General features: G+C 38.3%; 4 protein-coding genes across 4 annotated transcripts; 2 read left to right on the top strand and 2 right to left on the bottom strand.

Moving 5' to 3' along the window:
- The first annotated feature begins 559 nt into the window (after positions 1-559).
- ano3 (anoctamin 3) lies at positions 560-66135 on the top strand. The gene is made up of 26 exons (XM_036543176.1): positions 560-794; positions 23260-23454; positions 30226-30353; positions 30803-30958; positions 31352-31452; positions 33180-33224; positions 35365-35496; positions 36696-36802; positions 39070-39125; positions 41051-41172; positions 42187-42321; positions 43893-43986; positions 45106-45166; positions 55601-55683; positions 56475-56615; positions 57214-57378; positions 58864-58900; positions 58995-59106; positions 59790-59847; positions 60722-60819; positions 61138-61280; positions 62326-62478; positions 62769-62913; positions 63170-63250; positions 64108-64213; positions 64705-66135. Exons 1-26 carry the CDS (start codon positions 749-751, stop codon positions 64885-64887), a joined length of 2883 nt encoding a protein of 960 aa, XP_036399069.1. The 5' UTR covers positions 560-748; the 3' UTR covers positions 64888-66135.
- muc15 (mucin 15, cell surface associated) lies at positions 44007-53162 on the bottom strand. Its single transcript, XM_036543175.1, has 4 exons — positions 53072-53162; positions 50222-50891; positions 48666-48836; positions 44007-46773 (listed from the first exon to the last, which is right to left on the bottom strand). The coding sequence occupies exons 2-4, from the start codon at positions 50868-50870 to the stop codon at positions 46652-46654; spliced, it is 942 nt and encodes a 313-aa protein (XP_036399068.1). The 5' UTR covers positions 50871-50891; positions 53072-53162; the 3' UTR covers positions 44007-46651.
- A 4992-nt stretch (positions 66136-71127) lies between the features above and the next one.
- slc5a12 (solute carrier family 5 member 12) lies at positions 71128-85477 on the bottom strand. Its single transcript, XM_036544254.1, has 15 exons — positions 85124-85477; positions 82838-82903; positions 82698-82749; positions 82218-82285; positions 81565-81719; positions 80144-80284; positions 79717-79846; positions 78747-78835; positions 78414-78523; positions 78013-78080; positions 77848-77934; positions 75410-75603; positions 74467-74570; positions 72226-72350; positions 71128-71280 (listed from the first exon to the last, which is right to left on the bottom strand). Exons 1-15 carry the CDS (start codon positions 85475-85477, stop codon positions 71128-71130), a joined length of 1896 nt encoding a protein of 631 aa, XP_036400147.1.
- Positions 85478-109908: 24431 nt separating this feature from the next.
- LOC118788335 (fin bud initiation factor) lies at positions 109909-111724 on the top strand. Its single transcript, XM_036544294.1, has one exon. It carries the CDS (start codon positions 110337-110339, stop codon positions 110955-110957), a length of 621 nt encoding a protein of 206 aa, XP_036400187.1. The 5' UTR covers positions 109909-110336; the 3' UTR covers positions 110958-111724.
- Positions 111725-117166: the final 5442 nt, after the last annotated feature.

A 117166-nucleotide genomic window follows, 5' to 3' on the forward strand; every position in this document is an offset into this window, starting at 1 on the left:
TATGATTAAACTATGTTTCACGTTTAAACTAGCCTCCAAGCTTTGAAATGCAGTACATTTCCTGTAAGCAGTGCTCTGTTGAGAACTTTGAATTCAAAGTAAAAAATGAAAACAGCTGTCTAATACAGCTTCTACTTCCCAAACAATTAAATTTTTAGAATTGCAGTAAGCATATCGAAAGCTTGTGGGGAAAAAATGATGAAATCATCACGCTTCGCATTGTAACGCCGATATAAAATGTATCCTGTCCCTGCACCCTGTACACAGTTGTTATATGTAAAGACAGGAGCGGAGAAAATTACCTGCTACAGAGCCAGGAATAGTATTACCTATACTCGTTTTGATGCGTCTCTAGTCAAGGATGAAATATATGACAGTTTGTTGCAGTCTTACTGGTGAAAACGAACGCTATTCGACTTCAATATTTAGGGTTTTACACTGTTTTTAACAACACGCGAATGCAATTTATGAAGAGACTATTTTATCTCTGTCGTGGTCACAGGGGTGGCGAGTTTCAGCGCAGGACCTCCTTTACAGTACGTTGCCATGACAACAGCCATGGATGGAGGAGCTTGCTGAGCTGAAGCAGGTGTCGGGACTGCGCATCGCTACAGAAAGCGCTGCATACAGTATGTTAGGACGCTGCAAGAACACCTACGCGATTGTATCATAGAATCCAATGTCTTCGGCAGACTTGGTTTGGTGAATTAGGATTATTTCTTACGGGGGAAATCAATCAGACGACACAATGGTTCACCACTCCGCGTCTATCCAGTCCTTCAAACAGCAAAAGGGTAGGTACTTCGATTCGGTGGCTTGCTTGATCGTTTCTGTCTTTAACGAATATCCAGTTAAACTGGTTAATGCATTGCAAAGGTCGCTAGTCCGAACATAGTTTTTACGAATCAAAGTGCACTCTTATGAGCTCGTGGTGTTAGTCGCACAGGGTTGCTTCACAACTATGACGCAGAGTTCAGTTTTACCGTGTATTCAACCGCACTTTTTTGGAATCACATTTTACAGTCGTGCAACGGTAGCCTAATTGATATTTAGGTGTATATAATTAGAAATGGTACCACCATGATTTAAGTTACATTACGAGTTATTCTTCCACTGCTGTCACGTAATGAATTAAATGTACAGCAGTCAGTGTATGGCTTATTCCCACATACTGTGTGTGGAAGATTAGAGCACATAGTTCCGCTGGTCAGAAACCCGCAGATTATGATATGTATATTTTATCCTCAAAGTGTTTTTAACGGCTAGGAAGCAATATATGAGCAATTTACAATCATTACGTGATAATGAGGGAAATGATGACTCTTTGGCATATACAGCTATTCCTATTGTCTTAAAATAACCCTTAACTTCCTGCAGATTTCATACTAATAAACTAATTGCTCCATAACATAGAAACATTGTAATAAACATTTGTGACAGTATTAGACAATAAGGCATTTAAATGGCATTTACAGTAAGTACACTGGAGTTCATATGCAGTTCTGGGGTTAATTTATAGACAGATTATTTTAAAATATCCTTGAGATTATAAATAGCCATGTGCAACATTGTGACCTTGGAAGTAAAAATGCATCACCTTCTCTGTAATTTAATGAGAATCACTAGTGATGTAATTAGTTTGCATGTGGCTACTATCACAAATTTGTGGAGACCAAGAACAATCATGTGAAGTTGCCACCTTTCTATTTTTAGTCATCCAGCAATCAGATTTTATAAGAAAAAAAAAATAAATTAAAAGAATAAACAATAAAAAAAAAAAAAATAATAATAATGTTTTGAGGGACACAAACCATATGTGCCATCCTGGATGAGAAACTTTCTGGAAGTTAAAATTGAATGCGTTTGTGTGATTACCCTGCCTAAGGAAGAAATTTGGGTGCAATCTGTATTTAGTTTTTCGGAGAGAAATAGCGACACTCAGCAGCTATTCTTTTGGTCAGCTCAGGTGCCTCTCTTTTTCCCAGCTGTCATATTTGGTCAAAATAGAGCTGAGCTGTTTCCTTTCAAAAACCTTAAAATGGAGGTGAAATATCACCTTCTTTATCCAATTACAGCCATGCCTGTGATGACATGCCAACACTAAGCACTGCAAGGAGCAAGCACGATAAAGAATATTTACAGGAGCATTAAGCTGCTTTCACCAGACAGCTTTCTATGGCTTTTATTGATTCTCCAATGTATTCCTAGCTCTCCAAAGAACATTAGTGCTACCCTAATGTGGATTTAATTTATGCCTCTGATGCCCATATCTGTTCAGATCTGACTCCTATCAGTAAAATGCAGGCTTTTGAGCTCAGTACAGTAATGAGTGCACCATCTGAGTGATAGATATACAGCATCACTTGCAGGTTACATTAATGAAGATTAATGTAAATACTGAATGTGTTTATTCTGCAATGTAATTAAGATGCAAGAGTGAACATTATGCTTGTTGGTTAATCCATTATAACCTTGCACTGCTAATTTCCTCACAATGTCACCATAATCATTATAGGGAATTTATATAATTGGCTGCTATAAGAACATTAGAAAATTACTGTCAAATATATGGAGATGTGAGTGAAACAAAACAGTTGTTAACAAGGACTTACTCAGTGATGCAGCGATTCAGGAATTCTGAATGACAAAATGTGATAAAACAAATAACAAAACCAGCAATGACAAACAACAGATAATACAAGTCACGTTCCAAATAAAACTAATTTGAAATTATGAAGAAACAAAAATATGGAATATTTCACAAAAAATTGATAAAATCAAATAAGAATGACAAGATAAGAGATATCGGACTACTGAGATATCGGACAGCTACTTACTGTACACAACTGACACAATTCTGCTTTTGTCAAATTCCAAAGCTGTATACGACTATTAAAGAAAACATAGTTAAGTGGTGAATATTGAGGTTTTTAATGTATACCACATTATACAGGTAACTAGAGATTGTTGTTGGCATACCATAGCATGTAGATGTTAGGTTAGTGTTCTTTTATTTCACAGTTTAGTAAATCATACTGTAGAATGATTCTAGCTTTTTTGTATGCATAATCTGATCAGATGGACCATTTAAATTCCTGTCATTCTTGATACAGAGTATCTGGAGTGAAATTTATGGACAGATTAGACTGTATGATGTAGGATAGATCTATTTTTGATGAAGTGGAGCAGGTTTGCAATTGTGATGACTTTTGAGATGCAGACTGCAATGTTACCGCCCACATTTCATCGCTGGAAAGCTGTCAACGTCTCACTAGGTCATCACTTGCCACGTTAACAGCCACAATAACCGGATATTTTGGCTGTTTTACAAACAGGATGTTTGGAAAGGTCTCCTGTAATACAGATTGATGAGCTGGAGGGGTGACAGAACGGTGGTGTGAAGGTTGCCCCCGCGCTGACATCCGCTCCAGAGTGCAGTGTTGAGACAGCTGAGGTGACGTGCTCTTCCGTGCAGTGTGAATCTGATAATGGGCCACGGGAATCTTTGAACATGCGACACTCCCACGGTTGCATGCCAGCCACCTGTCTGCTTATGTAATCAGACAGATGGTATGATAGATTTGTGCATCAGCTGGGTAATGGATGGGGTGAAAGGCAGATTGATAGGTACAAATCAGATACATTCTCAATGCTTATTTGTATTTGTGTGGCTGCATGGACATGGGCCTGCTCTGCATTTTGTGTTTAATCCCAGTAATGAAGGTCATGGTATATTAAATATATCACAGCAAAAACAAGAACAAAAACAACATAATGACAGAGCAGACATTATTGCAGTCAATAGGCATTGACAGGAAAAATGCTTCAGATAAAATGCCTCGCAATTATCCTCATGAGCAATTCAGTATAACTACCTCATACTAGACTGAAAATAGATCCTAAAAATAATCCATAAATGAATCATAATATATGGTGCTTTCATGGTATCATGCAATGAATCTTAAGAGCAACATTAACTTGCATCACACTACCCCACTTATTGTGACAAAAATGTACAGTAATTAAAATATATTATGCATTGTTTGCATCTGACGTGTCCTCAGCATTACAAGTGCCTTTATGTCTCTCTGAGAAATCACTTGATTGGTAAGCATATATGATTATGTTGATTAATATGTTCTTATTTTTTAACCTTATGTGAAGAAGGTTGGACTAACCCACAGCCAAGGAGCTGTCTCTACTTGAGCATTGCAGGGCTCTGCCCTTTGCTTGCCCTGTGTATTCAAATAGTCAGACTGTATTATTTTTTTTTTTTTTGTATTGACATCTTAACCATCAGCCAACACTTAGTCCCTCAAAAAAATACCAACAGTGATCCTATAGCTGTTGAATAAATTATGGAATAGAAAGGAATGCAAGGAAAATGGAGATTACTTAATGGGATTTAGATGCCAGATGAAGGACGATTAAAAAGGTTTTCATGCAATGTTCATACAATTCAGTAGGAGTAATCACTGTTGTTTTAAATGTGTATTTAGGTTATCCTACCGTATTTATCATTGAATGAAGCTTTTTAAGGGTTTTTTCTGACACCTTTTTAAGGAGCACTCATCCTAGTATGCCAGAGGCCATAGTGGTCTTGAAAGGTTTCTCTTCCCTGAAGATGCTGTATGGGGAACATTCTTGAGACAGCTTTCAGTCCACAATTCTTAACCTTCCTTTTTTCTGCAGTGCTACATCAGTGCAAACATTTGGCATGCCTTGCTACACTCTATGCCCTTTTTTGTTGGTTACAGTTGGATGTCTGTTTATTCAAAGCTTTGCCTAGGCCTGCAAGCTTTTGCTGGATAGTTTCTGTTTGTGCTGTCAGCCTGCAGGAGTTTTCTACTGCAGGCTCATAGCCAGGCGAGAAGTACAGCTGGGCCTGTGTCTTTGTTTATGACTGAATTCATCCAGAACAAAAAATTCAATTAACACTGGGATGGTTATGTTCCATGTGGTGCTATTCTGAAGGCATCGGTATTTTTGGGGGCACTTTAATCTTGAGCGCACTGACCGAGGAGAAGGCTTTTCGGAAATCTCTTGTATGATGGGAGATGAGTGCTTGTCGCACTGAAATCACACGTAATCAGGAGCAAAAGCAGGTAGTCTTAGAGAGAGTAGTGCTGAAAGAGATGGAGAGCGAGAGACAGCTGGATAATCTCCTTATGTGATGCAATAAGCAAGCTTCTGCCAGAATTGTGTATTATTGACCCGAACCCTGAAAACCTCAGTTAACATGCAATCTGTTCCAAAGGCTTGCTCACAGCTGGGTTGCTAAGCGGTGTGTTACGGACAGATGACCATGCACCAATGACCTTCACAGCAGTCAATGACAGAGATTAGATGGGAGATGTCCAAGTTAACTGAACCCTCTTGCACTATGTCCCCTTTTCCAAGCCTGGTCCCAGAAGGCTTCATCTCAGGAGGTTTGACAGGTTAAAGTGATTCAGTTAAGCCATTCTGTTATGTCATGATTTGTTGAATCAAGGGGTTAAGGGCTTTATTAAAACTAATACCTACTGCAAGACATGGTGGTCCTGCAGGACTGTGTTTGAGTAAATATGAGTCCATTTTGTTTATAATAGGTTCATTGAATCAATTGAAAGCAAACAGTTGTTAATTAAACATATCATGCAAATTCAGTCTCAATACATTGAATCAGTTAAGTAGATAGAATTTGAAGTAGTATAGGTTAGCTTAGTTTAAGTCCTCAGAGGATGGCTCCTGATAAAACATGATGAATAACATTAAATGAGGAAGATACCCGATCAAAACTCAGAATTGAGCAGGCACATGGGCCAGTGTCCAGATGAGGGTCATCTACGTAGGTCATTCTAGATATGTACATTAGAAGGAGAAATAAGTAATGGTGATAATAAAAGAAGCCATCCTAAGTCCCAGACAGAAGGTCCTTTGTGTTTTCTCAATTCTCAAAAAGAAGCTGGTATGTTGGACTATAATGTAATACGAAAAATTATGTTAGGAACTTGTCACATCTAGTGAGAATAGAGAATCTATGTCATAAATTCTCATGGTTACACTACTGAACAATGAAATAAGGCAACTATCCCATGGCAACAATGTCAAATTACGTATGCCTGAAAATATGATGGACATTTATTTTACATACCTGTAATCTTTGAATTCACAGGATACTGTCATGGACACTAATAGTCCTAATTGTATGTGGCTTCCTATAGGTATGTTTGTTGTTATTTATGAATGAAACAGCACTGTTGACTCACATACAATTTTGAGGCTGTAGAGTAGAGAGAAATTGCATTCTCTGTTGAGATTCAGTTATTATACATGTATATTGTTTATTGTGAAATAATGGAGGCTATTCATAAAATACGTAGTTATTTCTTATTTCAACTTTCTTTATTATGAAGTATTTATGCACATAAAAGTTTATTCTCAACCAAAAACATGCACTGCTGCAGAGATGTAACGATATTTGAGATATTATACTATAGAAGATATTACAGATATACTATTTCTAGTATTTTTTTATTATGCTCCTGTTCAAGTTCATGTCACAAGAAAAACAGAGGAGAAGCATAGGTACAGAATAAGTGTCATATCATTGATCAAGAATCATACAAAAACAGTGTAATAAAGCTATGATCATACAACAGTAACTGCTTTTTAAATGCATGCATGGTGTTAAAATTATAACAAAGCAATGTTACCTTATATATACACAGTAACAAGGCTCTTTCAAAGGGCTTTATGGTATGGTGTTACAATGTTTCAGGGGCTGAGGTGGTGCATTTTGGACTTTGAGACCATTTGCCACAATCATCTTTCAAGGCTGAATTTTACTTTACAGCTGATTATGATAATCCAGTTATCTTTCCAATGAAAATTCACTGCATGTCAAATATACTTTCAGTAATGAAATATTTATCAAGACATTTATTTGTTAATGTCTTGTATATGTATATGAATTATGGAATCACTTAAATGATAATTATTTTTAATTAATGTTTATGCAGCCCAGTCCATTCACAAAAATCACATTCATCCTGGACGTTTTTTGATTCTGTAAAGCAGACTTACGAATGACTGGATAAAATGGATGTTCATTTTGAATGACTGTTCTTACGTACAAACTTCTGATTTGTTTGTAAATGTCCTTAAAGCTAAATTGAGCTAAATCCTTCAAGCAGGCAATAACACATTTTTACATGTACAGCATTTTTATACAGTTATTGGTAAAACAAAAAATATACACGGTCACTGTCCCAATGGTTGGCACCACCTCAGTTATATAGGTGACTTGGTAGTTTGCATTTGATTTCTGTCTCTATTCTTCATGACACTCTTATTTTTTTAGAATCTTACACAGTGTAAACTTTGGGATGCCCTCAGCTGCATCTCTTTGGATAATTTGAAAAGGCATGGGAAGAACCCTCCATTTATCATCATCAGAGAGCAGCTTTCTTTCGCCTTGTATGTCATCTGGCATCTGGGCTAAATTGTGTGACATTTCCAGTTCTATTCAAATTCTGAGCTATTTTCACACATAATAATTTAACATTATATTTAAACAGTGTTAGAATAGGACTGACTCTCTCCTGATGAATAGAAATGAAATGTTTTTGGATAGCAGTCTTGACATTCAAAGATGGTGATTTTATTTGTTTCTTGTGAGACAGAGCTTGTAACTTTGATTAAGCCTAGAATGAAACAAACTTTCTGAAGACGTTTTTCAAGTGTTACCTTGCTAGACAGCCATTAAAAGCAAACAAATGGTTGTCCACATATTAGCATTCGTAGTTGAAGCAGTTTATTGTTAAAGGCAAGAAAGACAGCCAGCAATGAGTAACCCAAATGTGACATTAATAGGGCTTTGACCAAGTACCAGAGTGAGTGGGTGGTGAGAAACAAACAGATTATTCTAATATTGTTGAGGATCCTGTAAGATCCTCACTGGGTCCATTAAGCAATGCTCTCTCTCCAGGAGTGCCTTACTTGCCCAGAATAATGTTCTCTGCAGTCCAGAAGGGTTAGGTGTAGAACTATCCAAGGTCACGGAGAGGTCAGGGTTCAGCTGGTAGCTAAGAGAAGGAGACACAGAGCTTCATTCAGGATCAGATCTCTGTGAAGCATGAAGCAAAGGTGGAGAAGGAGCAGAAGGGCTGTGTGACATCAGCCAGTATAACAGTGAAACCTAAAATAACCTGAAATAACAGAACTGATTTATCTCAGGGAGTGAAGATAAATGGGTCAAGTGCTGATCCCTTGGGTAACTCCTGGTTGAAGAGTTGAGATTGAGCCTCTCCAGGTGATCTGGTAGAAATCATTTGAGGAGTAGAAGTTGATAATGGTCATACAGAAAACTCTCAAGACAACCAAGGTTGACAGCAGGATCAGGTGGTTACCTGTGTTGAACTCCACAACAGGAGATTCTTGTTTCTGATATTTGCGTCTCTGATCTGTTTCCTACTTTTTGAGAAAATGACAAGGGGGAAGAGTACATATTTCAAAATATTTCAAATATTCATTGTAATATTCAAGTGCAAGTTTAGTCGCATTGCTAAAGGCACAGACACTTGGAATGCAATCTAAAACTCAGTGCTGGGGAAAAAAGAAAACACTGTTGTCATAGAGACTCCTTCACCTCAATGAGAAGATGTACAATGAGCAGACGTCATTTCTATTGTATAAACCCATTCAGAAAAAAAAAGCAGAGAAAGAAAATGCAATACAGCAATATGACATTATTATCAGGCTCCATGGAGAATTAGAGGGTCAAATAATTTATCACGTGGCAAGATATCACTGCTGCTAAGGTTTGACCTTAGCCATTAAAATGAGCACAACACCAGCCCCATTGCTGATTTAAGTAGGTAATTACTTATGGGAGTCAAGAAGATTCAAAAGCAGTGTGGCCTGCACTGCTACCGGCCCGTCTGATTAAACTGAGAATAAAATGACTAACTTCTACTCTGATTTGCAGCACCTGTGAAATCATTGCTCAACGTTAAAAAGGAAATCAACGTCTCTTGTGGTGCTGCGTTTTACATTAGAGAAATGTATGAAGCTTTTTATCACTGTTAGCAGTGGAGGAAATATTGATCTGGGTCCAAGGTCTCATGGCCATATGGCCTCATGGCTCCCTGGTGGGGAGTTTTCTTTGTATGGTATGCAAGATGTTTTGTCCGATTTGGAGTAGATAAAATGTAGTTTTATATATGGATTTCAGAATACAGTAGTGAAGACGCACTTTGACAATCATGTATAAGGTTAGGTTCTCTCCCTAGACCTGGCTGACAGTAGGGCTTATGTGTTGACCATATCTGAGTCCAGACACTGAATTTTCGCTGATAAAATGCATCATAGTAAGCTTCTCTTTTGTGAATTCATGTCTATGTATGAGCTTACATTAACAGTTTCCTTACCTCTTCTGGGGTGTATTCTCTTTTGCATGCACAGATACATGCATTCATGTGCACACACACACACACACACACATACACAGACACAAAATCATTTATTTATGTGTGAGTATCTCTGGACAGCGGGAAATAGAACAATCAATGCTGAGCACACATTTAAGGTCTGGACTGAAAGTGAAGCTAGAATTACAAGCATGACAAATAATGACTTGCAAACAAAGTCAAACACCTCCCTCATTCTGTTGTGTTTGTGAGGTGTCAAGGATCCCTGTGAGGTTCCCTCCGAACTCAGGCGTCTTGTGAGAACAACCGGTCTGTGTCACTCTGCAGTTTCTCACATTTTTTGGCTCTCCGAGGCAATTGTGTGCATGTTATTTTAGTTTGTTTGTTTCATTTGTTTTCTGGCATTATCAAACACCCTTCAGACTTCTGTTTGCATGCCGTGTTGAAAATCAGGTCCCATCACGTGAATTGATGTGCTTTTTAGTTGCTGAAATGTGACAACAAATCTAATTTAAATAGTATCCCTTTCAATCAAATGAAAAGGAGTCTGGCTTATTTTTCCTTTTTTTTAAAAAAAACTTGAGAACCAAAAAGTAATCACTTTGACAGATTGTGGTATGGGCTACAGGAAACAGGCAGCTTAGAAAGCAGAGAAAAGCAGCATGCACTAACCAAGGTACTATGCAGGGCCTGACATTTCCACCCACCAGCTCCCCACCCACCCCCAACCTGCAGCCCAAACATTGACGGGACATGATGGATGGCTCCAATCACCGCATGCAATTTCTCCCTCCTCTGAGGATCACGCAGCTCAGGAAGGCAGTGCAATTATGAAACAGGGATGGACTTATGCTTACATAATCTGTTTGCAGCTGCTTTCAGTGATTTAGAAACAGTGTCCTGAAACAATGCCATGTTTTTGTTTTTTTTTTTCATTGAAGCATTTGGGGGCTCTAGTGTTTTGCTGACAATTTGTGTTGCAGACATACTCACTGTCAGTGAAAGCCAGTGGTTCTCAATTTTTTTTTGATCAATTGCATCTCCCCAGCCCTCACTACTCAAACCAGATACAAATCTTTTTTGGGCTTCACTTGGTTACTGAAAGAGGGTTGGTGGTATTGCTGTCTCTGTTAGTGCTTCTCTCTGAGGTGAAGAGGCATACACACTTGCACAGATACATTAGACAGTTTCTTCTCAGTGGGACCTGAAAAAAATGTAATGTTTAAACATTCATGAGTGAATCCAATGATTGTGTATGGAGGATTACAGCAGAGTGACTAAGGAGAAGGAAGGTGGATTTCACCCTCTTGGTTACATATTGTAAAAAGGCGTATGGGTTCTGGTTTTTTGGTCTTGAGCTTGTTAATGCATTTATTCGCGAGCTACATATGCTACCTAATTGTTAGTCAAGATGTAATTGTACTATAGGTCAAACTTTGGCAGCACAGCTGTAGAGTACAAAACAAGGCATGGAATAAAAATTCTGAATTCCATTTTGAAAATAACGATAACAAGCATCCAGACATATCCTCTTACACATCGGTTTCCTGCCAGAAATCACCAGACATTCACAAATGTTTGGCAATAAATTAGCATAAAAATTTTGAATGGTCACATTCCATGTGGCCTCCCCCTGGCTGAGTGACACTGAACAGGCTGAGAGATATTGAGGTAGGGAATTCAGGTACGGCTGGAGGAAATAACTTTATGACTATACGATAACAATAACTGGAGCCCCCACACAGTCTTAATAGAGTGGACCAGTATTACTTTGGCAGCCTTTAATTTGTATTTTAAGAGAGTTAAGTATAATGATTAGACCAGAAAACAAAAACTGTACTAGTCTGTGAACAAAAGGATCTTACTATGACAAAATGTACTCTTGAGATGATGAAAAAACACAGGAAAAATATTAATTTAGCATGAGCAGAAAATTTGCAGAACTGCTTGCAAATTTAAGGTATGCTGTCACTTTGACACCTAATGAAGGGGATAGTTATGCTTTGGGTGAATAGGTTATCCTAGAGCATACCCCTCTTTAAGGTAGAACAGAGATCACAGCAAACTGAAGTGAAATTACGATGTAACAGATGCAAACAATCAAGGTATTTACACTTAACAAGTGAAGAAAAATAAACCACAAACATATGCTTCTTGTTACTCCCCAAATGTCTGCATCACTATCTGTGTAAAAGGTTTTTTTTTTTTTTTTTTTTTGACATGTCTGGACCGACATGTAAAGTTTTGGATCATTTAAGGTAGGGGTTACAGAATTTCCCTTTCACAACATGTGATTTTAAGCATCTGTGACAAAAGAAAACAAACAGTAAAAATGATCACGTTGTTAAATAAAATATGCGAAAATCAGTTTCAGTTAACCCAAAAACATCTTTAATTGCAGGTAAGTTTAAGCAAGTACAATTATGTAGATGGGTTCACCTGGCCCTGTCAGTATATTAAGTACTATAACATACCAGTTTCAGAAGAGCCACTGTGTCTGCTGGCCCTCCCTCCAGCCAGGCACTTAACCAGCTGATTTTAAAATGATTATCTTGATTGAACCAATTAAGTTTCCCTCACCACTTCTGAGCATTTTAGTGGTGTAAAGAGAGCTGGAATATCTAATGGATTGTGGTCCTCCAGGAACTGAGTAAACTGAGATTGAGTAAACCTAGATATTTCTGGCTATACAGTCTGCTATTTTTTAAAGAACAGGCTTTTTAGAGATGAGTGGTTTTGATGTTAATATAACAGTACATTTTACTGTTGTCTCTTTTTAAGACAGGTAGTTATTACTGTTTCAAACAGATGGAGCAACCACTTACCAGAGAAACAAATGTTTCAGTTTGTCATTGGACCGAAAAGTATGTTACAAAATGGTGAGGCTCAAAAGAATAAAACTTCAGTGAGCTAAAGAGTTTGTATAGATAGTTTGTGACTGTTGGGCCTTTATCAGTATAACATACAAATATTGCATCAATCCCAAAATAACATACAACTAACATGGAGTCTGATAATCAAATGCCATTGGGATAATCAGTCCCATTTGGACTTACTGGGTTAGGAGTAGTGTGATGCACCAAGAATCCTGACAGCTTGTTGCACACCTGATTGCTGTTGTGATACTCAACTTGGGATCATTTTAAATTCAGCTTCTGTTTCCTCTCATTCTCCAGTTAAGACTTAAAAAGTACATTAAGATACTCAAATGGAAACATTGTCTGTTTTCATTTATGTGAACTAAAAATCTCAGTTGGACCAATTTAACACTTTTACACTTGTGTCAGTGTTGGTTGTTTAAAGCGTGCTCAGAAATGGCAACTGCTAACAGCTTCTGAAAACGAAAGACTAAATGTTCTTAATTAAATGTATTGTCACTTATTGTCAGTTACTAAACTTCCAGTTAATGATATGAAGCTACTATTATTAGCTAATATTTTGTCATTTTCACCAAGTGTGGGCTCGTCAGTGTTCTTTCAAGAAAGACTTAATTCTTTTCTCCTTACTAACAACCATATTTATAGTCATCATTTATCTCACACTTTCCAATTCCAATGGGACAGAGAGAGAAAGTCACCATGTTTTAAGACATTAAAGGCGTGCAGCCCCACCCCCATCCCTCCCCTGAGATACGCCTGCCCTATTTTCATGGCACAAATGAGACTCTGCTTGAGAGCTGAGCTGTTTTTGTAGGCAAAAGTAGAAGGTGGCTGACAGAAATGGTCACTGTAAGTCCTCAGATTCTTTTTAAAACCTAGATGACTCTCTGCATTCAGTAAATAAATTATCTCCACAGTGTAGTGTGCAGCCACTTAAAACTGTGATTCTAATCACTTTATTTCCCATCTTGCATATAATCCAGTAATAAAATGTCTGCTTTCTGAAGCAAGTATTGCTGTTCTTACACCAATTGCCTGAAAGGGGAAGTAAATCAACCTGAAAGCTGAAGTCAGGAATTCTGAATTGCTGTGGGCAATGGGTGTCGACATCGCTGTGGGATGTCAGTTTTAAATGTAGCGTGCCAGCTATCAAAGATGAATACTTTTGATGGGGTTTAAGGTCCCATTGGAGGCTTACATTGAATTGTGTGGATGCTGAAACAGTTTGTTAAAGCAGTGTCCTAGATTGTAGATTTATGGAGTGATTTCAGGCCACTTTCACATTAAAGATCAGCTGATATCAGTTTGTCAGAGCTGATACTGATGTTTTAGAGAACAGCAGGCCAAGGACAAATATATCAACTAGTATTAGACTCTGATAAAAATAAGCCATATCTGGCCTCTAATAATTGCTTTTTGCTTTTCAGCCTTCTGTTAGCAATAAAAAAAACAAAGCTGAATATCTTGGGGATGCACAATGTAGCATTCCCGCATTGATAAAATGCTGCTTGTTGAAAAAAACTTACATGTATTTAGGAACATAATTTGAAAGGAATAACCACAATTTTAAAAGAAATGCAATAAAAATAAATAATGAAATAATAATATAAATGAGAATAAATGACTGACATGATGGAAAATGGAACACCTGTCACACCTGTCACACCAGTCGAAAATTAGCTTGGTTGTATCAGTGGAGAATGTATGAGGTTCCATTTTAATGTGAGTGAGCTCACAAAAACTGTCTCCAGCAGCAAATACAAGAAATGAGATGAGTAGCGAAGGAAAATGATAGTGGTGCTAATGTAAACACCCAATGGATTGTTGCAGTTTTGGATAATAAATCAGAATACAGATTGCACTTTAAATGTCCAATGTGTCAGTGATTCAGAAAGAGCAGAGTATTACCATAAATGACAGTCTAGCTAATGTCCAGTGGTCCCAGCACACTAGATATCAGTGGCTAGACATAATGTAAAAGGAAGGAAGTTCAGATGATGCAGAAGATGAAGCGCGAATGAACTGGGAGTGAAACTTACAGTTGCTTGCCAGGGTAGATATAGCCTTCTGCTAACTGTGCAACCAGTTCAGGCAGGAGGCGTCTGCACATGCAGAAGACCTAAGTGCCCACGATGGCTGTTCTAGCAAAACCTTAAAATGTTTTGGCCCTGCTGTTACATAAACTTGTACCAGTACCTGTAGTATTTCCCACAATGGTCTATATGCCAAAGCAGGCAGCAAACTTGCAATTGCGTTTAATGAACAGATGTAGCTCTAGTTCATGTTTTATCATTTGTATGAAAAAGTGTATATGACTAGTTTAGGAGAGATTTATTGGTTTCACTAATTCAAATATCTTACTGTATATGAGACCTCATCTACACCGTCAAAATATTTAATACATCAGTCATTGTACAGATGGAGGGAGTGAAAAAAACAGCACGTGCATGAAGGTAATCCCATTACTCTGAGTAATCAACTCGAAAATAAAATGTGCAATTACTTTTTTTTTTTTAACTGAACTCTGTGTGCTCTCAGGCACATTGTCCTGTAGAGCGTGGTCACTGCAAATCAGTGCATTAGATAATGAAAGGGATAAAAGCTGGATAATCGTGATCTCCCATTGGCCTTCTTCATCAGCAGGGGTTCCAAAATAGCAGGTTCTTTTTGCATAATTTCCCATGCCTTATTGCACAGGCTTGCTTTCCTCATGTGTGGCACTGAGACAGTCAGCAGCAGCTCTCTGAAGCTTTTCTGAAGTCCATCCACTGGATTAAAACAAAAAAAAAAACACCACCATCACCATCCCACCCCACACGCCAACCCCCCGTCCGTCTGCACTGTCTGTGCCATACACACGCAAACCCTTTAATCTCAAATGGCAAGACCCTTTCCATCAGTAAGCGGCTCGCGGGGAAATCCAGATGCTACATCAGAATCTTCCCTACGGATGAACCTGCTTCTTGGTTAGCATTGAAAAACAGGGGGCACAGCTGAGGAAAGCGTTTGGGCATCCCTGCCACACTGTCCATGCTGAGGAGGACACCAGGGGTCTCCAGCTGCTTTCTCTCTGTCAACTTTACCCACTATCGCTCTCTCTCTGTCTCCCCCATATCACTACTTATTCTTTCTGCGTCTCTCTCTATGACTCTCTCTCTCTGGATTAACTGTCCCTGATAAACCAGTCTCAGCCAGCTCACAAACCCACAGCAAGATTAAAGACTGGATTGAACATCAGATGAACCACTTGTATATTTATATACTTCTAACAAGGCAGTACCTTGTGGACATAAGGCATGGTCAGCCTGGTGGAACATGACTAAAATCAGCAAATGAGTCTTTAGGTTGAATATATAAGATTCAGATATAATGGTTTTAGCTTTACATAATGACACAGTGCATGATGTCTGGCTTTTCCAATGGGATTCAATGAACGGTACTAGATCCTCTAAACTATATAAAAATTTAACCTTCTCATATAAATTTAAGTCACTTATTGCAGTAGAAGGACATATCAAGAAAGTCAACTGGTAACCGATAAATGCTTTTGAGGTATGCTGAACTGAGTCCTTGAAGCTGACACTGCAGCAGGGTTCACATTGTCAGCTGCTGTGAACTACTACCACACACAAATCTATGAAGAAAGGGGAGCAACAGGTGAAGAGGATGGTTAATTTCTCTTATTACAGTGATGAAAGAATAAGTCCTGTGGGTTGGTTGTGTCACATACGTGTGTGCAACAGAGAATCACTTATCAAGACTGCAAGGATTTGGCAATATACTTAATGGGAACCTCGCAAACTAGCAAAGTACTTAGGTTTACATTTGAGTGACTGAGATTTCCCATTGAAAAGCAATTAAACCTTGGCAACAAGTCAGGGGGCTGATTTTATGACTTTGAATATCCTTTATCCTGGATTTATGACACAGTAATATACAGCATGTATTGGCTTTTAGTGGATTGTGGTTTCAACATGGCAAGTTTACGCCTCTCAGAATAACTCTGGTCAGACAGCATGAGTAATGGGCGCCTGCACAAATGCAATTTATACAGCACGTAAGTGCATTTCCTCAGCAATGGCAGTGGACTCTTGCCAAATGCAGGACAACAAGAGGCTTTCCCAGCAGTCACAATCAAGCACGTGCTGTGATTGCATTTGTACCCAAACAGCTGGCAGCTTTTTAAATCCTGAAGCAAGCCGAGAAATCCAATTTTAACAACATTCAGAATCAGTAATGTTGGGTGGAGGGAAAAAGGAACTTGTTAAACATAATAACAATAATAATTAGTATTCATGCTCTACCTTGCTTAGAAATTCCACACATTTATTTCATTTGCAGACCATGACAAAGATATGGTTACTGCTATCTTATCAGAATAGTGCCTTTGCGGCAATTGGTTATAGTATGCTAAAAAAGAAGGAGTCTGTTAAGTCTGAAATTTGTGGAAGAAGATAGAAAAAGATAAAAGTTCTCAGAATTACTTTGTGTAGGGAAAATTAAAGCATAATTGTGGGGTATGCATATGTAAAATTTTAAAGGTGTATCACATGTAATACCAAGACTTTCAGTGCCTACAACAATATAACAATTAAGATTTCCCCTACTTGCACGATCTCCTGGCTCTCTCTCCTCACAAGTAACTTGCATCAAATGCAGGTGATAGCTGATGGTGATGTCAGAAAAAGCTCCCCTTTTTTTAATCCATCATTAGGTCCTACAAACCAGCCAGGTCACTCCGTGTTATAACTGCCTGGTTATCCCCCTCCTTTGTAACTACACATCCCAGTGACTATGTCTATATTCTCTGGCCGCAATGTTTCCCACAATAGTCCAGACAGCAGAGCTGCTGGTACCGTCTGCTGCAGACTAATAACCCACTGCTTCCCTCTGTGTTTATGCATTAGTTATCTCAACCCATACTATACATATATATATATATATACAGCACATTTGAGAAACACAAGTAGTGCCTACTGTGTAGTGTTACAAATGTTAACTTTTTCATGTGACTCTTTGGCATTTTATACTTATACAACACTGCCTGCATAACATGAACATATGAATAATTGTGACATTTAAAGGAGCTGGCATTTTAAATGGCTGTTTTGTAATTTAATTGACCTTTATGTTTGGCAAAAAAGAACACAGGAAATGCTTTATTTCAAATATGCTTTTGCATTTACTTTGTATTACGGCATGGTTTCTTTTAGCTTTGCAATACCGTTCTCACATGTGATGAAATGGGTGTTCCATTTTAATTATTTTGTCCAGTGAAGAGAGTTCAATTTAATATGACATTTTTATGATATGAGAATACAAGCATACAAGGGTAGACCATCCACTTTTCAGGTACACATGAATGGATCTCAATTCACAATATGTTGAAACTTACAAGCTTGTAAAGGGTGCATTAGTGAATGTGCAAATTTTTGGTCAGCACCTATATGATATGTAACATAGAACAAAACAATCAAAACACAATCATCACAATCACAACATGTTTTAAGTAATATTTAAGTAATAAGTCAATGTTTCACGTTATCTGTGTCTTGTCTCTTATTTTCTACTTTGTTGAGCTCTTTTGGTTGTTTTGGAATAAACCATCCCGAATAATCCCTTTACATGACAGCATTAGCAACATAATGAATGGTTGACTTGATAGGAGCATAATACTTTGATACCGTGCAGATAAGCTTTGTGGTCCAGGTGCTGCAGATGATAAGACGGGAGGAAATGCTGCATTTGGCAGCACTGCCTGGGAAAGGTAGAATCGACATGGAAACCAGCCAAGTTGCTGAATAACCGAGATAAGGTAGAAGTCGTGGAGTGTCACAATTCTGCTGTTCAGCAGTGGTAATACCATGTTGTATAACAGACACTACTACCCAGGGTGACTTACAACACATGACTAAATAATGAATGCAAAGTCAATAATAGAGTATAGATGCAAGTAGCGCCCTATGGGGGCCTATGACAAAATGGCCATGACTAAAACAATGGTGAATCTCGATGACTAAATAAGTAAATAAATAAATAATCATGGAAAACCCCAAAACAGGAGACTATACTCATCAGTGCTTTAGTTGTGTAATAGTAGTGACAAGAACATAGGTATGCTGTTGCACATGTGGGATGTGAGCTTGGAACGTTCCTCATCACAGCATTTGATGTACTGATCCTCTGGGGGAAAGTGAGGACATTAATCTTTGTGATCATCTTTATTTCCCTGCTGATGGATTGTTTTTTGTTTTTGTTTTTTTTTCCTCGTTATCCCATTTCATTTTCTGTGGTTTAAAAGCACACAAAAGGTCAGACTGACCCTCCTATTTGCTGTGTTAGGACTGAAACATCACACTGGTGTCCTTATATGAAAGGTTGCAGAATGTATAGTTCTAGGTCGTGTTGACCCGTTTTACTCTAAGCCTGGCAACCTTTAAATAGCATTGTCCTGATCTGCACAAACAAAACAATGCATATTTTTGGGTACCTTAAGACAATGACATCACAGATTTTGAAAAGTTTGTCAATAAGCCAGTAATGACCAACAAGCCTTCTAGGCATAATTCAAAGTAGCATAACCGTACTGTTGAATATGTTTGCCTTGGATACTTTATCCTCTGAATTGTGTCAGTATGTATGATTCTGTGAGTGTGATTTGACAAAATCCTTCAGTTATAGAACATGAACTTTGTAAAAATTTCTAGCAGTCTAATTAAGATATTTGTGATTGTTAACTCATACTGAAGAAAATACATTTATTTTTGTTTGCTGCAGAGTTTCTAAGAATGTCATCAAACAAAAAAAAATGTCCCTTATGTACAGCTTAAGTGTATTGTCACAAATACGATGCATTTGCACGGGATCAGGGTGGGACTTCTTAAACCATAACATTAATGAGATGAACCTGTGCTGATCCTGTTCTCTCGATAATCGTTTTACACATTTGCTTGTTGTGGTTTAGATAAACCCCTCCTAATGCAATACTTAGAAAGTGCCTGGGCTCTTATTTCTGTGAAAAATACAATGCTGTCATATAATTAATTTAAATGTGAGGGCACAGGCTTTTTTTTTTTTTTCTTTTTCTAACATTTGATCCTGCAACCACCCACCTTGCCTCTAGCAATAAATAAATGTATAAAGGTGATATTATCATCTGTTCTTATATTACTCACAGCAATAATAGTCCATTATTGTATATAAGTACCATCTATATAGAAAGCAACATTAAAATATTTACTGTTTGTTTGGATTGCAGGATATTCCTGGCTTCAGGTAAGGTGTGCAAATAATGAGACACTAAGTTTACACAATGCTCATTTAACATTTTGGCAATTTTTATTTTTGTAAATTCTGTACAGTTTGTGTATAAATAATGTATGATGACTAACAACAGTCTGCTTGGCATGGTATTTCAAGCATGTTTTTTACTATAATACTCCCTCAAACACATGCCTGTCAGATCAGCTAGCTGGCCGTACAAATCTGTTTTGACATTTTAAGCAGTGGTTCAGTTGATATTTGTCATTTTTCAACATTACTAACCAGTTGTCATTGATACTGACAGGGCAATACTGACAGTATCTAGTTTGTTAGAAATGGCTAGAAGCTACAGCTGACTTGCTGACCTGCAGTCAGGCTGGACTGTCGGTATTTAATGAGTCAACATAATTTTTCGGTAGGACAGAAAAATTCATTATCCAGCATATTTTAGACAGGTACACACACAGGAATGCACTGAAACTTTTGCCTATAGCTAAACAGTATTACCAGACCAACAAATTATGTGACATTGTATTTTAAAACTCATACCTTTTCACACTTGTGCCCTATGGATTCAAGAGTTTCAGATAAGCGCTACATCTGTATGTATTTTGTCAGGAGCATTGTCCTGGTGAAACTGTATTTTTTGTGGTCTGACAGTTCAAAATCATTTATTGCAAAAAAAAAAAAAAGTATCTTTCTGCTGTCTTAAGTTACCTCAGACATTTCTGTCTTACATTATGCCCTCCACAACATCATAATGGCAGCCTTGATTCCATACAAATTCATTGATTGCTTCCACTTCAGAATATCTTGCATCCAATGTTTATCAAAGGAAGCAGAATCTATCTGGATTCCTAACACTCCCTTGTAAGGATATGCTTACAGAGCACAATCCTCATTCAGGAAAAAAATCTTTGCCTCTGGCATAGCCGATCTGTTTGTAATATGAAACGTTGGCTAAATAATCTGTAGCATGTGCTGGCTGTAAATGCAAACCACAGCTGGCCTTTTGGAGTTTAATGTACTAGGTCCCAGCAGTTTCAGCAGCTGATTTCCTTTATCTCATCATGCTTTACATCAGCCACTGATATCCCTGGCAGTGAAATTACAGCTCAGTTTTGACCTTTGACCCCACACATGTTGCCCTGTTGACCCCAATTGTGCATGTGTTCTATGATATTTCAAACTCAGTGTCATGCCTTACTGCTTAATGTATTAGCTATATTAGCTCAATCCTTGTACATGTACAGCAGTTTTAAAATATAACATATCATTTTAATAAAAAAGATATTATTACAAACCGCTGATGAAATATGGATGATGAAGGATGGAAGCAGTTGACAAAATGGCGATTGGTGGTGGTATGGTATGATTACAAGTCTTTGTGGGAGCTGTTTTGGAAAGTGACACAGCAGAGTCATTAATGCAGAAGGGACTGCAAAGCTATGGAACAGACCCTTGAATGAAGTTGGCTTCCTTGTGAATAAGAAGACCGTGGGGAATAAATACTTTACATGCAATGCAGTTGTAAGAAAAAACCAGGATCTTGCTCATTCAAAACCTGTAGCTCTTTATTTAAATGCTATAGCTTCTCACATAGGAATGAAAACTATCAATATTAAAAATCAGCAATAAATAACATATCGTAAATATAAACATGTGGAGTGGGCTGGAGTGCACATGTATTAAAGCATCATTAAGAGTCAGTAACCATTCTTCTGCACAGATAAATGGGGAGTGGTATCACAATCATCAGCATACTTATTGTACAATTTAATATAATTTGAGGACTGACTAGTGCCTTTCCTCTTTCCTGGAAGCAGACAGAGGCTGCAGCTTGACTCACCGGTTTCACTCTGGCACTTAGGCATGATGCACAGTCCCTGTGGATTCCTCAGATCGTGAAGCCTGAACCCAAGCTGAAGTGCCTGACTGCAAATTGAGAACCACAAGGATAAAAATAGAGATAACCATGGCCTTTCTAATCAATTAAACATGGCCTAACTGCCTTGTGCAGAGATCCCCTACAAATGAATGAGTTGTGGTAATGTGGCAAATAACCGTCATCAACACTAGCAATAAGAAAGGGACAACATCAGGAGCTGCAGTGTATGTAAATAAAAGCAACCTCCCACCAACATGGTATCTTTATGAAGGCAGTGAAATGTAACCTGAGTGCTTTCTTTTTCTTAGCATGTATGTACATACTGTATCTAGTTTCAGGTTCAATATTCCATTTGAATTTTTAGGTAGGAAGTGGGCTTTTTTACAGATCAACAATTTGTGCACATGTAGCGGAGCTGAAGTGATTAGCTCGTGTGAGTCCTGCGTAAAGCCTTAGGTAGCGGGTAGCAGGTAGCCGAGTGGTTGCAGCGGCTACGTCACTCCCCCTGAGACCTGGTTAAGTAGCGTTGTCGCCGACAGGCTAACGGCAATTTGCCTTTAGCTCAACTGGCAACGACGCTGGCTTTAAGGGGTTGGCAGCGAGCAGTAAGAACCTCGGTTCGAAACTCGCTCGCTCGCCGACCCACCCGTTACATTGGTGCCGTGACTCGGATCACTGGCTAAAGCACAGCTTGGCCGCCAGTGGTCGCTGAGGAGTCAGAGGAGGTCAAAGGGGGGTGAGTGTAGCGGAGCTGAAGTGATTAGCTCGTGTGAGTCCTGCGTAAAGCCTTAGGTAGCGGGTAGCAGGTAGCCGAGTGGTTGCAGCGGCTACGTCACTCCCCCTGAGACCTGGTTAAGTAGCGTTGTCGCCGACAGGCTAACGGCAATTTGCCTTTAGCTCAACTGGCAACGACGCTGGCTTTAAGGGGTTGGCAGCGAGCAGTAAGAACCTCGGTTCGAAACTCGCTCGCTCGCCGACCCACCCGTTACACACACACATCACAACCAAAGCTGAATTCAGTAATGGCCATTGTCAGTGATGTCCCTCACTCATACAGTGCCTTACTTTTGTCATATTGCAGTGCACAATTTTTATGAAATCTTCCCAGAATCAAGAGTGTAAATAGCAACTGGGCAGCACTGTAAGTGGCATTAGCATGATCCAATTGAAATTGTCAACCCCCTTTTGTAAAGAAGCACTTAGCCTTCCTATCTCTTTAAAGCCAACCACAGTTGTTTTCACATATGACACTAAGTACAAAGACAACAGACCAATTGAAGTTCCCTTTGAAGCAAAGGTGCATTAGTAAACACCATCTTTATCTGCTTCTCACCAAATGAGCTCCAAAATAGCAATAGATAGCCAGTACACAGAACACTCTATTCTCCCTCAAGGAATCGGTTGCGCCCTGGGAAATGCTGTAACATTTTTGGTGAGATATACAGCATATGAGTCCTGTTTGATATTTTTCTAAACTGCAGTTTAAATATGGAACACTGTACCACATTTTTGTGGGACAGCAATGTTGTGTGGTGGTAGGGAGCAGGGCTCACAACCAAAAGGTTTCTGGTTCAATTCCCTGCTAGAGCACTGCTGTTTTACCCTTAGGCAAAGTACTTAACCCACAATTGCCTTAGTAAATATCCAGCTGGATAAATGGATAAAATTGTAACCTACTGTATGTAAGTTGCTGTGGATAAGAGCATCTGTTAAATGACAGTAATGTAATATAATAAGCACAGTGTCATGATCTTTATAGTCTGAAATGATAGTCTCTGTGAGAGGTGTGATGCTGTTCTCTTTCCCACCATCTGCCCAGGTATGCACACCAGTATCAGTGAGATCCTCAAAGAGAAGAGTTTGAAGCCATCACGTCGGAGTCTGCCCTGCCTGGCCCAGAGTCGAACACACCCACAGAACCTCAACCATATCCTGTCTGTGCCTCTGAACCCTGAACCCTCTTCTAAGCCTCGCAGCGCCAGCCCTTCCTGCACTGACATCTCCCACCAGACAGGTCAGGTTTCATCTTTAGCCTCTTAAATGACCCATGGGAGAAAGTCATTATCCCTGGTGTGGTCTTGGCCAATGACAGTACATATTTATGTGTCTCTAGTTTTTTTTTCTGATTTTTGTATGATTGATTTAAAATTCTCTGGGTTGTGGGGGTGGTGTGCTAGTCAATCAATTTGAGAAGCTTCAGAAACATATATGTGTGGCCTCATATTTTGATGACTGTCCTTGGACAGGTTAGTTATTGACCCATTCAACATTAATACTACTTTCATTTTCCAATCCACTGAACCTTCTCCTCTCATCTGGGGAGCATATATCAACAGCACTTGAATGACACATTTATGCTGAGAGTGTGGTATACTAGGGCTCATGTAAAACAGGAGCGAATCAGAGGTAGTTGCTTAGTAGTCCTTTCCTGGAGAAGTGTTTTTGCAAACAAAATCTGTAGCAAATGGATTATGGGAAAGAGGTACTGTAGTCCATGCTCCTCATGTTTGATGATGAGAGGCATTTGTTTTCCTACAATAAATCCATGATTGTGCTACTGTTAAAATACTGTTAAAATGAAAGTTTTTAGTCAAAATAAAATAGGCTAAAGCTAGAGTTATTGCTAATAAACAGATTTTTTAACACCAACAACATATTGTTAAAAACGCTACAAGGTCATTTGTAATTTCACACAATTGAACTGTTCAGTCTATTACACTGTAAACATGAGGGATGCAACCAGTCTGTTAATCGACTGTCACTTACTTTTTTACTTGAGTTCATTTTCCAGTACAACCACAACTCACTGATTACAGCCACAACATTCTGACCTTAGCGTAGACTAAGGTTAGAGGAGGACACCTCATATGCACCGTTATGCCGGGAGGACTATAGGTGCCCATTTGACCAACAGGGGTCACTAATGTGCAATTGAGCAGACTAAACCCCTTTAAATCCTCCAATAAATCCCTCAGCAGAAAAAAGCCAATTTCCACCACTATGGACTGTGGGTCCTCATCTGCTGATGTCCCCCACAGCTGGGATCAAACACAGCCCATAGTGCTCAATCTTGTGCTTGCAAATACTTTTATCAGTTGAGCCACATGGGAGACTGTTGAAACACCCTATTTTGATAAATACAGTGTTGTTATGTTGTAATATATTTGCAAAATACATTTTCTTTATGCTTGTTTGAAGCATAATGACAGAGCTTGTGTTAGCCTATGAAGCACAGAAACAAACCTAAATTGATAGTTTTAGAAATATTTATACATCAAGTAAGCTACATTTGTTTTTGTTTGTTGCTGCCATTTTTTATCTCATGTGCTATGTTGATTAATGTGATTGACATCCAAAACAGATCCAGTGTGTCAACCATTGATTTGTCTTGCAGTGGTATCCCTTTAAATGTTAGTGGCTTTTCTTTTTTCACCGTCAACCTGGGATTCAATTAAAATTGTGAAACTGTAGTTTTTTTTTCATCTTTGAAGGCTGCCCTAATGAGAACGAGGGATAATCTGGCAGCATTTAGATGAGACTGTAAATCCGTATGGAGTCATTAGAAGACTTCCAGTTAAGGTACTATTTGGAATTTACCCTCTAGAAGCCACCCTGGGTCATGATTGGGCAGCACTCTGTGGTATTGTCAAAAGGAATGAAGCATTGTCCCTTCTTATCTGATATCAAACAGTAGAATGTTTTATTAGTGAATGTTCACTGCCCTTTGAAGGTCCACCAGTTTATCTGCTTTGTCCAAACTATCCTGTTCCATTCCCCTGTGCTCCAGGATTGATATTGACTGTTTGATGCTGTCTGAATTAACATGCTCATCTTTTATTTACAAGTGTATAATTCAGTTTTTCAGTCAATTCCCAGCTCATTTCGGAAGCCAAGAAGATTTAGCATTGATTGCAACACAGCGAAAACCTATTGATGTTTTGATCAGAAGCTAAATCTTTGTTTTTCAATGTTTTATGAAGTCAGACTGCATTAGACAACTTCAACAAGCTTCAGTAAATTAATTCTTCCCAGACAATTTAGTGTAATCTTGTTCCTAGAATCAATTATGTAATCAGCTGGACTTACACTGAATCTAAAGTAAATCGTTCTGAAGTCTTTGAGCATCTTAATGATACTTGGTTCTTCCCTGGTTTGGATACAGCAGGTTGTTTGGAAACATATTAGTAGAAATACCTCATTAGTTATCCTCATTTATTTGGAAACAAAACAACATGTGCATGATTATAACCATGTGATTCCAATAAACAGCCCAAATTATATGCAGAGTGCGTTTGAGCATGGCACATAATCACTGTAATTATGGGGAACCATCCATTCAAACTGGTGATTTAGCCCAATCTTTTCAGCTTACTGAATTCCCTAAAATGGGCAAAGCCTTAACAGTATTTATTTAGTGAAATCATTCTTAAGTACTTCAGAAGACTGGCAGCTATTTGGTGGGGATGTGTTCGTTTTTGATAAAAGAAGGGCAGTCGGACAGTTTCACATTCCAGCTCCATTTTAATACATATACGCAATCTGCTCATATTTATTTGGCAGACGTTCTTCCCCAGAGCAATTAAAAAGGGTCATCATGGCAATACACAATGAATGCTTATCACACAAGCAACAAAAATGTTGGTACACTTTAGCCATTAACACAGGGAATGCAATTGGAGCAATTCATGTGATAATTTGATTTTATGGTATGTTCTCAGGGCCCAAAAACATTAGGTCATTTTCTGATTTTGCGATATTGTCACATTTTATCTCATGCCTAGGAATGAGCCGTGCTCCTGACTGCCAGGGAGGGCATTACTCAAATTTGAACTGATTTGTGATTTGTTGTGGAACCCACTGAATAAATCTGAGAAGAAGTGAAACATTGGCTCAGTTTGGGAGTATAAACACTTACCAGCCTACAGGCAAGCCTTCGTCTTGCAGTGTCAGGTTCATGTGCCTAGTCTGCGCAGTGTGAGGGAGGAATGGCTCTCTCCCCAGGAGGAAAAAGTGCCATTAGAGCACCTGTACACACCAGATTGGTGGATTGATCTGTGCCTGAATAAGACCCCAAAACAGGAACTGTGGGAGAAGAATCTAGAATGATCAAGGGGTTAAAACGATTTGGGTCCCAGCCAAACGATTGTACTATTAAGGACCATCATTCTGAAAAGAGTCCTTGTTAACAACATAATTTGTGCTTAATGAGCTCTTTTGCAGATAAAAAGTTCATCACAGTCTTTCCCTGGACTTAAAAAACCAGATGATGGTAATAATGAAGGTGATGATACCAACCTTCTGACATCAGCAGGCATTTCAAATACAGCTCACTTAAGAGTCCGATACCTCCCTTGTGCCACAGGGGCCATGGGGAGTATATATAATTGAAATCCTCTTATTGCTTTGCCCTAACACCTCTGAATAATTGCTTGAGTGATATTTCACTTTGTTTCCACAATAGCCTACTTTTTCATTTTTCAATCTTCTAACTTCCAGTAGCCAGTGTTATAGAATTGTTCAGTGACATTTACTTTTCTCTTCCTTTATCCACTGCCTTTTGGGTGGCAAAGCTGACAAAATAGTGTATTGTTTTAAACAAAAACATTGTTTTTATTTTTTTATGAAACCCTTATCTGCTTAGAGTACAGATATAAGCAGTGGCCTATATATATCTGTGTAGTACTGTGCTGTATCAGTTTTATTGTTCTGTCAATAAGTATCAGAGTATCACATTTATAAATCATTGATACATGCCTGTTGAATGCTTGGAGTGTTAATTCAGATTTTTTTTGAAAAGCATGGCAAAGCAACTATCAGTGTTTGTATGGCAATGGCAATATACTGTAAGGCAATTTATTTGCTAATTTTCAGTGTATCACAAGATTGGACAGTTGAATATAAAGGCAGATGGGACAAACAGTCAGTGATTTTATGTCTGCAGTCATTTGACCATATACAATTGACATACATAATATACATACATATTAATTACCATTGTATTGAATCCATATTGACTTAATTGAATAACTTACTTTTATTATCACCATAAATACATCCAAACACTAATAAACGGTGTACGACACTTGATGCACTGACAACTGCCCGGTAGCTTAATTACACCTGCATCATTTGGTGAATTTAAATCAGTTCTACATTAAATGTAAGAGGCACTGCAGGTATGCGTGATGTGTCTCATTTCTGTGAATGCTTTGTCATTGTGTATGAAATGTCTGTCTGGCTTTCACTTTTCTTTATAACTTGCTACCTTACTGCCACTAATATGGAAATGCGTATTGGTGCACTCCTCTGAGAGCAGACTCCAGAGTAGCTGTCCGATAGCAAGATTCCTCACTCCTGCATTATTCATCAGCTGAGCCTGTGATCTCCAGCGACTCTGCGGCAAGGATACCCTCTTCTTTCACAGCCAGTATTTCCCACAGCTGCAGCGATTGCTGCTCTAGCACAATCAGAATGCAAGGAAATGCACCAAAGTAATCCCTGCATCATCACAGTGGTCGCCAACGTTGCGTACGTATCATAGCAATCGCTGTTCTTTCACAAGCTGTGGCTCACCAAGTGCAGACACAACAAGAACTGCTACTTCACCAGCAATAGTAATCATTCAGTCTAGAGCAGACATATCACACATTCACCAATGCATGCTTAAAAGGACGTCTGTTCTGTTGCATTAATTTTTGGGGTGTCCTTTCGTTTGTATTTGTATTCATGTTGAAGGGATTCCACTGATTATGTAGTGAACCATTTTTAAATATTTTTCAGTACTACTGTACTTGGTCAGAACTGCAAAGCTGAAAGCTGAAAAATGAGGAGAATCATTTCTTTTTCTGAAAATGTAGGAAATCTATATATTGGAGACTCTCTACAGAGGTGCCTCTCTCCTTTCCTTGGCTTTTCCAATTACAGATGAAGACTTACTACAGCACAAGGCTGCTGTAGCTGGGTCATCTAAAGGGCACCTCAGCTGGTGTGTGAAAAAGCATGTAGAGGTTAAAATTGATCATTTGAAATATATATATATTTAACAGGAGCCTTGCAATATTTTCGGGTCAATGAATACCTAAGAATTAACCCCAAGGAAAGTGTTCAGTTGAATATACCAGACACATGCTAAATCAATGGCCTTTGTAAGAGTGATTTATTGCACCATCCAAGCAGACACTGTAGGTACCTAGCAAACACATTCATAGATACTGAAGTACATTCTTGGTTCTTGATATATGTGATCAGGCAGCAGTCAGTTAAAGACAGCCTTGGTTGTTAATATTGTATTAATAATAATTAATAGAACCATACTGTTGTATTCTAGCAGTGTGTCCCATTTTTGAAATTCATTATAAATCAGGTATGAAGTATGCTTAATTCTGTTTTAGGTACATGTACCCAAGCATTGATTCTGTTTTTTTTTTTTTTATGAAATGCTTAAAGACAGGCAAGAGCAAGCCATGCACTCATGGTTACTGAAAGATTGCAGATTTATTGGCAAACACTGAAGGTTGTGTCACTGTTCAAGGAAAGAAAAAGTGAATGCCGATGTCCACAAAGGATGACATCAATCAGCAAAAGAAATGACGACAGCAGGCGGGTCACGGAATGACCGTTGCATTTGTAGTTTTGGAGCCTCTTCTGTTCAGCCTCTGAGAGGATGTTATGTGATACATTGATGGGGAGGTGAAAGCCATAATAAATAAGACTGGAGCTGCATGGAGCCTGTCAAGGTCATTGCTCAGCTTTGCCTGGGCTCATGCTATTATAAAGGGGGTAAGAAGATAGTAAACAGCTGCATTCATTCCGAATCTCTTGTTCTGAGCCTAATCAATTAATTCCTGCAAGCACAGAAAAGTTAATGTTCCTCTTCCCAGACACTATTTCTGGAGGATCTATAGATTGGATACTGAAGTAAAGGCTGTACAGTAGAGGCAAGCTACACACAGGTGTCAGTATCAGTAAGGCTTTTGTACATATAATCATAGAGCAATTGAGTCTTTGTGTAACTTTCATTATGCTGAGCAAATTGCTTCATCAGTAAAATCATCAGTTGTATGAAGATACGGCAAAATTAATGAATGTCTTTTCCTGGATAAGGATTGAAGGTGAGCTAAAGTAACACCATTATTTTCTCCATAAAATCACTACAGTGCTGAAATCTTCCATATGGATGGTTTAACCTCACTTACTAGGTCAGACTGTACCCCTGGTAAGATTCATGTATGTTTTGGAGATGATCAGCTGGTATGGTCCCTGTTTGTGTAGTTGCTAACTACTCAGTTACTCACATATTGTTGGAACAATATGTGGAAGCAATGCTATCTTAACAGCTGTGATATCTGGCTGGCTACATAATGGAAAGAGCAGTTTTCAGGGCAGTTTCTGGTAATCTTTACTGTTCATGTGAATGAATGAAATGAAAAAGTGAAATAAAAATCCTTTAAGCACTCAAATTTCATAGAGATACCCAATATAGTCTGAGGAAACTATAAAAACTTTACAGGAACTGGCCTGTTAAAACTGAACTTCCACACTATGTGATATATGAGGACAATGTACTAACATAATATTTACTACCGTTTTTATACAATTTATATTAGTACATGTAGCAGTAGTCTATGAAATAATCTTTGAAATAGGGGATGTCCAAAATCCCAGCCTTACCCAGAGGAGGAGGGGTTTATCTTATTTTAGTTTATATAAAACTCTATTTCATTGTGAAACCAGACAGGATGATCACACTGCTGGCCACTGTGCTGGTTTTCCATGTATTTTATAGAAGGCGGCAAGGATCTATATGCCGAGGAGTCGGAAGCTGGGGCTTACGATTGTAGAACGGACCAGTCACTTCTGATCAAGAAACATGTCACTAGAGCCAGATTGGAGGCCCGCACAGAGTCTCTTCAGGTATCATACCCACGGATAACCAGTTCTAAATTGGCTTAGATAGTCTATCTGGTGTTCAATAATGTAAAGCTCTTGTTCAATATGTGACCCTAACTACAGAAACATACAGGTAATTGGTGATGTCTTCAGACATTTAATTAAACCAAAGTAACTTCTATTGAAGATTTTAAGGCAGTTCCTGTCCAAACTGTGGTTATAACTCCACTTTATTTGGAGGTTGAGGGCTTTGGAAAGCAACAGTAGTATTTGCTAATGTAATACTGTCTGCTGGTAGTTCACCATGCTTTATCAAGGGAGGCTGTTGTTTTAGCAATGTCTCTGTAGGCTTTTGTTTTGGGGTGCCTTCCTTTAATCCTGATAGTTACATATGGATTCTGTGCATTTCCTTATTTTTATTTCTTTGTTTTCAATGCAAGATGAAAACCAAAACAGCTGTGGCTTTTATGCAGGAGAACAACCCAGCTGCCCCATCCGGGCTCTTATTCCGAGATGGAAAAAAGCGCATTGATTACATCCTGGTGTACAAGAAGTCCAGCCCACAGGTGGAGAAGAGGTGCACCTTTGAGAGGAACCTGCGCGCTGAAGGACTTATGTTAGAAAAAGAAGTAAGCACTCTACAATTTCTCCAACCAAAGAACACGCTGTAAACTCTGACAAAGCAACAGATGTGTTCTAAGAGTGTTTTCAGGTTTAGTGAAAGGGAACAGAGACGAACACATCTGTGTGCTTCTGTGGTCATTCCAATGGGATGCCACAGAAATAGCATGTTGGGCAGGTGTGTTAGGGTTCAGTACAACTTACCATAAGGGACATGCACCTGAATTTGCCACTCTCGGAGTTTCAGAACACAGTAATTACTTATGGGAGCATTTTCTTTTAAAGAAACTCTCAGTAGTTGTTTCGTATACATATTGTTTCAAAACTGCTTCAATTGCTTTTCTATTTTTTCATCAAATATCAAGTTACCCACCAAGTAATTAGTCTCATTTTCTCTTTAGCCCTCTTTGACCAACAATGACATCATGTTTGTGAAGATCCACGCCCCCTGGGACACCCTGTGTAAATATGCAGAGCAGATGAACATCCGGATGCCCTTCAGGTAACCCTGTCCAATTGGCTGGTCATTTGTGGGAGGGGGCCATTTTGGGTAGAGAAAAGATAAGCCAGACCTGACTCTTTACAGGGCTCCTTAGCTCAAAATCTCTGTGGCCTTGGATTAATGGATTAGTGGATGAATAGGGCTGGGATTAAATAATATTTTAGGCTCTTGAACTAATCGTTAATTAGAAAGATGGTACAAAAAGCAATTTCCGTATTTTGTAGAGGCAAAAACCTAGCAAGGGAAACCATTATTTATGTTGGACAAGCGTTGAACACCACATCCACCCCACCACATAAATGCATAATCCTGAAAATGCATAAAGGCATTAAAAAGTACAAAAATATATAATGCATACAGAAAATAATAAAATGAAAAGAGCAAGCCCTCTATATATCAGAATATTTTGTCTGAAATGAGTAATTGTAAGAAGTTACAACTACAATGTTCCACAGCCTTCCACACCCTAATATGGTTGTGGTAAATATCATATAGTCATAACGTGATGTCAGATATCAGACGCTTCTGGCCACCTATACTTGCACACATTTGCAGAAAGCTACCACAGACTTTGTAATTGTTTGTAATATATTATAATTGCACAACTCTAACATATTATTAGAATCTTATTTGCCAGCAACATTTGGACCATGATGTACATTTTCATTGCAGTGAAGTCCCAAAGTAATCCTTGAATGCAATACTATTGCACTGCTTAATCAATGTAATACATTAACAATGATAGGATGCAGCATGTCAAGTTCTCTAACCATTATCACAAGGTGATGAAGTCATAATAAGTTATGACAAGCATTCATTTTGGGGAAATGGTATTAAAATGATTTATTTTCTGCCCAAACTTAACACTGTTTTATAAATGTGTCTGTCACACTATTAATTAAGACATGAAAGACAGCAAAAACAGAACAACAGCTCCTACCGTATCTTAAAAATAGATTGCTTCTCATCAAAAAAATTGCTGTCAAAACCTAATACTGTAAAACTGACCCTCTGCAATTTTAATGTTTAATTTTAATAACTATACTTTAAATTTAATAACTATACTAAATTTGTTAGTTAATCTTCAGCAATACTTTATGTCATAAAATGTTTGTCTGTGTTAGATGAAGCTGATTATGGAACACTTACTGTTAAACATCTTGTCAACAACAAATGACATCAGTTTACGAGGCAGTTTACCAGCAATTGGTTAGACGTGACAAAAAGGTTAAACAAGGAGTTTTTTTTTTTTTTTCTCCATGTCTTTGATCCATGCTTCATTTTCTCTCATGCAGCACAGTTCTTATCTGTCTAACATTCTGAAAAACATTCTGGAATTTGTGGACACAGAATCCCTCTGACTTCACTATCCAAAGTGTTTATGTTAATGGTCTAGAACCTGTTTTTCTTTGTTAACAAGCCTGTGGATGTAAAATCATAATTAAATAATTTTCATTATAAGGAAATGATTCGTGTGGATTAAATAGTTGTGATCATAACCTACAGATCAAAGATTATTTTTAAGTTAAAACTAGCACACACATGCACATGCTGTATCATTAGATGCAATCAAATGAAAATGAATGACCTGCTAATACTTCATGATGATTGTTAATTGTGCAAAACAATAATATGCAGTTACTCTGTGCTGTTTGTTTGTTGTCTGTGTAACTCTGCAACTCTCTTTGGTATGAAATCTTGTGATTAATCCTCTCTTGTTCTTTCAGGAAGAAATGTTACTTCACTGACTGGAAAAGCAAGGCCATGGGCAGGTATGGAGGTCTGGTTTTCTCAAAGTTGCATTCCTTGAAGTTCAGTCAGCAGATCTAGTCTAGTCCTCGTCTGGTCTAGTCTGTTCTCACTTCACCCTGGAGCCGCCGTCAAACTGAGTCCAGTGAAACCTGCTGTAGCCTGTTGTAAACACAATGCAAGTGTACAGCCCAAAGAGAATGCAGGTTGCGTGTTATCTTCAGAGAGTCATGTGCTCATGTGACTTGTCCCATTGAAACCACCAATTTATACAGAATGGCAATATCTAGACTGCAGCCTTTTCAGACTTACGCTGATTGAGTTCAGATTTTCCAATGAGACTGTAATTTCTAGTTTGAAACTGTTCTGACACTTTAATTGGGTATTACACATGGAACCACACTGACAGGCACAGAGAAGCACTAAGGGTCTAATCACCTGCTTTTGTTGCAAGCTTTTTCCTTGGCTCTGCATAACAGAGAGCTATGCTCTGAAACAATGTACAGTAGTCTGAAAGAAACTGTTTTTCCCTTTGAGCAGACATTGACTCAGTGGATTTTCCTCTGCATACAGTAATCCCCTTTCTTCTACAGCAGCTGCATTACATAGTCTATGGCCACGATTTATACTCGTGATGGGTGTTATTATTCTGGGATTGTTACTGCATGAATCACACTAAAATATGCCCGTGGCAACAAAAGTCCCATTATGATTTTGTGCTGTTGGCTCACATGCTATATCAATGTTTTACTGCAAAAAAAAAAAAAAAGTGATAATGTGCGAACACAGAGGTTGACTAATTAGCCTGGACGATTTGGCTTCATGTTAAGATGCTATAGATCTCTATCTTGGTTCCATGGTACGTCACATATTGTTACATATTGTCAAGGTGTATAATAGAGAAGGGTGTAGTTAGGTTTGCATACCTATGTATATGTGAAACTATGTCATGCCAGTGGTTTCAGGATAAATTGCAACTCCACCAATTTGTAGGTTTACAAATGTAGATTTAAACATGCGAGCCACATTGAGGATTCAGAGTAAGTGGCTTGTTACCTAAGATAATGAATTCATTGTCTTGATCTTCTCAGCCCTCAGACAGATTAGGTTTATTCCCTTAAATTAACTTTTTGTCTCTATAATCGACATCCTCACTCTCACTCAGTCTTCGTGTTGAGTTGTTCCCTAAAGATGGGTTCTGTTCTTCAAAACAACCTTTCTCACACAACCCTTTAATCATAACTAGGAAGGACATCACTGCCTGGAAAAAAATTAAAATCCTCTTTATAGTGCTAATGGCTTCTTGGAGATGATGATTTCTTTGCTAATTGAACACAATAGAGAGATGGAGAGATGAGGGTAGCTATGCTGTGCCTGCTCGATGTGTAAGAGGGCCTTTGGGGAATAAAAGAAAAAAAAATTGGGCAGGACTCCTCATGAACTCATTAATGAAATTTGTTTTTCTTTTTTCCTCTCTGAAGGCCAAGCCATAAAGAAATCATTGTCCAAACAAGTGGAAGGTGTATTATATGATGGAGAGTGGACAGGCACGTTTGCTTGATGAATGACTGCTTGTGTTTGAACAAATCCTACAAATTAATGGAGTGCAGTCAACCTTTTGTTATGGTGTTTAGATTGCATCTCTGTTAGGTTCTGTGAGATTACTGGTGTAGTAATAGACCAGCTTGTTGCTGGCGTGTTTCGTAGAATTGTAGCAATGAAAATTCTCATCCTACAGTGAAGTAAAAATTACTTCTCAAAAGGCAGCCCACGTTCCCTTCGTACTCCCACATAATGCAAATACAATGAGACAGATATTGGAAATTTCACTTTGGCACACATAACATTCCTCTGCATTAGCGCTAACCATTATGTGTTGAGAATTTTAATACCTCATTTGCATTTTTTTTCTGCTGCATGATGAATATCAGGCTTGTGTTATCACTGGAGATGTCACGACCGAACAAAATGAGGACGTACCTGGGTTATAATGATCACTGAGCAAAGCATGCCTTTGTTGACAGTCCCTGTTCTAGATCATTAATTTTTCACAGTGGGTGAAAGGCAGAATATCAAGGTTGAGAAAATCTTTAAGCACGTAGAGCACAGAATTAGAAATGTCCCACACACAAACCCACTACACACGCTGACTGCCTCCCACAGGTTCCAGCTACGATGGCGGCAATTGAAGAGCTGGCTACCGAGGAACCCAATGAAGCTCGACAAGGAGGCCTTGCCTGACCTGGAGGAGACAGACTGCTACACTGCTCCATTCAGCAGGGCCAGAATGCACCAGTGAGTACCTTAGACCATTGTTACACCCCTCACTTTGACTGACAGCTTCCTTTCCCCTCCACAGCCCACACTCTTTTCCCTTTCTTCCTTCCACTTCTTCCTTCCGTAAGTCTGTTACCAACTCTCCAAAGAAACATGCCCTCTGTGGAGTTTATTTTTGGTCCATTTTACACATTGTGAAAAAATAGAATGGCAGACTTGCCCTTATGTAACTGCCGCACATTAATGTAATACGGTTTTAGCTAAAGTGTTTCCCATGGGTATTTTAAGGACACAAATCCAGTTGGCAGGGTCATTGCTGTCCTGTGGGAGGGACTCTCATTCCTTTGCACTTATTTTCAAGTGGCACGTGAGGATTCAGAAGGCTCTCCTCAGTCCCCACACTGGGAGCTCATGAGGTCTTCATAATTTCTTTGGTGCAGGAAATAGCTAAGTGCATTGGAAGGGGGCAAAATGGTTACAAAGAAGACAGACAATGAAATGGTGCCAGTGGATTATGAAACACATAATACAGAAGCAGCTGGGACTACAATGCCCTCCAGATTTGAATTCAGTTATCCAATAGCATCTCATTACTTTTATTAAAAATTTGTTATGTTCTTTCATTTATGACTGTCAGCATTGATTTAAAAGTAACTTTAGTATTTCTCTAAAAATATTAATCAATTTTCAATTTATTGTTTCAATTTATTGTTTCACATTTGTCTATCAAGCAAAGAACAGGTATTCATACAGAAAGCATGCACTACGATATATAATCACACTACACACTGGGGCACATGTGATGTGCCCAACTAATGTAAAATCCTGTCTTTTATCTTTTCTGAAAGCCTGTGGATAATTCTATGCAGAAACCAGGTTATGTTCAATGAAAATGAGAGCATTTTTGTAATACATTTCCATCTGTCTTAAAATGTACCAAGGAGTGATCTGGTAAAAAGTAAAACCCATAGCAAGTGTTCTGTTGGTGGTACCAAACAATACATATGTGTTCCTTGAAAATGTACATTTGTCTTAGCGTGATTATTTTTCAGTCACCTCTTGACTTTGATTCCAGGCAAATTGTCATTAATTTCATGTTCCAATGAGGAAAAACATTTTGACCAACAGCTGTAAGGTAAATTGCTGATAATTTACAGAGAACAGGTCTAGGTGCTCTTTGAAGTGATGTTAGACTTAACTTCCCCCTCTGTGTTTAGTTTCACCATCAACAACAGAGAGACGTTCTTCTCCAATTCCACAAGAAGCAGAATCGTCCACCATGTCCTTCAGCGCACAAAATATGAGGACAGGAAGTCCAAGATGGGTAAGGAGGAGAGCGGTCACTCACAGTACTGTCACTTGGGTGCCCCACTGCAGTTTTGCTTTCTTGTTTACAAGTCATCATCACTGTTGTGTGGTTCTTTAACTCTCTCTCATCACTGGTGGTTCTGTCTCCTCTTTGTGGGCTTTTGAAGTGCTCTTGTATTGGACACAAGGCCTGGGGTGTTAGTGTCTCAGAAATTCTGGTTCTGGTTTCCTCGCTTTCCCTTGCCAGCTCTTTGTAAAACCCCAATGCTTTTTCCCTAGTGAGTCTGAAGGCTTGTATGTGTGGCACTCTCAGAATCCTTTGGAGACATTAGCCTTGGTGTTCTTCTGCCCCAGTCCGCTATCCCCTCCTTTGGGATTAGGAGTCTCTGAGCTGACAGTTTCGTGCTGATTGTTGGTTTTAGCACATCTGATGAATTGGAATGTTCTGCATTCCAGGACCACATTCAATGAAGGTTCTCCAAAGGGTTTTTGACAGTTTTTCTCTTGGGTGATGGATCTTGGTGGATTTTAAAGGAGAGGTACTTACCTTCTGAAGTACCTGTCATTCCCTTCTCCTACCCCTCACTGGTGTGATTATGTTTTGTGGAACAAAGTTTAGCACTCATGGGTATACATAGGCTTTTTGGATTGTGGATTTTGGAGTTTAGTTTTTAATACCACTCATCCCCAACTATGTTAACTAAAAAGAAAGGGCCTTTCATATGTGATCTTAGCAAATCTTTTCACATAGCTGTATTGGCCTACGCAAGGTTGCATGTCCTTGTAAAACCTGACTGATTTGCTGACTGCACACCCTTTTTCCAAAAATTATTACCGTGGTGATGAGTGATTTTACATTCAATTCAGAGATGTGCATGAGTCAATATCATTAGTCCTCACTTGAAACCATCATATTGCTGTTGACGTGCTTCTGACACTCTCATGAAGACTGTGTCTTCATTTTTTAAAGGACTTTAACAGCCTCTTCTCTCTCTGCTGTGGTCTGACCTCAACTTACAAACACATGCTTTGTTCCTCATACAATCCAGTGCAACAGTCTATCCAAATTGTTTGCGGTGCTCCTACCTGGTTAATCTTTTTGTAGTGTGCTTCCTCAGGAAAAAATAGTTCTGCGCATTGCCTGGCTTCAAGATCTCAAGCAGTGACACATGGAAATTGTTGGTGGAGCTGCTGTGCCTGTAGGTTAAAAGTCTTGCGTTTGGGTGTGGCCCCTCAACATAATGGGCGAGTAGCAGGTGGTGAATAGCCAATCACTTTTGACATGAACATCCACCATTATTTTAGTCAAACTAGGTATTCATCTTGCTACCTCTGATGTGGCCATTTTGTGTTCATCTGAGGTAGTGGGTATCAGCACTGGGTAGAGCGTTGCACCCCTTTTTCTAATTGGATATTCTGGCAAGTTCTCCTATCATTCCTGGTTGTAGTATGCCTGCGTTTTACTTTTGTGGAGTATTTTGTCTAGTGACATTTCCTCCATTTTTCAACAGCCTTGCCGATTTGTTGTCTGTCCCTGCTTAATTTTTATGGTCAGCATGACCGGATCTTGATCGCTCCATCTGTCAGCTCCTGGGAAGGTGCGTGTCTGTGTTTTGGCAAGGGGCTGAGAACCAGTCCAGAGTCTTCCTTGCCATATTGGTGTGGCCTGTACTGACCTCTAGAAAGGAAGAATCCTGAAATAAATAAATTAATTGCCTACAAATTGAAAGGCGTCCATAGAATACACAATTTCTGATATGCAGTTAAGTGTTATCTTGAAATGAATTTGTTTTATTTCTGTTTTATGATTATCTTAATCATTTCTAAAGCATGTATTTCATGCTTACAGTAAAAATAGATTGCATTGTAGGATGAAACACTTTGAAATAGGTAGCTTTAGTGAACTGGCATTTTTTATTTTATTTTTAGTGCAGATTTGTAGATTATTAATAGTGATTTTGGTAGGGTGTTATGTAGAGGGAGAAGGCTGTGTATTTCAGGCGGGAACTCCACCACATAGGTCAGGGTCAGGTCACAATGTGAGGTTGCTATGATCCTCTACATTATAATTGAACAGTTGTATGCCATGGGAACTCATAAATCACTTTATGTTTGCAGTTGAGCTGACTTCATTCACAGATGAAAGGGGGCAAATCTCAACAAAGTCAATTTTTGTAATGGAACTGCAATGTTTGTAATGGTCTAGCATGGTCCATTATATCAAAATGGATTGTGCTAGACAAAAAAAGTATCCTACTGATCACCTTCACTTATCCATTTCAGGTATCAGTCGGTTACTGGGCAATGGGACATATGAAGCGGCCTTCCCTCCCCATGAGGTAAGACCATCTCTGGATGTGGATATTGTCGTCATAACATGAGAGTGAACAGAAAAACTCAAAATGAATAAAGATGGTCTGTCTTCATGCCTATTAAGAACAATGGGCCAATTACCCTGCTTCAGCATTCATTAGCACTCTCTAGCACTTGATAATGAGCTTATGCCTCATGGCTAGATACTGCTGTAATATTCCTTCACAATGATATTATTTTCAGCAAATGGCATTTATCCTCCAGTTTATGTCAGGAACTGTCTGTCTGTACAAGAATCTTAATTTTTTTGTTTGAGAATGCACCAATTTAGGATGACACACAAAGGCTGTACTCCAACCATTTTAGAGCAGAATATTGGCTGACGAACTTTAAGTGAACTACAGAACCTTGCTAGTGTGGACTAATATTTCCCCACATAGAAAACCTGTAACTGTATGTTTACAAGGCTAGTTCCATGACTTCAGTCAGATAAGTATATTCAAGAAATTATGCAGATGTAACTAAAAATAGTCCAATAGTCTCTGAACAGCTGCATGCAGTCCTTATTAATATGGGAAAATAATCTCAATGCTTGTCATGTTTTTGAGAAAGACATTTTACTGACCAGAGGGCAAAGATAGGACTGAATTCTTCTTCTGCCTTGGAGTTTTTGAAACAATAGAGCACAAATTGACTGTTCAGGAGCACCAGAGTCCTGCCTATAAGACACAAAATTCAAATCAGTTTTCACTCCACTGATTGTTAAATGGGGACATGTAACACTCAGGTCATTGCCCACAAGTGATGTGAAGAGACCTGAAATGAATACACTTCCAATACTGTTCTTGTGCTATAGTGCTACAGAGTAGTACAGTGTACCTTATACTGTACACAGTGTATATTATATTTTGTCTTACTCAGCTATTTGCCTTTACAAAAGATTTAAAATTCTCAACAATGTATGAGAATTCTAAATCAGGTATACATTGATCTTTTGTACAGGCATATAGCTATAATTTTCACATCAACACAGTTTCTTTAAATGTCACTTCTTCATTTTTACTGTATTGTATTATATACGCACAGTTTGGAAAAAGGCTGTGTAAAATGTAGTTGGATGTCTTCATATACCGGGCATTGTCTTTGTAGAGGGTGAGAGTGTCATTAATTTTGTCTTAACAGCAATGTTTGACTTGGAAATATTGACCAATTCTGTGTTACTTTAGCCAGTGACTAGCCACTCTGTGCTGACATTTACATCTACTTTTGTAGAGCATACAAAATAATAAATGTCACTGAACATCTCAAGGACCACTGTTATTGGTTTCCACAAGACAGGTTTCCACATCCTTTTATTTTGTATGTCTTATATCCAACTTGTGTAGGTAAGCTCTGCACAGCCTGCTAGCACCATTGTGCAGTTGTTGCTGTAATCTTTCATAGTGGTATCATCAGATTGTTCGAGGGATATATTTGCCATTTTTTGTTTGGTATGTCTACACCTGGTCTTCAGAAGCTGTCTTCTAGTGTTGAGGTGTTCAGAAGTATTTACCTGGTTCTGTGTTTTCCTGTTTACATATATAGCAGACAATTTTTCCACATCATGCAGTGGTATTAGGTTCCAGGAACAGATTAGGATCATAAAGGAGGTGATGTGAGTAAATAACAAGGCATGAGGCAGTATTGCACGAGGAAGAAGTAGTGGTTTCACTTCAGTAACATTTTGTTGGGAGCTGCCTTGAACTGTTTCAATTCCAGAGTCTTCCACCAGGGGACACCATTCATTCTCTGTCACTACAACAGAGCAGCCACCTCCTGTGTGATCTTGTGCAGTAAATAAACAACATGTTTGGAACATGTTAAATGATTTATTTAAAGTTCACTTTGTGTGCTGCACTCTTTGTTTCCTAGACGATGTAATGTAATGGTTACTTCTGTGTTTGGGTGTCAGGGTGGTTACAAGAGCAGACATCCCATTAAGACACATGGTGCCCAGAACCACAGACACCTGCTCTATGAGAGGTGGGCTCGCTGGGGGATGTGGTACAAGTACCAACCACTGGACCTCATAAGGTAAGCAAAAACATTGCCTTCCTTACCTTAGGGACACTTGATTTCTGTTAATGAGCACTGTTAAAGTAATAATTTTTCTCTGTGAAATTTTGATTTTATGTTCTGCTTTTTGTTGTTTTTATTTAAGTGGCTGTTAAGTATATGTTTGTCATTGTGTAACTGTGTGTGTTGTACTGTGAATACATTTTCAGTGGCTTGGTGGTTTGAGAGTACACCCCAGATGTCATAAGGTTATCGGTTTAACCCCAGCAAAATCATAAAAAGAGTTTAGAAGGTCAGTAGAATGAGGCTGTAGGAATATAAACCACAGGTAAAGCATTTGGCTGGACACACGAAGAATTTTTATATCATATTTCATATATTATTTCATATGTCTTGTATGGACCATCGATGATCAACTCAGTGTGTGTGTGGTACATTTTCTATGATGTTCTTTTTGAAAACTGTATTGGCAATTTGCAATGTGTTTGTGCCATTGCTGTGTAACTCTGTTGGACTCCTCTCCTGCATGTCTCCCTCTCTGTAGATCTGATCCTTCTCAGCTGGGTTTATCCTTAAAATCCAGAAGACTCTTTCTAGCAAATTTGACAGCTACAAAAAAATCTACGTTAAAGAGATGGCTGAATGCTTGGATCTCTTATGATTTGATTTTGCTAGGCTACTTATTTGATATGGTTCTCTGGAAAAAGTGTCCTGTAACACATTTGAAGCATACAGCTGCACCAGTATTGCAGCTAATAAAGACATATCCCTACTTTAAATCTACTCAGAAGATGATAAGTGCAGATGTAGGCTTTTTGTGTTTCTACAAGCAAGGAATCCATTTATATTTCATACAATGTATTTTCGTCTATCCTATTCTAGCCTGCAGCAACCCACTAGCAATGAGTCATACATTGGTACGGTATAGTGCTTCCCTTTAACCCCTGCTTAGAGGCAGGTGTAAGGAAAAACTAATGGACACTAATAAAAAAACAATTGTTCACAAAGACTCTGATGCTTCTCTCTCCACAGGCGATACTTTGGAGAGAAAATCGGTCTGTACTTCGCTTGGTTGGGCTGGTACACAGGAATGCTGATCCCCGCTGCCCTGGTAGGACTCTTTGTCTTCCTGTACGGTCTCTTCACCATGGACTCCAGCCAAGTGAGGTGAGGAGTCCACACTCCCAAGCCTCTCCCACACCCTGCCACTGCACCACCCCATCATATTTAGTAACTTGTCCTGTGAGCACATTGTCCACTAATATTTACCACAATTTCAAATACAAATCAAAGATTTTCTACCCTGCAGAATTTGTCTAGATTTTTTATGCTTTCTTTCCCCTCTATGTAGCTCTCTTGGGATCCTCAGCTGGATATTAAATGAGGCTTGTCTCACCATGACAACCACTGTTCTAATGCAGCAGTGCTAGAGTGTAGCAAATGCAATCTGACACACTCACACACCAACCCTTACTATTTCTGACACCACAGGTTTCCCAGCATACTACAGTGAGCTAAGTACCTGTTGACACTTAAGTGTGGGTTCACTGACGTCATGTGAGCAACCTGCAGGCGCCTGATGAGTCATAGGTTCCTTGAACGCAGTGAAATGAGTACCCCTGCCAACATACCGATCCATATCCATGGCAGGAGAAAGCTCATTTGTCTAACTGTTCTGGGCTCTTGGTCATTGTCATCGGATAATACGGCTAGGATCAAACCCAGGCCATAGACCTCAAGGGGAGCACCTTAACCACTGAGCTACTTGGGAGCCCTCAAAATAGTTAAGGAGTTAGCTTTTCAAAACTGCTTGATAGGTGTAAGACAATACATTCAGCTTACAACATGATACATTTCACAAAATGGAGTTCACAATATAAAATAATAATGAAATGGTATTTCCCCTATTTCAATATTGATAGGACCCCTGCTTGTTTTCAAACATTGAATTTACTCATATTGATGAATATTGTCAAGATTGGAAAGCAAACTGTCCGATAGGCTCGTTGGATCTGAAGTAAGAATATTAAAAAGTCCTTTTTTGTCACCGCACTATTGAGGAGTAATTGACAGAATGAGTAATGCCAGTAAAAATTCCACTGATATGGAATGAATGTATATTACATTCTAGCCAGTTTTAACCAGTTTTAATGTCATGTGGTAGTTTTATTTGCAGTATCTCAGGGCCACTAAACATTTTGTCATTTTCTGATTTGGCAAAATGCTATATTATGATATTTCTTCTCATGCCGACTGCCCGATCTTTCGTTCTGAATTTTTTTGGTCTTGTAAAAGAACTAAAGACTGAATAAATGTCTTCTATATCTAAATTGATTGTAAAGTGCTCCAGAGCCAAATAAGCCTTCAACACCTTATAGTGCTTTCACTCTTTTAAGACTGTGGACTAACACCTGCAAGCTGACACCCAGAGAAACAGGACATGCCTGAGTCGCATGTCCAAAGGGGAATATCACTGGGCTGTAATTTTCTGGCGAAGCCACCCAGCAACATGCAAACTGACAAACAACCACATCATCAATTTCTGCAAAAAGTATCACTGTTTATTTACACTCTCTTTATTGTTGCATTGCCATAAACCATTGAAAATTTCTTTCAGTTTCAGAAAACCTTGAATGGTGTATTGTTCAGTATTTGAACCGTGTTTGTACTTTAAACTCAAAGTAGACAAAAAAAGGAAAAAGTGGTTACTGCCTGACATCTGTCTCTTTTACCCTCAGTAAAGAGATATGTGAGGCCAACACCACCATTATGTGTCCTATGTGTGAAAACTGCAGCTCTTGGATACTCAGCGATAGCTGTGTGTATGCTAAGGTGAGGCCTTCATTCTCCTAAATGCCTTCCTAGGGAGTAGGAGGTAGTAAGTTTTGTGTTCTGGTAAACTGAGCAAAGAAGAGGGAAGTTTGAAATCACTTTATTTCAAAGGGCTTGGTACAGTGCTGAAGGATAGGGATCTTAAATATGTGTATAAAACAGCTGGCAAAAGCTACAGAGCAGTAACTTTATGAATTCTATGGTGAAACTGTAAAAAGTACAAAAGGTACCCATTTAAAATTCCAGTCTCCCTTGAATGTACTCGACCTCTGAAGAATAACAGTACAAGTATTATGAAACTAGTGTTATTAAGAACACATCACATCAAGTCAAACAAGTCAAACAAGTCAAAACAATGCTGTTCTTGGGAAGGGCCTTTGTCCAAATATACGCACATTTGTAAGTGCATTTTGACATTTGAAAATGTGTGCATGTTAGTGCTGGGCATACACATCTGTTTTTATGATGGACTTGGGGATGAAGCAGAAAGCTAGAAAATTTGGGAGGAAAACACTTCAGTGTTTTAATGAAGAAGATGAGTGATCATGAGAAAACAGCTCTGCTCACCTCGCATATAAAATGTCTATCATTGACAAGGCCCATTAGTTGTGCAGTTCTCCTTTTTGTTTGGAGACAACCATTGAATAATCTCCACATTGATAATAGCTTTTATGAAGAGATGATAATAGCATAATATTGTTTGTCTGCAGGTTTGAGAGATAAATTTTGGCAAGTACTGTACTAGTCATTTAAAAAAAAAAAGGAAAATCCCATCAAAATCAAGAAAACAAATTGCAGGTTGATTGAAAAGAGATCTAAGAATCCATCTCTCAAGTGTATTTGAATACCACTCTGTATTGTGTCGATTCCTACAAGTGATATTTTCTGTGTCTTTTATGCCCAAATGACTATGATGATTGTAAAAAAGAATCAAGGTATTTTTAAAACTTGCAATTGCAAGAGCTGTTTTTTTAGCTTTAAAAAGCTTCTGTTTTTTTTTTATGAAAATAGGCCATTCCATAGATTTAGTCTTTGAGATCCAGTGCCATTTTTCCTTTGTTTATGAGTGGAATTGTACACTAAAAGGACATACTTTGTTTTTTTTTATTGTTTTGCTAGGTGACCCATCTCTTTGACAACAGTGGTACTGTATTCTTTGCCATCTTCATGGCAATATGGGGTAAGTAGAAACACATTTTATTCCTTACACCTTTTTAGTATTAGTACAACTCACTTTCTTGCATTGTAAAGAAACTGTAACACAATTCAGCACATCTAGTGCATAAGACAAACTTTACCCTTCAATTAATGAAATGCCACAAATTAAGGTCTATGTGTCAGATTAACTACAAGGTTAAACTAAAGTGTAAACTGAATTTGTCAAGTATAAACAACAAATCATCTTAGTATAAATAGCAAGTTAGAAATTCAAGTTTGAGTTAAATGAGCTCCCAGGTGAACTAATGGTCCAGTTATATGACCTCTTTTATTGATTCCTAAATTCTGGGTCAAATGATTAGCCCTACAAGTACATTCAAGCACATTCTGATACATGAAACAATTGAAAAATGTTTCATACAAGCAAACAGCAACTAACCCAAATGCAGACAAAATAGTCATTTGACCAATAACGCCTATGCTGCATGAGTATAACTGTAAATGATATTCATTGTAAAATCATGTATCTGTCTTATTTTGTCAGTCATGTTTTAAAAATGCAGACAAAGCACTGGCATGGCAGTGACTTCCCTCTACATACAAGAGCCATGACTGAGTTTCTCTTACATTAGCTATCAAATTTCATATGGACCTTCTATACATACACCACCATGTTAAAGTATTTTCAACTTTTAAAGTTGCTACACCTCCTTCCAGTGTACAATTACCAAATGTAGCTCTAGAGGCAAAGGAAAGAGAGACTTTCCCAACAAAATATACCATCTTAGCCACAGTCTGGTGACTGTTGTTATTATTGATTATAATCATATGTTTCAATCAGAAACTGTAAAGTGTGGATAAAACTCTAAAATACACCACTTTTTATGTCCAGTTCATAATCAAAAACCCTGACTTTGGCACCATCTGAGACTGCAAATGTTGAGTTGTTTTATTTTAAAACTGTATCTCTTCATATTTTGATTTTTCTACCATGTACATTCCTAAAATGAAAATGGCTGCAATTTATACTTTATGGACAAGTGAAAATGAAAAACTGTGTCATTACACGAAATAATGAACGGTATAGGTTTACATTTTAGTGTGATGTAATTTAGATATCACTGCAGTAAATTCCCAGTCTCCAAACAGAAATATCATTGTTGAATTTTCATCATTTGATACAAGCATATTGTGGAAAACCATGAGCATATTATTCAAGGTTGGCAGTCTCATCTGACAGTTTTGAGGTTTCTGCAGAATGTTCTAGGAAGAAATGTCATTCTCGTTTGAATTCTTCATATGAAATAGACTTCATAAAGTTCACTTCAATATATTATTTTTCAAAATGTATGCTTTATAACAAAAATCTCCCTCATCTGAAAAGTGGCTGGATCCTCTAATGAAGGCACTCTAGTTAAGTGTTTTCCAGGAAAACAATGCTCAAGTTATATTGCTACTGTATAACTATTAGTGAGAGTCTCTCTTGGCTCTCCTGATTGTTTGTCTGTTAGTGCATTTGTCCCTGTGGGAAGCTGGTCATCTGAATGTTGTCTCCTTGGAGTCCTGGGTTGTAGTACGCCGATCCATCAAATTTCAAGTCCAGAGGCTCGCCATTGTCTAGTCGATGAACTAGAGGTGGGGGAAGTGAAGTAAAACACAACATGGTTTTCAGAAGGAAATTTGACGATGTGAAAAGAGACTCATAGTGGAAGTGTTGGGGGGGGGGGGGGGGGCGCATTTGGCTCTTTTCTTTGGGGTAAACACGAGGTTGATATGTATTCCAATGTAAGCTGTGTGAGTTGCCTTGGATAAAGTTGTCTGCTAAGCAAATACATAATCATAGCTGAAGTGATGATGTCAACATGTTTAGCAGTTTAAATTGATTCAATTTTGCCTGACTGAGAGGCTTCATATCTGAAAACACATTTCATTCACCAAGGGGTGAGTGCTGGCATCTGTTAGGAAAAATGTAATTGACTGCTTAATTAACAGACTGTTACCAAACGGGAACCAAGTTAGGGATAGTAAAGGGATTGGGATACTGAACAGCCAACCACACCACAGGCTCAAATGCTTGAATTCAGAATTAGGCATGGCTGTAAGGCACTGTAACTTGAATTGTACACAACCTCCTCTGCGTAAATGGGTCATGTTCTCACACTGGACACTGCATGTCTGACATCTGAGCTACTGAATAATCACCAGCCTGTGGAAGCCTTTGTGTGGCTTTGTAAGCAAGTGAAGGGAGAAGAGACCCTGAAGGGGTGTGGGACGAGTGCTCTGCTCCACTTGTACGTGTGTGGGTGAGCCAGGCACTCTGCATCCCCCGTTCTGCTGTAGGAGGAGTGGAGGAGGAAGTACCTCTCCATGTCAGGCACGAGCAGTAAAGAGAGCAGAAAAAACCTGCCCAAAGGACTCTCTGCTGAGGAATCTGAAAAGGCTGTTTTTTTTTCTTCCGTCTCTTCTTTAAACAAAAGTGGGTCAAGTTATATTAGACTGCCCTGCGAAGGGGAGGCGAAGTCGGCTGAGAACTGCAGTTCCCCTCATTTTCTAAAAAAAGGAGGCTTCCATCCACTTGCCCCCACTACCACACACGCACAGGCACGTGTGAGCACACACACATACACAATCTTTCGCTCACACGTAGAACCCCCACACAGATGCTGACACTTCCACAGATACACACTCACACACAGATTCACTCAAGACACATGCATCTACATGTATGCGTATATATGCGTACAGACATATGCACACACTGGCAAGTACTATGCACATACACATACACACACACACACACACACTCAGGAACTGTGTGATGTTCACCTGTACTAGATTTCCCCTCACTGTATGCAATGCTGGATTGCTGGTATGTGAAAAAAGACTCAGTGTTCACAGAAAAACAGACTACCATCTATCTATCATGGAAACTATCACCTTCTCAGTTTTTAGGCCAAATGCTGTCATATAACAGGCTTCTCATCAAGCTATTGGAGAATTAGGGCCAAGTAAATATGACTTGCATTTATATAATACCCTTCATCGAAGGACTTCAAAATGGTTTATCCACTACCATTTTATGAACTCTGTATAAGTCACTTATATGCTAAAAGCTTGAGGGGGGTTGAAGTTGTTGAAATTTAGCAATGATGGCTTCAGTTCAGTACAACTCGTCAAGTGTAAGAAAACCTGTCAGACACTATGACCTCAGTAAGGCTAGATAAAAAACAAGTAGCACACAATAACAGCATTTATCCTCAATTCATTTTCATTTTCATTTATTGTTATCCTCAAATTCAGCCCTTGTCATGGAGGGTTATAGTGTCTGCAGGTTTTCAGTAAACCCCAAGCACTTACCCACTTAGCTCAACTTTTTTTCATTTTAGAAGAACAGATGTAACATCACTCCCACAGTATTATAGTTTTATCAGGGCTTAATTTTAAAATCTGTTAGGCTGTGCACTCCTAGGATGAGGAGATCATCACAGATGTGAACTGATCAATACATCACAATGGTCTACCTGGGTCTGGAGGCATGTCCTCGATGAGTTTTCTGTGCATGAATTCCCGTCTGCCTTTCTTCTTAAGGAGGATGTAAATGATGAAACCCACAAAGCCCACAGCCAGAGCTGTACCAATGATGGCACCCCAGGCATCCCCATTTCCCCTCCTCTTGACACCTGGTGAAAGACCTGAAAGGAACATGTTTCACATAAAAGCATGAAACCACCAATACTTACCACCCACAGTCATTGGCCCTCCGGTACAAATTTGAGTAGCTACTAAAGGCACTAGTCTTTAATAGAAGTCCACTGGCCTCTTTCATTTGCTGTAACATTTACCATTCTTCCGGGGACGTTTACAGACAGAGAGTCCATTGTTCTGATACCCAGAACAAGTCTAGAACAAAACCCTATGTAAAAAGGGGAATGAAGCATTGTAAAGCATAGAGAGGTCCCAGGAAAAAAAAACAGATCAGATGAATACTGGAAAATGATGTGTTATTCAAATAAGAAGAGGATGGCATAACAAGAGCTTGACTAGTATATACACTGTCCTCTTGTATTATAACAAGGTGTTTTGTTTTCAGTGGGTTGAAGTGACATTTAAATTTAGACAGACTTGTCAGGGATCCGTTTGCCTTGGTATCAATTTAGCTTAGGTTTCTATAATGTTAAAAAGTATATATTCTTGTTGCCCAATTCAGCATGAGGTACATGGGTTCCATCATGAAATTTCATTTGCAATTTTTAAATTTATTTATTTATTTATTTAGTGATGAGTATGCAGATGGAACCTAAGGATTTGTCTGTAGGACATGAAAGTACGGTGTTTGACTTTCCATATGTACATCTGTGGAAGAAATTCTAAATGAATGAAATAAAGGAGGGTTTCTAATTTAAGGGGTGAAATGTGTAGGGAGAAGCTCCGCTGGAATCTTTGACCTGTCTTGGATGTCCGGTCCTTTGGGGAATTGCTTTAGTGTGGCCATAGGACAGCACTGCGAGACCCCCCATGGACACTCTGGAGCTCTTGGGCCAAGGAGCAGAGACATTTTATTGCTGGACCCAAGCAGGGAGAAGGGTTATCAAGATCAAGCAGATTAATATGGTCAGGGAGAGTGACTTTAGGGAAGGTGGAGAAGAGCAAGGAGTAGAGAAGAAGAAGAAGGAGTGGTTACAAAACAACTTATGCAGTAAGAAAAGGACAGGTGTGGTTTTGAATTTTTTACCCTGCTGAACGTTATAAATATAATAAATCTGTCATGTTTTGGTGGTTACTTGGTACACCCATCTAAAAAAGCGTCCCTGCATTTTTCAAATATATTTTTCAGGAAAAAAAAAATTGTCATTTTAAACTCCAAATAGATATAGATATGAAATGATAATTGCAAGGTGAACCTGTAATGCCGTTTCAGGTAGCAGTCCTACACATCTTTTAACAGTCTCTGATATACCTACACTGAGCATGAATTTTTTCTTGTTTTCCTTTTGATCAAGTGTTTTTTTTTTTTTTTTTCACATGATCGGGCAACCAAAAAAGAAGGGCTGTTGCACTGTTGAATCTCCAGTCTCACCTCTGTCTGAGTTGTTCCCTGAAGCCCCAGCCTTGATCGTGGTGTTGGGAACCTCAGCAGTGGAAGTTGGGGTGGAAGTCGTCACGGTTGGGGTGGGGGCGAATTCCGTTGTGGGCTGTGCGGAAGGATGCCTCTGAGGAGCATCTGTTACTGTGGCGTTGGGCTCATCCACTGTGCCGTTCGAGGAGGGATCCACGGGACTTATTTCAGTGGCACTGGGCACATCAGGTTGGCTGGTGTTACTGGCTCCAGTGTCATTAGACACAAATGTTGTAAGAACCGTGGGAATTACAGTTGGAGCTACTGAGGTCGCCGGTAAAGTTGTTGTGCTGGTGAGGTTTTCAGTTGTATTTAGGTCATTGGCCGGATGGGCAGCCTTCGGAGTTGTAGTCTCAGGCAGCCCTGGGATGCCATCGTTTGGAGTGACTGTTGTGGTGAGCACTGTGCTATTGTTCGAATCCATGTCTCCAGTGTCACCCATTCCACTGAAGGTAAGGGATAAATCAGTATCACTGTTTCCTTCAGGTTCCTCAGTTTCAATGGGCACTGGTGGGGGTGCTGAGGTCACTGTAGACTCCTGGAGTCGCACCCCACTGAAGGCTTGGAGTATTAAGACCAGTATAGTGACAATGCTTATGTGTAGATCCATGATTTTTTTTTTCTTTTGGCTCTGTTTGAATGATAAATTAAGAAGCAGAGTATTTAATGACAATAAGGGAGCTGAAGTCTGAGTCCCATTAGGCACACTGTAGTTTTATCCCTGAGCAAGGAAGCTTGCTGCTTATTTTTTGTGTTCAGTACATACATCTTAAGAATTCATACTGAAGTGAAAGAAATATGCAGTTATTTTGTATTTTTACTGTAATGACAAAATCCTAACAATCGAAGACGTAAGCTCGTTTGACTATATGGGTCAATACACTATACTCACATATATATGAAGACAGCACTTACGTGAACACTTACGCTTACATTTTTCCTCCTGCCCAAAAGTATAGGATGACTGGTTTGACACTAATAATAGTGCAAGTGCTAATCATTATTAGTTTGCTGTGACTGCAATTATAGGAAATGAACTGAAATAGTGTCCAACTTAAGAATAAATGTCCTAACTCATTAAGCTCACAGAGCATTGGCCTTTTGACTGAATTTGTACGAGGAGATGAAGAGATTTCGTCTCAGTTTTACTCAGTGGTTAATAAGAGCATTCTTGTCTGAGAGGTTAGTATGAATGTGAGTGATTACTTTTCACATGTATAAGAATGTCATGCAGCAGTGACATCTAAGGAATGGAGTGTTCAGTCCTCTCTGAAGCAAGATGATCCTCCATAGCTGAACGTCACCTGTATATTTCCTTTTGAAGAGCGCCTGCCAATATCTGTCAGTGTAACCAACTTTTCATGCACCAGCTGAGCAATATTAGATGTTATTTGCATGGCAGGACAACTTTACAAGTTGCAATTTAATTTACATCGCAGTTTCATGTACCCGAAAATGTTCTGTATTTCATGTTTTGTTTCAGAAATGGAAACCTCACACTATGTAATGTAGCCACTAACTTTAAAGAAATTTATTTATTTTATAAAGAAATTCTGAAATGTTCATGCTTGTCACTCATAGGTAATGCCAATGTCCCAGGATTTTGAAAAATGTCCCTGATTTGTTCAAATAAAATGAACCTGTGAGGTGCATAACTCTATCCTCCTGGGTTACAAAACCCATTAGTTGAAATTAAAACGCAGAACTTGAATCAAGTTCCTGTAGGTCTCTACAAAAGGTTTCAAGGTTTTCAAAAGGTTACAAAAGGATTTCAAAAGGTTCCAAGTAGAGAAAAACAAAATGGTACATTCAGGGATGCAAGTTGGGTTTAAATTTAGCAAACAAGACATGTCTTCATTGAAATGCTGTTTTTTTTTTCTTATTTTCTTTTCTTATCTTTCTTATTGATGGAAATCTGAATCCAGTTTCTATCTCCCCCTCTTCCATTCCCTTTCACCCACAGCAGTAAAAGGCCTGTATCAATGTGTATGCTTGCCCTTAGAGGAATGTATTTGGAATCCTTTGCCTGGTCATGGTATCCATCTCTTGGTGGCAAAAATATTTAGGGTGTTTTTTTTGTAAATGTGTTTTCTGGGAGAAAATCCATAACCTTCACGTATGACAACCAGCTGGTGACACACAGGGCCCTAGTCACTTACACAGGGACAAATAAGGCTGTTTGGAGCTACATCACAGTCATCCCTCCTGTATCCTGGTACTTTTACTTGAGCCAAAGTGGCAAGGCAAAAACTTGATACATGAGAAATAATCCTCTTTCATTTAGACAATTACCCCTCTGTCTATGCTCACTTTATAAAATGCCCCCTTCCAAATGAGAAATGCTACCCAAAAGGTCATACAAACATGATCGCATGGGCAATGGTATATAGTACAAAGCAATGATTAAAGAACATCACAATTCATCTTAGTGTTGTTATTCAGTTAGTGTATTTGATATATATATCAAATATATATAAATAAGTGCAGACAGTTCAATGCTAAAATTTCAAGCATCCTCCTGAAAAAATGTACTAATAGAAATTATAATTTGCAGTCTTTCAGAAAATCAAACTTAGTTTCCAAGGAAAGGGATTTCTTTTTGAATTCACTTGCATATTAATGAGAATGCGTGTCTCTAAAGAGCACCAGCTTTCTCTGTTGAGTAACACCTACGATTCATCACAATGTTTACAAAACAACTTGCCTGTGATTGTACTCATTCCCATACAAGGGATAATGAAACTATTGTAAGCCTGAAGTGTTCATATAAAAGCTTAGCAAAGCAAAGTATAGTAAATCCCAGCCACCTACCTCAGGAAGACAGTGGGTTGACTTGTGTGTGGTGTCTGTGTTGTCAGGCGAGTACAGGTGTAAGGGAAGTGAGTGCAGTCTCCTAGCGGAACAGCCAGCCAATAAGAGGAAGAGGGAACAAGAGGCTCTGAGGGTGGGGGGGGGGGGGCTCTCTGGGCACAGAGAGTGGGCGGGGACACACCTGACGACACCTGAGAACCTGCTCAACCAGATTTTTTACCAGTCACTGAGCACACACCCCTGAGTCCAGCTAGCCTGACACAAAAGTATCATAGAAATGCTGTGAGATATGCAGCTTAGTGTAATGACTCAGAGGTCAGAAGACATTTGTCCACATTTGAAAAGATGTTTTACAACACAACATTCTCCAAGAGCAATTACCTTGTTTCTATTTTGGGTCACACCCCTAAAATGAAAGGAAGGATGAAAAGTACTCTTTATCACAGGAATCTCCATATTGACCATATTTTTAATAACAAAATCATCTTTTTATCTGTTATGCATTTACTAGAAAGTAAACTTCATCCTCCACGGGCAGGGAGATGTGAACAGAAAGGTGTAAAAAAGCATTTACCTGTCTCCAGGCCCATGAATCGTTGTCCTCTTGACACAAAAGAATCTCAGGTGTAGTCATACCGGCACAATCAGGAATCGGCAGTTGCCTTTATTTCCTCAACCTGACTGGAATACATTTGGAAACATGAGATGCATGGCTATTTTTGTATGGTGGCTTTTACGTCAAAGCTTTTTTGTTTCAGTTTTGTTGAGATGCAAAACGCGTCTGTTGACACCACACAAATGAATTCTTTATTTGTGTCATATTGTTTAAGCACGCAAGGTAAAACTGAAAATAGATTTCTTTCACAAGGAACTGATAATCATGTGACACTCAAATTATTCTTTCTGTTCAGAGAGTAAACTCGCAATCAGTGAATATCGCTGCTCAGAACTTGTCAGTTACAATAGCTTGAAAACTAGGAATTGATTCATTGCCTTAACAAAATGTTGTCATTCACCTTAAGATTGGGTTTGAACTACCAAACTAGTAATTACCGATTACCCAAGTACCACTTCTCATCATCAACTTCATACTTAATGTTGATACTGCTGTCACTTTCGATCTTATCAGAAATATGCAAAAACATTGTGTAGAGGGGCACTTGCTTTTGAATATTAAATTTATGTAGTTTTTACTTTTTGATTGTAAGCATTTTAGATTTAAATTCTTTAATGTTTTTGCTCACCTCAGAGACCACCAAAATGACTAACATATGTCAGCAGTGCAATAATAGTGGTTAGATTGAATGTCTCCACAAAATGTTGCTCTCACCCGACTGCAAGTTCCCTATGCAAACCATCAGAATTTGCATCGACTTCAATGGCAGGATAAGCATAGTGACCCAGAGCAGGGAAAGCATCAAGGTAAATTATGTGTTTAATATGTCTGAAATAATACATCAAGTCATTCATTTAAGGTGAAACGATTTCAATACATTGTTATCAGGTCTTAACTTTGAACAATGGGTCTAAGTCAAAATGGAATGAAAATATGGAGTAATTACCAAAAAGTAACACCTCATCCATTTATTAAACATTAAGGTGTAAATGGGCAAGATTTAATTTGTTTTTCCAAATATTGACTCATTTTATATTTCTTACCATTTTTAAATGACTTTTTCATAGACTACAGCTTTTCATATTTAAAGGTGAACCTAAAAATGCATAATGAACTCCTGTAGTAAAATATTCCCAGTGTTTTGGATTCACATTTGGAATCCCATTGAATGTTCCCCATTGAAAGCCACGAGTGGTTACGATACTCATGACCCGGTAGATAATTAAAGGATACATTACAGTAACAGGATAGATTTCTAACATTGTTTAGCTTACATGGTGGAAACAATGAAGTTGTCAGAGCTTAGTTTTTGGGGTCATAGTCTCAAATTGTATTTGTGGACAATACTATACTGCATTTGAGGCTTGAAAGCATCTATTCCCAGTGGAAGTGATGAAGCTCTTGTGTTTGGGTTGTTGTGATGACTCAAAGTCCAGATGCCACAAATGCATATGTTTATTTTTGTATCTCTGCCAAGACTATTTATCAGATGGGTGTCTTCACTGATAAAATCTCTAAATATATGCAAAGTCTCAGTCTTACAATAATTTACAAAATGTGTTGACTCTACTGAGAATAGACTGTATTTCAGAAGAGAATAATACATCTAGTGCTTTGGCACAAAGAGCTGGGAGCAGGGATCTGTTTGCTGAAGAAAAGGCAAATGATATAGATTAGACTTGGCATTTCCAGCTGGGTCAGCCAAGTTAATGATGAACACTGATGTTAGAGCATCAAACCTAATAAATTCAAGACCTTGAATTAACACATTGAATTTCTTTCTATTGGTTCTCTCTAGGGGTAAGGCATGGGAAGGCTTACTTGCTTTTACAGCTGATTCTCCAAACAATACGCAATAAGAGGTAAAAATGTGGAGGCCATTTGTCATTGATTACTCACACTCTTCTTTGCAGCCACTGTGTTCCTGGAATTCTGGAAGAGAAGACGGGCAGAACTCACATATGACTGGGATTTGATTGACTGGGAAGAGGAGGAGGTAGGGCGCACAGGGATAGAAACTCATAGGGTTTTACATCACCATAGTGGTAAATGTTAATTAATGTTAATGATCTGTAAGCTTGATTTCAGCTTACCACAGTCACTATGATGCAAAGAAGCTGAGACCTTTCTCAGTAAGTTCATATGACAATGAGGTCCATGTCCAATATACAAAAAAGAAGCCATTATTTAAATGAGAGACTGTATTTTGCTGGGGCCCAATAAAAGATGGTTGCTTCTAATTGCATACCATCATTAATACATCTATAATTCTGGGCAACATTTTACTGTCCTCATTGATATTGCCAAGTCTTGTTGATTGTTTCGCTTGGTTTTGGCTTTCTGTTGCAGCACAGTATCATTTTAGGTGTTTGGTGATCGGCTGGTGATTAGGGGAAGCACCCTGGAACAGTGGTTGGGTCACAGGATTCAAAATGAGTTGGAGGGTTGGTCTCTGAGAAAATAATACCCAGAAAAAAAAAAATGCTTGGCGAATGTTTTCCCTGAGGTCCATTTTAATTTTTCCTCCCTTAAGCTTAAAAATGTATATTGAGCTTAAATTGTATAAACACGGTAAATGGTGGTGATATAGGTTACCGTTGATCTCTCAGAGAACCAGCCTTTAAGTCTGGAGTGGCACATTGCTTCCATACCCCTGAGCAGAGCAATTCACCTAAATGATTAACATGGAAATTCACCTGTATTTTGTGTTGAAGCAACAGAAGCTGCACTGGGTAAGGTTGTCAGGGAAGTAAATAACTAACACTGTGGGAATGATGTGTGTTTCAGGAGGAACTGCGGCCGCAATTTGAGGCCAAGTACTCAAGAGTAGAGAGGGTGAACCCTATTTCTGGCAAACCTGAGCCCTTCCAACCCTTCACAGACAAACTCGGGAGGCTCATGGTCTCAGTGTCGGGGATCTTCTTCATGGCATGTTGTCATTTATTATTATTACTATTATTACTGTATTGATATTGTTATTGTTGTCTCATTTGATAGATGGTCTTATTCAGGCCATTAGTACAGTTTCATTAGTTTCATTAGTACATATTGATGCAAAAATGACAAAACAGCATCAGTATTTAAAATTGTTATAAACAACAAAATTGAATACAGTGTAATCCAAAATAACACATACCAGTACCACAGAAAGATTAAAGCACTCTGAATCTGATCATCTGAATATCGGTCATTTACATTAGTATCATAGCAGTAATTTCTTTTCCCTTTCCATGATACATCCAAGACAAACTTCGTGTGAACCTAAGGCACTGCTGTAGTAGCCTAACATCTCCCTCTAGTGGATTTCAACAGATACAACTCAGGAAATGAGAAATTGTACTGCCTATGCTTGTCTGCTCAGTTGTACTCCTCAATTGTACTCTTGCATGTGAATGTGATTATCTGACAGCTGGCTTTAATTGAGCTATGAGACAATCCACCTAATGTACTGACAATAAAAAAAACTTCAAATCTGGATCCAACATTGTATTTTTGACACTCGCTCTCACACTCTCCCTATGTCCAGATGTCCCTGGTAGTGACCGCTGTGTTTGCTGTGGTGGTTTTCCGCTTGTTTGCCATGGAGAAATTTGTGTCTTTCAAGTGGGAGTTTGTCAAGAAGAACTGGCAGTTTGCCACCTCTGGCACTGGCGTCTGCATCAACTTCGTGATCATCATGTCCCTCAACGTGGTGGGTTGAATGTTTATTGTTACCCCACACTGGAACCCGTATCTACTCTTATTAAAGGGCACTTACACTTCACAAGTTATGTTAAAACAGGATCACTTTGCAAAACAAATGTCACTTTACTGTGAATAGAATGTGGCAACATTCAGGTGTACTCGTCTGAATTTGAATCATCACAGATCCCATCTGATGTCAGTTATTCAATAAACACCATCATTTTAAAATTCTAAATTCATTATCCATTAATGTCACTAGCCATTGCATCACCAGTTATAATTTGTTTTTTTCACTGTGACCTTGTGAAATAAAATTACAGTCTGATTAGACATTCATGGCATTCTACCAAATAATTTCAGTATTCAATAGCCTAAGTTTCCATTCATTATTATTTCAAACAATGAAACACTCAGTAATGAACACATCAATCAGTCAATTTTTATACGTGATTAACTGAAGACACTGTTAGATCATTTTGTGTTGTAACAATAGCTTTCTGACATGTATGGCAGTGATTTCAATAATAAATCACTCATATTACAGTTCAGTATTCAGGCAATACAATACACTTTCTGTATTAGGTTTCTGTATTCATTGAATATTGAATTATTCATGTAATCAAGAGTTTCATATTTGTTTTTATAGAATATGCTTTTTAAGTAATTCATTCTGTAGGGCATTGTGCGTGAAAAATTGTACAGAAAAAATACAATATGGTCATCCCTTTTTAAAGTCTAATCTGTGGAATCTTGACCTTCTTATGCCACAAAAGTTTAAAACACGGTATGTCATGTTTAAAATTATTAAAAATGTATACTTATATTCTAATATTTCTTTTTATGTTACTTTTATGTTCACTGATCCTTTCTTTAAGAATATGTGATATTTTGTTGACATTCTAAATTGACACTTGAATAACATTTGCTTTATTTTCATGTGCTGAGGTTTATCATAATTATTTATATTTAAATACCATTGCACAGCCAGGTTCCATTTATTGACAATATTAGCAAAAAAGATAAACATAGGCCCCTTACATAATAAGATGTATAGCATCAATAAAAGAAAATACATGCTGACCGCTGATATTTCTGACACATCTTGATAGCTACCCGGCCAATATGTCATTTGTACATGCTAGCTGACTAGCTTCAATTTTTTTATTTAATTTCAGATACCTGGATTGGGTAGCTATGTAGCTAGCTAAGGTAAAAAAGTTGAAAGGAAGAAAAAAATTGATATCTATTTTCCATAAGTTCTGTATTTGACAGAAAAGGGGTTTAAACATTCACATCAGGTTGTGTGATTTAGAAACCAAAGCCTCCAACCACTTCTGGTTTTGTAAGAATGAGTTTTTTTTCCCTAGGTCAGTAACACTATACTTCAACGTATCTCATCATAATACTCACCTTTGTGTTGAGATGTTATTGGATCAGTTGCAGTGACTTTTGCAGCTGCTGTAACAGAATATGTGTCTATGTCCGTTGGCAGGTGTATGAAAAGGTGGCTTACCTGCTTACAAACCTAGGTAAGTGTTGGCTTCAATCTAAGGCTTGCTTCTTTATTTTCTATCAGCCAAAAAATACGTAAGCTGACGTTGCAATATCTGCCCTTTTTTTCAGAACACCCTCGGACAGAGTCAGAATGGGAGAACAGCTTTGCTTTGAAAATGTTCTTCTTTCAGTTTGTCAATTTAAACAGCTCCACCTTCTACATTGCTTTCTTCCTGGGAAGGTAGGGTGCATTCATTTGAAAGCCGATATATAGTATACTATACATGATGAAAAGCAGTTTCACTTGCTTGATTGACCACCACAGTTACTCTTGGGGTTTTAGTTTTGGGCTATTTTGTTTTGCATATATTTTTTACATCGCTACTTCCCCAAGTATTTTCTTCTGCCTTCCTTCAAAATGTAATAAGTCAGTTTAATCAATGTGTACCTATTGCTATGTTTGCAACACATTGTCATAGATAAAGGATTTGACATTGCACATATGACATTACACAATAATATCATTGGTACAAAGGGATTTTTGTCATCTCTCATCATATCAGCAGACCATATAACTGTTTGGCTCAGTGACAAACATGCAATTGCATTGTCAGCTATGTTGTATTCACCATCCCTGTCCATTTATGCTGAAGCCAATTTGTTGTCTGCCTCTTGCATTTGATGAATTACTGCAATGTACTGAATCACTGAGGTGTATTGGACTGGCTGAATAATAAGAGGCTTGAACAATGATTTGTCCAGTGATTGGGTGACATTTCTTAATAAAAAGTAATGAAAGTAATAAAAGGAGGCAATTGCTTTTTTTACGTATTGATTAAACTGACTGTTCAGATTTCTGTTCAGCACAGGTCATTGCTGAATTTTTCGATAGGATGATATACTGCATTGCAAATTTCTGTTCAGATTTGCAGGCAGACCAGGGAAGTATAACAAGATATTTGACACATGGCGATTGGAAGAGGTGAGTTATTGACAGCATTAAAACAGTAATCTTTGTAACCACCGACATACTTTCAATAGTTTTAATGTGTCTTAGGTCCTATCCAAACTAGTAATGCAAAATGGATTTCATTCATACAGTTATCATCCTTCCATGTTATTTCAACGGTGACCCATGCTTGTCATTACTGTTGGCATAAGCATTAGTATTAGTACTGTTACCATTCATGAATGCATATTCAACTCATTTATTTTTCCATATATTCCATAATGTTTATCTGCATATTATTATTTTGTAGCAATGGGAATTTTTTATATGGTAGTATGGAGTATGGCCACACATGTTTTGATGATTTAAGCAACTAATGGTTGGATGATTTACACATTTGCTCAAATGCTTGCTGCACCATACTGAGCAAAATGTGTATGACATGAATGTTACTTGTAAGTAGTTAGCTAGTTAACTAAACTCAAAAAACTTCATAAATGAAAACCATACCATCAAATATGGAGAAAATGTCCAAGAGTAAAGTATAGTCCCTTGTTGGGATCAGCATTTGTTGTTGGTCGTATATTTACTGTATTATTTTTCAGTTTGATTGATCAACAACCGAAGGGTTTGCCACAGACCCCCTGCAACAGGCCTTCATTGTGAATGATATAGATATTCATACATATTCATAGCTGCATGTGACAATTTAAAATTGACAAGGATTGCTTACAGTTTTGACAATCCACAATGCCTGATGAAATAAGCAGTTAAAATGTTAATGAATGTATCATGTCAACATAATATAGTCATTATGCAGGCATTAAGAATGCCTACTCTGTAAGAGTATACTTGCGTGAATATTTCTCGTTATCAAATCTACCGTTGTGCATTCTCTTTTTTTCAGTGCCATCCCAGTGGCTGCCTGATAGACCTGTGCCTACAAATGGGAGTCATCATGGTTTTAAAACAGATCTGGAACAACTTCATGGAGTTGGGGTATCCGTAAGTACAAAAATTGCCATTTACTGTGGATAATTTCAAGAAGAATCTTGCATTCTGTCCAGGAAGAAGCAAAGAAGGAAAGAAAAAGAAGTCTCGTGCTACATTGGCATGATTTCATATGCATTACAAAAAGTGTAAATTACTTGACCTGACAGTGTATATTTTGAAGTATTTTCTCTTTTTTTCCATTTCCATTGGTCTTAGTGTTCCTGTGATGCATCCCAAAACCTCCCCTTCTCTATCACGCAGCTTTAATACTAGTTTTCCTGGGCTATATCAAGCTCACAGTATACTGTGGTTGTGCTTTGCTCTATGCAGGTTGCTTCAGAACTGGTGGTCTCGCAGGAAGATGAAGAAAGGAGGACAGATAGAGAGCAAGGTGTTACTACCACAGTGGGACAAAGACTGGAACTTGCAGCCCATGAATGCCCATGGTCTGGTGGATGAGTACTTGGAAATGGGTAAGGTCAACTGAAAAGCAAATTTCAGACTGCTGCTGTTGAGTCTTGGTGACTGATACCCCTTTTCCACCAGCTTGCTGTGCTGTGAAATTCAGAATATATCTTGGCTCCCCTGTATCTCAACACTGGGGTGGCCCTGCTGAGTAGGATCCAACCATAACATTTTTGGTCTGTTGCTATTTCACTTTGACAGAATGAAATAGGTTTACGAAAGGAATACTCCCTATACCTGGGTGGATACAACTTAATAGCACTCCCTACATTGATGTTCAGAAGCAGTACTTTTTTCCCTATTTGAGTATGAATGCAGGGAAATGCTTCCAAGCCTTTCATGCTATGGTCAGTTTTTTCTGGCTGTATACAGTAAACAGGCATTTCTATGTTGCGTTTTTGTAAGTAGCAACTACTCCGAAGCCATTTGACAGAAACACATGAAACACTAAAGGAGGCTTTTATCAGATCCTGTTCACTTTGAAATTTCCTGGGTGTGCTACAACATGTTTATGTAAAAAGATTATTATTGTAGGGATTTCAGCAATCCAGGGCCAGACTTAAATGATAACCTTAGCCTGATTTGACAAATCTAGACCTTGCTTAAGTAGGTAGTATACCCAATTATTTGTACATTTATAGATGTATCATATGCTGCTGTGATTAGACAGTGAGAGGTTTACTGAGTTCAAGCCTTTCAAAGCGTATTCACATATGTTGTGATTGGATAGTGAGAGGCTGACTGGGTTCAAAACTTACATGGCATAATCACATATTCAGCACTATAAACACGACTTGAAAATTTGTTTAAGGACTGTTCAGTCCAAATGAATGTTCTTTAAACATGAAAACTGTCACAGCAGAGATAAACTAAAATTATTATTAATTAGGGTTCACCATGAGTTATACATTGACATCATTAGCCAAGATGTTGTAAAAAGCTTGGCAATCTGGATGGCCTTGGAATGGCTTTGTGAATAGGAGAAATGAGTGCACAGCTGTGTGAAGTTCCTGCTGGCTTAAAACAATGCCTTTCTTTTACTTTTCCCATCAGTCCTGCAGTTTGGCTTCACCACCATCTTTGTGGCAGCCTTCCCTCTGGCTCCTCTCTTGGCCCTGCTCAACAACATCATCGAGATCCGTCTGGATGCCTACAAGTTTGTCACGCAGTGGCGCAGGCCCATGCCAGCTCGAGCCACCGACATTGGTCAGTCCATGTTTAACACACTACCTACAAATTGCAATGTGCTACGGCATCTTTCTCTCTGATGCAATGTTAAAATTGATACAATCTGTGTTCCAGGTTTTCTAGCCTCATAGCATGCATCGTAAAATGGGTTCAGTTTTGGGCTTTGATGTTTGTTTCGGTATCATAAAAGACAATTGTCTTCACAAAAGATGGTAGAATACAATTGCTGCTAACAAACAACACTCTTCACTGTGTGATACCCATCTCAATGACAGTTAGTGACAAACTGCAATGGTGTTATTCTGCAGGTATCTGGCATGGAGTTTTAGAGTGGATCGGTGTGCTGGCAGTCATCACTAATGCCTTTGTCATTGCCATCACCTCGGATTACATTCCTCGCTTCGTCTATGCCTTCAAGTATGGCCCCTGTGTGAACCAGACATATGGAAATATGTAAGTACTACACCATTAAGCTTCTTTCTGCCTGATTGGGTGGATTTATCACCAGTTAGAAATAATAATTATTATTCTAGTAATTTGTTAAATTTGTTAAAAAGTATTATTGGCTACCTCAGGGGAGGGTATTTCCATAATAAATTCACAAAAAACGTGCTGATCTTCATAAACAACTGGTCAGATTGTATGAATGAGTGTTATTGACTACAGAACTGAATGGCAGAAGGGCCTGATGGTGCTGTTGCTCCCACAGATGCCTGGCAGGCTACATGAACAGCAGCTTGTCAGTGTTCGACATGGGAGACCAGAAGAACGGACATCCGAGATACTGCAGGTGTGTGTTTAAAGCGGGAAGTGGGTGGGCTTCAGTTCCAGGGTTATTACCTGAAATGAAAATGTTTTATAATGGAAATAAAAATGAAAACAAAACCATTGTGACAAATATTTTAAATATTGTATATTTTAACAATATAAACATACAAATGAACCAATTTAACATCAAATTGTTTAATATTCCAACCTAATTTCACTTTTTTTTTTTCCAAAACCACTTACCACTCACTATTGGTTTTAATGTTAAATTGACATTGCTAATATCACCAGGAAACATTTTCATTTGTCCCTTCTTAGAAGTCAGTTATAGCTTTTTTAACCAGATGTATAATTTTAAAATAATTTATTTAACCAATAATGCCATACTGGGTGTAAAAATACTGTGAACAACTATAGACAGTGTTGCAAAGCACTGTAACACGCAATGGATTTCATTAACTGAATGAAAGTTGTATCACAGCTCGGTTAGTGAGCTATGATGAAACTTTCTACATGCTCAGTCAACTGAAAGCATTCAACAATACATACATTTTAAAATAAGGTCAAACTTCAGCTACTGCACTCCTCCAAAATTACAGTGTATGTGAACTTACTGTGCTCAAGCAGGCTTATAAATTTAAAAAAAAATAAATAAATGACATTTTTAGCCATATTGGATGTGGCTGAAATCCAAATGCTCCAAAAAATATTTTTAGCGTATCTACACAGTACACCCATTGGCTTTCAAAGTTTCATATGGGGGAGAAAAAGTGATGATAAAAAGAGAAATAACCCACAGACGCAGTAGGCTCCAATAAACACTGATTTGTCGGGCAGTGTGCTACCAGCCTCTTACAGCTGTGGGTTTTGTGTTTGCAGATACCGTGACTACAGGGCACCGCCCTGGAGTGCTCAACCCTATGAGTTCACCCTGCAGTTCTGGCATGTCCTGGCTGCCAGGCTGGCCTTCATCATCGTCTTTGAGGTCAGTGATTCTGCTTCACTTTCCTTCAAGCAGTTCTGCACCAGGCGGACATAAAAATGGCGAATCTCTCACAGTTAATTTGAGAGAGAGCCCCCTGTAGCGAGCTGATACGAAGAGCTTACAAGAGTTTGTTTTGGAATTATTTCTCCCTGCTCCACAGCTACGATATTATCACAGTGCATGTGCCGTCTATGTTGATGAAGACACAAGGGTTTCAGATTTAAGTGAATGAATTTAGCTATGTCTTTTGCAAAGTAAACTAATACAGATCCAAGCAACCTGACTATCTGGAGGGGAATTATGTGTCTCAGTTTGGCAGCGATGACCTCATGAGATCAAATGCCTATGTTGCCCTCCCCTCTGGTTGGCACCCATTCCACTGTGTCCACATTGTGATTCATACAATCATAATGAGTGGCAAATGCTGACATGCAGATGTCCTTAGGCACAGTTGGCTGTCAGTGATGAGGTATTTTTGTTTGTCCCAACAGCACCTGGTGTTTGGCATCAAGTCCTTCATTGCCTACCTGATTCCTGACATGCCCAAGGGCCTGTCCGAGCGTGTGCGACGGGAGAAGTACCTTATGCAGGAGATGATGTACGAGGCGGAGCTGGAGCACCTGCAGAAGGAGAGGAAGAAGAATGGCAAGCGTTATCACCATGAGTGGCCTTAGCTATGTCCAACCTCATCCACCCACACAGAGACATACACGCTCTCACACCATATACACACACACATTCACACACACACACCCCCGGAACTCACTGTCACTGAGGCGGGCCGGCCTCACTTGGCTGAATCTGTGCTAAAGATGCTTTTCCACCTTCTTGGATCCAGACCTCTCTGTCTCCCCCCTATTACTTCCCATCTCCCCAGTCCCCTGAGATAATGGCTCCTGTACATTTTGATTCCTGCACCGATGCCCTACACCGCTTCAGCTTTTTTACCAGCAGGATGTCAACATGCCAGTGCAGTGTCGCTGCTTTGAAGGAGATCCTGTGCAGTTGTCGTGTTTACTATGCAGATCAAGGGCTGCAGGTCACCAGTGCTCTCCTTTCCCTCACACACCACTCACACTGTTGCTGTGGCTAAATGGCTGGGGCCACCCACAACACAGGTCAGTCTGCTTTCCACGGACACCAACATGGTCACTGGCTCCGTCTGACTGCGTGTTCGTTTTGCACGTAGGGATTCTTGTTGCCGCTAAGTGGCCCCATTAAAAAAAGGCTACCAAAAATATCAGACGCTTTATGCAAATAGACTGTATATTGCCCTAAATGCATGCAAAATTACATTCTGTTTTTTTTTTTTTTTTTTTGAAAATGCATAACCAACACACACAGACACACTGTATGAGAATATTGGTAAATTACAGTTCCATCAAAGAATGCTCCGTAAACTGCATGTTGGGTTTTGCTTCTAAGCACACCTTGTACGTCCTATGGTCTCGGTGCCTGGTTTGATGTGGAATTTTCTCCTGTGTGAGCCCTTTTTGTCATCGTGATTGTGGCAATGTAAATTGTCCCACAAGCTATGGGGCTGTGAGTTGCGAGCTCGATGTAGTTTGTCCAGTTGTGTGTGCGTACATGTTTGTTTGCGGTGAAATGGCTTCAACGGTGACATTGGAGATAAAGGAACTGCCTAATCGTGAACAGCATTTTGAGGTCCATTTTCAATGGCCAAGAAGCATGATGATTTTTGTCTTTCTATCCATCACCTCAACTCTTTGCCTTCAGCCTTTGAATTTTCCACTGTAACAGAAAAAAATGTACATTTTGCCTTAGGAGAATTTAAGGGTAAACCTTTGAAGAAATGCATGTTGAGAAAATGGTTTTACACATAAAATCTTTATGTTACACCATCAATGGCTCAATAACTAGCATTTCCGTCTTCTTGCAAGTTTTTAGTAGTATGTCTCCACTTCAGCACTTCAACTTCTGAAGGATTGAGTGAACCAAAATTTGGTTCACTCAATCATTTAATTTACAGTCATGATTTTCCATATAATTTATGGGTCTCTTCAATTTAACTGCCGAGCAAGAAAGTCATGTCAATAATATTAATTTTGTTTCTAAACTGAAACAAAGTAAAAAAGATGACAAGAAAAAGGTAAAACTGCTGTAATCTTGTCAGTGATGTTTTTAGTCACTATGGCTTCTCGCTGTGTGTTGGATAGAATAGACATCTAAAAGTGGAAAGGTAAACTTCTGAATCTCAGTGTTTGAATATAGCTGCATGACCTCAAGTGTCTTAGCAAATGCAAACTCAAACCGTTATCTATTCTAGCTGGAGTTTTTGAGATGTTCAGTTTTTTTTTTTTTTTCTCTACAGTTCACAAAATTATATGATTTGTCATACATATTGATATCAAGAAGAAGACACTTTTGATAGATGTCAGTATTGTTCTATATCTTTTCTATAGAAAAGTATGAATACTTACAAACTAAAAATAAAGATAGAAAACATTTCTGACAGACATCCCATTTATTTGTGAAGGACTCCCAATTCACGTTGGAGTCCTAGAGATTCTCAAAACTGTGGGTCCGAAAGGAATATAGATACGAAAGCATGTCTTAATTCTTTTGGTAAATTAGAGTTTAAGCTTTCCTCTCAATATCATAGTGCTTCTTTATACTGTGACCGTAATGTGACTCTCAAGCAAAAAAGAAGTGAAAACTGTTTTGAACCAAAGGAAATGGCAACAGAAATGCCCAAAATTTGTTTAAATCCAGGATATGCCTGCTTCAGGCAAACAATTTGTGTTCTCCTCTTCCTATTTTATTCTTGTTTTGTTGTACATGGTGTACAAGACGATAGCTTAAAAGATCAGGCCTTATCCGCAGTTTGGCTTATGTACACATGCTCTGAACAGAAATGAACACTTTACCCCAATCTGCCTCTGACATGCTGAATTTGAAGCACAGAGGCAATTTTAAAGGTATTCGGTATTGTTCATTTTGAGATTAAGCCTTTAACGTCTGGTGTTAAGTGATGCACTCTATCCACAAGGCCAATGATTTAGCTGTTTTCCTCACAAAGGAAACAAAACTAGATTTAGCTGGACCTCTCCTGTTGCCTTTAATAAGGACCAGGAGTTTCTCACAAAAAAGTATTCTATTGACTTGTATTGATGATCGAATGTTATTGATCTTGCATAGGCTTGATAGGCTCCTGATATCAAGCCTCCTGAAATTGATTTATCAGCAGCATATTCAATTTATCTGTGTATTCCATTATTTGTAACAACTGATTTGAATCACATACGATTGATGAGTCACACAAGAATTATTTGCACCTGGTTGGCAATGGGCCCACAATTTTGACAAGTGTCGAACTGAAAATGTTTCTTTTGTTTGCATCATTTATTTGATTATTTTGTGTTTAGGTATCAGTCATTTCATTCCATGTATATATGAATGATCCTGAATGAGTCACGTATGCGTTCACCAAAATGGAAATGTTAAGTAAGGCAATGTCACAGCTTTCTGCTTTCCTCAGGTGTCCTTTGAACTTTTGCCAGTGGTTTCTGTCTGTTATCATACTGTTTTTGATATAAACAACACAAGTATCCTGCTTTTTAGAATGTATTTTTGCACTTAGCATTTGCATGGGGATGATTAATTATTACTCGTAAAATCCAGAACTGAGCACCTTACAAGCATGGTTTATTTATTTCTATCCTAAAAAAGACATAAGACTTGGGAGTATACATTAGGCTGACCGGAATTCTCCCCAGAAATAAAAATTGTCATCTAATTGTTGACATCAGGCAACAATTGAAATTCGAAAGCAAGAATTTCACAGCTTTAACAAATTTAAATAAGAAATGGCACAGAAGAAAGCAATCATAAGTTTAAAAGTATATTTTTTTATTTGGATGCCTATGCACCAGATTTATTGTGAAAATTACAAGTGGTCACATATTTGATTATGCAACAAAGTTTGAAATGCAATAGATTACTTACCTCCTTTGTCCAGTGCAGGAATAGCTGACCCTGGGCCTGACAGCAGCAATTCTATGGATCTTCTTTTCTCTGAAAGTCAGCAGTTAGTTGCTACCTTCACAAATTTGTCATGTTGATTTGGTAACCATAATAGTGGATAGAGTAAAATAGTTCAACACATGAATAAAAAAGCCCCTAGGAAACACTTCACACTTTATTGGGCAGGGTTGGCTGAATCTTCTCTGTTGTTACTTTGTTTTCACTTTTTGAAGGGTTACTATGGTCATGGAGGTGGGATTATGGTTTATGTGGAAATCTATTTCCAAAATGCTGGAATTTCTCTTCCCTTGGAGGTTTAACAGTGGATGTCTCAAGACATGGATGCAATGCTTATCTTGAACACCAGAGGGGGTGAATGTATAAGTCAGCGTGCAGTAATTTGGTGGTTAATGTGCATGGCTTATCCTTGCTCCAGACAGCACTTACACATAACAAGTCAGTTTTGTTGTGTAGATAATCATTTAGATATATTAAATCAACATTTTACCTTTCACCAAGGTCAGGCATACAGCTGTTTAACAACCACAGTAATTAATTAAATATACAATGTAGGAGGTGGCATTTGTTAAAGGTTACGTGTCAAAGCCATGCAGTTATAAAATTGTCTGTTGTATCTCAATATCACAGTCATGTTAAGCTTTGTACATATCTTGAACTGCAATCAGATTTTAAGCAAGTGTTTAAAATGAAGCAAATTTAAGCGTTACTGTACCTTTGTTGTAACCTGCATAGTTTTTTTGTTTTTGGTTTTTTTTTTGTTTTGTTTTTTTGCCAATGGCTGTCAAACCCATGACAAACTTAACTCTTGCTCAAATTCACTACTCAAATTGAAGGACAAATGGTTTGACTTTTAGATTAATCAAGAGATGAAATAGTATCCTTCATCTCTTTGTGCAGTTACAAAAATTCAAAAGCATTCACTCTTCACCTTGAGAATAAAAAGAAAATTTCAGTTTAAATGCAATGGTCATCAGAAAATGTAAGCTGTAAAGTGTTATTGCAGCATTATATTACCCTACCATGTACTTTACAATTGTAAAGTATTTTAGGGAGTCTGTTTCAATCAAGGACGAAAACCACAGGGGTAATACTGTTGGAACTTATTAAGTACCCTTTTGGAATACCGTTTCATACAGTACAGAAAGATGGCAACTTGTGACAGGGATGATGACTGACTGTACAGTAGATTAGGACCTTAGGTCACTTTAAAATTTGGGATAGTCCTAACTTTTATATATAATTCTTTATACATACAGTATCTCTCCAGTGCAATTGATCCCTTTCCTTATTACCGGTTCTGTCTTATGAAACAACACCCAATATACGGTTAGAAACCTGCAGATGTCAAAAGGACTAAAATGCAATAACAGTTAGATATTTGTTGCTCATCTCAGACTCAGATTTGAAATGAGTCAGAACAGGAAATCCTCTAATTGTAATTATACTTTCCTCCCCTCCCTTTTCACCTCTCAAGAGATTGAGTCAAGCACCCTGTAGTTGTGTTTGGAGCAGCTGCTTAGAGATTTGAAGAGAAAGCACAGTAGAGTAGCGTTTTTACTAAATGTCAGCGGTTGTGACTCAGAGTCATATCAATAAAAAAGCATTGTTTACTTCATTCTTGTTTACATGTAAAGAAGCATACAAATATTTAACAGATTATCTGTACCATAAATGATTTTGGATATCACATTTTTCTGTAATAAATGATTGCCTTTTTATGTGTGTCTGTGGTTTCATAGATATATCTGCTTTAAATATGCATGTGCTTACACCCAAAATGGCATATCTAAAACGAAAAATTGCACCCTGTGTTTTTGGGTTTTTTTATGGTTCACATCCTGCTTTTAATCAAAATTTAAAAGCTGCAGCTGCAGTCACCTCAACCCTGGGTTGAATACCCTTACTGAGCTGACAAACAGAAGCCAACAGTCAGATAAACACACACTGCACAGAACCCAGAGGCTGATAAAAAAAATGACCACACTTTGCTGTGCTTCCTTAGCTTTTGACATGAGCTAATTGCATGATATCCCAGGGTCTACCAGTTAAAGGTCAATGATCACCATTCACAGGAGTTCATTATAATGTGGTTTAGAACAATTAACTCAATGAGTCACCACTCATTTATTAAAGAAGCAAGAGTGCTACTTACCTTTAAGCACTGCCAAATAGTGCCCATTCATTCTTTTTATTTATGGCCATTAACCTAGTTTTATTAAATCAAGTGGGTGCTATTTGGCAGCACCAAAAGCTGTAACTTCCAATCTTTATTTAGTAAATGAGAATTTGTGTCATGTAAAGATTTATTTCCAATTTATTTCCAACATTAAACTTGACTATTACCAATTATAAACTGACACCCTGATGTAAAGAGTTTATAGCTATAGTTGCTGTGGACTTATGCCTGGAAAAGTATATCTTGCCCTGATCTTTGAACATATGTTTTGCATCAAAAATATTTATTTTACACGTTCAAATGCAGGCCTGCTTACTCAGAAGATGTTGAAGGAGTTAACATAAAATTCCTAAGAAACTTCAATAGGTTTGTTAAAAATGACCTCTGGGACAAATCATTTAATCATAAGTAGACATTTTAACCCAGTATGCATCACTCTGTTTCCTTGCAAGACTTGCCAGGTATGTGCAGCCAAGAAACTTATCTGAAGTTTAATTTTTATACACTTTATTTAGGTATTTCAGAGTTTTATGTGTTGTAATCCAAGCCTAAGACACTTTTGATAAATGTTCATAGCCAGTGAAATTCCTCCATTATCAGCTTTTTCCATATGAGTAATATTCAATTTCAGCCAATAAATCAGTGTGTTGTAATTATATAAGTCTTTTGCTATGAAGGATAGTCCATGACTTGCTTGTGTCCTCCATGTGTGAACTCCATGTGTGTCCCAACTCTAAAATTCTGTGTCTCTGATGAATCCTGCATTTGTGTAAGTCCTCTTCTGTTCCAGTCCTATGGGGTGTTTTTTGACATAGTCCTCATGGTCAGGGGGCTTTTCTTGTGTCATTGCGGGGTCTTGCAGGTGGGTAGCATGATTTTCCAAATCCTGAAAGTAAAACACAGAAGTTGGCATTAGCCTAGAGACACTGAGTTTAAAGAGGTACCCAGAAACCAGTGGTTTTGGCATCTGTACCCAGAAGTCAGATGCTCATGTCTGAGGTCACATATGTGGGAGATTTGTAGATAACATGACAGTAAAAGTGGCCTTCTTCAGATGTAGCATGCCTATGGGATTTATCTATACATTTATAATAATTACATTCAATTTGCATTTGTCTGCATTTTCAGGACCAGCTTTATTGATTATGTGCTGTGCACATGTTAATAAATCAAACCAAAAAAATATTTAAAGGAATATTTTTAAACTTGTTCTGAGAATTGCCATTTAACCAACAATGGCCTCAAGTTGAACGTGTTACAAAGGCAAAAGAATAAAGAAGTAAGACCAGTCACTGACAACCTATCATTGTTCCTATATTCAAATGCACATCACTGCTGGGGGTGCCTCAGTCTGGTAACCCTGAATTAAGTTGAGTACAACAGTTCAAAATTGAAACCATAACTCTGAAGTATAGCACTATATTAGTCATCAGACTATTGCAGCCATCCCTACACATTGTTGTCCAATGTGCAAAATACAAAGGGGTTTCCGAATATTTCAGATCATTCTCTGGTGCAGCCTTAAGTGTCATCATTGACTCTGACTGAACACACAATGTTAGCATGGCACCTACAAATGCATCATAAAACTGACAGTGGAAACATGCAGCAGGTTGTTTCCAACATATTGGCTGTTAGAGTGTCCTGTGTGTCTGGTGGATTGTGGAGTCAGCTACATGAGGCCATGTTTTATGTGTGAGGCCTGCATTCTACTTTTGTGGTATCCCAATTGCACATGTGATCATCTTAGTCTGTTTTCTGTGTGTCTTCTGTGCCCTTCAAATGTATGTGTGAGGGAATTGTGTATGTGTGAGTGTGCAGGTTGCCTCACCAGGTTCACCTCCTCATGCTCAACACCACACCAACATATCTTCTTGTACTTTTCAGACCAAAAACAGAACAGGTTACAGACTGGACGTATCAGCCAGGGCTTCACATCCTCAGCTGGGGTGGGACCTAGCAACAGAGAACATGGAATACACATTTACTCAGCAGTACTGTACTGTATAAATACTTCCTCCACACAAAGAATAAACTAAGATAAACAAAATCTAGTAATAAATGTTTACTTACAAGTAGTGGTTATTTAAACAATAGTTTTCTTTAAAAAAATAGTTTTTAAATAAAGTGTGGTGCCTGAGGCTTATATTTTTCACTGTGGTCTAGAATGCATATTTTTGCATACTCTTCATGTTTTTGTCTTTCCATTCTTCTAATAGTTCTTCAGGTTTACATTTTGGTTGGATGTGCTATGAATGTACTAGCATTTCATGGACTGTGTGAAGGAACCTCTACTTCATATAGTGCCTCCTGAAGAATATCTGAACAAGTGGCCGCCTAACCTCCCCTAAAGTGAGCTGTGAGCTGGGAGAAAGGGTCTGTGATGGAGCATCATCTTCACACCAAAAATATGTGCAGACCTACTGGGACAATTAGATTAAACCATAAATTGTGAATGTTCAGACACTGACTGGTAGTCAATATGCAACTGAGTATTAAAGTAATATTACACTCAAATAATTTTCTCAGGAAAGAAAAGCTGGTGATAATGATGTAAAATAACAGAACAGATTCATTTCACTTGCAATAAGCCACAACACTGTACCACTGCCATCTAGGGGACAAATCTCTCTGTAGATCCTCTAAATTAGGGGTGGGCAACCCTGGTCCTGGAATGGCAGAGATTTTTCTGGTTTTTGTTGCATCTGAGCTTTTAATTACATAATTGGGTCAGTAATTTTGCTAAATTATTTCAGGTGGTTCAGCATGAATGATGAAATGCTGAAAACCTGAAGTGCATGGTCACCTGTACCAGTTCAATTATTATTTGTTAGTTGATTTGTTAGTTTGATCAGTATTTGAATACCTTTCACCTTAGTAACTGGGTGTGAAGGCTGAAAGTAATGAGATATAATTTGGGAAACCTGTTTTTAACTGTGTGGTCTTTAAGTACAGATGAATTTGCATCAGTGAAAAGAGTGCCTCAGTATTACAATTGTCCCCAATGCAATGCAATGTGAATGCCAACAGTACACAAATGATTGCCTTTGTTTTTAAACTCAATTCTGTTTTTATTCACTGAATCTCATTACATATTTTGAATTTTATACCTCTGTGACAATGGCAGCAGCTGGCTGTCTAATAGGCTGCATCTCCTTTTTTTTCCCTAGCAGGTCTTATATTTATGCGTGAAGGATCTGATCTCAGAATATCCTGCTAACACTAAAAACAAAAACTGATGCTTTAGATCTGGAGCAGTCAACACCAGGTTTAACATTTTAGATTAACAGTAGTGTCAGAATGTTTGAGTGCATTGGGTTATGAGTGAACAGGTGCTGTAAATATGACTTCTTTTTGCAGTTGGAGTTTAGCTATGGATGTGAGCTTAAGGTTAATGTTAATTTCAGAACAATGATAAGAAAAACGTTTGCTGCAGAAAGAAGGCAGCACCACAAGTTTAACCTTTCTATATTCCACTAGCAAATGTAGGACTAGGTTCACAGACTTGGTTCTTCAGGCTGCAGTCCGGTGGAAGAAAAAGTAAATTAGTAATGTTAAGGCTCATTAAACTGTTTAAAAGGAACTAAAATCTCTTGAGCCTGCTGCCCACCAGGAACAGAGAGTTGGGCACATCAGCAGTACATCACCTAGATACATTTTTCTTTTGTCTGAATATGGTGTGTATGTATGCTTTATCCTGAATGGATACATGTTAGTGATTCTAAATAGAGTCAGATAATGGTAATACGTATACTTAAGAGAGCCAAAATGGCTGCCACTCATGTCTCTCCAATTTTCCCAATATTTTGTTTTCTCCGGTTTTTAATCTACAGTCTGTGTCATCCCAATCTTCAGAATGCCCTGAAGCACACCCTGAGAACCAGGAAATCCTTACAAATGCCCCCAAAGTAACCCTCTAGTATAGATTGCATTTGTCATGGATGCAAATATATATATATATATATATATATATATATATATATATATATATATTCCTGTCTAATATTGCTGCCCAGTCTATTTCTTTCAATAGGGGTGTGTAACCTAGTAATTTTGCATCTATGAGACATACCTGTCAGAAAGGTAATTAGCAGCCCCCCTATGACAGTAGCAATGGAGCCCACTGCACTGTAGTACAGATAGGACATGGAGTACCAGTAATCAGCTAGGGGTGGCCTGGAGAAGAGGAGGGAAGGACAGAGAGGAAAGAAGGAATGACACTTTAATCTCTTCAAAATCAAAATCCTTTAATGCCTTGGTTAAAAAAGAAGAGAATGAACAGAACAGCTATGCAACCAGGAATATGGCAGAGCATATAGGAAAGTTATGTCAGATTTCATTCATTTGCTCACTTGACCTTAGAAATGAAGACTGTAACAGTCACATTTCTGCTAGCCAAAACAAGTTGACATCTCACACAGATATGTGCCCAACTCATTTCATCATTATATGAGTTGTGATGTTTTAATATTTCCTCTCTTATTTAATTCAGGGCAGTAAAGTTATATTGAGCTATTAACTATGAGCATTTCGAATATAAATACACCCTTGGAGTATATTTATAAACCACTGGGGAAGTTAGAATTTTATTTTCCTTCATTCATGAGCAAAAGCCAGATTACTAGATGAAACATCACCAGTAGTAGAAAATGGATGGAGATTGGGAACCTATTGGTTTGCTACACTGAAAGAAGAGACACTAACAATATTTGCCATTGTAGTGCCCTGCAATGTTTGGGCGTAAACATTCTAAAGAAATTAGAGTATGTCCCCCTTGCTCCAAATGATAGTCACATCAACTATCAAATGTACTCTGAATATATGCTGTATTCCTGAAACAGAAACGAATTAAAACACTCTTGACTGTGACAGCTTTCAATGACGTTATCAGAATTGTATCTCTGATTGGCAAGGAATGCATGTAAATTGTAATTGTAAATTGAATACATTATTAATTTGCTACAGCATGCCAACATTTTGAGAATGTTATGTATTTATTGGGGTAATATGCTTACCTGGGAAAAGGAGATATGGCTCCCAAAGTGACTGAGGAATCTGTTGTGTTGGCTAAGGAGACATTTAGGGGGGCACAACTGTCAGTTGAGAGTGACAGAGGCCGAGTCTTGCTTTCAGGAGATGGATAGATGAAGGCCCCCATACCAACCCAGAAGGACAAAATGATGCCCAGTACCAGGCCCCCTGCAGCTCCCTAGAGGACATCATTGAGGGTGGAGGTCATTGAGGTGAAAGGAAACATATCATTTAAGATCAATTGAGAATACACTTGAAATTCAACGCTTCTGTTTCATTAATGCATAAAGAAACTTTACCAGATAGCAATGAAAAAGAAATTAGCACCATGACGTATGCTGTATTGTATTTATCCTGTGGATACAGATCCATATATAGTCACAGTTGTGGGGTGAGCTTGTTCTGTCTCAAAATTGTTCTGACCCCACAAAGTAAGGGAGGGAAATCCCTCCTGCTGTTCTTCCAACCCAAGGTTTTGTCACACTCCCTTTACATAAATTTTTGTCGCAAAAATCTATATGTACAGGACACACTGCAAAGGCAACAAAATCCTTGTTTTTCCACTAAGAAAAGGCGAGTATTTAGTTTTTACACAGCTATTAACACCTACAGTTTAATTGTTACTTTCATGTTTATTGGTGACCATGTGGGCCAATCCCTGTAAAATCTTTCTTTTTGATTTTAATTTGCAAATACTGTTGCTGCCAAATAAATCAATCAATCATATTTCTTACACTAAGCACGATTAAGTTTAAATTAACATGAGATCACTATGTAAATGAATAGACTAAAAACATATTTAACATCCATTTGCAACCACATCGCATTTGCCATGCTGTTTTTATTGTACAATTTCCATTCCTTTCCGTTCCTGCTTTCCGTTCTTGTATTTATTTTTTTTATTTGTTTTTTTTTTTTTTGTTTTTGGCAAAGCCACAGAGAGACAGAGAGACTGTTGAGTTGTAGGGCCTGGGGACCATTTGGCTGGACTAGCTTCCTGTTCACATTTGTACATTCCCCAGCTGCCTATGGGATTTCCCTTTGGCAGACCTTCTGGCAAAAGCAAAGCTTGACAGTGAACTATATCAAGATAGTGGATGTGACAGGATGAATACCTACATCATATTGCCCAACAGCACTTAGGAGCTTACCAGACCCACTTATCCAGAGCCCCTTGCATAGATTACAGTTTTTTTTTAGATTTTTATCAATTTATCCATCTGAGGCAGTTCAAGGGTACCTTGTCCAAGAGTACTGGCAACTTTTCAGCCACAAGCCCAGATCCTTACCACACTCATACCCAACCTACACTGTAATGTTCTATGTTCTTTATAAAATAGATATTAATCATCTGATAATGTAATGAACCAAGAAAATAGATCCGACACCATCTAGATGTCTAGACAATGTCCACAAGAGTAGTTGGTAAAAGATGTGTACAACCATTAAACAATTTTTGCTGTGTTTATATTAATTGGAGAAATATTCAAATAACGTGTCTTGAAAAACTGAATGAGTGAGTTGAGAATTGAATGAGTCCTTCTTGTGTTAATATATTTGATCACAGTAAAAGATCTCTTAAATCTATGACCAGGACCAAAAATGAAGATTGGAGGCAGCATGAATTTAGTTCTTTGCTTGGCACAAGCAATATTTCACGGTGTGTGCTGAAAGTTAACTCCTCGTACATGTGTTTGCTTTCTTGGCCTCAGAAATGTTGAATAAAATCAAATGAAAGCTATTTGACCTTAAAAATGACTGGTCGCATTGAGAACAAATGTTAATTGTTAATGTTATTGAGATGTAAATCTTTGTTTTCCCATCTGAATTAAGATGGTACCATTTGGATTAGATTTTACTTCATTTCCAATGTTTGTTTATTTTTCAAATACTGCTTACATCTGGAACTCAGTTGCATTGTTTGTGCATTGTTTAATGTACCCAAACTACATTCTCCGCACTGGCTTTTCTGAGTGGAACATTCACAATTACATGTTAGATGCTAAAACTCATATACTATATTCGAATTTTGAATGCTGACCATTGATTCCCCTGACAGTACAAAAGTTTTTAGGATACATTAATATGGTGGAGTTTTTGTATATTTCATTTTTTTATTTTTATTTCATGTCTCTTGGAAAAACTATTTTTATTTTTACAGAGATATGGGGATACTGTACATTTGGCTAAAAATGTTAATAAGAATTGAACAATAGAATAATTATTATTTTTATCTTTGAAGTTGTTTGAAAATGTCTTGAAACATTCCTGTCACTTTTTCATATTGACAAAGTGTGCCATGGCACTCTTATCTGAACATGCTTTCAGCATTATCCTCTCTGACTGTAAAATTTGTTGTGCAGAATGAAATTATGACCTTCATGATCTTAACTCTCATCATCGTCATTCACGCTAAACTCACCTTTGAGTTTGTCCAGGGAAACAGGATGCCCAAGGAGAAAAGGCCCAGCATGGGACCTCCACACATCCCATGGATACTTAGCGCTGCCTGGAAGGATTGTGTGGACATGGGTTTCAGTACACACCTCAAACTCCATCCAGGTTGATCATTTGAATTGGTATTTACCTGTACAATTCCACCCATAAAGGATGCTGCGACAGCCATTGTGGTGCAGGCCACCCCAAACACAACACCTGGTGGGACATGCAGACATTGAGTTTTCTCTGTGTGCTTCTCCTCCAGTTCTTTTTATGCTTTTTTCTACATTTTTTTTAAGTAGAGCATGATGAATAGGTTGTTTAGCAATCTCAATCAACAAGATGTAGTTTATGCTCAATTCCAGGTTTCCTGTTTGTAGTTCCATCACATCTTTGATCATGTTCTGTTCTGGAACAGGGTAATATTACTCAGTGTGAATTCTTTATAACTTCAGCAAGGATGTCTAAAGGTTTTTGCATTTGCCTGCTTCGTTTTGATTTCAGAGCTTATTGGCATATTGGTTGGCATATAATTAAACACGTTCTCACACAGTCCCTTGCTGATCCAGGTGCTTGCTTTGTCAGAGAGGTCACAGCACTGCTTGACAAAGTCTTCAAAGGTTACAGTCGCCAAAGCATTGATACTGGCAGCCACAGTACTGAAAATTTAATATAGGTATGACATGAGCAACAAACACATTACTACCCATAATTTTCATTTTAGTTATAATGCAAAATGCATTGCAATGATTTTTGTATTGGGAAAATGTACATAATTGTTTTGACATGAAACTTCTTTGAGACTTGCAATTATGTTCACAAGCATGGGTGGCATTAATTTCTTGTGTGCATTGCCAGGGGGAGGGAGGCACTACAACTCACCTTAATGTGCCGCTAAAAGCACAGGCTACAAAAAGCCCTGGAAGTCCAGGCAGATCTCCCAGAATATCCAGAACAAAGTAAGGCATAAGCTGCAGATAGACAAAAGGTTCCAGGACATTTGATCAGGCGTAATATAATTGCTTCATGTCATCAATCAAACACTTTGTTGACACTAAAATACTGATTAACTTAACTATTACTCTCTGACCAGTTATGAAGTCTGGCATCACCTCGAGTTCTGTAACACTTTATAAAATAGGGCCCTGTTTGAACCTTGACAATGTGACCATGGTATGCACAGCAAAAGACAAAAAATTACAACTATACCCCCTGAAGACATTGTTAGAAATCAAATTGACCTTACCAGCACTGTTCAGCAATAAAAACAGATGCAATATTTAAGACATTTGAATGCCTCCTTTGCAATCAAGCCAGCATATTGGAATATATTGTAGATGGAAACTTTTTCCAAAGATCTAGATGCCAGAGAGATTTACTGTAAGGTTATTTTGCAGCATGAATTAGGTTTAAGTACACTCCTTTAAAATAATCATCAGATCTTCAAATCTATCTGTTTTACTGGCAATCTGTTTTGCTTTCTGGATATAACTTGTGGCATTTGTCCATACACATACATTCTCTGGATAAATCCTAATTCAGTTGTTAAATGTGTTGTAACTGTATTTGGTATGATTCCATTAAGAGCAACCATGTTTAAGCCGTGTGTGAACAATCCCATAGAGGCATCTATACAAAATTCCACTGCAAAAAATGAACTTCGGCCATTTGACTGTCAGTTTTCCGAAGCTGGAGGTGCTCTGGAGGAAAATACCATGACATGTTGATAATGACCCTGCTACTTAAACCCTCTGGGAAAACTACTCTTTGATAGACTGCCATTGGAATGAGAAGCTTGTAGTTTTACAAAGCAATGTTTATTTTTCAGACAGCAGCTGATCCTGTGTCTTACCTGGTCAGGTTGTTGAACAAATTGAGCAGACCAGGGATCACAGTCTGCATACAAGGCATACATGATGAGACCAGAGAAGACTGCACACACTAAGATCACCAACAGACCAATCAGATTGAAGTATAAAGCTCTAGAGAATAAGAAGATGGAGAAAGTCAGTTAAGAATCAGAGGAAGAAGTTCACTGCATGGCTTTTAGTAATCCATTCCCTAGCATCAGGCTCCTAAGACCAAGGACAAGAGTCAACATCCTTTAAGAACGACATTAGGTCATTACAAACTCAAATAATAAGGAGAGGGCTACCTATGTGAGCAATGAAGAGTAAGAGCCAGCTGTGGGTTCATATTAAAGCTTTGTCAACTGCAGGCATATGGAAAGAAAAGGGCCAACTCATTGAGCTCATTGAAAAGAGTGGAGGGGTCCTTACAGCTGTGCATGTCTCTCAGACTTGCAGGAGATGCATCGCTGGATTGTTGACTGATTCACTGCGTATATTCCCAGCCAGGTAAACGTGCCCCCAATGGAGATGGTCCAAAAAGTGTGGCGTCTCAGGGGGTCAGGGTCAAAGCTGGGTGTGCATGTAACCAAGTGTCAGTCAACGGTTGAGGCCAAACCCATTAACATGCTGTCTCAGTTGATCAGGAGGTACTTTGATATATTCCATTGTTTTTAGTAAGCAGAAAAGAAAAATGTTATCAAGATTCCAGGTACTGTGTATTTATGAAGTATGATTTTAAGGGTGATTGTGTTGCAATTGAACCTGACACACCATTTGCCTGGGTTACTGCAGAACTGGAGTTAGAGCTGACATACTAAAGGAGTTATGAGAAATTTGTTAGTTGGAGTGGCACCAATGCAGTGAGCAGCTATGAATAATTCTAAATGTATTACCAAGGTTGCTATTTTATTGCTAGCTTGCTTAGAGGTTGTATACAGAATATAACTGGACAAAGACACTTCTGCCAAGCAGCCCAGCTCTTTCTTTCATTTTTTTTTCTTTGCATAATGTGTTTTTGATATTTGTACTTGTGGCTAGGCCTCTGGGGCATCATAAAATGAATGATTTTTTGTTCTCATTAAAACTCATCATCCACTTCTGTCATATATATGTTTTACCTTGGTTCTCCTATTGCCATTGTATCTTTCTACTTCCATGGCTAAATATGTCATCAAACCAAGTCAAATCAAGTCCTTTATAGTAGAAGTACTGATATGTTTGTTTTAGAAATTAATAGATTAGCATATTATAATTTATTCCAATGTAATATGATATTATAATAAGTTATAGGGAAAACAGTGATAGCATGGACCAAGTACAAGCATTAAGGAAGCTGCAAATATAGTCAAAGGAATTACGTATAGAAAAACAGTAGAAATATCCTGAATATCAAGTACTGTTCAGACTGTACCAGTTGGTAATGTTAAATAATAAGAGGTTAAACCACAGTTTGCTTGGTCCACCTTAACTGTCAAACAATGAGTAAGGCTGTGAGTGTAAATTATGAAATAAATGTTTTGGCAGCACTTAATGAGCACATTCCACATATTAGAGCATTTAAAATGCTATTTTACTCAAGCTGGATTCAAATCAGCTCTGCAGTAAAAGCCATTCTGGTGTTCTAAGTCACCACGCACATTGCTGTTCGGGCAGATGGAGTGAAAGGGTTATGAGGAGATGAAGCCTTAAATTTATGTTACATTTGCTTAGCAGATGCTCTCATCTTGAGTGACATGCATATCTTACAACTTACATGTTCCCTGTTTATACAGCTGCGCATTTACAAAGCCAGTTTTGGATAATTAGGAGTTTGGAAATATTAAATACTGTCATTATGCGGCTAAACTCACTCAAAGATTTGCAGCCTGGAGCCTCTCTGTGCTGTCTTCCACACTTCCCCTGGCCCCCCTGCTGTCATGGCTCCCTGGATGAGCACTGTCAGGAAGCCCACCACCATCACCACCATCTGAAAAGCGTCTGTCCACACCACCGCTTTCAAGCCGCCCTTGGACACAGCGTACAATTAGCAAAGGCATCCATCAGCACACCCCTGTCTCTTCTCTCATCACCTGTCAGGCGTCCTTCACTCTGCACCTCGCCAGAATTTGTTGAAAGGCCTTGGGAGAAGTCTGCCTACATTATGATGCATACAATGTGTAACAGTTCATTAAAGGGACATTCATCTGTGCACATGAGTACGCTAGATTAGGCTTTCACAATGCAGAGACGAAGCAGCGCCTCAAAATGGCGGACTGAGACATTTGATCGAGAGCAGGGACGGAGCAATCTGTGTGGTCAAGTTGCAACTGGTGGCCTGGGTAAGATTAAACCCAAACTCCTGGCAGTGCTCTAACATCCTTGAAAAGGACAGTTGCTGAAATACGGTATGATGCTATTCCCCAAGGAAGAGAGGAGCCCTGCAGTGTTTCAGAGTGACATGTCTCAAGAGATGAACAAATATTAGCATTCTCCACAAGGCCAGTGTGAGAGTAGTTGCACTTACTAGCGTGCAGTAAAATGTGCAGACTATGCCAGTTGCAAATATGGATCCCCATAGGTTGAAGCCAGTTACTGCAAAGCAAACACAAGACATGCATGTCAACACATAAACACAGGTATTTTTGAATCTTCAATAATTGCAATATCTGTGCTTGTACCCTTTGTTTTAAAAGGCATTTATAAAGAAAACCTGTAGAAAAAGAGATTCTTTCCATATCACCTGAATGAGCAAGAAGATAGATAATTATTGACTGCTTTGCCGTAATACTACCTAGCTACAAAAGTATAGCCAAATTTAAGTTTAAGTTTAGCTGAAACAATTTTCACATAATCGACAATTTGTCAGCATAGTTACAGATGAATTCTTACCTTGACATATTAGAAATAAACAAATACTCTGACAGAAATCAATTAAGCTGGGCTAGCTCATAGAATGGATAAAAAAGTAATTTTTGTGCCAGAATTGTGACAAAATATGGTTTACCTTGATTGAGGGCGAGGGCAGGGGCGTACACCACTACCCCTGTGTACAAGATCTAAAAGATCCAAAACACAGAGGTCAGGCTTGTTGTTTTGCAGCCCATCCCTGCAGCTCCATTATCAGGAAGAATGTCAGGTACTCACCGTCTGCACCATGTAGATAAGCGTGGCAGCTATCCGGACCACCTTACAGAATCTCTGCTCTAAGTACTTGGAGGCACACACACACACACACACACACACACACACACACACACACAAAAAAAATAAAAAAATAGGACAGGGGCTGACCAGACAGGAACAAGTACATAAGTTCTTCAAATCACAGAATTTTATTTCTTGCACTAGCCAATGGTTTTTGAAGGCAACAAGATTAAGCATGTAAAAAACTGCACCAAGGGAAAGTGTTTGGTGGAACAAGCATTTACAAATCAAGTATCTACTTTTCATGTGCTTGAAACATCCAGCACTTTCCTTGGTTTTTATTTAGTTATTAAATTCTTCCACAAAGTATTAAATGAATTTCAAACTCTTGAAGATATTATAGATACATACAAATGTGTGTAGCAACATGACTAACCAGTACTACATTTATAATGGGGTACTCTGGGTGCTTTATTCCTTACAGACATATCACACATTGTTCATTGTATGCACCCCCTGGAAGTATCTGGCCCCCTGCAATGAAAATGGAGTTGAAAATAGCAAAGGACAGTTCTCAAAAGATTAGTCTCTATTTCAATATACATCAAATAGTTATTTTGGCAGAGATGTGCTTATTTTTTTGTTCTCTCTCCAAGGCCATCTGTGTCCTTTTTACCGACCGTATGAAAGGTTAATCGAATTCGCATGCCTTTCTGGGAAGAAGTTCTTGAACAAATAGGTAAGGGGAATGTTTGTGTGTGTTTGTGTGTGTTGTGTGAGTTAGGTGAATGAACAGTAAAAAGCCTTGAGGGCTGAATATCTAAAGGTCTGCTGAGTACCTTTCAGAAGTATTAACGGTGAAGTATAAAATGTCATCGTCTGGAATGTCATAGAATTTCCCTTCAATATAAATGATTAATTATATGGCTTCATGATATGAGGTGGAATACCTAGTGTGGTGTTCTCAGATGAAATACGAATCTTTGCAATGCTCTTAAAAGTGTTTTGAACCATATCACTGCAATGAAACAGAGCCCAAAAGTGCATGTTTAAAGTGCTGGCCCCAGATTTGAAGTTTCTCAACCACAAAGAACTTTATTACATCAACATTAAAATGCAATCTGATTTTTTTTTCTTTGTGACCCAATTGAGCATGTTGCATTACACTGAAAGGCTGAACTAGACACAAAAACAGGGAGGCTACGGGAAATAACAATGCACTAAAAGCATAATTTCATCTTGCTAATGATTAGGCCACTATATATTTGTAAGGTTCTAATCCAGTTGATGGCATTAAATGAATCATGCAGACATTCTGTTTCATAATTCATTATTTCTCTAGTAGGCTAAAGCATTTTTCACTGTTTCTAAGACACAAATATTGAAACGTGTATTTATATGTATCGTCATAGTTTAATTATGTCAATCATTAATTTCATTGATGGCTGCTTTTGTACTATTCGGCAAGGTAATGACCAAACATTGAACTGAACCTCAGTAAGTAAATGGATAACGGGAAAAACTGCAAGCTTTGTAAGCTGCTTATCTGTGAATAAAAGTGTCTATGAAATAATGCAGTGTATCTAATGCAATGTAATGCATTTGGTTAATCCTATGGCATTTATTTGGTAGCTGTCCATGGTAGTTAATACAAGCAATAGGTCAAATCAATACTTGTCTTTCGATACCTTTAATGCTTTCAGGACAATTAAAATTAAAAATAAAATTAAGTTTATACTTTTTGGTTTCAACATCTTGTTGTTCTGCTCTCACTCAGATTAAAATGGTCCTTTACATATCAAATAAAAATATTTCTTTAGCATGAGACAAGTGTTTCTAAGCAGATAAAAAGATCCCACTGAAAACATGAACGCACGTATATTTCACTACACTCCAGAATGTGGCTCATGCACAATGATGGCTCCTTTTCAAAAGCCAAGTAAATGTTTTAAAAGGACACTGCTCTTTTTGACAATGTCATCTCTTACTGTAAGGCTCTGAAACTACAGATTATACTGATGGTTTTAAATGGCCATTTTGATTTAGTGACTTGTTTGTACTTGTTACCTGTTTCAACATAAATGTTTTATTCTGCAAATTGCCAAGTAATGGCTTCCTGTACATTACCTGAAAAAATGTAATCGAAGAAGATACATAATGTGCACACAATTGATGATAATGATAATGATAGTAAAAGTAACTACAGTGAAACTCCACATCACAATCAAACTAGTACTAGCTGCATACTTTTAATAACTGGAATTAAACAAAAGTGCTTATCGCTACCTCATATGTGCTGGTGATGCCCGACCTGTAGAAAACAGGCAGAAAAACCTCAGCCGTCAGTATCACCATAAAGGTATAGGCAATACCAAAGACGACAAAGGAGCCCCCAAACCGGTACACATCTGAAGGGGCCCCCAAGACCGTTACTGCTGACATGAAGCTGGCTGTGAGAGAGAGAGCCACTGGACCGAAGGTCATCTGCCTTCCCCCAACCAGGAACTCCCTTGAGGTGACCTTCTTTCTCTCCTTTACCGCGAAGAAGACCCCTATCGCAGAAGAAACCACAAACAGGCTGGCAAACACTACATAATCCCAGGAAACAAATGTTCCTACTCCCGGATCTTTGAATTTCATGGTGGATAGTTTCTCCTCCTGCAGGATAGGCACAGAGTCAATGACAGTGCTTTGCAATAGAAATGACGGTATCCTGAAATAGCACTGTTTTATGGTGAGTATCGTTGGTCCTTTGGGGAGCCTAGAAATTATTAGTGATGTTTAACACAATTTGCACATCATGAACCAAATCATTCACTTCTCTGGCATTATGTCCGGTGGCCAAGTTGAACTATTAAAAGGGATCAAGTTTTTAAATATCACTCTCCTGCTTTTGATAGGCTTGTGGTGTTACCTCCCATTGTCTAATTTTGACAACCCCAGACAGTTGCCCGTTAAATATTAAACGTAACAGTTGAGTAAAGTCCCCTATAAACAATGACAGTGTGTCAATGTGGATGAGTTGCTGAATAATTTATGATCATTCACTAAATCAGTTCTAACTGTTACTATAATTCAAGTAGAATTTAATGCCTTGTCGTTCTCCACCCCTGTCCTCTGCATACATTTTCATATCTTGAAATTAGCCTTTTTTTAATGTCCTTTGACAAACTAATCAAGAGCTCTCTAAGATAGCAAGTTATTAACTATTCAGGCTGGAAAGTGCTGAGAAAGACACAAAGTGTGGCTCGCTGCCGATAGGTTCACATAGGTCACAGTATTTACATTCCTTTAATCATCAATCAATGACTAAAGTGTGTACTTTGTCCTAACATAATAATTCCACTAGTAGAGCTAACAAAAGGACAGGACAGTTGTATTCTTAATGCAGTGCAACATGAAACAAAAAATGTAACTGTATATTGTTATTGTTTATTGTGTATTGTTAAATTATTATAAGCACAAAATTATTACATCACCCTAATATTATATACCTTTATGCTTACTATATGGCTGTATAACAAGAACATAGTATCATTTTGGCCTGGTATGCCAGAAAGCAGAGTAAGGACGGCCACTCTGAGTCTGGTTTGTTTTTAGCATTCTCTATTCCAGGAATAAAAGGCACATTTTCCAAGCAGTGTCAGCATTGTCCTGCTCACCGCAAACACTGGAGATCAGCAGTCCTGAAAGGCTGGGTGATCTGACCATGCTACTTTATAATAAGTAACATATAAATTTATCAATGTTTTAACTTTGAATTTGAAATCAGTTGAAACAGCTCTTCATCTTTGGTTATGCATTGTTATCTGGTTTATTTCTCATGATCTCATTCTCATTTTTTTTCTCATTATCTCTTTTACCTTTTTGCCACGTTTTAGTTCATGTTTTGTCCAATATACTTGTTTTTGCAAAGTGTGCCATACAATACTAAATTGAATAGTAGTTACTGTCTCTAAAAGGTTGTTTCATTCCCCATGAAATATAGTCTTTCTTAAACTGATCGTAAACCTCTGCAGTTAAGTCTGATCCCTGTGTTGTTTGTCAGTGTTACATGATAGTATAAGGATAATGAGTGAGTTCAGGACAGGAGAGTTCACAACAGGTTTCTACACATTAACTGTGGAATTTTTTGGTTCAGAGCAGCATCTACTTCATCACTCATGTTATGGATGTCATTACTCAACTTAAAAGGTGCAAATCTCATAGAATAAACATAGCCTCTGCCTAAAAGGGGATTTCCATTGAAACAACCAACAATGCCAATAGCATCAAATCATTGTAGTGATTAGATGTCTGCTACACTAAGACATTGATAGTGACATGCAGGAGTGTGGTAGACCCTGTTGTGGGAGGAGGGTCAGTATTTTCATGGTTCCCTCATGCCCCTATTTTTAACTTTGCTATTAGCCTCAGCAATCTTTTTGAGTTAACTGTCAGCATTATAAAAATGTCTCACTACTATAAAATATTTTATACACTTTTAACAACTGGTTCATTAAATGCTGATTTTAATGGAACACATTGGACCACAGGAACCCACAAACCAAAATACAAGACATTAATTAAACAAGACATTGTTTCTGCAGCAAGTGATATGGTTCCAAACTATCAACTAGATATTATGTGTCATGACTGCGGCGTCTTAGCCGGTTGTTTTCTTTTCCCTGTCCATGTGCTTTTGTTTTTCCTTGTGTTCTAGCCCTGCCCCGTTCTCCGCCCACCTGATTGTCTCTACCTGCCTGCCTGCACACCTGCATCCCATCTTGTCATCTGCCTTGCCCTATATATTCCCCGTTTGTTTCTTGTCTCGTTGCTAGTTCGTCTCAGTTATCTGTTTCGCTACAAGCTATTTTTCCTGTTCTGCCTGCCAGCCTGTTTTCCCGATCTTGCCTGTTTCCCTCGACCGTGTTTTTGGATCTGTTTGGTACTGTTTGCCGTGTCTTTCTGGTTTTCCGACTTTGCCTGTTTTTGACTTCGTTTTCTGGATTCCCCGTATCGGCTTGTTATACTTCGCTTGGTGCACCCCATTCCGCTGTCTGCGCTTGAGTCCCTGCCTGAGTTGTGACAATTATGTATTCAATAAAGAAGGTGACGGACCTCACACAACTACTCTTTGTAGTCTTTTTACTTAATTCCATTTGTATTTGTTTCAATCAGTAGTTTTTAATATTTTCAGCACCCAGAGTTTTTGTTTTACACTTTCTTATGTGTATGTCTGGCACAGACACGATTCATGATAATTGATCACTTTAGTGTCTCTCCATCCAAATGTGCAAATCTCCCGTAAACAGGATCCTTCTCTTAGTCACTGTTGGGTGGGAAGACCTCACCTGTAGCTCATCGTTTCCCACAGACAGACATCCTTCCAGCTACTAAACATTCCAGACCATAACATTTTACACTGATGGATGTTTTCACTTAGAAGCTTATTGTTCTATTGCCCTGTACTTTTGCCAGGTGTGTCTTGAAATATATTGTTTGCTAGCTTATTCTAATGTGGGCTGAAACATGTATTTTCTATGTTTTACCTAAGTGATGTATTATTTAGCTAATTGCAAATGCAGATTTAAAAATGGCTTTCTTCCAAGCCATGTGAAAAAGTTCCATTTAGTGTAACAGGCCACCTGGTCCTGAATCATCTCATGCACCTAGACCTAAGTTCATACTTTTGTATGATCAAAATACTACTGCATAAAACCATGCATCATTTAATTTTCTTTGTCTACTCACAGGGTGAATCAGTGTTAGATGTTTGCCAAAGAGTGAAATGGATAATCAATGATGTCTGCCTTGGCATGGATTCCTCGTTGACACCAACACCACAGCTGCCACAGGAAGGCTCTGACAGGCCAGGTTACACAACACTCGTGTAGACAGCTGTGTCGTTCTCACTTTTTACTGTTTACTGTTTTGCCCTTCAAATTCTCCAGTTATGTTGTGTTTATGTTTTGGAGTAATCGCATGCAACCATGGTGCAATCACCATAATCATTCTGTTTGCCTCTTCATTCTTGGTACAAATTTCCCATGCTGTATCATAAACAACAAAACACCCATTGGTCAAAGAAAGAAATGAGGCACTGAGCAGGAATGCCTGGTTTAAACAAAGTGTTTTTAGGGGGGGATAGTCTTTGGTTAACTCCCAGCGTCAAAGCAGAGAAGCACTATCTGCATGTAATTGCTGTTCTGCAGTCTGTTGTTCTACTGTCCGCATATAATCACTGTTCTGCAGTCAGTCACACATTAGCCACACCACTATGACACGCTGATTACTCATTCGTCTGGGACTGCCCTCATCAGGTTAACATGCAGGCCTACACCTCCTGGCACTAGCCGGGCCATTTGGGATGCATCGTTGTTCCCATTTGGCCTGGGATGTGAGGATTGCCTCACACTGCAGTTTTGGCCATTTTGCGCCTTGTACTTTTTCGCACATACGGCTCTGGAGAAAATCATACCGCCGACTGCTCGACATCTGTGTGCGCTGGCGTCATGTGGGAAAGAGAGCTGCTTGAAAAACTGGGCTGTTGTCAGTGCTGGAAATTTTAGAAGACATTCGCAGAGATACCCCAGCTGAGTCCAGTCATGGTCCACCTGTGCAGAGCAGTTGGGTTGGAACTTCTCAACTGTCTAAATGTTTTTCCGTCCTCTTAAGTGTGCTTCCTGTCATTGTGATTAGCTGTTTCTTCTCTCTTTCTTGCCCATCACAGCTTGTGGGATGTACAGTTGTGCCCTTACCACAGAGGGATTATCAACAGGGTATAGCATCCTGTCTGCAACTGAATTATTCATGAAATATGACCTTTCCTACTATGATCTTTGTTTTGAACATTACAGGTATAAGATCTGAAGGGTGATAATATATTGCATGCTCTTGTGTGTGTGTGTGTGTGTGTGTGTGTGTGTGTGTGTGTGTGTGTGTGTGTGTGTGTGTGTGTGTGTGTGTGTATGTGTGTTTATTTTCTTCGGAGTATCTGACAAATGTTAACCAAATCTGACTGGAAAGTGAAGTCTGCGTGTCTTCTCTGTGGTAGATCATAGAATGACTAAGGGTCTGATTGTCAGGTACTATTTTAATTTCTTTCTGATGGTCTGAATGTTTCGAGTGTATTACTTCATTGTAATTCTTTCAGCCAGACTTGCTGGCATATCCGTGGTAGTTCTGAGTCAAGCAGACGTTCTTACCCATGTACATACATTTCCCAAGGCACTTTAAGATGACTCTTTCCCAAGGGTAAAAGAGCAGACTGAAGACTTTAACCAGAAACCTCTAAGATATAAGCCCTCTCCTTTACGACTGTATTTACTGAGTCAATGCTGAGTTTTGGCACGTGTTGATTTTTTGTTGTAAAACATTATGTTCCTTGTCTCATACAGCAAATTTCTGATGTAGTATTTCATCACTGCATGTTCTATCACTTACCATACTTTGATGTTGCCCCAAAGTCCAGGCTCACTGGCTGGATTGGTATATCAAGCAATTATTGGGCTAGTCCAGCCTGGCACAGGATCTCAGTTTTCAGTTAGTTATATTCATATAGTTCTCTCACTGGCTGGTCATGGTAGGCCTGCAGGGCTGTGCTGGTAGGATAAGGAGACAGTATAGTGCTGGCATTCCTCTTGCAAGCTTCCACAACCATCAGGCTGCTTTTCTCCATACATCTGGACAGAATGGTGAGACATGTCATCTATGGCTCCAGCTGTCTCTGATCTCTCCATCTTGTGAAAACTGTCTTCTGTTCTGGTCTTGTGTGTGTGTGGCATTTGCTTACATTCTCCACCATATGCTGTGGGGTCATGGGTATAGCCGTGTGATAGGGCAGGTGTGGTACAAGGAAATGAAAAGGAAAAGGAAGTTGGAATGAAATTTAAAAAAACATGAAATTAAAACAATCCTTGGGTTTGTTAAATGAAATGCCATGTTTTTGTATAAATGGGAGCTGTAGTTAGAGCCCCGCATTTCCTGTTAGTTGACTCTGAAAACTGCAAATCAGTATTCCTGCACCAAAGTGCAGATACAGCCTCCTTATAAAACGATGTTACAAACAATAGTAACTGAATGCTCCCAAATACTACTCTTTGAACCTTTGTATGCACATTAAGCATGCATCAAGTTTTATTCAGCATTATCTTATAAAATTATTTTGCTGGTATACCCCAGTGTCTCCCAGCTCTAGCCTTAATGAGCCTACCAGTATGTCCCTTTCCTCCTAGCTGTGTTCTCCATCAGTTAGGTTTTGCCTCAGTTAAATGAGATTCATGATGGATTTTAATAATTTATTTAAACTCTTAAAAGGGATTAAAAAGAAGAAAGAAATTTAAAGAAATTTAAACTCTATCCATAGAACCAAAGGAAATAGTTTGTAAATCAGTTCAACCTAGAGACTTGAGTTGCTTACTTGAATCTACAGTACAGGCCACTGATGAGTCAAAATGGGCTGAACAGACTGAATAGCTCAGTTGTTAATATTAGTTATTAGAAACCAGAGAAAGACTGTGGAAGAGTTCCAGTGTGTTCAAGCTGGTTTGGCAATACCGTGTCCTCAAAGCACATTTTCAAAAGCTGTATTGATGAATCAACTGTTTTGTTTTAATGGTTTGCTTTTTTAATATACAATTATAGCTTGTTTTGTGCCAGCACTCATGCTTTCTTGAGGAACACCACTATGGTTTATTTGTACAAAGGAATTATACACATGGGAGCAAAGTCTGATGGGACTTTATTTTACTTACAAATATTAACCTGATGCTCTTAACGTTTGATGACAACATAAAAATAATCCTTCGAATATAAAAGTCATATAAGTCTATGCATTTCAGTGCAAAAACAAATTAATATGCAATTGACTAAGTGCCTTATCATTCTGATTTGCTCTGTGAAATTTTTTGTATATTTCATTTAGTTTTCATTATTCCCTTTCTGTTTATTTGAGAATACAAGTATTCACAACATGGGAAAACAATTTTCACAGGATTAAAACTGTGGAGAAACTCTGACAGCCAGCTCATTAGCTTTGAATCGCCATGTCCATGCACTTATTTGTGAATGTGCTATCTATGGCAATTGTGAGTTACACACAATTCTTTTTCTGGAAAACGGCTTAGACATTCACTTTGGCTAAATGCTGACATAGATTGCAGAGTACTGAAATTGGTCCTTTCTGCTCATTTAAATTATGGGGGTGTAAATGTATTCTTTATTTTGATGTGCTTGTCACAAGTGGTGGCATCAATCTAGTCTCCTGCACTAATTATGTGGGGCTTTTTGTGCACTGAACGTATCTTGTTGAGAGTGTGTCCCATGCAGCTGAGAGGGAATAGATTGCATTACAGCAGGCACAATTTTTTCACTCTAATGGCTACAAAATATTGGCAATAATGCCACAAACCTCACAGTAGTGTAGCAGAGATATTAAGCACAATGGAAGCATTCATGTTCAGAGGAATTAAGCACAATGGGGGCATAGAAGACATTAGTCTGTTCCTGTAGCCTGTGTTCATTGTGAGGGGGCTGGTTTTTGCCACCTCGTCAGCAGTTCACATGAATTCCCCTGCTCCCAGAACAGGGCAAGTTAGCAATTACCGTGTGGGCTCAGTCACCCTGTCAGCCTTGCGAAAGCAACCCATAGCATATGGAATGCATGTGGGCTAAATGAAGACAGGACATTGTCATGTCCAGATGGCTGTAAAAAGCTGCTGGTCTTTTCGTTGGTCTTTCTTGCCTGATCTTGCTTTGGGGGTCAAAATGCTGCTTATTTTGTCTCAGTTCAATGCCTGATAATTCCTTCTGTCAACAAAACTAGAACATAAATAAACACAGTTCTTAATTTTTTGATTACACTGACAATGGTGTTATGGTGCACAGTTACATATTGATGTGGACAATTTAAGATTAGTTTTCTGTGAACGGTATGTACAAAGCATAGAAATATAAAGAGTAAAAGGAGTGAGTTTGGCAGCTTCTTTTTCAACAGAGCTCTTTTCTGAATCCCTGAATGCCCCAATTAAATAGATTTTCCAGCTTTCTTTCATTGAGACATTGCACACTGATTCAATTCAGATTTTAGTTATAGGTGTTGACTGAATGAAAACATTCTGGCCCTTTAAGACCTAGGTTGAGAGGAAGAGGCTTCTAGTCTTTTTTTAAGTTTCCACCTTTTTTCCTGTCTGTCTGTGGTCAATTTAAATTCACTTCTAGTTTCAATAGCACGGTTAATTTAATGAATTAAGAGCAATTTCATCCAAACAGCAGACCTTGCAGTCATTATGCTATTGCATGGGGTAATTATTTTAAAACTGGTTCCAAATCTTTGCAGCTGGATAATTTGGTCAAATAGCTTGGAGTGTGTGTACACTGGTACTGGCAGTAGGTGCTGGTGACAATACTGTTTTTTGTAGCCTTTTTCCTCTTTCAGTGTGGAGGAGGGAAGTATTCACCCTAGCTTTTTTGAATCACCATGCCACATTTGACTATCCACTATGTCACTTACACAGCAACCAGTGAGTGAGGCACATGCACTAATCTGATACGCTAGCCCCATGCCAGCAAGCCAAACAGTGTGCTACAGTGCACAGCACTGACTGGAGGAGCACTGCATGTCACACTGAGGGCAGTGAGTAACCTGTATCTGCCAAGTTGCTTGAAGGTGCTACTGCAGCAGGTATCCAAGGAACCCTGGCTGATGAGTTGGAGGCAATTGTGTCCCATCACTGCTCAGTGACAGTGCACAGTTTGCTGACCTGTGCTTGGTGGCTGTTTTTGTGGATTTCAAGAAGCATATACCAAAAAACAGGCTCCGGATTCCTTAAAGTCCTTGCTAGCCTGTGAGAGAATCTGTGCTGACATTCACCAGACAGTTTGTTCTCCTGAAGACAAGAGTGTGACCTATTCTTCAACTTACTTAAAACCCACACCTACTGGTGCCAGGGGAAAAATCAGTACATTACACATGCCCACTAAAGCCCTTAAGGCTGACACTAATGAGGAACTTTGAAAAGATGACATAATGCATCTCAAGCCCATGATTTCAGACAGGCAGAAATCCAAGGCCATATTTCAAGATCCCTGGCATTGCCTTTATCTTGTAAATTGAGTGATTAAAAACTATATAGTTCATTTTGTTGAGGCTCACAAAACAATATTCCAAAATAAAATAAAAAATGATGTCACATGGATTTTAACACATAAAATTTGGATCCAAATCCAAATATTATTAGATTATAAATACTAGTGGGATAACATATTGAGCATCAAAATAATCATATCCCTCTATATATGGATGTATGTTATTATGAAAACTTTTTAAAAATGGATGCTAGACATTGATTAAATGATTTTGGCATCAATTTGATCAATTGTTCATTCATGACTGGCCATGATACACCCCAGTGACTTTGTTGTATAAGCACTACATCACCTCATTAGTCAGAGAGGTAGCTAGGCATAGATGATTGTTGAACTTGTTGAATGTCAAGCTTTGTGAAAGTAAAGAAATTCACAGAGAGGAACTAATATGCCCTGCTTGCTCCAAGAATTATGTTTTTCTGTCATTGGGATGTTAGAGGCTGGAAAAAGTCAATGTAGCCAATGAAGGACATTCACAGGCAGCAGTTACAGGTACAGGAACCAGGTACAACTTAATTTTCTGTTCACATGCGGGATACATCTGTCTACTGTCTTGTTTCTTGGTCACCTTATAGGTTAGTAATATCAAAAAGGTTTATTAAAGGACAGAGCACAGCCCTAACCCCTTTTACCTTTGTGCACTGCACCCCTGCTTAGCAAATTGCACTCCCTTCTTCACATTGGGGTGGGGGTATAGGAAATGAGACTAAGCAGGTACTTGTTAACTTGAATTGGCGCTACATCAAGCCAATGTACGTTTCCAAGGGATTGTGAGTGGCAACAAAAGAATGCGGCATTCATACACTCTCCTTCTATAAACTTCCTTTATAGTCTATTGCAAGTCTTATCTACTGATTATCAGGTAATTCTCTAGTTTACTGGGATCATGCTGAGAAAAAGAATGCATTCATGTGTAGTGAAAACTACAATGTTCCCTGTATTTCTTCCTCTGTTACATTTTCTGTTAAAGACAGTTTATATGACATGCTAAAAATGAAGAAAGTGGAGGGTAAATGTGGAGCCTTTATTTACATGCACTAAAGGCCCAAGAACAGACTGTGCATCACAATAGATGTGTGCGGGTAATTAAAACCAGTCAAGGGTGTTTGCAGGGCCTTTCAACATTTACATCATCCTCGTTCTCTTCATTTTCATAGCTTTCCATCATGTGGCTCCTGATTGGATCCAGAACAGCCCCCTTGCCATTCTGGACTTCTCAAGGGTAAAATCTTCTAGTGGCTTATCCTTGCAGGTTGTCTCTGGAGCCAAGAATTTCCCAGATAATTGGCTAATGCTCTAAGCATAGTGGAGGAGCTGGAAAGGGTAGAAAGAGGGTTAAGTTGAAAAGACGCTAAACAAAAAACAAACTGTTACCTTAGAAAAGAGAGGAATTATTTTACTAGAAAGCTAGAAAAAAATATAAAATAGGGGGCAACTCAAAGGAGTTATTTTCTCTCATGGCATTTACTTTGGCAGAACCAGGTGACATAAAGCTGTGTTTTGCCACTAAAAAAGCTGAGGGCTTTGAAAAGGTGGTGCGCGTGTGGAAAAACAAAGGCACTAGGTTCCATGGGTTCTGGCAGCTTCAGGAGGTTCAGGTTCAAACTAAAAACAGCAGTAAAAAGATGGACTGTGTTGACATAGCCAAAGCGTTTTTCTGACATGTTGTTTTTTCCAACGGACTTAACATGAATCTAGCTCACCGTGTTCTTTCCTCACCCATTCCTGTTCCATAACTTAATTTTTATATTTCCTGCTGAAGATAAGAGGACTATGGAAAAGATGGCACTGTGCCTCCATGTTATGTGTATTGTATAATGTCTCAATTTATTAAGATAAAGAGTCTTTTTCCACTTTAAGTTCAAAGGTCATGAACAGACGCCTCATACAGACAGATGTTTTGAAAAGCTGTCTCAGAGCCCCTGCAGTTCTTAACACCATATCCTTGCTTTTCAATTCAACATGAATAGATTCTAAGAACCTTTCAATTTGCAATGGGTTTAGCAAATTCTGGTTAATGCTTTCATCAATATCCTACACCCATTCTAAAGTTTTCATACAACCAATTTTACTTCATGCTATATGATTATATTAAAGGACAAGATACTGAGATATTGTGTATTGGCTTAAGTTTGTCCTTTTCTCACACGAGTTTGACAGTTCCTTAAATTCACAAAAGGAGAAGGCTCCCAAGTAACTCAGTGGTTAAGGTATTCACTTCTTGAAAGCTGAGCTCTATAGCATGGGTTGAATCCCAGCTGTGTCATCAGCTGACAATGACAGGCAGCCTACTATGCCAGAACAAATTGGTTTTGTTCCGCCAGAGATAGGCGTGGACATGTCAGCAGGGGTTGCTTTTCTTGTTGCTCTCAGTCAGTCATCAGACACCTGAAAGTTACTCAGATAATGTCAGAGAAGTCACGCCCATCCTCCAGTCAGCACTTTGCTCACTGTAGTGCTCTTCATAGTTACACTGTGAAAAACAGTCATGTTAGTGTATTGTTGGATTTCATTCTCTACATAACAGGATTCCTGCATGAATCCAGTGGACGTCACAGAGCAAGATGTCCAATTGGCAATTCCAAAACGAGGCAAAATAGAGAGGGAAGAACAGAAAACATAAAAAATAAATGAAAGAAACACTGAGGAAGGTGTTCAGCTGAACATTTACAAGGAGCAATGTGTGTGACCTGCCAACAGCTAAAAAAGATACTTGTTTAAAAAAAAAAAAAGAACAAAAAATGGATTTGATTCCATCTGATTTCAGCAGTGCATTTTTTTCTGGTTCCTTGGTGAGTCGGCCAGATAGCTACAGTCCTTTTTTTTTAACGGTAAAATATTACTCTCTGTAGATTGTTCTCCACAGATAATTCTTTTGACAGACAAGGGTGGATTTCATCGTTATTCATCCGTCCGTCTAGAGTGCACTCAGCAGACATTCCTGGTTGAGGTAGTAAGAGCGTGTGGAGGTAATTGAGAGAAGGCGCCAGCTGAGTGTTGCCACTGCTGTGTTTTCCTTTCCGTGATCCTTTGTGCAGCCGGATGGCTTACGTGCGGTTCTACCATTCTCGGCAGGAGTGCTGAACTGTGCTGAGGGCAGCGCCGCTCTGAGCACCTGTGCAGAGCAGACGCTGTACTGCACGTCAGCGGTCTGCTGCCCCCCCCCAAGGGGGTGGGGAGTGAATGAGGTCGAGGGTCAAACTGCTGAGAGCTATCAGCAGGCACCTGCTTTGCACCCCTCCATTCACACACCTGTGGTGGAACGCCCATATTCACAGCGAGGACAGTAAACTTGGAGGCTGTCCCAGTATGAGAGCACAGAAAGATGGAATGTGTTTGTCTTACTTGCAGATGTCTTTGAAATAAAACAACCCGTTAAAGTTAAGTACTATTATAACAAAAATGAATTGCACTGGAATTTCGTTGCTGTGCTGTTTTTAAAGACAGAGCTGAGGCTTTCAAACAGGACAGTTAAAAAGGAACACTGTCTTCCTGAATGGAGTCACTGCCCTCTAAACAATTTCCTCTGATTAATCTGTAATTGTTTAATACTTGAAAGCTATACCTATTAGCATGCCCTCTCACAGTTTAATTTATTTGCTGTGATGAAAGGTTATTTTAATGGCTCGCGTCAATTGCAATGGAAATATGTCATTTTCCTGTGCTAAACTTGATTCAAAACTTTTTTTTGAACAAAATCAATCAAAAATTGAAGACAAAGCAGTCTACATAATTATGCATAAATCATTCCAATAATTCTTCCCCTTGACTGTCAAAGTAATTAATATATAAATGAAAACTGCTCTGCCTAAAGGGGATGGAAAATGTTGTACTGCCAATCAAAAGGTATTTTAGGCTTTTACAAACACACCAGTCAATTGAAACTGATGCTTTGGAATTTCAGATCTTTCCATTATGAAATTTGCTGGACTGTTGCAGAGCTTATGAAGTGAGATTATAAAGACGAGGTCTGTAAGTCTCTTTTTGGCAGCGCCTTAGACAGTCCGCTGCCAAAGTCATTGTGTACTCATGAGCTGTTTTTACGATTCAAGCTGTCATTTGGGCTCAGAGTCATACTTTCCGTTCATTATGAAGTGTTCAAGGAATTTCGTTGGTTCTTTGTGGTCAGCAGCATTGGAGGACATTTGAATGGGCACTTCTGTGTCTGTGTGGTTCGAATGAACTCATGATCACACTTCTTTACAGTAATAACACTGAGATGGACAAGTGAAGAGAATGCATAAAGCATAGAAGCGCTGGCAAAGTACTGGAGTCAACAGCAACTCGTGGCATTTATTCACATTTGCATTGCGGTACTTTTTAGAAACTTTTTGGTCCTTGTAGACTTTGATAAAACAGAATACATATTTGAGGTGAAACATCCAGGCTAAACTTCAGGTAAACCTTGTAACAGTGTTTAATTGGTGATTTCACTTCCTTTTCTAAAATCTGTTTAACTGTCCTTTAGAGACAACAGAGACATCCCATTCGGATACTTTTTGCACCAGTAGTAGATGGCGTGTCTTCAAGCACTGTCTGCTGAAGTAATTTTTATCATAAACGGAAAACATGAAATTAGTTATCCATGTATCATTCCAATTAATTGTACATGTGTGTTACATTTATTTTGTCGAATTTCTGTATCACAACCAATAACTGCAGCTAGCTTGCTATTGTAGCATGTAGTCTGTTGCTGATCATCTTGCTAGTTAGCGGAAATGGCTTTGTAGCTTAATTATTGGTTTCTTTTAGGACATATTTGGTACATGATGTGGGGCTTCACCTTCATGTTTGAGTGTATGCAGGTGAAGTTCATTTCTCTAATTGGCATTCCCCATAAATCATTGCATTATGATCATTTTGATCCATGTAACTAAAAGAAGTCATCACCAGTTAATCAATGTCAAAAGCATGTAGCGGTCATATTAGACCTAAAAGCCACTGTTCCATAGCAACATGTGCAGACCATTAAGATTTTTATTATGGCTCTCTCTTCCTGCATAAACTCTCAGATGGAAAGATCTGTGCCTCTTTTCATTGTGTGTGTGGGGGGTGGGTGCTTTGATGACCTCAGCTAAAAGATATTAATTCTTTGGAAACTCTTCCCATGTAATTGGGCTGGTCCTAAAACTGCCTTTGTTTTGGTCCTGGTGATTTTCTTTCACCCTTGCAGAAATAATTTTTGAATGGTTCTCATTTGGCCCCTCAATTTGCCAGTAATGCAGGAAGCAGTTATGTCCCTTTTAGGTGTTCCTGGGAAATGATAGCATAATTGTTTCAGGGTTGTTCTAAAAATGCTTTATAATGAGTGTAATATTTTGATGTGAATAACTCAACATAGAGGCAAACAAATGCAAGTCTCTAGAACTTATCTTAAGGTGAAAAACGCATGCGTCCTACAATACTACGAGAAACAAAATCTTTTACATTTGTATCATTCAGAAAGACTCAGAGAAGTAACAGAGGACAATTTGCATCTGGCCAATACGCCCTGGCCAAACCCTCTGTATTTCCCATTGTAGATGTCTAATTTTTCTTTCATGGGTAGAGGGCCAAGCATGGACTCCTTTTTTTTCTGCTTGCTAGAGCCAGTGCCAGGAGTGAAACGATGTCCATGAGAGGTATTGAGTTGCACTCTGCACCTTATTACACCGTTCTAGAGAAATTCATTCAGCAAGTGGGAGAAACATCAACTGGTTTTTGAACTCGTCACATAAAAATACTTGACCCTTTTAGTAGCCAATGCATGTTCTCCTCAAAAGATTTGCAACTATGTTTTGTTCTTTTTCTTCTCATGCATGGAACCAAGTGATGGGGTGTCCCTACTTCTGTTTGTATTTTCCCAGAACTGCACATTCTTTTGTCCTTCTGTTGGGATACCTGTTTCTGTTGCATAGCATATGATTACACAAAGTGAAAGCAGAAATATTTACTTAAAACCGATATGAGATTATAGTGTTGTCATCTGACAAACAAAAGGTGAGATTGTTGATGGCATCCTAAAAAAACATTGGCTTGGGCAAAATTGGCATTGGCAATAACAATAAATGATGAATGTAACAGTTGTTTATCCAGCTATGTCATGTTATGTGGGAAACATCATGTTTATCCTCACAGTACGGTTGGTATTCTGGTATTCCCCAACTTGAACTATTACTGAATCGCTGTAGATTATCAATGTTTGTGTCTATGTACCAAGAGTAAGAGACATCTCAATTTCAGGGTCTGCCCTATGCCATCTAGATAATGTAAGAATAGGTAGGTCTGTGTAGTTCTTTTACAGGTTTTAGGGTGATTTACACTGGATGGTCTCTCCTGAAGTCCCCAAAGTATTGGGTTTTTGCCTACTTCAGTAATTGTGGTCCCATGTGAACTGGTCATCTGTAGCTGTGCTGTACACTGCTAACGAAGTCATTTAAAACAATCCAGGGCATCTGCAATGCATAACATTTCAGAAAACCTGACCCATTATAGTTTCATTAACCAGGTATCCAAAAATAAGTCTGAGTGTCATATGACGTAAGCAGCATTTTGAAACCTCTCTCCCTTGGCCAAAGGAATGCACATATGAATAAAAATGTATTCCAGGTGTGGAAGGTCACTGAGATTGAGATATCCGGTTCAATACCCCGAGGACCTCAGTAAAACTAGTCGAGTGTGAATGGTGGCTTTGTCTCCCTGCAACACAGACCTTTGAAGTGTTTGTGCTGAATGGCCAGGCTTCAATCTAAACATAGTGTTGTTGCCTTTGAATAAGGATACAATACAAATACTACTTGCACAAGCTACTTAACGTTAATTCAACCAAACCAACATTTTTTTTCAAACGATGCCTTTGTAACCCATTATGTACTTGATGTAATTTAAAATAGTACTTCATTTTCCAGAAGATAAATTTAGCATCCATTTCACTTAGTGCAGTCTCAGTAAATGAGAAAAAAAACAAGCTTTGAGGGAATGGTTGAGACTGTCTATGCAACTTCATGTTTTCAATTAAGGGAACGTCAAACATAAATATGCTTCTCTTTCTCTGTGCAATTAAACAGGAGTCTCTCAGGCAGACTCTGCTTGTTACTAAATGTAGAACACAGCAGAATCATCCTGAAATGTGGTAAATTCCAGGAGTGTGGAATATACATATATGTCATCCAGTGAAGTATTCAAGGGGGGTTTAAGCAGCTATTCAAGACAAATGGACCTCCAACTGCTGTTTTGCTAATTGGAACAAGATCTGTTTCCTTTCAACTCAATCAAACATTTACGTATTTGTACACAAATTACATCATGCTCTTAATGACCATATTCCCTCTAGTATGGAACATGTGTACAACAGAAAGCAAATAGAAGTGACTGTAAACGGATAGTTAGAATAATAAGAACAATGCAATGTGTTACCACAAATGACATAATTGAACACAATGGTAATTGTGATGAATTGAGAAATTCTATCAACAACAGGAACAAAATAAAGTATTATGACATACAAACAATAATAAGATAGCATCAAGGAAAGTACAGTCCAGATCAAAATCCAATTAAATATACAGATCCATATATATGGAGAGAGAGAGAGAGAGAGAGAGAGAATCCTATATTGCAGTGACAGGCCTCAGTCTTGGAAAACTTTGGGGTTCCTAACAAGAAGTGTTATTTTAAGGCACATGATGCCCATGCTCTTAATTTTTTTTCTTTTTTACAACACTTTATTTTTGTTTTGTGGTCCTGGCTTTATGGTCCACAATTGTAATGTCAAGAAACAGCTGAAAAAAGAACTGAAAACAGAGCAATATCTCTTGTTCTGGTGAAATACTGAGTCCCTAATTCTTTTTCCATATGGAAAAGTGGTGTAGAATAAAATTATTTGTAAATGAATATGGACTCCTCTGTGTGGAGACAGTTGAGGGGGACCACAAATCAGCTGAAATGGCTAAAAACTACTTTTTTGAAAAGCTCATGTTCTTGTCTAGATTTTTCCATAGCGTATGACATTGATTTATTAACATTTTAGTGGAAAGTAAGCAAGGGAAAGAAATCAGAGGGTTTGTTGCTCACAAGCTTTCTACGGGACAATTATTAACCCTATATTACATTACATGTTTCATTTAGCAGATGCTCTTATCCAGAATGACTCACATAGGTAACAACTGATCCATCTACACAGCTGGATATTTGCCAAGGCAATTGTGGGTTAAGGACCTTGCCCAAAGGTACAACAGCAGTGCCCTAGGGAGGCTGCCCAATCAAGTGATTTGGTAAGGTAGAGTTGAATTCCCCGACATTCTCCTAACCACCACCACCACCCCAACCCTCCCTCCCAAACCCCTCCCCCAACAAAAAAGGGTTCTCAGGTGTTGGTTCTTACACTTTATTTAAGTCTGTGTGGTACCTGAGGTTTGTGGGTATGTTCAGGTAGTGGTGAAAGCAAATGATTCATCTTGTTCCTGATCAGCAATTCCACAAGGTCATTTCTTCACTGTTCCAAAAAAAGTAATCAATCAGGACAGTACTGTAGGTGCTTAGTGGTGACTTTTTCTAAGACTCAGCCCAGAGGCTCTCCTCCATTTTGTGCCTCAGCATGTCTCCCTGTTTTCCATTTAACATGCCCATCATTTCTGCAGTTTACTCTATAGCTTCAGGACATACTGCCTTCAGTTCTCAGTAAATAGGCTGGTGGCCATCATCCAGACTCACACCTGGTGTCATCAGTTTCCCCAATTTGTGTTGTAACCATTTTTCCTGTCTCCTTTACGGTATGCAGAAGGCGTTTCCCCCTACTCCACAGTCTCCTTACCACTATTGACATTTGTCTGCACATGTTTTCTGGCCTAAGGAGAGGCTGATAGGAAGGAGTAAGGCAAAAGCCAAGCAGACATACTGAACTCTCCACTGACCCTGTGTAGAGCGGAAGCCCCCCAAATGTGGGGTCTGCGCTAAACTGTTTTCTGTACATCATGTTTGAACTCATTCCAAGAAAGAATTTCCAGTTTCTGTTTTGGAAGTGTGCCAGATTGAAAAGTGTTTCCTCTTTGGCAATTCAGTTTACACAATCACATTTAGTTGCAACACTATCCATGATAGAGTCTGATGTATGTAATTATAAGTAAACTTTCTGTAAACCTTATTGGCCTTGACTATATGCAGAGTTAATTCTGGCTACAGGCACACAGAATTCTGGCATTGATTGTTAGCAGACAAACAATTTTTGAGTAATAGATTCAAAAATTGGTATCCCATTGTCTCATGTAATTAGCCAGCAAAAAATAAGATGTAAAACCCTTATGTTGTTATTATCATAAACTCCAGTGTCATGACAGTGCTATGCCTGGTGTAATATGTATGCATGTCATCTACTCTTCCTTTCTGTCTGCCATTAGTTCATATAATACAATGTTAGGCTGGGCATGCCACTTCTGTTAGTTTGCATAAGGCTAGTGTATTGGTAATTTGGATATTTAAGAATAAATAAAACAATACTTTTTAAATGTTGCAATTCTATAGTTTCAAAATTGATATCTCATTAAATGTCTCAATTTTGCATTGTAATTTCTTTTTCTATTTCCAAATTGGTCATCGAGTTTCACTGTTCACTTACAGTGATCACTAATGGCTACAATAAATGATGCCAGATGTTAAATGTATAATTACACCATATTTCATTAACATTTTATTTAAAGTTTATCATTATAAAGTCTAAATAACCATAACAAGTGTGTGATTAATCTTGACAAATACAACCCAGGGCTACTTGCTGTGGTCTCCAATTATTTGCAAAATGGCAAATTCCCATAAACATAAAGTTCAGCACTGTATTAAATCCCAACTGCTTCCAGGAAGAGATACAACAGTAGAGCAGTAGAAAACCGTTGGAAAAACAGAGCCATGGATGCTTTGACACCCAGTGGATATGTTTAAAATGAGCTCATATGATCCAACCACGCTGGCATACAACAGATCCAAGAATAATAGAGGAAAAGATTCTGATTAAATTAATACTAATTGTTTAGAAGAGAATGGTTACATCACATTTGGCTAAGCAATGCAAATGCTAGGAATCACTGAAAAGTCATGGAAGGCACAGATTGTATTGTGACCATATTCCATATATATCCAGCCCATATTAATATGAGGTGCCAAAGTGCCAAACATCCTTTGTGAAAATGGACCATTACTATTAACATATGTGGAAAGTAAAATCTAATGAATATAATGGAAACATAGTACATGCAGATGGTTTCCAATCTATGAGCAATGCAATGTTATTATCTCTGATGTACCTTTAACATTCCTTTCGGAAAGAAACTTTGTGTGTTCTCTTAATTAGTGATCCCACTTACCACTCATCCATCAAGTCCTTATGCTCTAAACTCTAATGTTCAAACCCAAATGTTTAACCTCCCCTCAAAGCAGGAAGTGGTTTACCAGCATAAGGGTTTGCTTACTCGTATGACAAAAATGTGACTTCAGGCAACAAGGCTAGTATTCAAATGAAGGCAAAATGTGTTACTTCCTACAGTTCCCTGTGGATCCTACAATTCCCAACAGAACCAAAACTTCAGAGAGATGAAGATAAAAATGGGCTTCAAATAATGGAATGGATACTGAGACGTCATTCAAAGAAGGACCAATGGGGAAACAGCTCATGAAACATCTGTTTTTTTTTCCCCTAAATTTGTTAAAAGCCATGCCTAAATAGTACATACATGATAACAGTGGGCAGTACACAGGTTTTGATTTCAGATTTATCTAGTCTAGCACACAATCTTGGGACCTCACCCCTGATGACACACCTTTTTCCTTTCTTAAGCTTCACTGCTAATGGCAAGCAGCCTACTACCATGGCATGGTAGACAGAAAGGGACAGATGAGGCTAAGAAGTGAGATCTTGACATATGCATTTCCTGTAATTGTTGTGGTACACCAAACCAATGTAGGGCAGCAATCTCTGAATGTATTGCTCACACTTCAAGACATTAAGTTATCAGGTAGTATTCCTTCATATCTGTGTGCTTTTTTGTGTGCCTGTATTGTTAATGGGTCAGCATAATGTACTTACTTATGTTTGACATTTTGCTGTTACGAATACAAGTCAGCTCAGGGGGAGGCAAGGCTGAATGAAATCAAGAAGAGAGGGAAGTCAAAGTTGAGAGACAACTGAAGTTAACAGGTGAGATATTTCCACATGTATCTGCTTTAAATGACTTGTTATAGTAAACCAATTATGAAAGACATCACTGCATACTGAATTTCCAAGATTCCTTCAGATTTTTTTCAGTGGTATGGTTATATTTTTGTATTCTTGCTGAAGTGCCCGTCCCCCCAAGCTTCAAAGCAAAGCACTGCCCATGTATGGAACATCCTTGTTTTGTTACAAATTTAAGTCTTTGATGTGTGAGACATTCATACTGGAAGTCTCTGTGTTGAGCGTTAAATAGAGTAAGTGTTGGAATGCAATCACAGGGAAATGTCACAGGGACTCAGTATTTTCATTTTGTTTGGACTGGCATTAAAATTATGCATATGTGTATGTTGTCCTCTTTCCATATTCATTGTGAGAATTCCTTCTAGCCAGAAATGACTGAAGCTTACTCTGAACACCCTCTGTTGCCTTTATTTGAGGACCAGGCAATAATATTACAACTTAATCTGTAAAATTTCTCTTTTTAAAGACAGTTCAAGCTTTGAGTCAGCTTTCATGTTTTGTTGTTGTCTGGCTATAAGCCCATACTAAGCATGAGCAATTTCCCATTGACTTTCTTGTAACTGTATTTTACAAGGATTGAATTATGTAGTCATATATAATTAACAACTGTTTGGATTTTGTCATATGCCAAGTTGTGCTTGATTGAATCCCCTTTCATATCCAAATGATCAGTTCCAAGCTTAAGAATATGTGGATATCTGTGATTAGTCTCTGGCTGTACATTGAAAATGACGTTCAATTCCCTCGCCAGTCATGCATGATGATGTATGAAAGACCTGAACTAAGAGCAGTATGGTTTTGTGTAAGGGTCACTGAAGGTCAGCCCTCCCACAGAACAGTTCATGGAAGCTGTAAGGTTGGCACAAGTTTAGACAAATTGATTCAACGTGATCCTACACACTGGATATTAGATAATTAATCAAGAATTGTACACCACTAAACTTTACCAGCAGGAAGGAAATCACATATTACATGTGACTGAAATGGGGCCAGACGTATACTACAGAGGGTCTCTTGGCGTTTTACTTTATGCAAACATTTAACCTCCATGAAAAAGAAAATGTGCTGGAAATAAACACTGCTTCCATGTGTCTATTTTTTGATTACGTGGAGCATTCATGAATATGAAAGAATGAATGCAATATGGAAATTAGTTATGAAATAAGATAATGTACAGCACTAACTTAGTCATTGCAAATATCAACTGAAAAAATACAATTGAATAAAAATACCATTTGAATAAGAAAATAAATATATTTAACAAGCCAGTCTGAAGTTCAGTGTTCATGAAGAGAAACTTAACTGAAAAGAAGTATGATTGTTAGTAATTACTGGTGCTTTACTGTTTACATCAAGCAGACACACTATAGGAACTATTGCACTATAGCAATAAATCATGAGAAGAAACAAGTCAATATCACATGATGTGACAAAAACATTTTAGTAAATTTCTAAATATTATACAGTGTAGTAGTTACATTTTTAAAACATAAATACAAATGTACTGAATCATCTAAATCAGCAAGCATATGCACAAATTGGGCCATTTACTATGACTACACAAGGGAATGCTTTTTCATTAACAGCAAGAGTATGAAGTTGCACAAATCTGAAAATAAGCAAAGGAACTTAAAAAAATAAATAAATAATTGCTGAGACCACTTGTTCCATTGCACATTTTAGAACTTTACCAAACCTTTCTCATGATTCTGGTTGAGAAAATGAGTTCTGAACTTTATGTCCTTTAGACTGCTAACATTGAGTTCAATCTGCCTCAGCTATTCCATATCGTCAAACTCATATTCTTTTTTAGTGGTACATAAAAATGGCATGAAATGAAGTTGTCTGGATAATAATCAAGCAGGGCTGTGCTGGCTTTACTGGCTGTACATGTACAGTCCATGAACCATAAGTGTTGTTTATGGGAAAGAACCTGGGTGTGGCAATCAAACTTTTTTTTTCCTACAACAGAATACAACCAATCTATATCATAAAATGGCTATCATTATACATTCGTCAGCCTTCCTAAAATCTGAACCTTTCTTAACCCTTTTGTTTACACAATAGTCATGGTAGCTACAAATCGTGTATGGCTTTAGAACTCTAATAAACTAAAATTCTACTTGCTGAGGGTTCCAAGCATGATATCATTTTGATAGAGTTATAAAATAACACATTAGCCCAGCTCTGGTTTATACCCAGGACAACTTCAGCTTCCAGTTTTGTGTCACTTTAAAAGTCTCTTTAATTGTGGTTTTCTCTTGAATTTCTCTTGAAGTTTATAGATAGCACTATGGCTGATACCTGGGATGTCTGAAGTCATTTTTGGAGACGGTGTAGGGACATGTGCTTTTGATAAAACTGGGAATGATAGGGATAAATAACTTCAAATGACAGAGGGGTCTTTCATCAGTCCCCTGCTGGACTGCTTAAATCAACACAATATGAATTTTACATTCAGCTCACGTTAATCAATAAGTGCATATTGTGAAGACTCCTCCATTTATGGAGGAGGTGGTTAAAGGCTGGACATCTAAGCATTACTGATGGAATTCTGTCTCATCATAAATACATTAGCAATACTACACATGACAAACGGCTTTGCGTCTATGCACTAAATTACCTAAGTCCTCATCTGCCTCTGTTTTCTTTTCTACCACTTACTGCTTCCATTTCTTACTGGCAACATAATGAATGGTTCTTTTATCCTGACTTCTGTTTGGACTGACATCATGTCTAATTTAAAGGCAGAATAAATGTGATCCAAAAGACGTCATGTTGCCTTTCCTGGCCTTTTTATTTGGAATGGCAAAGTGAGCCCTTGTGTCCAGTGTTAACATATTTTATTGCTTTATTATTCAAATACCATAATATCCCAAAGGACTTTAATGATAAAGACCTTTATAGTGGAAAGTACTGCTAGCCAAAAAAACAACATTTCATCTTTTTCTTAGGCACTTTCATTATTTGTCATCAAGAAATTGTTCTTCTATAAACGATCTCTTGAAGTGAAATGGGCACATATGCCTTTTCAAAGTTCACACTCAGTTCTAATTATGAATGACTAGTAAAAGCCCTATAGCCAAAAAAGTAAAAACAGAGGCTGAAAACCCTATGTAAAGATAAACTGCATATCGAAATACTCTGACAATTGTGTCGACATCTTATGTCTAGCTTAAAGATGGTGAATATATATTTACTGTGTGTTCAAGGTTGTTAGTTTGCCAATGTGTTTTGTTTTCCAAAAACTATTGTTTTGATTTCCAAAATCTTTTATTTCCAATAATCTCCTCACAGTCTTTTCCTTCCTGGTCTTTGTGTATGTTGAAAGTATGCTGTCTGATGGTTGTAATAGTGGGGTTGTCTGTGTGCTGCACGTGTGGGTATACGCCTTTTCAAATTATCTTCATACACCTTTGATAAACAATTCCCTGGAAACCTAAAAGCTTTTGGCTGAGTAACAGTGATGGATTCATGAAAGAATAACTGCCATTCATGCGGTGAGCTTATGGCAACACAGGACAGCCACTTTGTTTTAATGGCAGCCACATTCCCCTTAAATGAGTTGTCTGAACTCTGACCCTGCTTTTCAGTGCTTACTTTGTCTCCCATCCGTGTCTTCTCCTGTGCCTTTTATGGACAGGTTTTGTCAGGGTCCAGTCCAGTCCATTTGAGTCATTTTTGTAAAAGCACTCATAGGACAATGCAGGATCAGGAGAGTGTGCAGAAGTGTTGAAAGACGGAGGTCATGTCAGAGACCCAATCATGTGTTTATTAATGGCCCGTTACAACAGTTTACAAAGACATTTTCTGTCAGGTGTATTAGCTAGCATCGTACATATCCTAGCTGCTAGGACTGCTCCAAGACAGACAGTGTTAGCACCTGCTTCAACCAGCATCACCTTGATGGAAGAAATTATTTTCCCCAAATTCTCTGAATATAAGTGAAAACACTAAGAGCCAGTTTGTCACCAAAATTCATGCTTTTATGTCTCTGCATAAAACAGATGCCTGCTTTGCACAATTTACAAATTAAACAAATATTGCTAGAATTCATTTTTCATGAATTTTGTTGGAGGTCAGTGCTGGGGTTTCAGTGTGCATTGTAAGAGTATGTCTTTCTTACTTAACCAATATCTGTGACCCAAGACACTTAACCATCAAAACTGACAACTGAAATCAAATCTGGTCCTGTGGATTAAACTTGACAGTTCAGTCAAAACTAATGATGGTTTGTGAGTGCTCTGTGCAAATCAGTAATATGTGTCTGTACATGATGTCTGCAAATAGTACAGCATGTTTTCAATTATTCACAATCTGAAAACTGTTCTTACTGTTACCAACCTAATTTGCATGGAGTTAAGCTGTTATATACATAACTGAGTTGTTGTACTGAACAAAACCATTGGAAACACGAACAACTTTAGTTGTTATTAAAGTTTCGCTTTCTTATTCAATTCTATCGATTATTTGGTGGCCTAGGTAAAGGTAGACGACGCTTTCTTATTTTCTAAAGTCAAATAATGTATTCGACCGGTGTCATTTTATTACCGTTTTTCCATCGTAAACCAACCCTAAAACATTTCCTCGTCATCCGTGCCCCAAGCGTGCATGTGAATATTAGAAGCACTCTGGGCTCGTGCAACTTTAATAACAGGCTCCTTTTCGACAGAAACAGTGCTTTGCCTTTTAAGTGACGGGAGAGGAGCTGTAATTTGAGAGTCGGAAAGGGGTATCATTAGCCAAAACCGAGTGCGGTGCTTTAGCAATCCAGATGTTGAAATAGACTCGGAAAAGACAGCCAAGGACACCACAAAATCTGTCTGCATTTGAGCTGTTTACTCCTTTGCCTGGAAACTTCCTAAAGAACTCACTGAACGAAAAAATTAAAAAGGGAAGACTCACTCTCCAAGCCTGCATGCAAGCGCCGGCAGCTGCTTAATGTAGGGATAGCAGCTACCACTGACATTGGAGCTTTATGTTGGCTAATTTAATATTTTTGTAAGTTTTGTTAATTTAATTATTTCTTGTTGCACCTGATACGTCACCTCGTTGAAATACTTGGGATGGAAAGGATTAAAAAGGTTTTGATCTAATAAGATATTCAGACAGATAATTCACTGCTTTGCAGGAAAATTACTGTATAGTCTACATTACCAACAAGAGGATATCATGGCTCTTCTTCACTTGTTGGCAGCTGTAATGTTTTCATTGCCCCTTTGTGATGCGTTCTTTATGGGACCTTTGTACCCCGAGATGTCCAATGGCACTTTCCATCACTATTTTGTTCCGGACGGCGATTATGAGGAAAATGACGACCCGGAAAAATGTCAAATGCTCTTTAAAATGACAGACAACAGAAAATGCGGAATGGATGAAGACCAGGATTCGGTCATCCGGGACGATTTCACAATCATTAAGCGACACATAGAAGACGCGGCAAGAGTATTGGAAGGAGTTGGGAAAAGCATCTCTTACGACTTGGACGGGGAGGAAAGCTATGGGAAATATCTGAGACGGGAGACAACGCAAATCGGCGAGGCTTTCACTAACTCCGAGAAATCCCTGCTGGAGTTGGAGGTGAAATTCAAGCAGAGCCAGGAAAACGAACTCAGAGAGGAGCACCGAATCAACGACGACTTTCTGAGCATGATTGTTCATACCAGAGATGTGCTGAAGGAAACATTAGACATCTCTCTTGGGCTGAAAGACAAGCACGAGCTGCTCTCTCTAATTATCCGCAGTCATGGGACCCGGTTAAGCCGACTAAAAAACGAGTACATGAAAGTATAATAGGCTTTACAAAAACGATGATGTGGGGAAATACTTTCTTTAACCTATATTTGCTCTTCGCCAAATACATAAATTACTAAAAGGAAGATTCTGCGCTTGTTTTTACTGAGCTGTAAAAATAAACGGAAGATTCCAGCAATGCAGTCGCTACTAACAAAATGAAACATTTAATTTATTAGCCAGGCGAAGCAGTAATCTGCTTGAGGACAGATTATTGGTCATCTTGTTCTGACCTTTTTTTTCTATTTTGCGCCTGTTAAAACCATGAGTATATTTATACTAGATAATTGTGCTAGATATTATTATTATTATTCGGGCTATTGCAATTTTTTGAGAGGGCTGTTGCACGTCTGCGGTTTGACACAAATTCAAGGCCACCTTCACTCGAGATAACATCTTAGATGCAAACATATTTTAGAGGATACACTCGAATTCGGTATTAAAATAGTATGTGAAGTGGTCGAGTTTCTGTGTGATCGCTGAAGCCAAAACGAAAATAACGAATTAGAACCGGTTTGCAGGTAGGACTTAATGTTTAGGGGAACTTAGTTATTCAAAGCAAATCCCTTTGCTGACTACAGAATACATCAAAATCCTAATGTTGGCGGTTCATGTTGCATTTTTTTTTCACTTGCTTAGTTCTGGTCGTTTTATAGAAACCTATAATGGATTTCTAATGACCAAAGAGGTACTTTTAAATAATTCCGACTTAAATGCAGAGCTTTTGTAATATTTTCCTAGGAAACATGCCACCTCACAGTTTTACTTAGTCAGATCGTAACCATTATAACGTATGCTCGTTGAACATTGTGCTTTTCACTTCAAAATGTACTTCTAAATCAATGTGCTATCTTTGATTTTTTTCTTTCATTTTGTATACGTAATGAAGGTTTCTGGTGCTTTGGGGAAATGCGTAATATTGTATAAATTAGCTTCTTATGGAAATAATTTAATGCTGTGAGTGTTCATATATTTAATGAATAATGGTAATGTTGTATAATATGTATTTTTATCTTAACACTATATATCTTGTGATTTTTCATTGTATTACTTGTACAAACAAAGTGGACGGAGATTATCCTCTGGTCCAACAAATGACTGCAGGCAGGAATATTTTAATTCAAATTAAAGGTGTAGCTCCATACCTGAGAGATTGATTGTGTTGTTCTCACATGACTAATGGAATGTTAACAGCCTTTTTCACACCCAGACCAGAACTTTCTAAGAACTGGGTTGATTCAGTTAGTGACTGAACTCCTTCAGTCTGGTTGCTTTCAGATGTCGTATGTATGCGTTTTGTTCCATTCACTTGTCCACAGCTAGTAATCTAAATCTCTGTATCTACATCATTTTAAATAGATGTTGCTGTTTACAGCCACTTAGTGACCTGACTGAAAAACAAGGTACACTTTTTTTTACCTGAGCTAAATGTGTTGCACTGCTGAAGTGGTGAAGTCATATTTATCTGGGCCTATCGCTTGCTTTTTGAACACTTTACAAAACTGCATGAGGTCAGCAACACTACAATGCTCGGTAATTATTTCACTAATTCAGGAATTACCTTAAATGATAAATAAGTGAGTGCTATGCCTATTGTGCCAAATAAACTTGCTATCCCCAGACCACCTCTAGATGTGTTCTGGCTGAAGACCAAATGAATCCAGTTTATATCCTGAGATAGTATGTTTTTGCAATTCCATTTGGACTATGAACCAGACCAAAGTGGGAAAGGCCTCTATATATTTGCCTATGTGAAACACCCTTTAAAGTGCTGAAATGCTGAAATTGTAATTATTTTCCATTTTAAAAAGAAAGGAAGGTTGATACTGAAGTAATATATAGCTAACTATGTCATATTAAATTGAGTTTTTGTGGAAAATGAATGATTACAATATCTCACAGTTTCTGAATTAATATATTCAGTGGTTCTGAAAAATGATCACATGCTTTGAAATGTGTTCCTAAAACATAAAAATGCAGACATATCACGTACTTGTGGGCAGCATGTAATCCAACACCACAGCACTGAAGAGCATTGCCATTTGAAGTCTTTTTGGTAATCACTGCAAGTAGTGTGTATTTAACCCTGATTAAATTATCAGAGTACTATGTGAAAGCTTGTTGTCTGGGGTGCCCGCCCTGACTAAAACGTAAGCAGTTTCAATTAACAAGAAACCTTTTTTTAACTTAGAGTTGGCTCCAGTTGCTGCAAACTATTTGAACAGGGAGCAACTGGCCTGTAAGTAGTTTTGTGAAATTTGCTTTCACTTTGAACTTCGCATGTGTGCATGCCAAAAAAACAACTTGTAACAGAAAGTTCCTTCAGAGGGCGGAGAGGACAGAAAAAGCTTGAGAAACCATTCATAACCACAGATGTTTGGGAAGTTGCCTTATTTCAATAAATGTAGGGCAATGGTCTTATAGAAAGTGCATATAAAGAAACACTAACATGCTTAAAAATCTGCCTGTAATACTGATAACACCGCTTCCGCTCAAATACTTCTGTATTCATAGAAATGCATTTTAGACCCCATTCATACATTCTTGACATTTTATTGACAGTTTTCCCACTGAAAAAACTAACAGACAACTTCCAACTGGACACTGCTACTGTGCCAGTTGCCTTACATTTCATAAAAATGATCGATACAAAGTGGTAAAGTGGTAGATTAAACTTTCTGTGACCTAATTTGTAGTCATATCCCTATTTCAGGAGTTCAGTGGCCATTTCCATGAAGTCTTTGGATATCTCTCTTACCTTAACCAGGATGGCGCATGCTACTAATGAATTTCTTCAGCATGTTACCTCCTTTGATACCCCAGGGAAATAGTAAACCTGTGGGGCCTCTGTATAGATCCAGAAGCTTCCGTTCATTACACTGCCTCAGCGGAAGCTTGTACATCCAGAGCAACTTAGATGATTTTTACATGTTACTTGGATATTTACTGAGGAAAGTTTGGTTAAGTACATTGCCCAAAGGAAAAACAGCAGTTGCACAGTTGGGAAATGAACCAGGAAGCTTTGGTTTGCAAGCAGTGTTCCTTACCATTATGCCACACTCCTGTCATACTGCCATTTAACTTCCAAAAAAGCGTTGGAATTTATGTAGAAAAGATTACTTAAAGGGTGTGTAAATAGGCCCCCATGCTTCTTGAAATTCATTATTTGTGAATAGTATGATTTTTTTCTGAGTAAAGTTATTGAGATGATAAAGGAAAAAGAAAAACTATACAATATGTATTTTTTTTCTGTTGTTTTCCTATGTAATCAGGGTTAAATTCTCAGTTATTCTCGGAATATTTTCATACCCCATGTGATAACATACCTGTTAAATCTAGATAGATATACTTAAATGTAAAAATGTGTATTTGTATGTACATATAGGTTATATGGATGTAACACTATGTCTATTTCCCATTCAATACACTTAACCTGAAATGCTTCATATTCAATAGTAAATATTCAAGTTTATAAATGTACAACATGTACAACATGGGCAGTTTCAGTTGTGATGACAGGGGCATCTGCCAAGCAATGAAATAAAGTTAAACTGTGATAAACTATATGTTTTATACCACCATTTGTATTAGAATATAAATACAAGAAGAGAGGCAACTTGTTCAGAAAAAGCATCTGTAATGTTTACAGAAACTCCGGATCTGTGACACAAGTATTTTTGCTGTGTATGTGTCCTTGGCTAGTTCAAAGCTATACTCAGTAAACTGTTTAGATGTTTGAATTCCTGTTAAGGAAAAGATGGTATTATGTAATTAAAACAACTGTGGGCTTAGCATTTTTTGTAGCTTCCCCAAATTTCAAAAAACTTAAAACTTCACAAACGTAGTTAAGAGTGGTTTTCATCAACATCTAAATAACGTGGAATACTTCTGTGGGGTTCTGGCATACTCATTAATCCTCACTCTGTCAGAATTGGTTGCATATTGCTCTACAATCCAAATATGACTTTTGAGTTTCTGAGTGAGTTCTGTGGAATCAATAGGTTAGTTTAAACATGTCTTCATGGAGGTGGACCAGGTTGAAAAAATGATCATTATATCCTTTTTTTAACCTGTATCTGCTAGGATTAAAAAAATAATAATAACACACACCTTTGCAATGACCTCTGCAGGGAGGTTGTACATTGCATCCTGAAGTATATAGCAGAAAATGTAGAGGGTTCATAATTAGTCAAAGCTGAGTATCATAGGGAAACAATGTACTGAATGGTAGCAGGGCTCATAAGCTTCTTTTGCACCCCATGACCAAAACTATCCAAATATTGGTTGAAATCAAATTCAGCTGAATGAATGAATCGTCAAGATACAGGAGAATGAATGGATGATTAAGTAAATAAATAAACAAACTTGCATACCATTTTACTTAAGTTTGAAACATCTCCAAAATTATCTAAAAATGCACTGTATTTTGTCAGAAGTCACAAAAAAACTGAGTGTCTAAAAAGCCACTTTACACAGTAAATCACAAAGCTGTTGCGCAATATTAATATAATATTATTGAAATATTAATAGTTTTACATTTGTTTATTATTCACCATACAGCTATTGATATATACTGTAGCTACTAATATATGTAGAGGAAAAAAAGCTTTTGAAAGCCTTTTTAGCTTTTTGAAAGTCATTAGCTAATGTCAAATCAGCAAGTAATATAATGGATCATACAAGTAAATGAAGATTTGGATTCTGTACCTTAGTATCCATTGGTATTGAGCTGACGTTCAGGGACAGAGTCATAAAAACACATTTGGAAATAGATTAAAAGTTCAATATTCAAGTAGTCAGAAGTACAAGTGTGTAGCCCTGTGTATAAAATGCACAGTCTTTTTCAGCATACCCATTATTTATACACAACTGAAGCAGATTTCCTCGACTCAATGCTTTTAACAGAAATAGGGGGTTATTTTCTCATAAGAGTGTATACATATTATTATGACCCATGCTGCATGTTAGGCATGTCAACTTGGAAGCTTTCCTTTTCCTTTCTTTAGTTTGTCACTGATTTCTGGATGTTCAAAACATTCACCTAGTTTGTAACCAGCTCATTAATGTTGTGGCTGATGGGTTTTTTTGAGGAGGTAAAGAGCTTACTCACTAGAGCTGCAAACTTTATGAGGCCCTTCATTTGCCTACACACATCATCTACTCCTGACTCACATGGTTGTATCCTCTCCTAAAAATAATGGAAGCAGTTTTTTTTTTTTTAGGAAAGTGAAAAGCTTAATTGAAGGAGCTGGCAACCAAACTGGGGTCTGAGAAATTAATCGGTTTCACGTTGATTAAATTGTATCCTTTTTCGGCCTTTGAGATGTGTGACGTAGTTTCTGTGTTGAACAGCTCCCAACATACAAATATGGCACTCAGAACCATTAATTTCTAGAGGAAATAATTATACTTTCTGATTGACGCTATCCATTGACTATCATCTCACTCAAGGCAGATTGATTTTATGTTGAAAAATAGAAAGGACATTTTATCAGATGTAATGCAAATGTCACTCCATATTGTAAATTACAATAAGGATTAAAGACTAGTTTAGAGTGGGCTTGCTACAGAATTCATAAATGATTGTTGGCGTAAAGGAATATTAGTGTGAATCAAATTCCTCCTATTTATGCTGGTTTCACATTAAACCCAGCTGTTACTGTATATTCTGAGCTCAGAGGCCATGTGATTGCTGTAGGTGTATGTGATGATTTTGCATCATTGTTGCATGCTTGTTTATTGCAACTCTTCTATGTCAGCCATTTTGTTTCTGGCCCAGTTCTTTAAGACATTTGGTATTATTGCTGTCCTGGTCAGACAGGGATTGTAATCATCTTTGTCGCTATCTCTATCATCACACTATCTCTGCACCATTGATCAAGATTTTTTTTTAAATGTAATAGCTCCTTTGAGCCCGTGCCCTTTCTGGCACAGTGTCGTATTGATGTGACATGGCCTCATTTGAACAGGTGGTGAATGTGTAGTGAAGATTTGTGATGCTTTGAATCCACAGCTAACAGCTGCAGTGCAAACCCTGTGTATGAACTAAAGAGTATGTGCTATGGGAAATCTATTAGACAGCCTGTATCTCAACTGCTACTGTCATCTTTTATAAAGTTGCGGGGCATGCCTTGCTAACCTGTGTATTAGGAGATGACATAACTGCCAATGCAATGCAGTTGTTTGAGGCTGGATGCTATGTGTGTGTG

This window comes from Megalops cyprinoides, chromosome 13 (genome assembly GCF_013368585.1).
Source record: "Megalops cyprinoides isolate fMegCyp1 chromosome 13, fMegCyp1.pri, whole genome shotgun sequence".
In the NCBI taxonomy this organism is placed as follows: Eukaryota; Metazoa; Chordata; class Actinopteri; order Elopiformes; family Megalopidae; genus Megalops; species Megalops cyprinoides.

Excerpts from the sequence above, each read along its gene's own strand:
- ano3 (XM_036543176.1), top strand. The coding sequence starts at position 749 with ATGGTTCACCACTCCGCGTCTATCCAGTCCTTCAAACAGCAAAAGG. Across the intron at positions 36,803-39,069 it reads GGACAGGAAGTCCAAGATGG|GTATCAGTCGGTTACTGGGC; the intron begins GTAAGGAGGAGA and ends TATCCATTTCAG. Across the intron at positions 43,987-45,105 it reads ATAGCTGTGTGTATGCTAAG|GTGACCCATCTCTTTGACAA; the intron begins GTGAGGCCTTCA and ends TTGTTTTGCTAG.
- muc15 (XM_036543175.1), bottom strand. The coding sequence starts at position 50,870 with ATGGATCTACACATAAGCATTGTCACTATACTGGTCTTAATACTCCAA. Across the intron at positions 48,837-50,221 it reads AGGGAACAACTCAGACAGAG|GTCTTTCACCAGGTGTCAAG; the intron begins GTGAGACTGGAG and ends TGTTCCTTTCAG. Across the intron at positions 46,774-48,665 it reads GGACATGCCTCCAGACCCAG|TTCATCGACTAGACAATGGC; the intron begins GTAGACCATTGT and ends CCCCACCTCTAG.
- slc5a12 (XM_036544254.1), bottom strand. The coding sequence starts at position 85,477 with ATGAAATTCAAAGATCCGGGAGTAGGAACATTTGTTTCCTGGGATTAT. Across the intron at positions 82,904-85,123 it reads GCATCACCAGCACATATGAG|TACTTAGAGCAGAGATTCTG; the intron begins GTAGCGATAAGC and ends TGTGCCTCCAAG. Across the intron at positions 71,281-72,225 it reads AGCATGAGGAGGTGAACCTG|GATTTGGAAAATCATGCTAC; the intron begins GTGAGGCAACCT and ends TTTTACTTTCAG.
- LOC118788335 (XM_036544294.1), top strand. The coding sequence starts at position 110,337 with ATGGCTCTTCTTCACTTGTTGGCAGCTGTAATGTTTTCATTGCCCCTT.